This window comes from Schistocerca piceifrons, chromosome 2 (genome assembly GCF_021461385.2).
Source record: "Schistocerca piceifrons isolate TAMUIC-IGC-003096 chromosome 2, iqSchPice1.1, whole genome shotgun sequence".
NCBI classification, from domain to species: domain Eukaryota; kingdom Metazoa; phylum Arthropoda; class Insecta; order Orthoptera; family Acrididae; genus Schistocerca; species Schistocerca piceifrons.
In genome coordinates this window covers 604,123,466-604,267,644 of record NC_060139.1, presented here as the reverse complement: position 1 = coordinate 604,267,644, position 144,179 = coordinate 604,123,466, and positions in this window count along the sequence as shown.

Below are 144,179 nucleotides of genomic sequence, written 5' to 3'. Positions count from 1 at the left end.
AAATACTATGTTCGTACTACTCTTTGCTCGAGTTTACGTCTTTTCGTGGGGTTCAGCATTTCATTTCTTCTTACGAAGTTAACGTTAAGGCATCATAACTCGTAACCAGTAATAGTATTGCATAGCAATTGTCAATGAGCGACCCGAAGGCGGTCAAGGAAGACTGCAATAATAGTCATTTCATTGATTCTTCGAATTAGAGCATGCAGTACTCCTACATCAGACTTCTGAGCCTTGCCGTTGAATGCAAATGTCGCATGATGGTTAAATGGTAATCCATCACTTATATCAGAAGTCGAGACTTCATTAATGCGGAAAATCATTAATGCCAGAACGATCTTTGTTGAAACAAGAATATCTTTTTCTGGCGTATTTTTCCCAAAAGCAGTCGCTCCACACACTATTCAAATCTTTCTAGCTGCCTCCTCTGCATTCACCCCTCTATTATACCAAAAGTAAATATTGTGTTGCAGATGTAACACCTTTTTCCACTTGCGACCCAATTTCACAACACTTAACCGTAGTTACCGATTTTCGATTATGCAAAATCCAATGCTCAACTGGAAGACGATAACCATCACTTCAAATTCGTAAATGACTGTTGATACATACACTGACAGCATCGCGCCGCGTTCACCTAGTCGGCGACCGATTTCAGGCGGCGGGTGGCGTCTGGCCGGTGGCCGGTAGCCACTGCAGTGCGAGGAAATGCTCGAGCGCGAGCTGCTCTGATCGCGACACAGCCAGGAGCTGTCCTGCGGAATTATTTCTGGAAGTATTTTGTTATTACTGGTGGGTAGAATGTGTAGCGAATTATCTTCAATGTTCGATCAGAGTCATAACTTTACACGAGGGCGGAAATGTGGTAAAAAGAGAATACGGTTTCACGCGACTATAAAATTAGAATGCACGACGATTACTACTAGACGGGCTCACACATTATAACAACCTCCTCAAAGTAGACAACAGTTCCTCCTGACACTTCCGGATCTTACAGTGTTGCCAAATTGTGCAGATGGCCGAACTAAGTGTTGTCAGAGGCGGTTGGTTTTATTGGTCACCTTAAGTGAACGTATTGGACTTAGTCCCTGTGGCGGCCAGTTTTTATGCCTAAGACAGTACGTTTTGAGCATGGGGCACTGGAGAGGAATTCTCGGAGGGCCGTATCAAACCAGTCACAAGACTGATGACTCAAAATAATAAGGAAATGTAGGGCCCCCTGTCTGCATATTAGGATCAAACACACAACCAAATTTATGTGCTTTTCCGGCAGCTGAAGCACATTTTTGTATTTAAACAGGGTAACCGACATATGACCGAAAGAGCATCTATTAACAGTAAAGTCTGTTCCAGTCAGAAAAAAAACCGTGACTGTCTCTGTCACCTTGTTGAATACACATTTGGAGAAAATTGTAAACAAGCGTCTTGAAAGGAAGGAAGGCACTTTTTAGGTGAGGGTGCCTGCAGAAAATTCGTTGATGACATAGTATGGTCTACATATGGCTCGTGATGAACTGACAGCGAATAAAATGATGGGAAAGCTGAGTGCAGCACGGCAAGAGTGTGGGCTGACGAATCATAAATACGGAAACGAAGAGTATTGTTAGAAAGGAATGATAGACGAATTGAAGATTTGGACGGGACGTAATAGATAATGTAGAAAAGTTTGAATACATAGGCACGTAATGAATACGACATGCATTCAAGAAGCGTAAACTTTTATTGCATCGGACGGGAAGAATAAGCTACTGACAGGTTACCTTCCATTCAGAAGGTTGTTGAACGCAGCGACTGTTATATTGACTTGTGTATAATAAATTTCCGCTATCAGTCGTCCTTTTGAATTTTTTTTTGTTGGCAGATTTAGATTTCAGTTAGAAAATAGCCATTCTCAATACACTATCATTTTTTACTGCTACAGTCTGGAACCGCGAGACCGCTACGGTCGCAGATTCGAATCCTGCCTCGGGCATGGATGTGTGTGATGTCCTTGGGTTCGTTAGGTTTAAGTAGTTCTAGGTTCCAGGGGACTAATGACCTCAGAATTTGAGTCCCATAGTGCTCAGAGCCATTTGAACCATTTTTGACTAATGTATGTAATGCCTGTTGGTCGGGCTTCATTGAATACTCATTCAATGAACTGTTGATGAAGCCCGACCAACAGGCATTACATGCATTGATCAAAAATGATAGTGCATTGAGAATGGCTAGTTTCTAGCTGAAATCTAGATCTGCCAAAAAAAAATCAAGAGGGCGACTTATAGTTGAAATCTATTATTTACAAGAAGCTACTGTGTTGAAACGTCCTGGCAGACTAAAACTATTCGGTCTCTGACCAATTGATTTTGCCGGCAAGTGCTCTAAAGACTGAGGTATCCAAGAACATCTCAGGATTCTCTCTTGCAGCTTTACTTCCGTCAGTACCTCCGTCCTGCCTTCTGGGTACAATTACGCTGAAAACTCTACAGTCAGCTGAGAAACATAGTGGGTAAAATCGATGTGTAGAATGTAGTTGTGCATGGTCAGAATTGTGGACGATAAAGACGGAAAGTCTAGAGGCCACAGAGACGACAAAAACTGAAAAAGGAAGCTGGAAAGTAATAATTAAGAATGCTAAGGAGGACTACTGAAAAAGAACAAATACTACATTTCTTTTAAAGAGAGAAAGAAAATTTTCAAACACTAAGAAGACGATGATTATTGACAGTCGTTTGAAAATGGATGGTGAAAGGAAAGAATAGGTAAGAAAATACAAGAGTTGATTGATAATGTGAAAGAGTAAACCGGCTACGTAAGGACAAAATACTGGGCGTAGACAAATATGATAAGATAGTAATATTTAAAAATCGACATTCGCTGATGTAACGTAATGCTAGAGTACTGCAACTTTCATGTCCTACCCCGTAGAAGGTGTTGATATGAACTACGTTAGTTACGTCAGTACTCATTTAGGCAGTAAATATACGGATTCTTAAAATAATCATGTTGTAGATAAACCCGACTACCGTGACATAGTCAAATTCTTAGTTCTAGATGCTTTTGTCACCAAATGAAAATATTCAAGAGCCGGTGAAGAGTGCGCTACTGCATTTAAAACATTTGAAAGATGAGGACCTGAATCAAGGTACTTTATCTCCTCTACAACGTAATCAGCGTGATGAACGTACCAGAACTGCTACCATCATAGAAACAGCGCAAAATATTTAAGTATTGGCAATTAAGGATGTATGAAACATCGGACGTAATAGCTGCATGTTCAGAAAGACTGTAGTACATTTTACATGTGATTTTAATGTGAATTAAATGATGTAAGCGTCTCAGTAATGATCCAATCATTTTAAATGTAAACCAGTTGGACTTGTGAGCCGACGTTTTGCTGTGGATAAGAAGTCCCCCATGAACCATGGACCTTGCCGTTGGTGGGGAGGCTTGCGTGCCTCAGCGATACAGATGGCCGTACCGTAGGTGCAACCACAACGGAGGGGTATCTGTTGAGAGGCCAGACAAACATGTGGTTCCTGAAGAGGGGCAGCAGCCTTTTCAGTAGTTGCAGGGGCAACAGTCTGGATGATTGACTGATCTGGCCTTGTAACATTAACCAAAACGGCCTTGCTGTGCTGGTACTGCGAACGGCTGAAAGCAAGGGGAAACTACAGCCGTAACTTTTTCCGAGGACATGCAGCTTTACTGTATGATTAAATGATGATGGCGTCCTCTTGGGTAAAATATTCCGGAGGTAAAATAGTCCCCCATTCGGATCATCGGGCGGGGACTACTCAAGAGGACGTCGTTATCAGGAGAAAGTAAACTGGCGTTGTATGGATCGGAGCGTGGACTGTCAGATCCCTTAATCGGGCAGCTAGGTTAGAAAATTTGAAAAGGGAAATGGATAGGTTAAAGTTAGATATAGTGGGAATTAGTGAAGTTCGGTGGCAGGAGGAACAAGACTTTTGGTCAGGTGATTACAGGGTTATAAATACAAAATCAAATAAGGGTAATGCAGGAGTAGGTTTAATAATGAATAAAAAAAAAGGAGTGCGGGTTAGCTACTACAAACAGCATTGTGAACGCATTATTGTGGCCAAGATAGACACAAAGCCCATGCCTACTACAGTAGTACAAGTTTATATGCCAACTAGCTCTGCAGATGATGAAGAAATTGATGAAATGTATGACGAGATAAAAGAAATTATTCAGGTAGTGAAGGGAGACGAAAATTTAATAGTCATGGGTGACTGGAATTCGTCAGTAGGAAAAGGGAGAGAAGGAAACATAGTAGGTGAATATGGATTGGGGGGAAGAAATGAAAGAGGAAGCCGCCTTGTAGAATTTTGCACAGAGCATAACTTAATCATAGCTAACACTTGGTTCAAGAATCATGAAAGAAGGTTATATACCTAGAAGAATCCTGGAGATACTAAAAGGTATCAGATAGATTACATAATGGTAAGACAGAGATTTAGGAACCAGGTTTTAAATTGTAAGACATTTCCAGGGGCAGATGTGGATTCTGACTACAATCTATTGGTTATGAACTGCAGATTGAAACTGAAGAAACTGCAAAAAGGCGGGAATTTAAGGAGATGGGACATGGATAAACTGAAAGAACCAGAGATTGTAGAGAGTTTCAGGGAGAGCATAAGGGAACAATTGACAGGAATGGGGGAAAGAAATACAGTAGAAGAAGAATGGGTAGCTCTGAGGGATGAAGTAGTGAAGAAAGTAGAGGATCAAGTAGGTAAAAGGACGAGGGCTAATAGAAATCCTTGGGTAACAGAAGAAATATTGAATTTAATTGATGAAAGGAGAAAATATAAAAATGCAGTAAATGAAGCAGGCAAAAAGGAATACAAACGTCTCAAAAATGAGATTGACAGGAAGTGCAAAATGGCTAAGCAGGGATGGCTAGAGTACAAATGTAAGGATGTAGAGGCTTGTCTCACTAGGGGTAAGATAGATACTGCCTACAGGAAAATTAAAGAGACCTTTGGAGAGAAGAGAACCACTTGTATGAATATCAAGAGCTCAGATGGCAACCCAGTTCTAAGCAAAGAAAGGAAGGCAGAAAGGTGGAAGGAGTATATAGAGGGTTTATACAAGGGCGATGTACTTGAGGACAATATTATGGAAATGGAAGAGGATGTAGATGAAGATGAAATGGGAGATAAGATACTGCGTGAAGAGTTTGACAGAGCACTGAAAGACCTGAGTCGAAACAAGGCCCCGGGAGTAGACAACATTCCATTAGAACCACTGATGGCCTTGGGAGAGCCAGTCATGAGAAAACTCTACCATCTGGTGAGCAAGATGTATGAAACAGGCGAAATACCCACAGACTTCAAGAAGAATATAATAATTCCAATCCCAAAGAAAGCAGGTGTTGACAGATGTGAAAATTACAGAACTATCAGTTTAATAAGTCACAGCTGCAAAGTACTAATGCGAATTCTTTACAGACGAATGGAAAAACTGGTAGAAGCGGACCTCGGGGAGGATCAGTTTGGATTCCGTAGAAATGTTGGAACACGTGAGGCAGTACTAACCTTACGACTTATCTTAGAAGAAAGATTAAGAAAAGGCAAACCTACGTTTCTAGCATTTGTAGACTTAGAGAAAGCTTTTGACAACGTTAACTGGAGTACCCTCTTTCAAATTCTAAAGGTGGCAGGGGTAAAATACAGGGAGCGAAAGGCTATTTACAATTTGTACAGAAACCAGATGGCAGTTATAAGAGTCGAGGGGCATGAAAGGGAAGCAGTGGTTGAGTGAGACAGGGTTGTAGCCTCTCCCCGATGTTATTCAATCTGTATATTGAGCAAGCAGTAAAGGAAACAAAAGAAAAATTCGGAGTAGGTATTAAAACTCATGGAGGAGAAGTAAAAACTTTGAGGTTTGCCGATGACATTGTAATTCTGTCAGAGACAGCAAAGGACTTGGAAGAGCGGTTGAACGGAATGGACAGTGTCTTGAAAGGAGGATATAAGATGAACATCAACAAAAGCAAAACGAGGATAATGGAATGTAGTCAAACTAAATGGGGTGATGCTGAGGGGATTAGATTAGGAAATGAGACACTTAAAGTAGTACAGGAGTTTTGCTATTTAGGGAGTAAAATAACTGATGATGGTCGAAGTAGAGAGGATATAAAATGTAGACAGGCAATGGCAAGGAAGGCGTTTCTGAAGAAGAGAAATTTGTTAACATCGAGTATAGATTTAAGTGTCAGAAAGTCGTTTCTGAAAGTATTTGTATGGAGTGTAGCCATGTATGGAAGTGAAACATGGTCGATAACCAGTTTGGACAAGAAGAGAATAGAAGCTTTCGAAATGTGGTGCTACAGAAGAATGCTGAAGATAAGGTGGGTAGATCACGTAACTAATGAGGAGGTATTGAATAGGATTGGGGAGAAGAGAAGTTTGTGGCACAACTTGACTAGAAGAAGGGATCGGTTGGTAGGACATGTTTTGAGGCATCAAGGGATCACAAATTTAGCATTGGAGGGCAGCGTGGAGGGTAAAAATCGTAGAGGGAGACCAAGAGATGAATACACTAAGCAGATTCAGAAGGATGTAGGTTGCAGTAGGTACTGGGAGATGAAGAAGCTTGCACAGGATAGAGTAGCATGGAGAGCTGCATCAAACCAGTCTCAGGACTGAAGACCACAACAATAACAAAGAAGGGGTACATCAAGTCTTGTCAGAATAAAAAAAAATGTAAATAGTGGTGAGAAACCCAAGTTCATGCATAAGAAAGTTAATATCATTTTCTGTGCCTAGAAGGCTTATGCTAGAAATTCCTTTGTCACTGATACCCTGCTCTCACTATAAATTTTACGAAGAATGGAGCCGTAATTTCACCTAAGGAGCTTACTCTTGAAATGAACGCATTTTATTCTGCCTCAGCTACTTTCACCACTACTGCCATTATCAAGTAATACATGTACCAGAGAATCTGGCATTTGAAATAGATACTTGAATCACTTAATAGTGAACATATGGCTGGAGTTAAATATGCGTGGTATAACATTTATGTTAAAATGAGTTTAGAATATTAGTAATACGGTGGAATATGTCATAAGACGTACAGTTTGGTAGAAGATCATTTGGAGATTTCAGCTTGTATTTTGCTGGAGATACATTGTGCAACACATCGTGTGTAGTTCTGACTGTGCCGTAACCAAATACCATAGGAATTAATAAGAAAGAAAACATCCTTGAAGAGAAACAACGGTGTACTGTTCTCTGAAAAGTAGTTAAAGATTCCCTCGGATTATCAAAATTACAGCGCTCCTTCTGTAAGAGGTCGCGACCGAGCGCTTCATATGTAGCGAAAGGACATCTTTAGAAGAAACAATGTGAATGATTTATAGAGACCAGTCGCAAGATTTAACGGTTGTGCACGTTTCCAACGACGACACTCGCGTATGCGGATACACAGTTGCGGCTAAAGAGCAGTGGACGTCTTGTTAACACGAGAGGAGTATTATGGATGTGAGATAAATGTACAGTGTTTTCGATGAGAAAATAGAATAAGTGAAAATTTAATCATGGACCCTCTTTTCTGAGCGTCAGAAGCGAATTATCTTATAGGTTGTATTGCAAAGGCAAACGATTCTTGTGGCCCTACTGAATCAAAGCATACCTGCGAAGAGTCTTGGAATGAAGGCAGAAAAAAAGGAAAAAATGTTTTGAATCATGAAAACTGCGGGTTTGAAATAATAGTTGTTGGAAGACCCTCTCTATTCACTATATTTTCTATTCTCTAATTCTCACCTGTTCCCGCATTTAAAGAATCTACACGTGGTACTTTGAATACTTTCCCAGAATGAGACTCAAGGATATTGTTGAACATATTTCTTTCACTGTCTCGCAGGTAGATTAGGCTATTTGATATCTGGTCCGTTGCAGAGTTCGATTCCTCAGAAGCGAAGCCTAATGAGACAGACGTTGACATGAATGGGGTCCCAAGTATCGATATTTGGGACAGGATTAATGGTTCCTAAGTTAGTCTTAAAAACAAGGGAAACGACTCGTAGGACCGGTGTCGATGCCCCGAAAAGATTTTATATTTTCAATGTTAGGTTTAAAAAATGTGATGACCTACTCTCTCTCTCTCTGTCTCTCTCTCTCTCTCTCTGTGTGTGTGTGTGTGTGTGTGTGTGTGTGTGTGTGTATTATGTGACTGAGTATGTTTGTGTACCTATAGGCTTATTTAACGATATTAAATCGATTACTTGCTCAACATCAGTATAGCTCAACATGGAAGGAGGCCATCTAATGACATTTTAATCATTATTATACAACATTAAAAGAAAAGTGTAACTGGTTTGCCAATAAATTATCGCCATGCCTGCTCAGTACAGATTCCACAAAAAGCACACGTATGTCCTATGCGAAGGCTTGCTGAAAAATTGTGGCTTAGAACTTTTTATCTAGAGACTCCTAAAGAGTTTTAAATAGATTAAAGTTTTTTTACAATTTTTTGACTTTATTCTTAATGTTTTCATATTTGCAGCCCTCTGCCTCTAGAGGGCTCGAATTATAGTGTGTGAGATAGTAGTGTTTAACGTAACTATGTCGGTGCGTGAGAAATAGCATGCTGTAATCAAGTTTCGGATTCCAAGAGTTCGTCCACTCATGGACCACCCTCTCATTCAGCATGGCAATGTCAGACCACACACGAGCGCTGCGACATCAGACGCCCTGGGTTCAGTGTTACTACTCGTCCTCTGTACAGTTCCGACTTGGCCCCATCCGATTTTCATCTGTTTCCTAAACTTGAAGGACTCCTTCGAGGTATTCGCTTTCATAGTGATGAAGCAGTGAAAGTCCAGGTGAGGTTGTGGCACCATCAACGAAACCAAACACTCTACACTGACGCTGTCAAAAAACTGTCTCTTTGGGGAAAATGTCTTCGTAGCCAGATTGCGAAATCAATCTGTAGACATGAAGAATAAAGATGTAGAATGTTGGTCAGGTTTGTTTTATTTAAAAAGCTTTCAGAGCGTTGTCATAAAAAAAATCGGTTTTTCTTTTCAGCACACTTTCGTATTTTCCGCCATATATGGCATTACCTTTGCTACAGTTTTCGTTTTGTTAGTTCCATATTCTCACTGTCAGTCTTCGCTTAGAGTTTTTAGTACTGAAGAGTCTGAGTACTGCAAGTCACTGGAAGTAATTGTGATGAACAGTAACCCTTGCTGAACACAGGATATTGCGTGTTTATGCTTTCCAGCAGATTAAAGCAGTTCAAAGGAAAATTGCAGCAATGAAGTACCAGGCAACGCTTCAAAGGAACAGCAAAGCTGTAATACAGCGAATATCTGTTACCAGTAACCAGAATGGCGTACAGAGCGACAGGGCAGCTTTCTTGTCGCGTGGTTTGTTTATTAAACGCTCAGTAAACGTGAACCCCATCTCTCATAGCAATCACTTCCACCCGGCAGCGAAAGTCGGGAGCTCTGTTTCAGGGCAGCATTAATTTTCTTCTCTTTCGAGTGTTTCCTGCAGTTACATGCAGATACCATGCACACATTTATCCCCTTCTTACAGACAGATATTTCGAGAGATTACCTCAAAAGTCGTCAACGTAGAAGGTGTAGGCTCCTGAACAAAAGCCTAAATTCTAATAATATAGCTTTTAAACGAAGGTGAAGCTCCTTAACGCAGAAGCAAAGCGAGATTTTCACTTACATCACATATTTACAGCACATACGTAGGCCTACGTCATCGAAAGCAGACCAGTTACATATATGTCCATATTTTCAGAGATGGTTGCGGGACCTCGGCTGTTCAGTACAGAATGTCAAATCAAACACCTTTCAGCCGTCTAAGATTCCACATTGTTGTTTTATTGGGCTACCAGTTTCGGTGATTTATTACGCCACTTCGGCTAACCTGACCGACTTGTAAGAAGATTCTAGCCTCAGTTCCGGTCAACTGTTACACATTTCTTATGTGTAACTGTGTTAATACGTTTATAAACAGACACAGATTACAAAAGAGACTTTTTGGGTATCAAAATACCATAAATTGTTTCTTATAGTAATATATTGTAGTTCGTTCTTGGCTGATGCTATATTGCAGTACAGTCTCTTGAGCATACAGCAATAAACTGCGTTGTATTTAAGTCAGACACAGCTTGAGGAAAATAAGTTTTCTAGTCAACGTGTCAGTGATTTCTCGACACAGATTAAGTGGGAACTAGAGAACGCTGAATCCATTTTATGTGTGCGCTAAATCGAGGTTGCCTTCTGATATCGTGTCCAGCCTCCTTTTGTCCGTCGCCTTGCAGCAGTTCGACGTGGAATGGGCTCAACAAGGCGTTGGAAGTCCCATGCATAAATATCGAGCCTCTATAGCCTTTCATAACATCGAAACTGTTCCCGATGCAGGATTTTGTGCACGAACTGACCTCTCCATTATGTCCCATAAAGGGTTGATGGAGCTCATGTGGGGCGATCTGGATGGCCAAATCATTCACCCTAGTTGTCTAGAATATTCTTAAAACCAATCGCATTGTCATCTACAAATTTTCCATCGTGGTTAGGGAACATTAAGTCCGTGAATGGCTCCAAATGATCTCTAAGTGGCAAATCATAACCATTCCATTCGCGGGAAGGGGGAAATCTGGCTTTGAGTCCCGGTGCTGCACAAATTTTCATTGTTGTCATTCCATTATACAGCCGATGGTTGTCTGTATCTGCAGTTGCAAATGTATTTAACGTATAACCATTTCAAGTCAATGATCGGTTCAGTTGGCTCCGAGTACTCAGTCCATATCATGTAAACCCAATATTATGGAACAACCACCAGCTTAGTATCTTGTTGACAACTTGGGCCCATGGCATCATGGGATAAGCGACACACTCGAACCCTGCCATCAGCTCTTACCAACTGAAATCTGGACTCACCCGACCAGACCATGGTATTCCAGTCGTCTAGGGCCCAATCGATATGGTTAGGGGTGCAGGAGAGGCGCTGTAGCTGTTAGAAAAGTCAGTCGCTTCGGTCGTCTGTTGCCATAGCCCATTAACGCCAAATATCGCCACACTGTTCAACGTACGTCCCATAATGATTTCTGCTATGATTTGACGCAGAGTTGCTTGTATGTTAGCACCGACTTCTCTACGAAATCGCTGTTGCTCTCGGTCGTTAAGTGATTGCCCTCGGCCGAATTGTTGTCCATGGTGAGAGGTGGTGTCTGAAATTTGGTATTCTCGGCACTCTCTTGACAATATGTATTCACCGAATATTGAATTCCCGAACGATTTCCGAAGTGGAATATCCCATATGTCTAGTTCCAACTCCATTGCGTGTTCAAAGTCTGTTAGTTTCTGTCGTGCGGTCATAAACATTTCGGGAACCTTTTCACATGAATCACCAGAGTACAAATGACAGTTCCGACAGTGCATTGCCCTTTCATACCCTGTGTACGCGACACTTCCGCTACCTTCACCTGTGTGTATCGCTATGCCATGAGCTTGGTCACCTCAGTGTATTCTGTTGTTGTGACCCTAGTCTAATGACTGGTTTCGATGTAGCTGTTCATCGGCAAAAAGATTTTGTAGCAGCTAAATTTATAGTTGAAGTCAACATTTTCTCATTTTTAAAAATGTTTTTCTTGCTACTGATAGCCTGAATTTCATCTCTTCTGTGATCAGATATTTTGCTGCCGAAGTAGCAAAATCATATACTACTACTAGTGCGTCATTTCATAATCTAATTCTGACACCATCACCTGATTTATTTGACAACAGTCCATTAGTTTTGTTTTATTTTTGTTGATTTCCATCTTATACTCTTTTCAAGACGCTATCCATGCCGTTCAGCTGCTCTTTTAAGCACTTTGTCGTCTCTGACAGAAATACAATGTCGTCAGTAAATCTCAAAGTTTTTATTTCTTCTCCCTGAACGTCAATATTGTTTACGAATTTCCTTTAGGTTTCTTTCACATCCTGGTCAGTGTACACATTGAATAACATCGGTATAACCTACAAAGCTGTCTCACTTCCTTCCCACGTACTGCTTCCTTTACGTTCTCTTCGACCCTTACAACTGTATCCAGGTTTCTGAACAAGGTTTAGATAGGTTTGCTCCCTGCAGTTAATCCCCGCTACCTTCATAATTTCAGAGGGTGCATCCCAGGCAACATTGTCAGAAGTTTTCGCTAAACCTAGAAAATCTATAAACGTAGTTTTCACTATAGGTGAGGTATTTGCCTCGTGATAATCAGCAAATGTACTGATATTCGAAGTAGTTCTCATTTACTGTTGCGTCAGAACTACTTAGATCTGAAGATGATACTGAGTGATCGAAACATGACATCTAATTGAAAATGTACAGTTGACACTGCACAATAAATGATAATTACCTTAAACATAGATTTACCTTTCTTTATCTAACATTCTAAGATAAGTCGTAGACGCAGCAGTGCCTCGAGTGATTCCGAAAAAATGCAGGAACATGCGAGTGATGATATTCTTCAGTGTCATGCCGAAATCTGCGTAATATACCTGACCAACTAACTTGTGAGCACCAACAAAAGTACCTAGTGCTGTTCAGCACGTCGGAGAATGTTCATCTTTAGCATTTTCATGTATGAATTATCATTCAAATGTCACGGAGAATAGCAATGTCAACAGCGTATCTTTTCGTTGACACCGTTTCATCCTGAATTTCGTACCGCTGGTGAACTTTTATTGCATTTCCTTAATGCTTCTGTGGTGTACACGTTAAACATCAAGGGAGAAATACTGCATATCTTATGCCTTTTGGATTTTCTCTGCCTCGTAATGACTGGGTGTGATGTCCTTAGGTTAGTTAGGTTTAAGTAGTTCTAAGTTCTAGGGGACTGATGACCATGGATGTTAAGTCCCATAAGGCTCAGAACCATTTTATGCCTTTTGTAGTCTTATCACTTATCTCTTATGAAAACACTTGATTTTTTAAGTCCAATTCGTATTGTCAAGAGTAACCCGAAAACTTCCTCTTTGGTAGCTTTATTTTTGTTGAAACCCTAACTGGTCGTCATTTAAGATATCCTCAATTTCTTCACCATTCTTATGTTAACAATCTGGCTGCATGAGCTGTTAAGCTAATTGTACGATGATTCTCGCATTATCTTCAGTCAGAATGGGTGACATTCTTTTGGAAGTCCGACGGTCTATCTCCATCTAATACATTCTCAGAACCAAATTGTGGACTGAGGTTTTCCCAGCATTCGGAATGAATTTCTGTTTACATGTTATGATCTGAGGGTTACTGGTGACGGCCGAAACTGGTAATTTCGTACGGAATTGGTGTTTGGTTGTGCTGTAAAATACATGAAAACCAAATTAAATATTAATATGTAACTCAGCTGATATTCCACTTTGCTGTTCCTTGTAACTACTGATTTATTACCTTGTTTCGTCCTCCTAGAATGAATATTTTTCATCTGTGGTTTCTTCACGAATTCAATTCTGCAAAATACGATGGTAGAGAAAGAATGTTTCCGGAACTTCTTCGCTGTGGATATTTGAGCTCTTGTGTTGAAAGCTAAACTGGCCAACCCTCCATCAGCTTACATATGACATTTCGCTTCTTTCGTCACCCCAGGTATGCTTTTTTGCTTTTTTCGTCCATTTCCCTTCTGGAGCGTTGACTTCGTTTGCTTCTTGCACTTCCGTCATTTTTAATGTCACTCGAATTGCTTTCCTCAAGTGCAGTGAATCACTTTTAATTTATGTTTGTATGCTGTTAACCTATGTTACCCTATACAGATCCATTTATTTTCATTCAAAATGCCGTTTGGTCAGCCTCACTCTCAGCGTTATAGGTTACTCGCCATGTAACGTTGATAAATTTTATATCTGCGACTTTATTATTGATCTTAAATGCTATTCCAATTTCTACCTACGGTCTACCACAGTCTTTATAAAGTGCAACCCGGTCTCTCCTTGAAAGAAATGCTCTATCTTGGCCTGTGATTTCATACAGAAGAACATTAAACGTGTCGTACAAGTGACGAGCTTAGTGTGACAGTGTCAGCTGAAAAAAGTTCGTTTGAACGTAAGCTCTCTAATCCATTAGTAGGTGTAAAGGCCATTCGTCTCTCACGCACCATCCACAACGAGAAAAACAAATGCAAGCGAATTTAACACGCGCAATTGATTACGCCGAACGCGATCCGCCGTCAGTATGGCGCTGCCGCTGAATGCTGTGGTATTTCTCGGGGAACATAAAACAGAATCGGCCAGCCTTGCCACATTCCGCGAGCGCTGCGAGCGGCTATCTGCAGTAATAAAACGCGCGTGTCAGGAAATAAAATTTCTCACATCGCCGGTGGAAACGGTCCGCCAGGCGCGCGCTTTTCGTTTCACTGCAGTTATTTTACAGGCGCCGTGATTTTAATGAAATTTAGTTGGAGAATTAATAAAACAGTAAACGAGCTCGGACCGTCCGTAGCTGGGATTAGCGTTCCGGACGCCTTCTTCAGGCAGATAGCGGATGCTGGGCAGCTGCGGACGAGCTGTGTTCGAGCAGCAGCTGCCAGAGTTACGGCCTCTGGCAGCTTGCCACACGCTTCTGTTCTGAATCCTTAAGGCATTTAATTTATCTTTATTTACACATGGAAGTACGTGCTAAATATCACTTTAGACTTTTTAATGGTGCTGAATTCCCATTAATATTGTATAATTGCTTGCGTTTTGACATTCGATTACCGGACACCTGTCTCTCCCGTTTCTTCCAATCTAGTCACCGGTCAGGCTTCCATTCATGTCTGGCATCCATCTGTAGTCTGTAATTAACATACAGTGTAATGCACTAAGCCAAAAACTTATACGAGCTTAGACTAGTGGTCGGAATAGATTTCAAAATAATTCCACGTATATCAAGACGGTAGTAGTTCTTAGTAATGTACTATCGCTAACTGCATGTGCAGGATTATAAAGCTGCAGCCTTGTGCAATGTACATCTTAGTAATTAAAATTAGGGTTGAGGTAACAGAAAGGCACGCTACATACATAATTACAGATTGCCCGCTGTTACGAGCAGATAGTAACTGAATGTCACTGGCCATCTTTGTTTTAATTTTTCGCCATTTAGTGTGTACTTAAAGTAGCTTCTCTTCTCGATAATCCACCGCTGCTTATTTGTATAGCATCGGGGCAAAATTGAAAAAATTATTAATGAAGCTACGCAAAGTATGAGGGCGTACTGAAAAGTAATGCCTCATAATTTTATGTGAAAACTCTTGAAGCTTTTTAAATGAAACACACGTTATTAACATTTATACACCTTTCTTCACCATGTCTACATACTTATTTCTCAGCATAGTCATCCTGGTGATGAACACTTTTCTTCCAACGACAGACCAGTTCGTTATTACTGCCACTGTAGAAGGTTTAGCCTACAGCGTTGCCACAGTGGAAACACCGGTTCCCGTCAAATCACCAAAGTTAAGAGCCGTCGGGCTGGGCTAGCGCTTGGACGGGTGACCATCCGGTCTGCCGAGCGCTGTTGACCAGCGGGGTGCATTCAAGCCTTGTGAGGCAAACTGAGGAGCTACTTTGATTGAGAAGTAGCGTCTCCGGTGTCATAAACTGACATACGGCCGGCAGAGTGGTGCGCTGACCACATGCCTCTCCACATCCGCAATCAGTGACCCCTGTCGGCAGGGGGTGACACTGCGGTCGGTTTGTACCGTTGGGCTTTTCGAGACCAGTTGAGAAGGAAAGAGAGAGAGAGAATTACTTTTCATCATGCCCTCGTATATTACCAACACCTAATCCTCCGGATTTCGAGGCGTGACTTGCTATAGAAGAATGCTGACTCGGTTTTTCAAGCTTGGCAATGGGAAGCTGTGGTGCGCAAAATCGTCCCGCTGTCAGCTGATAGCGTTTGTAGCTTTACAAAAGAATGTGGACAGTGACTGAAAGTGAGAAATGAATGAAGAGTGTAGCATTAGGCTTTTGGATTATTAAGTAACTTATTTGTAAAACAGTGTTGTACACCGAATGAGGTAGCATTGCTTATTTATTCAGTGAGATCCATCAATAAGCGATCTTCTATTTTCTAGTTTACGTAGTTTTGAAACAGTTCATCATGTTCTTCTCTTCTTCTTCTCCAGAGACCTGGAACCAGTATTTGTAGGCCCTACTGGCACTTCGTATCCGCCATGTAGACGTCGGGCATGAAAAGGAGTAGAATGTTTGGCAGATACTTTAAGACAGCTGCATTTTCGCTTTCAGTTCACGATTGTCTGCGAAACGTTAGAAAAGGGTGTAATGATGTACACGTTACGTACTCGCCCGATAAATGATGGAAATACTTGTTCACTGGGGAAATATCAAGAACGCATCCTGTGATGTTAAACCTTCGCTGGGCACTGTTTCGCTCACAAATGGAACCCATTGCCCCTGGTGTCATGAAATTCATATTCAGTAAATAATTTTGGATAATATTTCATATAGTTGATGATCGCCAAATCATATGTAAGAACCAAATGAAGCCGATGGCATCTCGTGTGGCTTTGGGAGCACATCATTCGATCCTGCTTAGACGTGTGGATTAAGAAGTCATCTGAACTTTGATTAATCGAAGTTAATCATGCGAATTTAGGTGAACAAGAAGGACAGTAACACAATCATAACTGTCAGAAGAGCCAAAATTTTACTCACTAATCCTGTATTCAAGATTTACAAACCATCAGGAAACGTATGTCTAACACTGAAATCTGAAGAAAAGGGAGCACAGTGTTCGGTATCAAGTTCACATGTCATGAAGCTTCAATTAAGTCTCCTTGTATTCGGGAAGGAGAAGGCTCCAGCCTCCATGAAACCATCCTGATTTACGTTTTCGATTGTTTCCCAGAATTCACACAAAGCCGGGATGGTTCCTACTGTAAGGCCATGGCCGATGAAATGGCCCATCCTTGTCATATTGTACATATATGTATGAAAATATCTGTGTGTGTGTGAATTACTTGTTTTTGTTTTTCTTACATTTCAGTTCTAAGATATGTCCAGTATCCTTGTAAAAGAGATCTAGGGAGGAATGAAACTGCTGCTGCTACTACTATTACTACTACTAACACTACTACTACTGGAAACCAGTATATGTGACGCTTCGTCATATGTCATGTACGAGTATGTGGGCCACTTCCTTCTACATTCAGCTCCAGTAAGTTACATATATTTATATGTTATTTTGATATATGTACTGCATGTGACACGTTAAAGACAGTCACTTGATTAAAAACATGACGTCTTTTGCAACAATCTCATGAGGAGGTTTGTAATCATGCATAAATTCGTTTGCTCAGTCACACCTGATTAAGTATTACACGTCATTTTCAATTTTACATTTAATCTTCCTAGGCATACCCCATGTAAGGTGGTGCGGTAGATGGCATGAAAACTTATTTTGACGTATGACTTACGGCTGAAATTTTCATGAACGTATGTTTTCATGATGAACGTATACTTCACGTATTTATTCATTAATATGACTAAACGGGCTGTATTAACCAATATTATTAACATACTGCTTCGTGGATTGTGACGTCAAATTTATTTATTGCGAATTTATTTATTACGAAAATAACAAGAACGAGTTGGAGCAGTGCTAACTTCTGGAAACCACAGTCCAGCTTGCTAATTGTTGCTTGCGAATAGGCTGCTCGATCGACCCTTTATGCCCTGGGAAGGCCCATATCTCGCCTGTTCATGTGTAGCCACAAAAAAGCCGGTTCCTGACTACACTGTTACCATCAGTGCTACCGCTTTTGCTTTCTGAGTGGAGTATTAGCATTTGTTCTGCACTTTAAAAAATAGCCTGATGAATGCACTCTAAATACATGGTAAGGCGACCGCCCGCAATAAGCCAAAAATCCGGGTTTGAATCCCAATTCCTTACAAATATTTACTGTCGTCATTCCGTTATACAGTTGATAGTTGTCCATAGTCGCAACTCTAAATACATCTCATTTATTAAATACTTTCGATCAATATTGCCCATGTGGACCCTAACTGGATTTTTTTACGGTTGAGATGATCAATAATGATGATGCTGTTTGATTGTGGGGCGCTCAACTGCGCGGCCATCAGCGCCAGTAGTCCCAATTTTTTCACACTTCAATGTTTTTCACAGTCTAATCGAGCCACTGTCACGAATGATGAAAATTATGATGAAATGATAACAACACAAACACCCAGTACCCAGGCAGAAAAAAATTCCCTACAAGGCCAGGAATCGAACCCGGGACACCGTGATCCAGATGTAGCAATGCTAAGCCACTTTTTCTGTGACCGATGACTTTTTGATCATAAGTCAGACACCGCCAAGTGGAAAAAAAATTCTTGACTCAAGTGGGAATCGAACGTGGGTCCTTTTACTTTACAAATCTCCACATTTTTCCCCCCAAGTCACTTATTTAAGGCAATGAATAAAATAAACAAAAGAAGTCATTTCGAAAAAACAAAACGGTTAAATCAGAAGTAGTATGTGAAGGAATGTGGCGTTAATTTGAAAGTGCCCACACTTTCTTTCCTTCGTCACTTCTACATCGTGTAACATTTAAATCCAACCAAGAGTGTCCACAAAAAAGGAGGGATTTCAACTCATCCAACTCCTTGTCGATGATAAAACAAGGTGCAGTATATTAGAAAAAAGCTCACGATAACGTGGCATCCTGAGCCACGTCCAATGGGCTGTGGCCATATATTGGGAAAAGACACACGGATCTGCGTCATATCCACTCACCATCACGTAGTGGACATAATGTCCAACAAGCCACACGATGAGATTGTTCTTCGATCGGGAAAAGAAGGTTGAATCGGGACGCACGAGAATCTCCCCCGAGTAGGCCGCCTCCGACGTCCGACATCTCCAATGGCCATGACCGCAGGAGATCAACCGATGATATAATGTATCAGTTTCATGGCCACGATTTCAGCGATCCGTTACACCGAGGCCAATACGAAAAAGTCGCACGTTGGTAGGCACAATATCATGAACAACTTGGTACCACGAGGACGCCACTTCCGTCGGGAAAATCGGAAGGCTAACGTTGACCAAACAATCTTTCAATTCTTTTCTGTCGACAGGGCTATCGCAGAGGGAATACTTTGAGAAATTGTCCAACGACTTAACAGCAACTTTAGGGACAGATTCGCTTGCGAAAGGATGTTCACTCCTAAATAACTGACTTCAAGAAAAAATTCCTTAACGTGCCGTAGTTTATAACTAATCCTACCAATATCTACTGGAGGTGTTAAACTCGCCTGTTGGATACAGTCATGAAGACGAGCTGTAAGTGACTGGGGGCGCGCGTAGACACGTTAAAACGGTGCGACGTATGAATAAGGCAAAAGCCTTAAAGCCTTAACCCGAATATCAGGGAGGCCCAAATCCCAACAGACGGGGGCGAGCCATGACCCCATAAACGCAAGCGAAATATAGAGTTGCGCCAGATAAACCTGCCAGTTTAACTTTGCAACTTGCAGTAAATCATCTTTCAAATATTGCTCCCTGAAACTTATCCGTGACAGATTTCCAGTTTATCGTAGTTATCTTTAGCGGACAGCTGTCAATTATAACACCTAACGATCGATATTGGGTGACCTTCAAAGCCCATGGAATTTCAACAAAGTCAAATCGTAGGAAACTGAGAAAGCGACATTTCTGGCCATTAACCTGCGCTCCCGTAAGACGGCAAAAGGCATCCAAAAGTTCCTTCTGCAGTGGTAAATCATCATGGGTACGGAGAAGAGCCATAACGTCATCAGCATATGCACGAACGGTAAACCTTTCTCCAAACAGCGACCAGCCATCCAAACGAGCAGCTATAGATCGCAGTAAGGGTTCCACAAACAGCACGTAGAGCGACAAAGACAACGGAATCCCTTGAAGGTCGCCCCGACACACCGCGATGGGGGAAGTAAGACGGCCATTTACGTCAATGGACTCCCGAATACCGCTAATTAGAGAGCTAAACAGACGTCATGGAGCATCGTTAAAACCAACTGTCATCAATCCTCGCGTAAGGAAGCCATGATTAACGCGGTCGAACGCTTGGTGAAAATAAATGAAAAGCAAAGCGCTTGGCGCGGGAATGGTGGAAGCAATCGAAATTAAATCACGACATTCAGCAACGGGAGTCCGGAGAGTACGACCTGGAAGACAACTTTGATGGCTCGCGATGTTGGTAGTCAACAACACGTATAGTCGGCTATTTACCACTCGCGCCATCATTTTATCATCATAGTTGAAGAGGGTTATTGGGCGGACCTGATCCACACGCAAACGTTCCTCATTTTTTGGGATCAGTACAATATTAGCAACCTTAAAACTGGGCGGGAGAAGGCCTCCGTGGAATACTTAATTAACCATAGAAGTTATCGTATCTCCTGTCAGGAGCGAAAATCGAATATAAAATTCTTTGGGAAGGCCATCGAAGCCAGGCGATTTGTGGGAGGGAGAACGAGCCACAACATCAAGAATATCATTGCGATGGGACACAGAGAAAAACTCTTTCTGGAGAGCTCGCATAACAACACTATCAAGGACGGACGTAAAATCAACAGACGGTGGACCGTGCGAATCCACTTCCGTATAAAGTTCGGAAAAATGGTTCAAATGGCTCTGAGCACTATGAGACTTAACATCTGTGGTCATCAGTCTCCTATAACGCAGAACCACTTAAACCTAACTAACCTAAGGACATCACACACATCCATGCCCGAGACAGGATTCGAACCTGGGACCGTAGCGGTCGCGCGGTTCCAGACTGAAGTGCCTAGAACCGCTCGGCCACATCGGCCGGCTTAAGTTCGGAAAAGTACTGGTAAAGTTCATTCATGATATCAGATTGGGAGGACCACTCACTCCCGTCTAGAGGACGAATGTATTAAGTGACGTCCTTTGAGAATGCTTATGAAGCCGAAGAAGATGATAGAGGTCAACTCATCCTGTACGATTGAACGAGGCTGGGAACGCAATCGGACAGCATCCATTCGCCTACGTTTGAGTTGTAGAAGTTTTGCCTTCACACGGTGGACGTCGACGACTCTCAAGCGGGCATGACGACCATTATCGTATAGATCGCGGACAGCATAATAAAATTCCCTAGTTCGCCTTATTTCGGCCGCTTTTTCAGCGCTAAAATGCTTGAGTGTATTTCGAATCTGGGGTTTAGCAAAGGTAACCCATGTAAGTAGGCTGTTTAGTTTTTATATTGGTAACGCCACGTAGAGCGCTCTGTATGAAAATCACTGGCTGTACTGTGTGCAGTCTGTGGCTAGTTTTCATTGTTGTCTGCCATTGTAGTGTTGGGCTGTTGGCTGTTAACAGCGCGTAGCGTTGCGCAGTTGGAGGTGAGCAGCCAGCAGTGGTGGATGTGGGGAGAGAGTTGGCGGAGTTTTGAAATTTGTAATACTGGATATCATGAACTGCTATATACATTATGACTTTTGAACACTATTGAGGTAAATACATTGTTTGTTCTCTATCAAAATCTTTCATTTGCTAACTATGCCTATCAGTAGTTAGTGCCTTCAGTAGTTTGAATCTTTTATTTAGCTGGCAGTAGTGGCGCTCACTGTATTGCAGTAGTTCGAGTAACGAAGATTTTTGTGAGGTAAGTGATTTGTGAAAGGTATAGGTTAATGTTAGTCAGGGCCATTCTTTTGTAGGAATTATTGAAAGTCAGATTGCGTTGCGCTAAAAAAATATTTTTGTGTCAGTTTAAGCACAGTCATGTATAATTTTTCTAAGGGGACGTTTCATATGTCGACCCTTAGCCAAGGATACCTCACTGGAATCTTGTGATTTTGTTCATGTAGTTTGTGTAATTAGTGTAGCCTTTGTTTATTGCTAGCGCTTAATTGTAGAGAGAATTTCCTTTGTAGTTGTAGTTTTTCATTCTTGTACAGTAAAACAGTTGTGGCATGCATGTATATTTGCACCAAGTATTTCGCAGCTGCTCTTGCAATTAACGAGATATTATTTTCAATGCTATGTTAATGTGTTTTCTTATTTTGCTCTTCAAATTGTGCTTTTCTGTGTTGTCGTGTGAAATATTGTGACAATAATGGCGTGTGAAAAACATAATACTAGGCTCCAAAGTAAACTGAGAAATGACAGTGAAGACGAAAGCAGTGGTTAGCGCCACCGTGTAATGAATTAACCAATGCTCAAAGTAGTAATTTGGTAATTGTGCATGGGGAAATGGAGCGGGCTGCAAATAATGGTTTAGGCAGTGAAACAATTAGTGAAAAGGGAAGTAATATCGATCGATCCGTCGGCAGCAGCTTGCCTCAAGAATCCAAAATGACAGGACACAATCTTGCAAATACTGTAGATTCATGGTTTGCGTCCTCATCGTTTTCTCAAATAAGTGAGGACACATTTTCTGCTTGTCAAAATGTGAATGTTGCCGGTGCAAATGCACTGCCGAAAAGCATAGAGGAACAGATTCCAGACACAAATACATTATTATTGCAATTAATGCAACAAATGAAGCAAAATCAGAGACAAACACAGCATCAGTTAGACACAATGGAACAAAATCTTCAAAAGTTAGACGCAGTGGAACAAAATCTTCAAAAGTTAGACACAATGGAACAAAATCTTCAAACGTTAGGCACCACGCTTGAACAAACACGTGAAGATTTAACTGCTGAGTTACTTAAAATCGAATCGAAATGTCAAAAAGTCTGTAATGACGTAAAAACACAAATTTGTGAGCATTTACAACCTATTTTTTCTCGTCATGAAAATGCATTACAGAATCACGAAGCAGCCATAAAAGAACTGCAAACAATTGTTCATGAAAATCACGACACCTTGCAAGCTAAAATTGACTCAGTTGCATCTACCGATTCGGTTACGCAACTTGCAAAAACTCAGGAAAACTTAAAGGACTCAGTAGATACGATTTCAACACAAATGGACGCTCTGAAACTTGGTTCAGAAAAACACACAGAGGAAATAATTTCACTATCGGATAAAGTAGCCGAACTTTCAGATCATTTCACTAACTTATCTACAAAGGTAGATGATGATCTGAATGACACAAGACCTGTAGCCTTCACGGACACTGAAGAGTATGAACAAGTTAGAAAATTCAAACAAAATCAAAATCAAATCAATACACAGTACAAAAGAGAAATCCGGGAAGTACAAGATCAGTTCACAAGTAATACAAGAATTACATATTTCAGAGGACACTCGTGCTCAAGTACGGGAAGAGGGGCATAGAATCACCGAACAACCACAAAATAATAACACAGGACATTTCGGAAATAATGAAAGAAATTGGCAAGGTGCACCGAATTTTGAAGTGGAACCGCCGAAACGAGGTAACAATGACCGACATGCGACTCGCCGACATGATGAATTTGACTATAAGCTGTATATTACTACATGTAAATTCAAAACATTTAAGAATTCCGGCAACGACATTCATCCACAAGCATGGCTTCATCAATTCTCTCATTGTTTTCCTCCAAACTGGTCATTGGAGCACAGGTTAGAATTTATGTGTGGCTACTTGGAGAATGAACCAGCTGTAAGAATGCGATCGGTCATTCACGATTGTCACAGTGAAGGAGAATTTTATCTTGCCTTCCTCTCAGCATATTGGTCTCAAGCTACACAAGACCGAGTAAAACAAAGCATAATGATGATGAAACACTTTGAACAATCTGAATTTTCCAGTCTTGTCAAATATTTTGAAAACATGTTGCGTAAGAATCAGTATCTTTCAAACCCATACAGCCCCTCAGAACTCATCCGCATTTGCTTAATCAAATTGCCTGAACATTTACAACATATTATTTTGGCAGGACGTTGCAAAGACGACATTGAAGCTTTTCAGGGACTCTTACAAGAACTGGAAATTGACACTGACAATTTCGGAACGCGAAAACAGGAGCACAACAATTACAGGTCACATCTGTCACAATTCCGCGATGACAGAAATAATACACGACAAGGCTATTCTTACAACGTAAATCGTGACCAAAACAGACACCACCTGTATGACAACCGTTGCAGAGTAGTAATAATTACAGGGAAAGGTCACCTCTCCACAGTAATGACTATCACAGAGACAATCAGAGAAACAGACAATATGGGAACCAAAATAAGGGAGAAAGAATAACTTTAGATGCAACGGTCCAGTGCACAGTTACGATTCAGGGAGAAATTCTCCACCACGTGACCGACAAAAAAGAAACTATGGAATCTACCGACATGACGACAGACGATATGATCGTAACGACAGACCTGAATTGCAATCGGAACTGGCGGGATTCAAACAGAACAGGGCCCTCTCGACAAGGTGAATTTGTAGAAGTTAGGTCTCCTAATCCTAATAACGATGCGCGCCAACAAAAGAACAGACAATGACTCGCACCGCAGGCAGCCGCATGCGCCAGCTGGCTCAGAGAAAAATAACATAGAAGCTAACCTTGAGAAAAATTCCAGTATTCCTTACCGACGTATACCGCATGATAATTCTGTTCAAGTTGAACCTCTGCGTACTAGGAAGAGTAAAGGATTGCACCACATTTCACATGTAAAACCGTTTATTGAGAGACAATCTGCTTTTTAACTTTGTCTTTGCCATAAAACTTTTCACTTCACGCTACTAGTACAATTTGTCACACTGAGAAACTGTTAACATGCAACAATGTTTTGAAGTTAACTATCCAGCCTAGAATGCATTGTTATAGTGAACAGACGACAGTGTTGTTATTTGTACATTCTTGCTTATTAGTTGCACGATTAAGTAACGACTATCAGGCTTACATACTTAGAACATATACTGGCATTGCTAATGAGATTTTAATGCAACATTTTGGTTTACTTCAAAATACATTCTGGATTTAAAGTACTTTCTGTGAGATACCAGATGACACACTGGTTAGTTTATGTGACAGCTACACGATTTTATCACGACGCTACTAATGAGTGACCATTTACAATGTTGCTTTTGCGGTGTATCTGTTTTATATCTGCACAGTTTTTCTGTATTATTCTGGAAAGTAAAACATGTTTTAGTAGTAACTTTTGTGGTATAGCTACAATGAGACAGCCTTTTCTGTAGCACAACAATACGTTACAGCACAGTACTTTGTTCATCACGGAAATAAGCGTAATAAGTAAGATATCTATACGCAAAGCATTTCACTTTTGTTTATCATGAGGTAAGTACATTGACTTCCACAGAACTTTGCTTATGTACGATGATAATTACGACACTTGGCACATTTTTTCGATTGAGTAATGACAGAGATTATGTTACATCAAGACGCACAATTTAGCGCTACAGGACACGCATTTGAGTGATTAATTTTGTACTTAAAACATTTATTTTTAAAGATATTTGAAGTACAATGATACAAAGGTTTTCCGTGATACATTTCATTCCATTGCTGTAATCTGTAACACCTGAGGGTATAATTACATTAATCCTCAGGGGGGTACACGCTTACTTTGTGTACCATGTGTTTGGCAAGCACAAGGAGCCCTAGCTAATATGGTATTTGCTTATACAACTTTACACATCGGTACCATATTTCTCTAACACAGAATTACACAGCTATTTGATTATTTAACAGAGAAACAAACATTTTTTACTACATCAGTGACAGATGTTTATGTAATTACTTATGAAATTGTATTTTGTCTGTACTTTGTGAACTGTTCATATTTTTTCGGAACCATTGTCATACTGTGAGAGCTTTGAATGATGTATTTGGTATGAGATCATGATTTTTAAAGTACGTTTGAGGTAGATGACACTATTGAAATGAGCAGAGATTTTTCTTTAGGTTTTGAAATTATTGCAGAAGGCTATGAAGTTTTTGAGATTTGGCTGAGTTTTTATGATGTTATTATTATGATGACAATGTGTATTATGCTGTTGAGGTATGTTTATGATCAATAAGCTGATGCTGTATGAGGAATTTGATTATGCTACGTATTTATTATGGTGAAATATTGAAGAAGTGTCGACAAATATGTATATGTGTAATAAGGTAACGAATAATGAGTAGTGGTTAGGGACTCTGATTTGTGGAAAAGGATGTTGGAAACCAAGAATCGTACTTTAAGAGTTATGAAATGTGTGTGTATGCGAGAATGTATCACTATGCTGGCGAAAACTTTTTGGACACTGTTATATTTACAGGATTTTGTTTCTACAGATTTGAAACGCAAATTCTCGACCTGTGAAATTTTTATATGAGACTGTCACTGTAGTGCAAACTTGTGTCGTAAATATTTCCATAAGAAAGTTAAGTGACCACCTGCACGTAATGCGTCGTGGGCACCCAGCTGCACGACAGTCGCCTGGAAAAAAAGCATTAGTGTGTGCCTTTCAGAGGTACATGTGGAAAAAAAAGAGGCCATTATCTTCGCTATTGACATTCCTTTGTAGAAAGCATCGCAAATATGACACGCTCAAACTTGAAAACATATGATTATACTGTGGAGCTCTTAATTTATGACATTTACTAAAATGCCCAATGAAACGATGAGAAACATTTCACGACTATTGTCTTACTAGTTGAGAGAAATGCCATATGGCTTGCTTTATGTATTTATTTACTCATTTTGTTTAATATCTAGTTTCTAGCTGCACTGCAGCATTGGTTAAAATAAAATTTAATAGATGTACTAATATAAATATTTTATGTCTACAGATCTAGTAAATAATTTTATGATCTATTCAAAAAAACGAAGGAGCATAAAAAGACATTTCCCTTCAGAGGAATTGCATACGGAATTTTCTTTTCAGCTACTTGGTATTTTTTTGGTAGAATAACTTCTTGTGGTGCACCACTTTAATTATGTAGACATTAAGATATGAATATACATTTCCCTTGTCTGCATTGTTGTCTTTAGTGTAATATTTTTTTCTGCTTGAGCTATGTCATGTTTAGATATAAGTTATTGCATTTGCTGCTGCTGTTTGCCAGGCATAGTGCTACTTAATTTCACTTTACATTACTCTGTTAAGCCAGTTTTACTACTGATTTATTTTTCTTGTTGATGCACATTGGCTCATATTAGTTGTAATTTAGCATTTTATCTGTTAATTTAGATTTACTGCTGCTTGCTTTGCAATTTGCATTTGTTTGTCATTGCTGTTTGTGTTAATTGTTTTGTGCTGCTGCATTGCCTTGTCCCTTAGTTTAGCATCTGAGCTCAGTAGATTTAAGTTAGCTTAAGATGGGGTAGGCCATATAAGAGAACAAGTTGTGATGAATTGGAAGAAATGCATTGAGAAGCTATAAGAAAATGGTTTGGCCAAAAAAGAATTTTGAAAGAGGATATGAACCAAAACAGTAGGGTTTAGGGACAACAGGTTTAGGTAGGAGTCTCTTGGAAATAAATGATGATGTAAGATAATGGAAAATAAATAATGAGGTAAGAAATGTGTGAACATATAAATACAGAAAGCATGCTTGGATAGAATTTTTTTGGTGGAAACAAATGTTGAAATAAGAGGAAAGATATATGGAATGAAGTTTTGGGGTGGACTGCAGTACCAAATGTGACACTGAAAACAAACCCTGTCCTGTATTTTTGTGTTATTACACTATGTGAATCTGTGTTTTTCCTGTCTTTATGTGTTTAGCTAATAAGATTTACGTTGTAGAATTTTTCTGATGATATGTTATTTACTTTGTAAAGATGTTTAGACATTATTTATTCTGTTTTGTTTTAATGCTCAAGTGTGAAGTTGATGTTTCAAAAGTTATTCTGATCTTTTATGTAGGTACTTATAATTCCTGTAACACTGATGTATATGTTATTTCGATGCTTTTGTAAAGCCTGTATTACTACAAATGTTATCTGTATTATTATGTTTTTAAGGATGTTTTCTGTATCTTTGTAATTGTATTCTCGTGTTATAAAATTGTAATTGTCACCAGTTCATCATATTATTAACTTGTAAGTTACATTTCACTGCACACGTTTCTGTTGGTCATAGTATATGGACAATATGTGAGAATTAGGGACTGTTAGTATTTGCACGTGTGTTAATAATTCAGCAAGGGACTGGATAACAGCATTGCTGGTTCTAAGGACAATTCCAAAAACTTTGTGAGTGCACAAGTGGTGGTTATGGACTTGCTATATTATCCGCAAGACTCTTCAATGGTGATTGTGCACCTGCACAGTCACAACAGATGGCTGCTGTCCATCTCTACAAGGACTACAGTGGGTCTGCATCTTTGATGACACACCAATGCTATTATTTCTACAAGGACTACAGTGGGTCTACACCTTTGCTAACTCACCAGTACCATTATTTCTACAAGGACTGCAGTGGGTCTGCACCTCTGGTGGCCCACCAATACTGTAATCTCTACCAGGACTATAGTAGGTCTACTCTGTGATGACCTAGCTACCAATATTCTTCAAAACTTCGAATGACTCTGCTGTGGGTTTACTCTGTTGTGGCCTATTACCTGCCTGCATGTCGAGAGTCAGCACTGTCTTTCCGTTGGAAGGACAACACTACTTCTTCAAGACTGCATGGAAATCCACTACTTCCGAGTGTATTTTCTTTTACTGTTCAGACTTTGAGAAAAACACTGCAATTTCACTGTGATGAATGATCAGGACTGTGTTTATGGTCTGTGAGGAAATTTTAGCTTTTGACCAACATTGTATCAGTAAGTGTGTGCACTTGATATCTTTGTTATTGCAAATATGATAATTTTTTTCAAATCTGTATTGGACACTGCCCAAAACAATTTGTAAAATTTTTTGTGGGGAGCATGGGGGCCACGTAAGTAGGCTGTATAGATTTTTATATTGGTAACACCACGTAGCACTCTGTATGAAAATCACTGGCTGTGCTGTGTGCAGTCTGTGGCTAGTTTGCATTGTTGTCTGCCATTGTTGTATTGGGCTGTTGGCTGTTAACAGCGCGTAGCGTTGCGCAGTTGGAGGTAGCCGCCAGCAGTGGTGGATGTGGGGAGAGAGATGGCGGAGTTTTGAAATTTGTAATACTGGATATCTTGAACTGCTATATACATTATGACTTTTGAACACTATTGAGGTAAATACATTGTTTGTTCTCTATCAAAATCTTTCATTTGCTAACTATGCCTATCAGTAGTTAGTGCCTTCAGTAGTTTGAATCTTTTATTTAGCTGGCAGTAGTGGCGCTCACTGTATTGCAGTAGTTCGAGTAACGAAGATTTTTGTGAGGTAAGTGATTTGTGAAAGGTATAGGTTAATGTTAGTCAGGGCCATTCTTTTGTAGGCATTATTGAAAGTCAGATTGCGTTGCGCTAAAAAATATTGTGTGTCAGTTTAAGCACAGTCGTGTATAATTTTTCTAAGGGGACGTTTCACCCACCATTCTAGAAGTGAGGAATAACGCGCCTGGGATTGAGTTGTCCGCCGCCATATCGCCATACGTCGGCGACGATGCCTTCCAGAGAGGGGTCCGTGAGATGTAGGATGTTTAGCTTCCATAAAGGGCGCGAAAGATGGACCCGCTGCTGGAGTTGGTTAAAAGTCATTGAAAAAGTACAGTGCTCAGTGAAACTGGCAGGAATTACATCAATCGATAGAAGCTGACTACATATGGGGGCAGATAAATAAAAGCGGTCCAATCGGCTGTAAAAAACGTAAACCGGACCAATGTAGGGTATCTACAAACCCAAGCATCTTGGAGATGCAAAGACATCACCATACTATTAAGTGCACGACAAGATGTATAATTGGGAATCTGATCTACAGGACGTAAGACGCAGTTAAAATCGTCCCCCAACAAAACCTTGTACTGTTTCCGTCGGAGTAAATAAACAACTTCTTCCTTATAAATCCGCGGGCGATCGGGTTAACGACCGGATCCAGACGGAGCGTAAAGAAAAATTAAGGTGAGTTCATAAAAACTACAGCCTAGTGGGATTCCAGCTCCATAAAGCAAAGCCATACCGGTGTAATTTTCTGGCGCGACACTGAAAAACAGAGTATCCAGGAAGGCAAAACACATTAAATAAAACGTCTTGTAAACACACGATATCAGCTTGGGACTCGTAAATAAACTGGCGTAACGCAGCAAGCCGTAATTGGGAACATATCTTATTAACATTGGGGGTTAGAGATGTATATGTCTGCATCCGTTGCCCATGTAAGTTCAATGAAACAACATTAGGGAAAGTGCCCTCATCACGTCCTTCTCTCCTCAACGTCCGGAGCCACGTGCAAAGAAGGTATAATGCTAATTCTCCACACCGGAAGCCGGGGAATCCTCGTTTTCCTTTTACGACGCGCCGTAACCCTCCGTAAAGGAAGACGTTTTTGATAAGACGACGTCAGAACAGTAGTATGGAGCGGATAATCGGATCTGGTGACTGCTTTCGTGACAGAGAAAAGAAGTTCCTTCTTGTCCTACATACGCCACATGGTCCGGTAACCACAAATAGTAAAGTGAGAAGGAATGTTGTTTTTAACGCACATGTCCACAGTCCGGATAGCATTTAAAACAATGGAAGCAATGTTGTGCTGTCCAGCGTTCCCAGCGGATATGCCGTATTACTTCAAACGGAAGAAACGCTGTTTTAATAAATGAATCGTCCACTTCAGAAGGAAGGTTATGAATTCTAACCGGAGTATACTCGAGTGCCACATTTTCAAGGAGGACTTGACCAACGGAACCATCTATGAGTAAACAACACTTCAGAACCAACACGAGAGAGAAGCCGTTCTACATAAACGGGATTGTAAAACTTCACAAAGAAAGCATACAACTCAGAATCAAAGTAAGCAGTATCTACCTGATCGCCCGTCCGGTTAGCCGTGCGGTCTAACCCACTGCTTTCCGGGAGGGAAGGCGTGCCGGTCCCCAGCACGAATCCGCCGATCGGATTATTGTCGAGGTCCAGTGCGCCAGTCAGTCTTTGGATGGTTTTTAGGTGGTTTTCCATCTGCCTCGGCGAATGCGGACTGGTTCCTCTTATTCGGCCTCAGTTACACTATGTCGGCGATTGCTGAGCAAACACTTTCTCCACGTACGCGTACACCATAATTACTCCACCACGCAAACATTGGGGTTAGACTCGTCTGGTGTGATACGCACCCCGTGGGGGTGGGGGGCGTCCACTGGGGGCCGAACCGCACAATGACACTGTGTTCGGTGTGGGGAGGCGGTGGTGTGAGTGGACTGCTGTGGCCTGTTGTGGGGTTGTGAACCACAGAGGGCTACGGCGGGGACGAAGCCTCTCCGTCGTTTCTACGTCCCTAGTTCCATACAATACAATACAGCACAATCTACCCCATCTGGTGTAACACGGATTACATCAGCCAACCAATCGTGAATTTCTAAAGAGCCAGGCTGAACACGACGCATACACTTGTCAAAACTGAAACGAACAGTAGCTCGACGAGGAACAGACTTAGGAGACTCGACAGACACTATGGGGCGGGCAGAAAACACGGCCGCCAAGAGAAAAAAGGCAACAAACTCCGCTACGCAACAACGATATGACTCTGGCCAATACACCGACAAGACTGAGTAGCTTCGACACAAGCGGCGCTGCAGCACAGGCGGAAATTAACTACGCCCTGTTCACTTGACGCGCAAGGCGACACTGGCCACTAGAACACGAGCTGCGGACGAGTTGATCAAGGACTGACTTCCGTACCATTGCGCGATGAGGATAAGGGGTCAGATTCATGAATTTGGAACACATGCAAATTACACTTCACTGTACTCCCCACCTGAATTGTATTCCTGAAAACCTAGTTGTCTCCTCAACACAGCAACAACTGGAATTACCGCATTAAGCTCCCTCTCCAAAAAATGTTATTCTATGAAGATTTAGGTCAACAGATATGAAGGGGCAGCTTAACGTTAATGTTCCAGAGATAATATTATTTTTTCTACAATGGAGTTAATTAGCTAATGTCACATTGACGTATACTTAGAGAGAAGTTGGACGCGAACTGTTAAAGTACTATGTATCACAGTGGCTAATATCTTTGAAGCTTTTAAATTACGTAGTTATTTACATTAACTGCTGAAAAACTGTGATATTACGTTGACGAAAAATGAATTATCAGCAAATTAGTAAAGCACACACTTTGTCTAAGTCATGCAATAATACATCTTTATGGTGGAATGCAGTTGAGTGGAACTTACGACAAAAAAATCTTTGTTCATAAGATTTTGACTGTATTGTGAGGCTTTAAATGGTAGAAATTTGAACACAATTTTTTTTATGAAACGTATGATCACGGAAGAAGATTCAGTAAGTGACCATTGGAGAAAATTTATGAAGCTTTTTGAATATCTGCTATTATTCGGAGACGACACAATAGTGCCCGACTGTTATATACTTGCACAGTTGTAAGCAGAGTTAAATTTACGAAAAGGTTCATGCATTAATTATTGAATGTGTTGTAGAGCCGTCGCTGAGTTTTGGTGCTGGTATTTTGTGAAGCTCTTCACATCACAGAGCTGATGGAATAATATGTAGCGAAACATTTGCGAGTAAGGACTTTATTCCAGATGTACCCAAGGTTCAAAATTCCCCCTTAGAGTATGAACGTAAAATTTTGCATTCCATGACCCATAATTTTGAGAGAGAACTTTGCAGCATGTTTATCACAACCATATCAACACTCACATCCTTAAATAACGTATTTGCACAGTGAATTTCACCTTCCTGGGCATGACACAGCTCCACGTCCTGAACTGTCTATCACTTCCATCTTTCCTTTGCCTGCTCGCAGCATGGAGCGCTCCGAGGTCATTCAATCAGATGTAAAACTCTTACTGAATTCTCGCCTTGCGTACGTTTCGTTCCAAAGTGTTAATACATGACTATTGACCCTACGAATATCGCAGTCATATTTACTACACTGAACATTCATGATAAAAGTATAGCAGTTTGTAACAGGTATAATTTAAGCACTTTCATTCAGATGTTGCTATAGGTTTGAAAGTTGTCAGCGAAGTCGGTATTTTTTCATAGACTTTTGTGTCCAAAAGGTGTTCTATTCAGGTGTTCTATTCAGGTCAGGACTCTGTGCTGGCCAGTCCATTACAGGGATATTATTGTTGTGTAACCACTCCGCCATAGGCCGTGCATTACGAACAGGTGCTCGATCGTGCTGAAAGATGCAGTCACCATTCCCGAATTGCTCTTCAGCACTGGGAAGCAAGAACATGCTTAGAACTTCAATCTAGACCTGTGCTGTGATACTGCCACGCAAAACAACAGGGATGCAAGGCCCCTCCATGAAAAACGCGACCACACCATAACACCACTGCCTCCGAATTTTACTGTAGGCACTACACACATTGGCAGATGACGTTCACCGGGCATTCGCCGCACCCACACGCAGCCATCGGATCGCTACGTTGTGTACCGTGATTCGTCACTCCACACAACGTTTTTCCACTGTTAAGTCGTAAAATGTTTACGCTCCTTACACCAAGAGAGGCGTCATTTGGCATTTACCAGCGTAATGTGTGGCTTATGAGCAGCCGCTCGACCCCGAAATCTAGGTTTTCTCACCTCCTGTCTAACTATTAGTACTTGCAGTGGATCCTGATGTAGTTTGGAATTCCCGTGTGATGGTCTGCATAGATATCTGCCTATTACACGTTGCGACCCTATTCAACTGTCAGCGGTCTCTATCAGTCAACAGACGAGGTCAGCCTGGACGCATTTGTGCTGTACGTGTTCCTTCACGTTTCCAGTTCACTATCGCAGCGGAAACAGTGGATCTAGGGATATTTAGGAGTACAGACGTATGACACAGGTGACACCGAATCACCTGACCACGTTCGAAGTCCGTGAGTTCAGCGAAGCACCCGATTCTGCTCTCTCACGATGTCTAATGATTACTGAGGTCGCTGATATGGAGTACCTGGTAGTAGGTGGCAGCACAATGCACCTAAAATGAAAGACGTATGTTTTGGGGGTGTCCGGATACTTTTGCTCGCATAGTACATATATATGTGGTGTCTGTTCCTTCGGACATTTACTAACAGAAACAGAATTATTTCTGTAAGTGTAGAGATGCTTGATGTCTTGAAGCACAACAGCTTCGTGTTCTTACCTTCTTATGATGAGTGATGCTTTGACGTGCATGTTTGTACAGAATGCACTAGAATAGGAAAGACAGTATTTGTTGAATTAATTGTGTCAATCAACACTTTTTTGTCCCCTTCTTACCTTCTTTTAGCTCCTTTTTCTCCCTTTTATCGTCAGAATATTGCACAAAAAATGGTAACCCTGCACTTAACTACTGTTTTAAACCCCAACTTAGGCACCCGTGAACAACCCAGATCCTTTGGTGTCAGTATATACTGGTGACTTTGTATTACAGGATTTTTCCTATTGTCGAAGAATTTTCACACAGAATGATAGCTCTGGAAACAAAACAGAAAAAATCATATTTACATTATTATTATGTAATGACCCGTCGAAGACCACAAGTCCCTCAAGCCGAAATGTTCGGAAAATGTTGCTAAGTACCTCTTTAACTTATCCGATGGTGTTCTAGTTCATAATGCATACAATAAAGATGCAAAGCACAAAAACTATAACTGGAGCTCTTATTTTTTGTTACCTATGCAGATAGACAACTACAAGTGTAATTGTAAGACCCGTAAGTTACACGAAGGAAGGGATCATTTTGGTTGTGTGTGAACGTCCTAATCAAGTATGGTAAGTCTTTGCTGATCTGGTATCTACCTGCTCCATACACTGTTCGAATGACATAACGATTATAAACAGAAATGAGTACGTAGTCGTGCATTATGCACAGAGAGAGACCAACATTTTTGTCTAACAACATCGTAGCGTAGATGGCACGGATCTGTAGAAACGATCCAGTTGTGTTCTACAAGATCAGAATGCGCCATCTAAGTGGTTTCAGGATCAGTAACATCAGTCCACCTGTGGAAGAGATGAAATAGTAAGCACAATGGTCTCAGTCTCGGAGGATATTTACTTACTGACTGTGAAACGATGTAACCGACGAGAACATCGAAATTCGTAGCAGCTTGGTGGAAGTTTCAAGCCCAAGTTTGTCATGTGTCAGGTGGTACGTCGTTAATGCCACCGAGCGGTGGATTTCAAGCAGACTCCGAACAGAAATTCCTGGATGTTTCACAGAACACACTTACACGACACCTCCGACCTTTCTGGAATTTCTCTTCCCAGTCTTTCCTGTCTTCTGTTTCCTGGTTACTAGGTATGAAGTCCACACCATGAAACACGGATCTTGCTATGGTGAGGTGACTTGCATGTCCAACGATACACATAGCCATACAGTAGGTTCACTTACAATGGAGAGGTATCTGTTCAGAGGCCTTACAAGCTTGTTGTTCCTGAAAAGGATAAGGAATTTGTAGAAATATATACTACATATTCTTGCAATTAATTAAAAAGAAGCACTGTCATCTTTTAAAACTGAATGGAAGTAAATGAAATAACGATCCTGCTACATGTCTCAAAACTAAGGGTTCTGTAATATACAACATAGGCCTATAGAAAAAGTTAATTATTGTTTATTAAAATTACGTAATTCCTTGTTTAACATTAATTCTGAATTGGGTATAATGTAGATTGTTTTATAATAAATACACCATGTTAACGATAAATAAACGCAAAACTGGAAAACTGTTTTCAGGAACTGATCGATAACTGAATGAATAAAATCCAATAAGTAACTGCGAGAAATTCGATAAAAGAACATCTTGTTTACAAATTGACTGTATAGTGGGACCTCGGTTAGCGAGGATAATTCACTTCTGAGTCTTACCTGCACTGCGAAACACACGTAATGCGATACATATTTTTCTATTGGGATTAACGTAAAAAAAGGATAATGCATTCCATTCCAAAAAAATACTCCAAAATGTTCAAATGTGTGTGAAATCTTATGGGACTTAACTGCTAAGGTCATCAGTCCCTAAGCTTAGAATTTATTTAATTTGTGAAAGAATGAATGAGATGCTACACTTTAAACTTCACGTTTAGAAAAAACTTAAATTTTATCGTTAATTATCTCAATTTTACCACAGTTTTTAATAGAGCTGGGAAATTCATACAGCTGTAAGTATTTTTTGCATGCTGTGCAAAATTCATCGTAGAATCTCTCTTACTTACGAAGAAGAGTGTACCTACAGCAACAAATGCAGCCAGTAGTAAGTGAAAAAAATGCTGAAATTTCACGTGTAACAAAATTATTTCTTTATGTTTTTGAACTTCCACTGCTATGAGAGTGAATCCTGAATCCTTCCTGGTCATGCCGACAAAGTTTTATGAATTTATTTGTAAAAGTATAGACAGTGGAAATTAAAATGTCCTGTGTTGCCTCTCCTGCTCCAAGTCGGCCCGTTTGACGTCCTACCCCTCTTAACCTAAATTATCCTAAGGACAAACACACACACCCATACCCGAGGGAGGACTCGAACCTCCACCAGGACAAAAATATACTAAAACAGTTTATAAAATGTACATCTCTTTTTACAAGAAGTTGTCAAAATTTTTTTTTTTTTACCATCTCTTCAGATGGTTCAAATGGCTCTGAGCACTATGGGACTTAACATCTGAGGTCATCAGTCTCCTAGACTTAGAACTACTTAAACCTAACTAACCTAAGGAGATCACACAAATCCATGCCTGAGGAAGGATTCGAACCTGCGACCGCAGCAGCAGCGCGGTTCCAGCCTATAGCCCCTAGAACCGCTCGGCCACAGAAGGCCGGCGCTAGCTGAATGAATCATCTGCCTACGGACTGGTTAATGCGCAGCTTTATTGAATTCGGGTTGGTAAACGACGACATAACTAAAATGGAAGTCACATTGAGGTATTTCAAGGGCATTAAGTAACATGAGTCTTCCTTGCACTACCGTCACAGAGAATTTGGCAACATCGCCGAGGAGACCCGAGCGGAGGCATCGGTTACAATAATTGCAACCCAAGGATTGTGGCTAACAGTAATACTGCATTTTCGGCGGTATTGTCTTTGTCGGAGCATCAAATGTACTTTTTTCGTCGTAATAAATAATAATAATAATAACACTGATGCAAAATATTACGCTCTTTTTTCCTCCGAGTTTTCTGTTATTTCACTGTCATTTCTTTCCTGTGGAACATAAGCCATACCGTCAAGAGTAAAGTCAATAAAAATAATTGCACGATCCAGCAGTTGTATGCAAATGCTCAGTGCTTCATCGGCACAACTGCAATTTGCTGCCTGATGAATAATGTCTCTGCTCAAAAAGCATAGCAGACACTTATTAAGATTTCATTGTTTTGAACAGTTTTTATTCATAGGCGACAACAGCGATATCTGCCACGGGTGCCACTTAGCCTGATGAAAGTAAGCAAGTGGTATAGGTCGTAGACTACAGTAAAAATACAAGTTTTAATGAGAAGGCAGTGCTTGTTTATTTGTTAATAATTTGTGAAATTCTGGTTCTAATTTTGAGACACAAATCACGAAACCATTTTCTGATTGAAGTCTATTTCTCTTTTTAGTTTTTATGTTCACCACTGAAGAGAACGTTAATTCACAAAGGGAGGAAGTGGCGAATGGCACTAATAATTTCAAAGCTTCCGTTGCCAGCTGTGGATACTCTTCATCCAGAAGACGTCAATCTTTTGCGAATTAAGTTTAGTTTTAAGGACCTCGTCAGCTGCTAAATGTATAAATGTTTCTTGCGTCATCGCTGGTACTGACATATCTAAAAAGGGATTAAGTATCTATCTATGGCCGTTGTCAGCGTCAGAGTTCAGCTCTGGAAAGTAACTTAACAGTTTCTTTTCCACATTATGCAAACTTTGTATCACGTAAGGAATGTCAGAACTTAGTACCGCCGGCTGGTCCACTGCAATTTCTTCGACAATCGTGAGAATACAAGGGAAAGACTCAAACATCATCTTTTGTGAAAACGTTGACCACAAACTAAGTTTTTCGAGGAATACTTTGACATTATCCTTAGGTTTTGTAATGTTTTCTTCTTTCCCTTGGAGGCTCTTGTTTAAAATATTAAAGTGATTAAAAAGATCCGCAAGAAATGCTAACGTTAATAGCCAAACAATCACAAAAGTAATTCGCATATCCAGATTTAGAATGTTGTAAGAACATTAAAAATTCACCTTTTAGTTCCAGAACTAGTGTCAATACCTTTCCTTTGGAAAGCCACCTCTGTGTGATAAAGGAGATTTTGATGGAGCGAACTTGTGTCTTCACAAAAGATCCTGATCGGTCGAGTTTTCAACGCTTTACCTTTAACAGAGTTTACAACTTTAATCGCCTCTTTAAGCACATCATTTAAATCAGAAGTTCAAATGGTGGCTGCCAGACATTGTCGAACAAGAAACCAATGTGCCAATGAAAAATTTCTCATTAGTGATCTTAATTTCGCGATGAGCCCACTTTTACTGCCAGTCATAGCTTTAGCACCATCACTACTAATGGCGAAACATTTTCTCCAATCGATCTCGTAGTTACAAGTGCTTTCTAAAAACATGTCATACAAACACCGGCCAGTAGTGTTCGCAGGGAGTGCTTTGCAAAATAAAATATCTTGCATGACATTGTCATCTTCTTCAAAGCGCACAAATAATGTAAATTAAACACAATCTGAAAGATCAGTAGATTCATCAAACTGCAAAGGAGAATGTGCGTCTTCTTTAATTTTACGACTAAATGTTCTCGAATGTCATCGGCCATATCCTTTATTCTGCATTCAGTGGTATTATCAAAAAGTGGTATGCTTTTTGGCTTGTTTGCTCCTTACTTACCTAATATAATTTCAGCCATATCCAGGGTTGCTGGCAAAATAAGATTCTATGCATCTGTATGCGGCTTCCCTGCTTTATCATCTGGGAATGCGACTGGGTAGCTACCTAGTAACGCTTTCTCGTTGGCACTGGATACCTAAAATAAGATAAAAAATATTGTTCAATCAGAACAACTAATAAAAAGTCAAAAACATTAATACTATTTTAAATCAACAAATAACATTACAGTTTTATTACCTGAATCATAGTAGTTTGCTGCTGGTTAAGTGTTTTCTGTTTCCTTTCGAAGAAATCCAACGGTTTATCAGCTTCCTTGGAATGTTTAGCAAGAGCTTTGATTGTTTTACACTCTTATGTATCAATACTTCGCCGCAAATTACACACTGAAGTTTATTGTTCATGACAGTAAAACCGTTCTGCAGATAACTATCGTCATAAAGCCTATTTTTTCGATTTTGATTTGCTTCCACCACTGCCACTTGTACCAGACTTGCAGGACTGCACAGATCTTTTAAGAAACATGTCGAGCGAGCGAAGCCCGAAGACAGTCACGTCCGTACTTGCTGGCGTACTCGAACAACTGATTGTAGCGGCCGAAAAAGCGCGATTATACCCCTGCTGACCCCTTCTCACCCCCACGTCTCTACTGCGGCAAAGAATATAATTATATCTCTGCCCGCAGAGCACTGTGACGTCTTTTCTCATTACACGTCATTTCTCGATCAGTATAGTATCAACAGAAAGAAAATTATATACTCGTACGTTGCCTTTGAAATCGCTATCATGTTTTTATTATGGTTCTTGGGGCCGCCTGAATATTTGTACCTGGAAAGGGGTCGCGTATTCAGAAAGGTTGAAAAACACTACAGTATAGAATTTGGAAGAAAATGATAAGTTGTAAGACGTATGCATTGCCGGCGATGGGAGAGGCATGGCAGAATCTCTGACCAGAGAGCAGTATGTAGTTAGTTGTTGCTCGTCGCGAGTCTGCATGAGTCGGCAGTAGTAGTCAGTCGGTATTAGTCTTCAGTCCGTGCTAGTCGGCGGTCGGCGCGTGCCTGCGCGTGTCGGCAGTCTGCTCTGGTCAGGACTCTGCAGGATGAGTATTGTTGTAGAAGGTAAAGAAGCAGCCTTGCGCATATCTAATAATGTATGTTAATTGTCATTTAATTTGTTCCAAAAATGCCGCAATAATAATTTTCATAGTATAAAGTAATTTTTTAAAGAAAAGCATTCATTTCAATTTAAAGAAAATGTCCAAGGCATGATCATTCCTTCCAAGAATCAGAAAAAAATATACGCCAGCATTGCACGAAGCTGTCCCAAAAATTTCTACATAACAGCAGATATATTTGCAGTTTTTTTTATTGAGGTAAGAATTTTAGTTTTTTTATTCAGAATACAGGGCCGAAGGGCAGCGCTGCTGTCTTCATAAAATTTAACAGGTTACTAATTTTTTTTAATTATTATTTCCGCGTTTAGGAATTGAATTTTGTGGTTACATTAAATGTGAATGCTTTTCAGCATAGAGATCATAAATGGCAGCCAATTTTGTTCAGAGGTTACAATATAATTAAAATTCATTTAATAATTATTACTTTTGTGGGAGTTTACACATGGTTCATGGTTTCTTATTCATATAAATGAAATATTTTCTTGTGGGGAGTTTACACTTGGTTCATTTAAATTATTTTTGTGGGGAGTTTACACTTGGTTCATTTAAATTATTTTTGTGGGGAGGTTACACTTGGCGACATCCGGCCAGGATCGTATTTCTTTGTGAATCTTCTGAGAAGTAGTCATATATCTGCTCTTATTTACTTAATGTAGTTTGCATCTGGCGCAACGCATTTACTAATTTGTCACTCTTACTTTCATAGATCATCGTCAATTTGTTGCTCTTTCTTGTGATTGTGTTTGTTGCATTTTTGCATTGTCCTTGTTGTTGCTTGATTTTGTTTTGTGAAAAATGCCGCGAAAAACTGTTAACAGTACATCGCGATGTGCAATGAGCGAAATAGCCGACTCGAATAATTTGTCCGATAGTACTTGTGACACTCAGCGTAATAATGACAATCCTCCATTTACAGACAATCAGTGCCTACCGACCACTAGTAATGATTTTGATGCTAATGATGAGCAAATAAATTCAATTGTGGCGTCTGTTAATTTAACGACAATGGATGACGCGGCACGTTCCATTACAATGAACGCTGCACAGTTTAACACACCCGATTTGCAAAATTTGAATTATGAACAGATAAATTTTTCTAAAGAAAATGAACAGTGTACTCAAAGTACGACAGATTTATTTGATTCCGAGGTAGTGACTAACAGTGCACATCGGATTAGCAAACATTTTCAAGAATTACAGAATGACCAAATGGTTACAGAAAACGTGACAAATGCACATACAACATCACACAGCACAGAGAATACAGTAGCTAATATTGGCATGGATCAAGTTATGGCATTATTGGTAGAATTTAGTGAAAATTTTAAACAACATAGTGAACAGAACAAACAACTTAATGAAAAACTAGACGACAATTACAAACAGTCGAATGATAAGCAAGACAACAATCACAAACAACTTAGTGAAAATTTCAAACAACTTAATGAAAACTATGACAACCTTAATGAAAAACTAGACAACCTTAATGAAAATTTCAAACAACTTAGTGAACAGAACAAACGACTTAATGAAAAACAAGACAACCTAAATGAAAAACTAGACAACAATTCCAGATAGCTTAGTGAACAGATTACAGCCATTGCCGCGCAATGTCATGATACTAAAGAACAATTACGTGCGGAAATTGAGGCTTGTGCTAGGAAAAGTAGTGAAGAAATTAGATCTGTTGCTCGAGAATTAAGGAATACGCAAGCAGCTGCAACAGAATCACTTAGAGACGAAATTAGTGCAGTCGGTAAACAATGCTCTGAAAACACAACACAGTTACGCGAGGAGTTTAAATTAATGTCAGCAGAACTTTCACGCACACTGGATGCAAAAGTAGATGCGAAATTCGACCAACAGAACAGTCAAATTGACGAACGCTTTAATCACCACCTACAAAACAGTGAAACGCGTTACCGTAAATTCCTACAGGAACAAAATAAAGTGAAACGACAAGTCATGGAAACAATTACCGCACAGAGACAGGAAGATAAACGTAAATTGTTTACAAAAGCAAAAACATACGTAGACAATAATATTGCTACAGTATCAGATGAAATTAATACTATCAAACAGTTGAACACCGAATTGCGCCATGAAATTTCCGATCTTAAATCAAAAACAGATACACACACGGTAGACTTTCAGACAGTGACCGACAGACTTGAACAATTAGAACTAATACAGGATTCCGATGCCATCAAAGCAGACATTAAAAAATTGAACGAAACCACACGTAAGATACAAAAACAAATTAATGCTTGAGACACTAAAAACGATGATCAGGTAAAAATACTGACTAATAAAATATGATGAATTGGCCAGTCGTATTGATGTTATTGAAAGTAATAATGACAGCAAATCAGACGATACTTCACCGATTTCGTTTAATTAAACACCTGAATTCCAAAATTTACAGCAGACGATCAGTGAGATAGATTCGTCTAATAATACATTACGTAGAAAATTGTCAACTTTACAGCAAGAGGTAACAGAGATGAAAAATGTTTCAGCGTTTAACACATCACGCTTTAATGAATATGTACCGTAGCGTGCACAGGGCCCCGAGCCATAGTAGTGCTGTTTCATCTTTAGTTCTCTGCACTGCTGCCTTCTCTTCTACTATCCTTTATATCTATCAAAACAGCTCTTCAACTATCGCTCTATCTAGAATTAAGAAACGTGTAAAGAAAACCTGATATGACAAATTTTACCGAAAGTGACAGTTTTCATTATACGCTCCAGAAATGACAACCACGAGAACTTTAATAACAGATAAAAAATTTAATCATCAGTATGTGTAAAATTATCAGCAACAGCGAACATATTTTTGGTAACAATAGAGGTTTTTCTCCGCAACAGCAACAAAACCAGCCAGTTAGCATACCTAACCAACAATGCAGTCTGCATATTACTACGACATTTCAGTGTCTTGGCTATACTGATTAATACTTCAGGGAAAAGAACTTCAGATTGTCTCACTTGGTGTTGGCTTCTGCAGAAAGATATGGACTTTCAGTGCAGTTGCGTGCAACCTAATGTGCTACAACCATGATGCAATCCTTCCCATTCCTTTCCTAGTTCTTGTAAAATGATAAAGACATATACAGTGCGTGTGCACTTCATTTACATTTGTTAACGAGATCAGTTGTCCTAAATATGCGAAAAACTTTTACAGTGCCTGTGCACTTTATTTCACTCCATGATATGTTATGTAAAAATGCTAAAGACTAATACAGTGTGTGTGCACTTTATTTCAATCCATGATATGTTATGTAAAAATGCTAAAGACTGCTACAGTGCGTGTGCACTTTATGTGATCTGTTAATATGATTTGTACTCATTCCGTATTCTTTGTGATTTGCTGATATGTTCTGAACTATAGTGCGTGTGCACTTTATGCCATATGTTAATATGATTTGTACTCATTGCTTATACGTTTTGTGATTTCCTGATATGTTCTCTACTATAGTGTGTGTGCACTTTTGTCATTTGTTAATATGATTTGTACTCATTGTGTATACATTTTGTCTGCGCTTGACATGTTCTGTACTCAGTGCATGTGCACTATATTTTATTTCATGTTCTGCACTTATATACAGGGCTATTACAAATGATTGAAGCGATTTCATAAATTCACTGTAGCTCCATTCATTGACATATGGTCACGAGACACTACAGATATGTAGAAAAACTCATAAAGTTTTGTTCGGCTGAAGCCGCACTTCAGGTTTCTGTCGCCAGAGCGCTCGAGAGCGCAGTGAGACAAAATGGCGGCAGGAGCCGAGAAAGCGTATGTCGTGCTTGAAATGCACTCACATCAGTCAGTCATAACAGTGCAACGACACTTCAGGACGAAGTTCAACAAAGATCCACCAACTGCTAACTCCATTCGGCGATGGTATGCGCAGTTTAAAGCTTCTGGATGCCTCTGTAAGGGGAAATCAACGAGTTGGCCTGCAGTGAACGAAGAAACGGTTGAACGCGTGCGGGCAAGTTTCACGCGTAGCCCGCGGAAGTCGATGAATAAAGCAAGCAGGGAGCTAAACGTACCACAGCCGACGGTTTGGAAAATCTTACGGAAAAGGCTAAAGCAGAAGCCTTGCCGTTTACAATTGCTTCAAGCCCTGACACCCGATGACAAAGTCAAACGCTTTGAATTTTCGGCGCGGTTGCAACAGCTCATGGAAGAGGATGCGTTCAGTGCGAAACTTGTTTTCAGTGATGAAGCAACATTTTTTCTTAATGGTGAAGTGAACAGACACAACGTGCAAATCTGGGCGGGAGAGAATCCTCACGCATTCGTGCAGCAAATTCGCAATTCACCAAAAGTTAACGTGTATTGTGCAATCTCACGGTTTAAAGTTTACGGCCCCTTTTTCTTCTGCGAAGAAAACGTTACAGGACACGTGTATCTGGACATGCTGGAAAATTGGCTCATGCCACAACTGGAGACCGACAGCGCCGACTTCATCTTTCAACAGGATATTGCTCCACCGCACTTCCATCGTGATGTTCAGCATTTCTTAAACAGGAGATTAGAAAACCGATGGATCGGTCGTTGTGGAGATCATGATCAGCAATTCATGTCATGGCCTCCACGCTTTCCCGACATAACGCCATGCGATTTCTTTCCGTGGGGTTATGTGAAAGATTCAGTGTTTAAACCTCCTCTACCAAGAAACGTGCCAACTCTGCGAGCTCGCATCAACGATGCTTTCGAACTCATTGTTGGGGACATGCTGCGCCGAGTGTGGGAGGAACTTGATTATCGGCCTGATGTCTGCCGAATCACTAAAGGGGCACATATCGAACATTTGTGAATGCCTAAAAAAACTTTTTGAGTTTTTGTATTTGTGTGCAAAGCATTGTGAAAATATCTCAAATAATAAAGTTATTGTAGAGTTGTGAAATCGCTTCAATCATTTGTAATAACCCTGTATATGTATATATTCTGTGATTGTAAGCTTAGTTAATTAGGAAAAATTTGTTGCTCATGGCAAGTCCAATTGACTCACCATCGCTGCCAAATTTTAGACCCCCCCCCCAGTATAGGGTTATGTAAGACGTATGCATTGCCGGCGATGGGCGAGGCATGGCAGAATCTCTGACCAGAGAGCAGTATGTAGTTAGTTGTTGCTTGTCGCGAGTCCGCGCGAGTCGGCAGTAGTAGTCAGTCGGTATTGGTCTTCTGTCCGTGCTAGTCGGCGGTCGGCGCGTGCCTGCGCGTGTCGGCAGTCTGCTCTGGTCAGGACTCTGCAGGATGAGTATTGTTGTAGAAGGTATAGAAGCAGCCTTGCGCATATCTAATAATGTATGTTAATTGTCATTTAATTTGTTCCAAAAATGCCGCAATAATAATTTTCATAATATAAAGTAATTTTTTAAAGAAAAGCATTCATTTCAATTTAAAGAAAATTTCCAATGCATGATCATTCCTTCCAAGAATCAGAAGAAAATATACGCCAGCATTGCACGAAGCTGTCCCAAAAATTTCTACATAACAGCAGATATATTTGCAGTTTTTTTTATTGAGGTAAGAATTTTAGTTTTTTTATTCAGAATACAGGGCCGAAGGGCAGCGCTGCTGTCTTCATAAAATTTATCAGGTTACTAATTTTTTTTAATTATTATTTCCGCGTTTAGGAATTGAATTTTGTGGTTACATTAAATGTGAATGCATTTCAGCATAGAGATCATAAATGGCAGCCAATTTTGTTCGGAGGTTACATTAAAGTCAATTTTGTTCAGAGATTACAATATAATTAAAATTCATATAATAATTATTACTTTTGTGGGAGTTTACACATGTGTCATGGTTTCTTATTCATATAAACGAAATAATTTCTTGTGCGGAGTTTACACTTGGTTCATTTAAATTATTTTTGTGGGGAGTTTACACTTGGTTCGTTTAAATTATTTTTGTGGGGAGGTTACAAAGTGACATAACTTGAATAAGAGAAGGGGTCGGTTGGCAGGCCACATTCTTGAACATCAAGGAATCATCAATTTAGTATAGGAGGAAAGTGTTGGGTAGAAAAATTGTAGAGGGAAACAATAAGATGATTACAGAAATGAGATTCAGGATGATGTTGTTTGCAATAGTCATTCGGAGAGGAAAGGGCTTTGGCAGAATAGAGAATCATGAAAAGCTGCATCAAACCAGTCTTTGAACTCAGGATCACAACAACAACAACTTGGTATGAAATATAAGATGGCTGGGAATTTTCTCTAGTTCCAAATGTGACAGCGTCCTCAGTATACCTCGCACAGTACTGCCACCAAGCACGTGCTTTACGCTCTTGTATCAGCATTTACTCTCATTACAGCCAATGAGCAGGGACCGGAACATTGTCAGAAAGCATTTGAAATGTGTTAAATTTATTTTCAATTTGAATGTGAATTTGTACGATTTGCATCCTTATGGTGGAAATGTCGCAGTTTTATCTTGTCCTTTCCTATCTTTTTTATGCAATATGGGCAGAAGCAGTCTGAGAAGATTGTAAGATTTTTCCAGGGTGGAGTGTACTGAGAAATAATATTAAGGAAGAAATTCGCCGTCTGTGAGCTAGCTTGGATGTTAGCCGATCAGGCATACGCGCGCAAATTCGAGCGGCTCATGAGAGATGGTGTCGTGAAACGCATTCTTCATTTGGTTTCCTCGAAATGAATAAGACAGCGATAGAAATATTGGACGTAGTAAAGTGGAAAGGCTCGAACCCAAACCAAAGGCTGAGAAGTCTCGTGCAGTATCATCTACTCTATGAGGACAACTGACACGAATTGCATCTGGCGGCCGCTTGAATCTACATGCACAACGGCCTGATTGGCTGACTTCAAAGTTAATCAACTTGGTGCGACGTACAGGTTTCTTTTTCTGAACAATTATTTTTCAACTCAAGCGACCCCATGCGACATACTTCCAAACATTTCAAACTGTTTCCGATCACCCCTGTATAACTGGCTAAAAGCCAAAATAATTGGCTTTTTACTATTATTTACTCTTTTATTAATAAAAACAACAAGAGTGCCGCCGTGAAATAGAAGTAGCGGTAGGTAATAGGTTTAATTACCACATGCATTTCCTTATTTCCTATCGGATCGTACCACATTCAGAAGCAACAATGAGCGCAGGAGCAATAATCAAGTTCTGTTGTCGTTCTAAATTTTTCTTTCTTTCACTTATCATTGCGTCGTTTTTGTGAGACGTAGTTAGTAACCTGCCAGAGGCCAATGTTTATTTAAACAGTAAATTACAAAGTGACATTAATTTAATCGATCACGGTGTATTTTCTAGCTGACAGTAAAATACTTTTGTGCAAAATATGAGAGCGGTCAGTGTACTACGAAAAGAAACGAATTATAACATATCAGTACGAACAAACACAAAAATGTCGTTCCCAAGGACACTGGGAAGATTTACTTGCTGGAAACGCAACTGTAGCATCGAGTAGAAAATATCCCTTTGCATTCGATTTATAAAAAGCTTTTATTGATGTCGGAACCCTCATGTGGAAAGTACAGAATCCTACATTAAGACGGTTTTCGGATAAGTACGAGGGTTGACTGAAAAGTAATGCCTCCACCTTCGTAGCTCTTCAGCAATTGGCAGCATTGGTATTCGGCAGGTACTGGCTGCGTGAAGCCTTAGTATTGAATGGTTGTGTAGTTGCAGTGTAAAGCATGCAACACTGCGCAGACGGTCGGTCAATGCGATTTAAGCAACGTGCAGTCACTGAATCCGTGGCAGTAGAAGGGGCCACCCCAAAGTAGATTCATCAGAGAATGAAAGCAGTTAGAGTAGCAGTTAATGGTAATTCTGTTGATGTGAGAACTGTGCGTCGTTAAGCGAGTAAGTTTAAAGATGTTGAGGCGGGAACATCTGATCTGCGAGACAGACAAATAGTTGGACGTCCGGTGACAGCAGCCACCGAGTTTCATAAGCAAAATGTTGACAGATTGATTTAGGACGATCTACGTATCACTCAGAGAGCAACTGCAAACACAAGAGGCTTTTCACAAGAACATGTGGGTAACATCATTGCTTTCCTTGGCTATCGGAAGATCTGTGCGCGATGGGTACCCTGGATGCTGTCTCCTGAAATGGTAGTGCACAGACTTGTGTACTATCTGATCTGTGCGCGGTGGGTACCCTGGATGCTGTCTCCTGAAATGGTGCACAGACTTGAGAAATCCGCTAGGAACTGCTCTCGCGTTACGAGAAGGAAGACGCACAGTGCTGACATCAGCACAGACACCATAAACTGCTTTCATTCTCTGATGAGTCTCCTTTGGGGTGACACCTTCTGCTGTCAAGAAATCAATGACTGCACGTTGCTTAAATCGCATTGACCTACCGTCTGCGCAGGATTCCATACTTCACACTGCAACAACACAACCGTTCGATGCTAAGGCTTCCCGTCAATTGGAGCTGTAGAGAAGAGGCTACGGAACAAGCCAGTACCTGTCACTTACTAATGCTGCCAGCTGTTGAAGAGTTACGAAGGTGGAGACATTACTTTTCAGTCAACCCTCGTATACGGTCGAATCTGTGCCCAGTGAGCCAAGTTTGCAAAAATCTTACTGAAGTGAATGTTATGATGAAGTAATGAGAATTATTAAACATGAAGTAAAAAGACAGAAAGACCTGGATTTCAATCACAAAGTCGAGTGATCCTATTGGTTGTCTTTATTACCAAAGTCATTTTTGTACCATTAGATCCTGCAGATGGTGAATCACTAAACGCACTCCTGCTTACAACATAGTGTCTGGTAAATGTTAACAAATCAACTATTGCACAGGCATTTACCAATTCGTTACAGTTCCTGTGAGCTGCAGAAAGTTAATATCCCGACGTATTACATTTCATCTCACATGCTGCATCATAAAGGAAAAAGCCTGGAACAATTTTAAAATTCCTAGATCCAAATTTGCTTCAGGTGTCCTACAAATGGCATGGTTTTCACAGGGTGTCAGGAGATATACGAAGCTTGTTACTTGACGTCGCCAAATTTATTTCCACAATTGCGAAGGTCTTTGTAAAGTACCCGTCAACTGTTCAGACATTTAAAGAGGTAGCCACAGATATACCTTTGACCCTTCAAGCAGCATTATTACACTTCACATTCCACGAGTATAATTAAATAGCTCATCGCTCTGAAGAATGATGCTGCTGTATTCTCAGCAGACGTCTACGTCACAGTCAATGACTAGACAGCAAGGTGGTTCTACCGTCTTCTCCGTAAGGATAAGGCATGCATAGTGCTTTTAAAATTACTTGACAGTTGACGTCTGTCCCTTGCCGCTACACTGTTGCACATCGGCTGCCGGCTGCTACTCGGATATTCTGTAGGTGACGAACAATACGACGGGTGACTTCACAACTGCTGTTAATGTATAAAACGGAGCAATGTTGGAAGTGGCCGCGAGGTATGCGGAAATGTGGGATGCTATGTCGACAGCTGAGTTTAAGTGATAAGTAACTTGACTGCGGCGGGCGACGAGTTTTGTAGCCCTGAATTTAAACGACAACCTCAAGATATGCTATGTATCCGAGGAAACGGTGGTCTTAAATCTGTGGCAGAAATAAAATCACGATCGGTTTGTTCATGGCGATTACAGCTAACCTCTACGAGCAAACTCAAAACAGAAAAAAATCAGTTTCAGTGCTAAAACAAACTAATTTCTCGCTATCATTGGTTACCTGAAAGTATCCTCACACTGGCTACACGAACTTCCGCGTTACCAACCGGTTAGCAGTCAATGTTGACTCTTGGTTAACAGATTATAGGCGACACAGGCAGATCCAGACGAAAAAAGAATGATGGGAAGAAAAGTAAGAGCAAATGAAAAGCCAGCACGATGATCAAAATGATGTGGTAAAGAATTAGAATTAAAAAAATAACTAAGTAAAAATGATAAAATGTTTTGACTAAATTCATAAATAAAGTAAACTCGTTGTATTTAACGAGATCCGAATCAACCATCTTCAACACAGCAGGTCGACACGCTATCCATAGCGCTACTCTTAACACATTAAGATTTTATATTTATGACTGTAGTCACTCAATCGCTACGATGAACTGCAGTCTTTAAACATTCGGCTTCACGCAATTTCGTGCGAAGCTTATCTAATGTAAGCCGATCTTAGTAATGATGTTATCTGTATATGTAACGCTGAATTGCGTCTTGTGCGGATGCATCGAGTAATGTTCAGTTAGTGCTGCGTATGAAACGTGTGTATTTCATTATCATCCATATGTTTCTTTCTGTGTGTGTGTGTGTGTGTGTGTGTTGTTTTTGGTGTGGTTATCATTTGTGATTAAATACATCTACATCTACATCTACATCTACATGGATGCTCTTCGAATGACCTGTCAAGTGCCTGGCAAAGGGTTCATCGAACCACCTTCACAATTCTCTATTATTCCAATCTTGTAAAGCGCGTGGTTAGAATGAACACCTATATCTTTCCGCACGAGTTCTGATTTCCCTTATTTTACCTTTGTGATCGTTCCTCCTTATGTAAGTCAGCGTCAACAAAATATTTTCGCATTCGGAGGAGAAAGTAGGTGATTGGAACATCGTGAGAAGATTCCGTCGCAACGAAAAACGCCTTTTTTTTAATGATGTCCATCTCAAATCCTGTATCATTTCTGTGACACTCTCTCCCATATTTCGCGGTAATACAAAACGTACTGCCTTGCCTTGAACTTTTTTGATGTACTCCGTCAGTCCTATCTGGTAAGGATCCCAGACCGCGCAGCAATATTCTAAAAGACGACGGACAAGCGTAGTGTACGCAGTCTCCTTATTAGATCTGTTACATTTTCTAAGTGTCCTGCAAATAAAACGCTGTCTTTGGTTAGCCTTCCCCACAATATTTTCTATGTGTTCCTTCCAATTTAAGTTGTTCGTAATTGTAAAACCTAGGTATTTAGTTGAATTTACGGCTTTTAGAGTAGACTGATTTATCGTGTAAGTATCGTGTAAGTTTAACGAGTTCCTTTCAGCACTCATGTGGATGACCTCAATCTCTTCGTTATTTAAGGTCAACTGCCACTTTTCGCACCATTCTAATATTTCTTCTAAATCGTTTTGCAGTTTGTTTTGATCTTCTGATGACTTTATTAGTCGATAAACCACAGCGTCGTCTGCAAACAACCGAAGGCGGCTACGCACATTGTCTCCCAAATCGTTTATATAGATAAGGAACAGCAAATGACCTATAACACTACGTTGGGGAACGCCAGAAATCACTTCCGTTTTACTCGATGACTTTTCGTCAATTGCTACGAACTGTGATCTTTCTGACAGGAAATGACAGATCCAGTCACATAATTGACACGATATTCGATAAACACGCAATTTCATTACGAGCCGCTTGTGTGGTACAGTGTCAAAAGCCTTCCGGAAATCCAGAAATACGGAATCGATCTCAGATTTCTCGTCACTATCACTCAGCACTTCACGAAATAAACTGCCCGACCAGTAGTTTAGGATCCAAACATCTCAAGAAAGAATACTGGAGAAGGTATTGGAAGTGTACTGACCAACTGATGTAGCAGTTTGACAATGACGAACGTCTCGGGCGTGACTTTGAGCTATCTGATTGGAGAAACCCAGCTCCAACGTGTGCAGTGCCAACTATCAAGTAATTTTAGTCAGACGAATAGTAACTGTGGCTGAGGCGTTTCGATCCAGCCGCCTATCGCACAGCACAGTCTCGTGGGTCGTCGTCCTGCCGACACTTGCAACTCAACAGCAGCTCATCACGCTGTAGTAATCGCTGAAACATCTGTTGGTGTCATATCCAGTGTATACAGCGCTGCTGTCCCCGGCACTAGCTCGCCTCAGCTAGCCAAATGACATTTACACAATTTCCTGGTGTTCTTCTGCCGGGTGGGTCTATAGGTCGCCGCCCGCTTGCTTGCCACTCAGCCGACACCTAGAGTTCACAAATGCGGTTCTCTGGACTGGGAGCCGACTGTGTAAGTGTTCCAACAATCGGAGTCCCATCCGTCAGAACGCAGCGCACACAAATCGCAGCCTATAGCCTCGCATACCGCGTCCGAACCGCCGAGTATTTGCGAGTTCTTCGACCATACACTACGGCCACGTATAAACACTTACGGGCTACGTCAGTGCTACCCAAGTTAGATGGACAGTGTACTTAACACAGTGACTGCGTTAGCATAACGATGCAGTTCGTACATCCAAAGAGCCGTCGTTGTGTTTGGTGCACATCTGTTCATTGTAACAAGCACCACCCACAACGGTATTCAACAAAAGCATCTTCAATATTATACATTGAACAGCCAAAGAAACTTGTACATCTGCCGAGCACGAAAAAGTGCTTCCCAGATATGATCAATAATGTTCATGTCTAGAGAGTTTGGTGGCCAGCAGAAGTTTTTAAGTTTAGACGAGTGTTACTAGAGCCACTCTGTAGCAATTCGGAACGTGTGAGGTGTCGCATTGTCCTGTTGGAATTGCCCAACTCCATGGAAAAACACAATGGTCATAAGCGGACGCAGGTGATCAGACAGGGTACTTACGTACGTGTCACCTGTCAGAGTCGTATCTAGACGCATCACGAGTCCCATATCACTCCAACTGCACAGGCCGCACATCATTACAAAGCCTCCACCAGCTTGAACAGTCCTCTGCTGACATGGAGGGTCCAGGGACTCATGACGTTGTCTCCATACCCATACACGTTTGATCCGCTTGATACAATCTGAAACGAGAGTCGTCCGACCAGGCAATATGTTTCCAGTCATCAACACCTCAATGTCTTTGTTTATGGGCCCAAACGAGGCGTAAAGTTTTGTGACGGGCAGTCATCAAGACTACACGAATGGGCCTTCGACTCTGAAAGCCCATATCGATGAATTTTCGCTGAATGGTTTGCACGCTGACACATTTGATGGCCGAGCATTGATATCTGCAGAAATTTGCGGAAGGATTGCCGTTCTGTCACGTTGAACGATTCTCTTCAGTCGTCGTTGGTCCCGTTCTAGCAGGATCTTTTTGCGGGCGCAGAGATGTTGGAAATTTAATGTTTTACCGGATTCCTGATATTCACGCTACACTCGTGAAATGGTCGTACGGGAAAATCCCCATTTCATCGCTACCTCGGAGATGCTGTGTCACATCATCCCATCGCTCGTTCACACTCACATAAAGCTTGATAACCTGCTGTTGTAGCAGCAGTAACCAATCGAACAGCTGAGCCCGACACTTATGTCTTATATGGCGTTGCCGACCGCAGCGCCGTATCCTGTCTGTTTACATATCTCTGTATTTGATTACGCATGCCTATACGTTTCTTCGGCGCTTCAATGTAACTGTAAAGAAACTTCTCGAATCTTCGGAGTGAGAAATGACTTTCATTGTGACCAAGTTCAATTTACCGCCACAACTGATCAGCCAGCTTCACGAAACAAGGCAGCCTTTGACATAGTCAGGGAAAATTGTGCATGTGACAGTGCAAAGACTGGAGAGGGTACTATAGAAATGTGGTCTATTTGTTGGCAAACAGTGTAAAATTACGTTTTAGAAAAATCCTGATCTTGATGACCTTTGAAAAATTTTAGAAATTCTACAAGGTGTCAGTTATGTAAGAACAGTAATGGTTATATTGGAATACTAATGGACTCTACAAAAGTTCAGTATTTTAGATTTGCTCCAGTTACCTGTGAGGTGTTAAGACGTTATTTTCTCAGATGAAAAATGTATTGTGTGACAGAAGACTCAAAATCTTAAAATTTGTAAAATAGCTTTTGACTGTCCTGTGCAGTCAATGAACCAACAAGACATTGTAAGGAATACAATTTCAAAAAACATTTTCATATATCTCTCATTTAAAATTTTGTTTAAAACTTTTACCTCATTTTAAAATTATAACACAACACGATGTTAAGATAAATGTTCCGATTGTGTGAGTTCTGGATTGCGCAATCTAGTAAATAAATGTAAGGTAAGCACATTTGGGAGTACTGTTGATTACAATACCATCAGGAGAGATAGACAGACACGATGTATTAGATATAGAGCGTGAATATTAACTTTCAGCTCTCTTTTAGCTCCAGTAGTTTTATGCATAAGCGTTTTAATTGCACGTTATAAAATTTAGGTTGTGTGTTCATTTACTAGATCGCAGACTCGAGCGAATTGTGTACAGAAATAATCGAAATAGGAGTTTTGGCCAGTGATGAGCAGATGATAGGCTGTCAACTAGAAAAATAATAATATGTAAACAGCTTACCCAGAGTTCTGGTGCTACTCAATCTTCCCTTTGCCGCAAACTGCTAGTCCAATCTGCAGAACGCCAAGTCCTAACGAGCAGCTTCTTCGTATTGTCCAGAATTAGGGGATGGCCTAAAACACGGGCCTCTTCGCCTTGCCGCAGAAATACGGGCTATACGTCTTCACTATCTGCAGCCCGAGAGAAGTTGGGAAACTGCAATTAATCTGTGTGATGAATGGCTCCAAGAACAGGTGGAAGTAAGATATTTTCCGGAGACAGCGGCGGCGGGGGAGGGGCAGTGGCCATTATCTGCGGGAACTCCTCCCGTCCTGCGGTAGTCTGGGAACTGGGGGAGGAGGGGGGATGGGGGGGAGGGGGGGACGTGCTCGTGGACGGCCGACATCTGCGTACTCGCGGTCATGTCCTTCGGCAACGGAACTGTAGTCGGTCCATCACTTCCTCTTGTGAAAGTGCGAGCCAAATTAGCATTACGGTCTAATACACACTCAAATTTCACGTTCGTTTTATCATAGCCCGAAACACGTGTAGATTACCATTTTACTCTACTCCACCCGTCACCTGGAGGATGCTTCTAAAAAAAGATCAAAACTTGATAATTCCAATGGGCTTTATTGGGACAAGAGTCCATTCCAGTTTAATTTTCACAAAAGATTTAGTATTAGATTGTCATAATCAGTAGTCGTCTTCTATGGTCCTATTCTGACTTCTTTCTGAATAGCACTTACATTCACCGTCTTATCATTACTTTCGTTCTCCAGCCAAGACAATGAGGAAACTGCCACTAAAAAATAGAATTTTGTACTAATTTCAGATACTACAAGAAAAAACGCAAGTATAGCCTAATACATCTACCTTTTCTTCGTTAGTGCAAGACTAACCTTCAGTTCTTGTATATCTACCAAACAGAACCGTAGATCACACAATTATCGTTTGGTCATAAAATAAGGAACTGGAACCAACTTTCTTCATTGTAAATTGGCTATATTTAATCCTAATCGAGTTTATATAAATTGCTTTGTACTATAGAGCCAAGAAAAGGAAAGATAATATAGTTCAGAAAAGACTAAGACCAGTCAGGAAAACCTCTGACAAATTCAGCAACGCTGGAATATATCAACTCATTTGCAAGTCCTGTCAGGCCCAGTACATAGGACAAACAAGCGGAAACTTCCAAACGAGGTACACAGGGCACATGAGAGCTCCAAAGAGTGACAGCACACATTCAACTTTTGTATAACATCTAATGAACAAAGACCATAACCCCACCAATATCGAAAACCATCTACACATTCTGGAAAACAGTAACAGTCTATACCGACAACTGTCAATAGAAGAAAATTACTACAAAAAAAGGCTACAGTCGAAGGGAAAAATGTAATACACGAAAACACAACATCTTGTAACAACACACTCTTTGCCGCTCTGATAGAACTGACCAAGGACACAGAACAGAAAAAACACACACGCAAAAGAACCACTTCCCCATCACACACAGAGGCGTAAATAAGGAACAGAAGTCGTCGTAATTTCCGCTACAGTTTTCATAGCCTTTCTCGCCACATGCGATACACCTCTCGCGACACACGCGAACAGCAAGATGGAGTAGTATTCTTGATCATAAAAAAATTACGAAAGTTGGTTTTTTATGTGTATAGAATCAGCTACGTACCATCCAACTAACGTGAGTACACGAATAGCTAAGTAACACCTCAGAACACACTTCAAATTCCACAACACTACTGCAACCTCAAGTGTATATTGCTGACATACGAAGTTCACCTTTTAGTATTTTGTTTACTAACAGCCGCTCACATAGTTGCAGATGACATGATTTTCGTTGAGTAAAAAACGGTAACAAAAAAAAAAAAACGCACAGAAAATATGTCGCAAACAGCGACAATAATTCTCAAAACCATGCTGTAACATACGTGTTGTGGATGATGCTGTAGTATATCTAGAGGTTGTAACAATGGAAAATTGTACTGAAATGCAGGAAGATCAGCAACGTATTGACGCATGTTGCAGGGAATGGCAATTGAATCTCAATGTAGACATGTGTAATGTGCTGCGAATGCATAGAAAGAAAGATCCTTTATCATTTAGCTACAATATAGCAGGTCAGCAACTGGAAGCAGTTAATTCTATAAATTATCTGGGAGTAGGCATTAAGAGTGATTTAAACTGGAATTACCATATAAAATTAATCGTCGGTAAAGCAGATATCAGACTGCGATTCATTGGAAGAATCCTAAGGAAATACAATCCAAAAACAAAGGAAGTAGGTTACAGTACACTTGGTCGCCCACTGCTTGAATACTGGTTACCGGTGTGGGATCCGTACTAGATATGGTTGACAGAAGATAGAGAAGATCCAACGGAGAGCAGCGCGCTTCGTTACAGGATCATTTAGTAATCGCGAAAGCGTTACGGAGATGATAGATAAACTCCAGTGGAAGACTCTGAAAGAGAGACGCTCAGTAGCCCGGTATGCACCTTTGTTGAAGTTTCGAGAACATAGCTTCACCAAGGAGTGAAGCAGTATATTGCTCCCTCCTACGTATATCTCGCGAAGAGACCACGAGGGCAAAATCAGAGACATAGGAGCCCACACAGAGGCATACCGTCAACCTTTCTTTCCACAAACAATACGAGACTGGAATAGAAGGGAGAATCGATAGAGGTACTCAAAGTACCCTCCACCACACACCGTCAGGTGGCTTGCGGAGTATGGATGTAGATGTAGATAACTAAGGTAGTATGAAAGTATTCATAGAAAACTATATGTCAAAAAACGAATAGTGAAAATGTAACAATGTGCACTGTGTTTGTATAACCACGATATTTTCTGCATGTGTTAGATTAAAAAACCCACTGATGATGTTGATATTTGTCGCCGATATTAGTTTGGGAAAAAAAGAAATAAACGAATAACAAGGTGTTTTACATCTTCACTGTCATGGTGTCCCTGAAGAGTATGTAAACTGGGTGCAAGTTTTGTACCGTAATTCCACTAGTGTAGTTCGGAGTCCTGCTGGAATTTCTCCACCCTTCGATATCACTGTGGGTGTTTAATATTTTTTTGTGTGGGATCTAAAATTTAAAGAACCTCTCTCACACCGGCCTGATTTAGCTTCACTGATCAGGATAGTAAAAACATGCGTATGTTAAGGGAATTTTCATTCACAAAGCAGGCTTATCACATTCACACAGTTCAATACTGTTCTATCCTGATTAAATTGAGCTTAACTTAAATTCCATAAGGCAGTGAAGCAATTTCGAACTCTCGGTGCGACGAAAATTGTCAGTCGATCTCCTGAAAACATTTGTAATAATTATTAACTTTCGGTGATCACATGGGGTAGACCGGAGATCTGCTGGTAAGACCGTGTTAGCCTATTTATTTGAAGTAACTGGATATCTTGAGCATACAAAACGGCAGGTTCATCCAGTGTAAGTCAGACGTTCCCCACTGATCCCGTGCAACACAGCGTAGTAAGCAGACACTGTCAATAATAATCAGTTAAATAATAGGCGAACACACTTACTTTAGTTTAGTTCATGTATTAAATTCCTTCTCATACAGAATCTCATCAAGATGGCGACTAGCTCAACAATACATACATATACAGGGAGTTTCAAAAATGACCGGTATATTTGAAATGGCAATAAAAACTAAACGAGCAGCGATAGAAATACACCGTTTGTTGCAATATGCTTGGGACAACAGTACATTTTCAGGCAGACAAACTTTCGAAATTACAGTAGTTACAATTTTCAACAACAGATGGCGCTGCGGTCTGGGAAACTCTATAGTACGATATTTTCCACATATCCACCATGCGTAGCAATAATATGGCGTAGTCTCTGAATGAAATTACCCGAAACCTTTGACAACGTGTCTGGCGGAATGGCTTCACATGCAGATGGGATGTACTGCTTCAGCTGTTCAATTGTTTCTGGATTCTGGCGGTACACCTGGTTTTTCAAGTGTCCCCACAGAAAGAAGTCACAGGGGTTCAAGTCTGGCGAATAGGGAGGCCAATCCACGCCGCCTCCTGTATGTTTCGGATAGCCCAAAGCAATCACACGATCATCGAAATATTCATTCAGGAAATTAAAGACGTCGGCCGTGCGATGTGGCCGGGCACCATCTTGCATAAACCACGAGGTGTTCGCAGTGTCGTCTAAGGCAGTTTGTACCGCCACAAATTCACGATGAATGTCCAGACAGCGTGATGCAGTAATCGTTTCGGATCTGAAAAATGGGCCAATGATTCCTTTGGAAGAAATGGCGGCCCAGGCCAGTACTTTTTGAGGATGCAGGGACGATGGGACTGCAACATGGGGCTTTTCGGTTCCCCATATGTGCCAGTTCTGTTTATTGACGAAGCCGTCCAGGTAAAAATAAGCTTCGTCAGTAAAACAAATGCTGCCCACATGCATATCGCCGTCATCAATCCTGTGCACTATATCGTTAGCGAATGTCTCTCGTGCAGCAATGGTAGCGGCGCTGAGGGGTTGCCGCGTTTGAATTTTGTATGGATAGAGGTGTAAACTCTGGCGCATGAGACGATACGTGGACGTTGGCGTCATTTGGACCGCAGCTGCAACACGGCGAACGGAAACCCGAGGCCGCTGTCGGATCACCTGCTGCACTAGTTGCGCGTTGCCCTCTGTGGTTGCCGTACGCGGTCGCCCTACCTTTCCAGCACGTTCATCCGTCACGTTCCCAGTCCGTTGAAATTTTTCAAACAGATCCTTTATTGTATCGCTTTTCGGTCCTTTAGTTATATTAAACCTCCGTTGAAAACTTCGTCTTGTTGCAACAACACTGTGTTCTAGGCGGTGGAATTCCAACACCAGAAAAATCCTCTGTTCTAAGGAATAAACCATGTTGTCTACAGCACACTTGCACGTTGTGAACAGCACACGCTTACAGCAGAAAGACGACGTACAGAATGGTGCACCCACAGACTGCTTTGTCTTCTATGTGTTTCACATCACTTGCAGCGCCATCTGTTGTTGAAAATTGTAACTACTGTAATTTCGAAATTTTGTCCACCTGAAAATGTACTGTTGTCCCAAGTATATTGCAACAAACGGTGTATTTCTATCGCTGCTCGTTTAGTTTTTATTGCCGTTTCAAATATACCGGTCATTTTTGAAACACCCTGTACATCCTCCTTCTTTCACGATTAATCGGCAAGAATTCCTTCATTCTTTTCATAAGAGAAAACATAGATAGCAGAGAAGCTATTCCATGTAGTAAATGGACGCTCCAAGGAATAATTGGGCTTGAAACTACTTTGCATTGATAACCGGTAAGATAAGAAGAGATATTTCGAGATATGTACTGAGTTATATAATTTATAAAATTTCTGAAAATATCGCGGAGAGACCACTGCAAGAAACATTACATCGCCCCTTGCAGTGAGCAAAGTTGATATGTATCCACTTTGTGAGCTAACTATTGGCTTAGCTAACTCGTTAGAATTTGTGGAACATACGTTCCTATAAATTTTAAGAAGTTAGTAAAATTTTTTTCATTACAAGAATTGAAAGAGATTTGGTATCCTCGATACCTAGATACATAGTTGTTGCTTTCACGTGTACTGGGGCATACCCGCATCCCACGTACACAACCAGGTAAGATGGACTTATATAGTTGTTAATCAGGTCTACCTATTCAGGAACTGGCCTTCTCAGGGAAACCCCGGAAAACCCGGAGGCTTAGACCCCAACTAGGTATCACAGATTACAGGAAAGACAGAATAATTTAGAAATTTGAGAGATATTCTAGAATTCATAGGAAAGATAAAATCTGCCTCATAGCTAAAAAAAAAAATCTTTACACATGCAATTTTTTACAATCTTCTGAAAAATTTTCTTCATCGATGTCTTGCTGAACTGCGGTGAAACTGATCGAAGAGGAACATGGGACATGGCATGGAGGACAGGCGTCGCATTGACGTACCAGACAGGAGACGTAACGGATTTTAGAGACCAGAAGGAACCTCAGGAACAGGTACTCAGGATTGTGGCATGAAACAATCGAAATTCGTCTAAGGAATGGTCAACTATTAAAGATTCCTGGAAGAGAAGGGTTAGTCGAATTTCTCCAGATTCATTTTGAACTCAAATATGGACCTGTCCATCCAATCTTCCATCTGAGGAATGGGAAAATCCATTCGTCTTATACATTCCACACCTAGGTGTCTTAATCGATACTGTAGTTGCACAATATCACAACTCCAGATCAGAAAACAATTTTGAAAACATGGATAATTTCATCCATCATCTTGAGTAAGCCGAAAGGTTCTTATCGTAGTTTTAATTAACTTTTTTTTTTCGTTGGCTTTTCCAGGTGGAAGTAGATCTGAATCTTTCCTAATTTGGTTTCAAGTACGAATGTGGATAACATGTCAGAATGTTAAAAACTTTATTATTTGAGACAATTTCCAAAAAAAATTATATCTTACTCATAAATGATGAAAATGAAATTTTGCTGAAAGAGAACGTTTAATTAAGTCTTGCTGCATGACCTCTCCAACTGAAATTAATCTTTGTTAGCATTGATTGACGATCAAATTTTACTCCGATTGCCGCGTTTTCTCATGAACATATATGATTGCAATATAACAATAAACAAATCCAACTGGAAAATGACACATTATTATAAATTCAATGAAGAACTTTCTTATTAACTCTAATTTTATAAACACACTAAGCTAGTTAATTAAATTCTCTTGAATTGAATGAAGCTCGCGCCAAAGAAAAAAAAAAAAAAAAAGAACAACCAGCGAGTCTCGAGTCTTTATATCTGTGGACAGTAGCAATCGATTCTAATTTCGTAACGCGGTTTATTTGCTCTCCTGTGAACTGGCAGTTTACAAACACTAACTTCACACGCAAGCACCATATTCGATCATATAGTTTCTAAACTTATTCTCACTGGAGATTAACACTCCCTGAATGTATATTATTTCACACGCACAAGCTTCTTTGGTGATCATCGTGTAGACAGATAATCCGTAAGTCTTCACAGCAGCAATAGCTACAGTTCCACTTACTTTTCTAAATATTCCTGTACTATCACAGAAGCAATCGCTTACTGTTCATTAAACTATCACAGATGCTGTCACTTAACCTATCACAGCAGCTGAGGCACACTGTCCTTCGCACTCCAAATTTTTTTTTCAACACCCAAATACTTCATACAGACTTTTCATTTAATTTGAAACACTTTCCTTAAAAGTACCTCTTTAGGTCTACATGGGGAAATAATCCTTTTAATCTTCCAGAATCCGGATATGCTAATAAATACGCACCAGAATTCGGTATATCAACTATTATATATGGACCTGTATAAATTAGATTCCATTTTCTGATGGTCTTCTTCAACCTTGATGACTTGATGTGTCTTCTTAAAAGAATTTTCTGTCCGATATTGAAAGTCTGAATCCGTTTGATGTTTCAATCATGGATTTCCTTTCGCTGTCTTGCTTTCTCCGTAATATTAATGAGAGCATTGCGAATTTTTTCTTCCCATGACATTTTGGTGTCCTCGAGTTTAGGCACGTTATCTACCTAAAAGTTTCTTTCGTTATCTCTGAACATCAGTTCATTCGGGGTAAAGTTTGTATAACTATGAGGTAAATTATTATAAATCTTCTCAAACTCGGTCAAATAGTTTATCCAGGTAGTTTGTTTATCATGACAGTACGTTTTTAATCCTAGTTGTGATACTAATTTTTCTCCATAAATATGCAGTAAATATCTTCGCATTGTCAGAGATTATAGATTTTGGAATCCCTGCATGAGGAATGTTGTCATTTACAAACTTTACTGCGGCAGCTCTTGCAGTTGTTGAATTTATAGGATATAGTTTAACATATTTTTGAAACACATCACAGAATCCAATAATGTACTTAACACCACCTCTGGCTCTAGGAAGTGGTCCACAAATATCACATGATATAAGTGATCTTGGTGCTTCAGGTATTATTGAGTGAAGCGCAAATTTATTTCCCTTGTTGTCCGGCTTAGCCCTTTGACAGAAAACACATTTCTGTATGACTTTGTGCACTTTTCGCCTTATATTTGGAAAGTAACAATAATATCTAATCTTATTAGCACACTTTACAACATCAACATGACCCCAGGTCAAATGTGTAAACCAAATTAATCGTTCTTTATATTCTTCGGGTATGCAGACACACCACTTTGGATTCTCAGCCTTCCCAGATTTAAAAAATAAAATATTATTCACAAGCCGGTAGTATTCCAAATTGACCATAGGATTTTGTTGATTGAATTGTCGTATTATAGCACTCCATCGTCGATCCTTCTTCTGAAGCTGAGCCATTGTCTTACATAAGTGAATATAATATAACATGTAATTATTTTCTTGAAGAAGAAGCACTGGAAATTCTGCCTCATTATTTACATCCAGTTCAGGTGTTATTCCATCTGGAGATCTTGACAACGCGTCAGCTATAATATTTTCTTTTCCGGCTACATGAATAATTTGAAACTTATATTCTTGCTGCGCCAGCGTCCACCTTGACAAGCGAGCATGCAGCAACTTACAAGTTTGTAAAAAGGCTAGTGATTGATGGTCACAATAAACGGCTATCCTTGAGCCATATACATAATAATTAAACCTTTTCAAAGACCAAATAACTGCTAAAGCTTCCAATTTCGTAGTGGTCTATGCTCCTTCACAGATAGATAAAACTCTGCTAGCAAAATCAATTGGACAAAAGGTTTATACACCATCGATGTACCTGATTTGAAATAAACAAGATCCTAATCCCACATCTGATGAATCAGTGGCTAAGCAGAATCCGACATTCATACCAGGGTGGTATAATAACGGAGCATTTATGAGTTGATCCTTAATTTCACAAAAAGCCTTTTCACAATCATTAGGCCATTGCCATGGTACATCTTTCCTCAGGAGCCGGTTTAGTGCTTCAGAGTTCATTGCTTGAGTTTTAATAGATCGACGAAAAAATGAAGCCAAGCCTATAAAGCCTTTCAGTTGTCTTCTGTTTCTTGGAGTTGGAAAATTTTTTATCGCACTAATCTTCGCTTCTGTTGGAAGAATGCCATTTGAATTAATCATATGTCCTAAGAATTTAATTCTCTGTAGAGAAAATTGGGATTTTTTTTAGATTTGCAGTTATACCAGTTTATTTGAACACAGCAAAAATCCTCATAATAAGTTGTACATGTTCCTCCCAGGTTTTAGAGGCAATTAATAGATCGTCCACAAAAATTGTTATTCGACTACGTAGTTCTGGTCCTAGGGCATAGTCCAACGCAGAAATAAAAACTCTAGAGCTGATATTGAGACCAAACGGAACGACCTTGAACTGATAGCTTCTCCCTCCATATATAAAAGCAGTATATTTTCTTGAATCCTTGTCTAACTGGACTTGCCAGAACGAACTTCTCAAATCGATACTAGTTAAATAGGATACCTCTTGAAATTTCTGTATTAACTCATCGATGTTCTCCGGATGTGTGCGCACAGGTACTATGATGTTGTTGATTTCCCTTGCTTGTAATACCAATCGAACTTTTCCTCCTGGCTTTGGTACAACAAGCAACGGCGAACAATATGGGCTGTTCGACAGTTCAATAAGATTCCAGTTTAACATTTTTTGTATCTCTTCCTGAACTGGTTGTTTTAATCGCCAGGTAATGGGATAGTGTGTGCAGCAAAATGTCTTATGGGGCTTAATCTGTAATATACAAACATATCCTCTAATAATTCCGGGCTTTTCATCGAAAACTGACTCATATTCTGTTAATATATTGAATAATTGTTCCCTCTGACTATCCGTTAAGCAATCTGACTCAGCAATCTTCTGTTCGACTGTTTGTCTGAAATCCTCTACTTGAATTGACTTGATCGGTAGTCGGTACATATTATTATTTTCAGCACAAATCAACTGCACAGCAGCACCACGTAAATATCGCTCATACACTGCCTCCTTTCTCAGTAAGATCAGTGTAACAAATCGATCTACGATTTTAAAATGCAACTTTCCTTCTACCAAGTCCAACTTGCAATTGCAGGCTTGCAAAGTTCCAATGCCAAGAATACAATCTACTAACAACTTTTCCACTACAAGGAATGTGCATTGTTTAGCTACATTTCCCAATTTTATCTCTATAAGCGTTTGTATCTTGACGTTCCGGGATTTTGCTCCCACTGCACCTGTAACTCGGCAATTTTGTACTGGTAGGACAGGGATTTTCTTAATTTTACTAATTCTGCGAAACAAATTTCCGGATACTACGTCTGTAGATGAAGCTGTGTCCAATACAACATTGGTTAAAATTCCTCCCACTTCTGTGCATTGGTTAAAATTCCTCCCACTTCTGTGATGATCTCTGACACAGGAACCCTTTTATCTTCGACTACACGGTCCTCAAAGTCTCTCGTCAATTTATCTGTCGTTTAATCGCCTTCATTATATCTCAACATTCCCACGGAATTAATTTCGTTTAAATCAGGTTTGCCCCTTTTGTATTCCCCGGCCGACTTTACGGAGCATAAAGCGGCACTCTTCAGTTTAAATGTCGATTATTATTTCCTCTTGAATCATCTACTACTTCTGTTATGACTGGTTGTTGTTGATGACTGGTTGTGTTATTTCCTTCAAATCGAGAGTCATAATTTCTGTACGCATTATTATTATTTGAAAACTGCTGGTTCTGATAATCTCTGGCATTTCCAAACATTGGGTTGTATCTGCGACCTGTTCGATTGTCTCTGAATCTGCCCCTCGCAGCACTGTTATTGAAATTTCCATTTCCGTTGCAATTGTTTCCGTTGAATCTCTGACTATTCCTAGTATAATAATTATTAAATCCGTTTCCGTTCCGGTTTGCGTTTGGCGCCTCAATAGCTCGCCTCTGCATAACCGGTTGTCTTGGCCGATGTTCATCTTCCTCGATCATATCTATAGTGTCAAGCGTAGTCATGAAAGAGTCAAGGTCATGCTCATTAATATACAGCAATCTATTTCTGATGCCGGCTGGAAGTCGAGATTTTAATATGCCAATCACGTCTTGTTGAGACTTAGGCTTATCCTAATACCGCGATTTGTTTATATATTTCTAAAGGAATTTCTTTAAAGACCCACGTGAAAAGGAAAAAGGTACCGGGTATAATACCTCCTGCCTTAAACGTTCTTTTACTCCTTCGGACCAGTATTTGGATAAAAATCCTCGTTCAAAATCTTCATATGTGTCTCAAGTTGATATCATATCAGATGCCCATATAGCTCCTGACCCCTGAATATAACCGGTCAGGAAAGTAACCTTTTGCCACTCACTCCAATTTTTTGGCAATACTCCCCTAAAACTTCTTATAAACACTACGGGATGAGCATTTTGCTTGTCTGGGTTGTAGTTCTGGAATTGACGTTGTCTCAGCTTTTTCTCCTCAGTATTGCTTTTACAATTACAGTCATTATGACTACCCTCATAGTGTTATGATTGATGTTGATTGCAAAAACGAACGTGTGCATTAATGTCCCTGTCTGCACTTCATCGGTTAAATAATGTAGCTTCATTGATAGATCTTGTTATGGGTTCATTTTCTTGCGTGGAACACAAATCTTCTCGAGATAGGTTTAAAGATCTCTCAATGTTTTCTTTCCATTGTTTAAGTTCTTCGCCTAGTTGTTCTCTGGTTTCTCGAAAACCTTTATTAAATAAATTTTCTTCGGAACTCTCGGTCAACCGCATTAATGTCCCTGTCTGTACTTGATCGGTTAAATAATGTAGCTTCATTGATAGATATTGTTATGGGTTCACTTCCTTGCGTGGAACACAAATCTTCTCAAGATAGATTTAAGGATCTCTCAATGTTTTCTTTCGATTGATTAAGTTCTTCGCCTAGTTGTTCTCTGACTTCTCGAAAATCTTTATTAAATGAATTTTCTTCGGAACTCTCGGTCATGGATTGTGATTAAGTTCTTCGCCTAGTTGTTCTCTGACTTCTCGAAAATCTTTATTAAATGAATTTTCTTCGGAACTCTCGGTCATGGATTGTGGATCTCTTCTTACCGTTGTTTAAGATCTTCGCCTAGTTGTTCTCAGACTTCTCGAAAACCTTTATAACACAAATTTTCTTCGGAACCCTCCTGACCGTATGTTCAATATTGTCTGAACAAATGCTTTGCCTTTCCAAACTTAACTGCGAGAATTTTCCCGCGAGAATGTTTACCTTATGATCAACCTCGTCTTGTCTCTCCTTTACGTTATTTATGGATTTATCCAAATTTTGGACGTCGTTCGGCATCTTGTCTTGTGATTGTCTCAAATCCTGCATATCTGCTGACATTTCATTTACTTGTTGCTTTAATTCGTCTTGAACTTCAACTGACACCGGAATTACCGCCATAGAACATTGCATCTGTTATTGTGCTTGAACTATCTGTGGGATTGACTCGACCTGCTCTTTAATAGTATCAAGCTTAGTAGCAACATATTCGATTAGCTCTAGGCGTAACTTCCTCGCATTTTCATTACACTGCTGAGTGACTTGCTCAATTTGAGCAGCTAATGTTAATTCTGTCTTTTCATTCTGAATTTTCAATTCTTCCGCAGTTTTATTTAATTTATCATCAAGTTTCTGAAAACTCTCTACTAATTTATTATTTAATTCCGCTAGATTAGCTTCTAATTGCTCCTGGACTTTCACTTGATTGGCTGCTAATTGTTCATTCATTTCCCTTTTTGTCTCTATTTGCGCTTTAGTTAATTCCCTTTTAGTCTCTATTTGCGCTTTAGTTAAGTCTGTTACATTTTTGGTTAACAGTGTTAACTGCTGCATGCAATGGGTTTATTTCGTCCTGCTCAGATGACATCGAAACACTTAAGCTTTGTTGTGGGGCGTGACTAATGCTGCCGCGAGGCACTACTTCAGTTAAGCTAGCGTCTAATGTTTCACTAACCTCAGAAACAGCTGAGGGCTGTTGTGATTCGCTCTGCTGTTGCATTGCCATTTTATAAGCCACCCTAGTAAGAACCATTAATACACAGAACAACAAATATATAAAGTCACTCGCATCTGAGTTAATAATGTCACTGACCTAAACTTTGCGTAATACTCACTTATAATAAACACTTTCTATCAAACGTTCAACCCAACAGTCACTCAATCAATCAGGTTCAAACCGAAAGACATTTAAATAGTTATTCTAAATTTCTATCTACAAAAATTTAACTGTATATTGTCTGGCGTGAACGACGTTCTCGTAGGTTGTGGCGAAATTGTGACTTCTGGAACAGGCCTCGTCTTCTTTTCTCTCGTGCACATGCAACATAAAATTCACACGATGTATAAGTAATGCTCAAAAATGTGTCCTGTCACAGTGAAGCCAAATTTAATATTTTTTTATGTGGGATCTAAAATTTAAAAAACCTCTCTCACACCGGCCTGATTTAGCTTCACTGATCAGGATAGTAAAAACATGCGTATGTTAAGGGAATTTTCATTCACAAAGCAGGCTTATCACATTCACACAGTTCAATACTGTTCTATCCTGATTAAATTGAGCTTAACTTAAATTCCATAAGGCAGTGAAGCAATTTCGAACTCTCGGTGCGACGAAAATTGTCAGTCGATCTCCTGAAAACATTTGTAATAATTATTAACTTTCGGTGATCACATGGGGTAGACCGGAGATCTGCTGGTAAGACCGTGTTAGCCTATTTATTTGAAGTAACTGGATATCTTGAGCATACAAAACGGCAGGTTCGTCCAGTGTAAATCAGACGTTCTCCACTGATCCCGTGCAATACAGCGTAGTAAGCAGACACTGTCAATAATAATCAGTTAAATAATAGGCGAACACACTTACTTTAGTTTAGTTCATGTATTAAATTCCTTCTCATACAGAATCTCATCAAGATGGCGACTAGCTCAACAATAAATACACATACATCCTCCTTCTTTCACGATTAATCGGCAAGAATTCCTTCATTCTTTTCATAAGAGAAAACATAGATAGCAGAGAAGCTATTCCATGTAGTAAATGGATGCTCCAAGGAATAATTGGGCTTGAAACTACTTTGCATTGATAATCGGTAAGATAAGAAGAGATATTTCGAGATATGTACTGAGTTATATAATTTATAAAATTTCTGAAAATATCGCGGAGAGACCGCAGCAAGAGACATTACAGGTGTTCATCAGGGTTCTGCTTTTTCACCATTGCTATTCATCCTTCGCATGGATACGGCAACAGCAGACATACATACTTCACATCCCTGGACCCTTCTTAAGGCAGATGATGTGGTACTTGCCGACCAAGCCCGCCCTGAACTCCAGCACCAGGTTCAAACGTGGAAGGAGAGACTGGCTGAAAATGGACTGCACCTCAATGCCCAAAAGACAGAGTCCCCAGATTGCGGTTCCCAAACCAGAGGCGAAGGAGACCTGCAGAAGACCATGCATTTTAAGTACCTAGGGTCTGTCGTCACCTGCGACTGCGACGGAACTCTTGATACTCGAATGAGGGTGAATGCAGCTTGGTTCAAGTGGAGACAGGTCACTGGAGTCCTCTGCGATAAAAAGATGCCTCAGTATCTAAAGGCAAAAGTATATAAGACCATGGTACGCCCAGCAGCAATGTATGGGACTGAGTGTCGCTCTATAACGAAACAACAGGAGCAAATGTTACTTGGCTTCGATGGTCTATGGGTCTGGCACGATGTGACCACGTAAAAAATACAGTCGTCCGGCAAAGGTTTGGTGTCACGCCGATCACCGAGAAAGGGAGGGAAGCCCGTCTCCACTGGTTTGGACACGTCATGAGAAAGCAAGACAACTCAGTTGCAAAACCAGCGCTCCACATCAACCCAGCAGTAACAAGACCACCAGGAAGACCGGCAACGAGATGGACTGACAACGTCAGGGGAGACATGCACGTTGTTGACTTAAGACCAGAAGATGTCAACGACGGGGAGAAATGGAGGAGATGTGGCAAAACAGCAGAGCCCGCAAATCGGGATTAATGCTTGGAAAGAGAGAGAGAGAGAGTTCTGGAACTGCCTCAGCACTACACAATCTTATCTCCAAAGTGCTTTTTGATAGTATTCCCTCAAACACGGATTTAGCGCTGTAATAATAAGAGCTGTTTTCGACTGTTTTATTGCTTCGCAGAATGCATTCGCTAATTTTCGTGCAACAAAACTGAAAACAAGCCGTTCAGTTTAAAGTGAAAACAAATCAGAATCCGGCCGACCTCTCAGACATTAATAGGACACGTGATTAGCTTTGTTATTGGAGTCGTGCGAAAGTTCTGGTAAATGTTGTTAATTGACAAGAGTATAGACATAAAATATGTCGTAGACAACCATGAGGGCACAATATTGACTTCAGCAAAACATTTCATTCAAGTGTTTCCACAAATCACTCACAGAAGTACGGCGACTCACATTTAGACACAGTGAACTAGACTGGTTTCCATGCTACTACAGAAACAGACAGTAGCGTGTCCTCTTTGAGAATAAAAAGTACTCGAAGCAACTTGTCTCAGGAGTGCCACACGGGTTAGTCTTGAGCGTACTGTCGCTCTCCATAATTCTGTTGGTACTATCCTCTTGGAAGCAACTTTCCTCTCTTGTGTCCTCCAGCCGTACTTAGAAGAGTGTCATTCACAAGAACAATCATCTGTTTACAGCTATTTCTGTACTCTGGGCGGAAAGCATGACCCTAAAAAAGTGAATAAATCCCAACTAATTTTAAAATCTAATCAGAAATTAGTCCTGAATTTCGCAAACACTTGTCTACTCTTCCTGAAAGTGCTACTAAAATGATGGAACAGTAATGAATCATGGCGTAACTTTCGGCGAGCAACTCTTACCGGGCAGAAAACCGTTGCCACGAATGGGTAAAATTTCATCTCATTTTGCCACTACGCATTTCAGTATTTCGGAATGTCTTTCTATTAAATACGAAACAAAAAGGTTCTGCAGTCCCTTACCAGGCCGTACCTCGGCTACTGCTCCGTAGTCCACCACTGTATGAGTAGTGGCTAACGATGAATTATGATACTTGTTACGAAAGCAACATCAACTCGTTCAACCTTGTCTGTGCTTCATACGGCGTGTTAGCGTGTTTGCAAGCATACGCCACAGCTATTTTTCTGCAGCGCAAGATCTGTTTAACATAATTCCGTAATTGCACCTATTCATGAGGAAACACTAGCACTCTCAAAGTTTATCTTTGTTGCTGCTGTTCGGCTCTGCAATAATCTACACTGCACCACCCTGTAACATAATGATATAGCTGAAACACTTCCATTTGTTATCTTTATGTATTTTTCTGCAAAAGTATTATGATGTCCTTTTATCTGCGTAAAAAAGTAAAGCAAATTATTGCTTTGCCTTCCAGTTACAACTCAGTCTCCTTTCATTATTAATCAAGCTTTGCATTTTACTATTTCTCTTTGTATTTCCTCATTTGCTTCTCTCTTTCGTTCCCTCTTCTGCATTCCCACTTCAATGATAGCCACTGACAAGCTAAATTTAGCTGCTTGTAAATCATCATCTTTCTACTCGTCAGAAACAAATAGAAACTAAAATTTTTCTTTAACTACTTCTGAAATTTCTGTTTCTATGAGTTGTATTGTATACTGTAAACAACAAATACTGTAGCTCGTTATGTCATAACACGTGTACTGGAAAATGATGACGATATCTGGCTAGATATGTCAGAATAAATAACTAACGTACTGCTATAGTCTACTGCGCTATGTGTTTCATCTGTTAGTTCGCAATCTATATCTTAGACGGTTGTGCTGTATTGCGACCCGGTGAAAGGGTCCTGTAGACACCTTTCATTAGTCCGGTAGCCCACTGTCACTAACATTCTCTTTCTTTTCCTTGTTTCTCTTTTTTCATTACTGATTGAATGAATGTAGTTGTGTGTCACGTTGCTAGACAGTGGTGTAGTCTGCTGCAGAAAGTCTGTGATAGTCATACAGATTCAGTAGCAGTTGTACAGAACAGCCAACTCTCATAGTGGTCAAGTAGACAAAGAGGTTTACGCTACTTGTGAGAATCCTACCTGCGTTAGGTTGGTGGCGGAATTGGCATCTTTGGGTTTTACGCGCCACGCGGAGCGTGAAAGAGGCTGGAGGAGAAAAAGCGAGGCAGTCTGCCGCCGGTATGGGAAGCATCCACAGCTGTGCTCCAGTCGAAGAAGGGTGTGACGCGTTGTTAGTTGGCGAGAGGGGAGCTGTTAGCTTTTGGTCTCGCTTTTCAACTCTGAAAGACTGCTTTACCTTGTCGCTGCAAGGAAGGCAAAACTTTGGCAGATTTTTCTTTTAGTAAATTGCTATAGCAGACTTGTATCCGCCGGAAGAGCGCCACACAAAGGTGTCGCATCAATAAGAAGTGAGCACTCTCTTCTGTATGAATGTCTGTTTGCTTTCATCTCTGCCTGTATACGCTTTTATTTTTCTAAATATTAATAGCTTTACCTTTTCGTAAATTTTCCTTGCTTTATGTATCTTTTGTCCGTGGGGAGCCAACCACATGGTTGAACATTAGAGTTTGTTGGGCTACCGTCATCACTAACTGTCCGATCTCATGTGTGTTTTAAAGAATGTTAACTGTTGATGATTGCGTGATGTGATATTGTTGCAACTTGGCCACGATACCTAAAATTGCGCCTCCACAAACCACGTGGGCACACGGGTGTACTGCGAAACGTGTACCGTTCCACGAGCCATTGTAATCGGTTATCAGGCAACCGCAGTTGTATGAATGATTCACACCAACGATTTTAGGTGTAGATTATAACGGTGAATATATCGATGCATTTCTTTAATGTTGTAGGAATTAATGTTATCAGGAATTGTGTACATCTACATCTACATTTATACTCCGCAAGCCACCCAACGGTGTGTGGCGGAGGGCACTTTACGTGCCACTGTCATTACCTCCCTTTCCTATTCCAGTCGCGTATGGTTCGCGGGAAGAACGACTGTCTGAAAGCCTCCGCGCGCGCTCTAATCTCTCTAATTTTACATTCGTGATCTCCTCGGGAGGTATAAGTAGGGGGAAGCAATATATTCGATACCTCATCCAGAAACGCACCCTCTCGAAACCTGGCGAGCAATCTACACCGCGATGCAGAGCGCCTCTCTTGCAGAGTCTGCCACTTGAGTTTATTAAACATCTCCGTAACGCTATCACGGTTGCCAAATAACCCTCTGACGAAACGCGCCACTCTTCTTTGGATCTTCTCTATCTCCTCCGTCAAACCGATCTGGTACGGATCCCACACTGATGAACAATACTCAAGTAGAGGTCGAACGAGTGTTTTGTAAGCCACCTCCTTTGTTGATGGACTACATTTTCTAAGCACTCTCCCAATGAATCTCAACCTGGTACCCGCCTTACCAACAATTAATTTTATATGATCATTCCACTTCTAATCGTTCCGCACGCATACTCCCAGATATTTTACAGAAGTAACTGCTACCAGTGTTTGTTCCGCTATCATATAATCATACAATAAAGGATCCTTCTTTCTATGTATTCGCAGTACATTACATTTGTCTATGTTAAGGGACAGTTGCCACTCCCTGCACCAAGTGCGTATCCGCTGCAGATCTTCCTGCATTTCGCAACAATTTTCTAATGCTGCAACTTCTCTGTATACTACAGCATCATCCGCGAAAAGGCGCATGGAACTTCCGACACTATCTACTAGGTCATTTATATATATTGTGAAAAGCAATGGTCCCATAACACTCCCCTGTGGCACGCCAGAGGTTACTTAAACGTCTGTAGACGTCTCTCTATTGATAACAACATGCTGTGTTCTGTTTGCTAAAAACTCTTCAATCCACCCACACAGCTGGTCTGATATTCCGTAGGCTCTTACTTTGTTTATCAGGCGACAGTGCGGAACTGTATCGAACGCCTTCCGGAAGTCAAGAAAAATAGCATCTACCTGGGAGCCTGTATCTAATATTTTCTGGGTCTCATGAACAAATAAAGCGAGTTGGGTCTCACACGATAGCTGTTTCCGGGATCCATGCTGATTCCTACATAGTAGATTCAGGGTTTCCAAAAACAACATGATACTCGAGCAAAAAACATGTTCTAAAATTCTACAACAGATCGACGTCAGAGATATAGGTCTACAGTTTTGCGCATCTGCTCGACGACCCTTCTTGAAGACTGGGACCACCTGTGCTCTTTTCCAATCATTTGGAACCCTCCGTTCCTCTAGAGATTTGCGGTACACGGCTGTTAGAAGGGGGGCAAGTTCTTTCGCGTACTCTGTGTAGAATCGAACTGGTATCCCGTCAGGTCCAGTGGACTTTCCTCTATTGAGTGATTCCAGTTGCTTTTCTATTCCTTGGACACTTATTTCGATGTCAGCCATTTTCTCGTTTGTGCGAGGATTTAGAGAAGGAACTGCAGTGCGGTCTTCCTCTGTGAAACAGCTTTGGAAAAAGGTGTTTAGTATTTCAGCTTTACGCGTGTCATCCTCTGTTTCAATGCCATCATCATCCATGAGTGTCTGGATATGCTGTTTCGAGCCACTTACTGATTTAACGTAAGACCAGAACTTCCTAGGATTTTCTGTCAAGTAGGTACATAGAATTTTACTTTCGAATTCACTGAACGCTTCACGCATAGCCCTCCTTACGCTAACTTTGACATCGTTTAGCTTCTGTTTGTCTGAGAGGTTTTGGCTGCGTTTAAACTCGGAGTGAAGCTCTCTTTGCTTTCGCAGTAGTTTCCTAACTTTGTTGTTGTACCACGGTGGGTTTTTCCCGTCCCTCACAGTTTTACTCGGCACGTACCTATCTAAAACGCATTTTACGATTGCCTTGAACTTTTTCCATAAACACTCAACATTGTCAATGTCGGAACAGAAATTTTCGTTTTGATCTGTTAGGTAGTCTGAAATCTGAAATCGAGGTTACGTATTTGCATCCAAGCCACTAACCTCGTAGCTTTCCCGTTAGCACATCCAACGCGTTCCCTTACGCACGGGTTCAGTGATTAGTTTCCTCTTTTATTTTAAAACAAATGCTTTATTAAATCTTATTTTCAGGTGTGTTGCTGGGAGCTGATCTTCTGCAGAGTGTTCATGCACTTTCTGTTTTATTTTAAATGTTTGATTCTCGTGAACAGTGCACGGGCAATACAGATAATTACATCTCCTCCACTATGAGCGATATCACAACGTATGCACTTTTATGAGTTTTTGCTCTGTGATCAAATAAATTTATTTTCCGACTCGGCCAAACTTTTGATTAGTTATATGGTTGGAGTCGGTGGCGACCCCTATCTTCTCACGTTAATTTCACAATCAATAAGCATTTCCATTTGCATCGGACACAGTTTCTAGCGCAACGTTTTGTTGACTCAAAGGCGCTTCATGCCACTTACACAGAACGCAACAAGTACCCGGCTGTCTTACACGATTTATTCACAGGTGCCGCACGACGACTGCCAGCAGCGACCATTTGCCTATGCTTTAGTTTAATAGTAAGAGTGAGTTACACGGAGTCGGCGCCGACCCAATAATAACGTAATAACCCGTAGAACCAGGTTAGGTACACCGGTAACCTCTTGAATGTACCGAGAGGAGGCCCGCGTTTCACACATCTCTGGTCTTAAGGATTAGAAAGAAGTGGAGTTGGCTTGAAATATCAGACTCGTGTTTAGATGTAATTCATTTCTGAAAAAGTATATATTTGCGTCTACAATTGTAATTTATTTATTTTGCCAACTGGCTATGGGTTTCGGTACACAGTATCATCCTCAAGCCATTTCCGGCAATCTTGCCAGGAGATGGCCTGAAGATAGTAACGTGTACCGAAACCCGTTGCCAGTAGGCAAAATAAACAAATTGCGACTGTAGATACAAACATATACGTTTTCAGAACGGAACTGGTCGCTGTTCTGCTTACAATATGTCGGGAATATGTAACCTATTTCAACACGTTGAGGAGATAGCAATCCTTTTCTATGTATTGAGAAATTAGTACTTATCGACTGATAAATGAGTCCAATATCGATTAATTCACCAGTTTATGGTCAAAGTAATATAACTAGTACGTTGTATCGTTACAGCGAGGAAGCGCTGTGACAAGGATGGAGTCTTGGTGCTCGATTCCTACTAGAGTTAGGAACATGGTGCAGAAAGTTTTTGGTGTAGCCAGGGCCAGCCATTCGAACAACTGTTGTTACTGCGTATTCAGCACGGTATGAACGACGGACCGTATCTGGTGTCCACGCAAATTGTGCGAATCGATTAATTCCACTTTCAATAGATTTTAATTACGCTGAAATTAATGTTCAGGAAATGCCACCTGGGATTTTCTCTGCCTCGTGATGACTGGGTGTTGTGTGATGTCCTTAGGTTAGTTAGGTTTAAGTAGTTCTAAGTTCTAGGGGACTGATGACCATAGATGTTAAGTCCCATAGTGCTCAGAGCCATTTGAACCATTTTTGAAATGCCACCATATATCTGTGCACCGTTCAGATTTTACGGGCACAAGCATTCACCCTTAAATAACGCCGGATTGGAGCCAGACTGATGGTTCAAATTTGATCTACCGCTGCATCGAACCTTGGTTTAAGCTAAATTTCAATCTTTTGGAAAAATCTTGCTTAGTTTAGAATTTATATCCAAATACACGTTTTGTGGGATGTTTTTCATGCACGCCTTTTCTATACTTTAAGCTTCTACTAACTGGTTCAAACTTTGCACGAAGATAGCCAAATGGATAAAGTCAAAGCGAAATCTTTTGTCGAATAAACTTTATCCGTTTTCGAGATACGATGGTTTAATGTCTTTCTGAGAGATTTTTGAAGCGCGCCACTTCTGTGCTTTAAATTTGTAAGAATCGGTTCGAACTTTGTACGAAGCGTATAAATAAATAAAGGTTTAAAAAAATCTTTTTTATCCAGTAATCTTTATCAGTTGTCGGGATACGCCGGTTTAGAGTCGAGCTAAATACGACACTTAAAATTCGTTCTTACATGAACTGAATGCGCGGAAACGGTTTAAATGAATCAAATAAATAAAAAATACAATCAACCGATAAAACTGAATGTTATTTTTCAGCAGTCTAGCTTACTTAGGATTTTAAGTGCAAAATACGCATTTTTGTCTGAGCTCTTTTACAAAATCCACTTCGGTGTCTCTAACTTATGCGAATCGAATCAAATTTCGTAAGAAGGTAGACAAATAAATATAATTAATAGCCGTCCTGTTGTTTTGTGCCAGTTTCATCCGCTACCACGATAAAAGTAACATGGTTAGAAAGACTGCTATATTGGATCAGTCGTCACCCTAGTGAACAAATTTATACATCGGTTACCAAGCTATGACGTTCTAACGCCCAAATAATGGTAGAGTAGAACTTGGGAACGAGAACGAAGAATGCTCCTATCGTGGCACAAAAAGTGAAATATGACCTGGGCACAGTTATGGACGTAAAAGACGGAAACTAGTTTCTCGACTTTCCTAGCAGCTTCAAAGACATTTAAATCATAGCATCTTGACATATTCGCGCTTCTTTGCGAGTTATCTTTACTTAACTCTCTCAGATACACCTCTGCTACAAGTATGGTGAGGGGTGTAAGTACAGATAGACAGAAATTCAAGTGCTTCCAGAGAGTGGGCTGTATCTACAATAGAAAGTACCCGAGATTAGCGGTGCCTCTGTAGTAGGAAGTATACCAGAATGGTGATGCATGCATTCTAAACTTTAATGACATGTTGTGTCACATCGCACGAGATGACCAATGGCATTTTTGATAACATGATCGCATGTTTCATGTTGTACGACATGACATCATGTAACATCTTACTTTAGTTGACACACCGTATTTTGTTACAGTGCGAATGTGTCAAGATGTTTCCATTTAAATGTCTTTGACGCTGTCAGATAAGCTTCAAAGCTACGTTCTTTCACATCCCTAACTCTGCCCAGAGCATATTCGCCCTTCTTTCGTGCTATGATAGGACGATTTTTCATTCTGTTTGAAATAGTTATTTACTATTGAGAAATTGACTTCAAAGGAGACCGCTTATAAAACACTAATAAGACCTATTCTTGAGTACTGCTCGAGTGTTTGGGATCCTAATCAGGTCGGATTGAGGGACGACATAGAAACAATTCAGAGGTGGGCTGCTAGATTTATTACTGGTAGGTCTGATCATCACGCGAGTGTTACGGAAATGCTTCAGGAACCCGAGTGGGAGTCTCTAGAGGAAAGGAGGCGTTCTTTTCGTGAATCGCTACTGAGGAAATTTAGAGAACCAGCATTTGAGGCTGACTGCAGTACAATTTTACTGCCGTCAACTTATATTTCGCGGAAAGACCACAAAGATAAGATAGGAGAGATTAGGGCTCGTACAGACGCATACAGGCAGTCATTTTTCCCTCGTTCTGTTTGGGAGTGGAACAGGGAGAGAAGATGCTAGTTGTGGTAAGAGGTACCCTCCACCACGCACCGTATGGTGGATTCCGGAGTATGTATGTAGATTTAGATGTAGATGAATTCAAAAGATATCGATTTTCTTGTATTTTTTCCAACGTACAGAGTGTTGTCATTGTTCAAAATGGCTGTGAGTACTATGGGACTTAACATCTGAGGTCATCAGTCCCCTAGAACTTAGAACTACTTAAACCTAACTAACCTAAGGACATCACACACATCCATGCCCGAGGCAGGATTCGAGGTTCCAGACTCTAGCAACTAGAACCGCTCGGCCACTCCTACCGGCTTGTTGTCATTGTAATGAAGACCATAAAAACTGGATAGTATTAAAATTCGGTATCTGCAAAGGTCAAGAAAGGCGTGTTATTGCATGCGAATGCTAACTGTAAGGCTTGATGTTCTGTAAGTGGGCCGTAATAGTCTCGGAAGATAGTAACCTCTGCTTTTACCGGCACTAGTGAATCTGAGGCGCAGTGGCAACGTTATTTTATTGCCCCGGCCAGCTACCGTTCCATTCACTATTGGTATAGGGCCTACAGATTAGCATCATAAGATAGCGGAAAAAACTACTTTTCAGAAGAAACCAGAATTGAACATGTCCTCTGACGTTCGCCATGGCTGGCCCTCAAAGCCCCGACGCCGCAACTCCTACTTAAGTTTTCAGTCGCTTCGCAGTACCACTTCATGAGAATACCTGCATCGTTTGTACTCCATTCTCGTCTAATTTCAGCTGGCTCTTCATTCTCAAAGACATTTTCTTAGACAGCTCGCACCAACTCTGCACTGTAATGTATGGAAATTTAGTAGTGGACACAAATAATTCTCATCAGATCTGTAATACTCGCCAGAGGAGTACGGTGAATTACTGCACACCAAGAGGGTCAGTACGAAAGGTTTCATACGGAACGAGAAAGTCAAGTCTGCTTGCAAGGCCATACCAGATCACACCGCCCTTGTAGCTCACGAGAAGCTCGGGTCAGTATTGTCAGTTCCACGTTCATGTTCTGAATACTAAGCGAAAAATTTTCCCGCGTAGCTTTGATAAATTACGGACGCGGTCGCTCCAGCTCGTAACATCTGTCAGGAGGTCAGGCCGCGAGAGCATTAGCCCTCTGTTTAATCAGCCAGCAGCCCGGCCGCCGCGCCGCGCCTCGCCGCCCCACAAGTTTAATTAATTCCTCCCCAACAAGGGCGCGGCTTCTTACGCGTGCTGTGCCCTGTGCGGCTCCTGCACTGCCAGTTGTACCGGCAGCCCTGAAAGGAACTGTTGCTATATTTAGTGGCTCCTCTTATTTCTGCTCACATGTTTGGATTCAAGACCTGTGGAGAGCGATTAATTTCCTCTATTTGTACTCGTCTTTCGCTGTACTGAATGGGAAATATGAGTGCCGAATCAAGTAAATGAAAATCTTTGCATGGAATGAGGCTTTAATTTGTGCAGGGCGAAAAGAAAAAACAGTGTCAAAAAAGTCAGAACAGGGTGGCGGACGTCGAATGAAGCAAAAGGTTCCACAAAATTGTTTCTCGGTATGCATCGCTGTGGAGCTACATGTATAAAACGACAGCCGATCCGCGGCCAGCGCTTGGAGATTTGTTCAGTAACAGAATGTGCTTCATCAGATGTATTTATGTGTATCATGGCATGTGTGCGTCTTGTTACAACTTTGGAGTGACCTGTGAAACTATCTAGTGAAAAGAAAAGATGTAGCTCTGTAGAGGTCTTTGACTAAGGAGTGGATGTAAATGTAAATACGTAAATATATTAACTGAAATAGAATACTTTCAGTGGTATCAGATTCCTATCTCTGTCATTATGCATCGCATATGAAACACTACAATTTGTAAACTAAGATGGTGTGTAGAAACTAAAAGATCCAAACAACATATAGTAAAACAGAAACACTATTTCAAAGCACAAAGGATATATAACAAAAACACTACTTTTGACCAGATGTTAAAGAATTGTGGACATTTTTGGTTGTATACATGAATAGACAGGTTACTCTATTTCCGGTGATACACAAATCCCTTTGTGTGAAGTTTATGTAACTTACATTTTACACCCTTTTGTGTAATCAGGTGACATGTTCAAAAGATTTAGTGCAGTGATTATGTTGCCAATAGCGCAGAATTTATTCGTAAATGACAATTTATGTTGTGATTCAGAGATTGACGAAGTAAAGAGCAACATAAGAAGAGCGAAGCTTTGGTAATACCAGACATATAGGTTTGTTAGGCTTACATCTGTTACATGACATAACTAACTAAATGTCGCAGTAGCACGTTAAAAAGGGAATTGAAAATATGTAGATAGAGGTACTTTGATAATATAAAAACAGATATATTTACGCTCAGGCTGACATGTGGTACGAATTGTTGGCTATTGGGTGAGTGGACCTATTGACTTTTGTGGGTCAGGCAGGTCAATTGTTCATTTGAAAAATATCAAAGAAACGTGGAAAGAACGAAAGTAATTCATAGTAAATATAAATGGGAGAATGAAGACAATGTGTGTGTGTGTGTGTGTGTGTGTGTGTGTGTGTGTTTGTGTGTGTGTGCATGCATGGTGCCTCAACGCACACATGCCAAAATATGCATAAATCCACGTGATGAAGGTTTAAACCTTTAAAATGCATTGTGGCAATAAACAAATAATGACTGGTAACAACAAACTTGTTGTCTCATTCGATATCATTAACAATCACGGTAAAGCCCAATCTAAAATATTCGAATTTAAAGAGAATTTAATGACTAATTGGTATTTTCTGGGCCAAATTAATTTAAAAGCACTCACTCTCCGAATGCTCATTGCTGACTGGATGTCGTTTTATCCCAGTAGCTCCACAACAGTCCATCTGCTACTTTCATCATTTGGAAAAACCCCGTACCCCGCTCTGACCAGATAATCAGGTCTCACTGACATCTAAATTGTTTGAGACCGTACGCCAGGTTGAAGATAGCTAAGACAAGCAATATTGTACACTTATGTGTGATATTTCCGATGCTGTTGTTAAGGCTAGGAGTTGCCCTCATAGGTTGTATGGCGTTCTGGGCACGTGTTGAGTCACTGTGCTTAAAGAGCATTCGGAGAAAGTGGACCGACAGCTTGTTGCACTTTATACGACTTTGCGGATAGTTCCCGAACGACAATGGATGGAGGATTTCAAAGGAGCTACACAGTGAAACTGGAAGATTCTCATGCATTCTTTGTATAAGTGCTCCAGAATCAGCTTAAGACCACACAGAATACATTTAATCATGGTGTCTGCATGAAAAGAAGCAGGCTTAAAGAACATAGCAAATGATGTGAGATTTAAAATGGCAATTAAATAACAATCAGTAAGGGAGAGTGTTATATCATAGAACATTTTTCACATTTTCGCAACAGAACAACAGAAAAAACTGGAGTATCAACAGCTAATTTCTTCAAACATCGAGGAATAATTTCCAAGCACCTACAAGGTGAAAAAATTGTTGAGGGAGTCAGACATTGAAGCATATCCAATAAATAACTGACTGCATTGAATTTATGTGCTACTCTGGATGAGGAAGTTTGCACAAGAGATTAAGGGGCTCCGGAATGCCCTATACTTGCAATGTTAAAATAACGCTTATAAATTACATCTTTCCTCACAAAGTATTTGAGGTAGGAAGTTGAACTTTTTACAGATTATTTATTGGAATATGGGCTGCAACTTAACACAGGGATTTTACAAAATTTTAGTTCAGTTATTAAAGATGATTTTTTTTCAATTGTAATGAAAATTCACAACATATTTTTGCAATTTTTTATTTATATATTCAAAAATATACAGTTTTTTGGAAAAAGGCTGTGTTAAATTATGCAGAAGGTACTGTGTAACATTTACTGAAAGTTTGAAACAAATATGTTTGGAAGATCCTTAGAAAACATGTAATTAGTATGAGAAAATAAAAGTTTTGGGAATCGAGCGACAAAGATTGGATTAACTTTTTAGTGCATTCCAGGTCCATAGGATGGATTATCTCCATCCTCTGCAAACTCCTCCTCCAGCTTCCTCTTGTTCCTCCTCCTGTTTACTCTTGCTTGTATTTCTAGGCTCTTTACAGCCCTGTCTGCAGCCCGAAGGCGTTCCTTGTCTAAAGCAAGCATCGCTCGTTGTTGTGTTCGTAGATTTTGCTACCATTTTCTTCAGTTGCAGTTACTGCAACACTGTTCCAAAAGGTGGTCATGTACGAACACTTATCACATTTCAGTTGTATTTCACTAGCAAGTCCTACGTGCTTTATTATGGAGAGTTCCAGACCAACTTCACTACAATGAATACATCTTACACAGTTTGAAAAAATTCCTTTGAGAACCGACATATCAAATATTTCATTCACATCCGATTCGCCCATAAAACATTCATAGTTTTCACTCATTGAACCAAGCTTCTTCTGTGAAGTATTTTCTTTCCCACTTTGACTGCTATGGGCAGGTGTACTTGAGAGGTTAGGTTCACTCACTTGGTTATCGTCTTTATTGTTTACAGTAATAACACATACCTTTGGCTTTCCAACATTTCTCCTTTTCTTAAAAGCCTTCAGAGGATTTCTAATAACTTTACGTTTACTCATTATTATACTTCAACAAAACAGAGACTCAAGAAACAGAATTAATTACGAATATTTTCGAGATAACGACAGAGTAAATAAACATGAAACAATCGACAATCACACCAGCGATATATATTGAACCATCACAGGTTAGCCACAACACATACTTTATCTCACATCACTAAAATGTACCTGATGAACACGGACGTTAATAATAACACCATTTGACAGCAGTTTAACAGCGCCACAGTGGGTCACGCCCATGTAGAACACATTTCAAAAAAAATTTAAAAATAGTTGTAGTCTTCGGAATTGAATAAATTATATATCTATTAAAAGGTAATAGTCTGCAGATTCAGAAAACGCAAAAAAGTAAAAATTGAACTTTTCATGATTTTGAGCCTTTCCGGAGTTCCTTAAGTCGTGGCACCAGAGTAGTTAGAAGAAAAAAATAACAAGTCAGTTTTCATTAATTTTCTTGGTCTCGCCACCTTCACGCAGAGCAAAGAACACACTTTTAACTTTTATTGTCAACCAACAACAACATAAAAATACCGCCGTACAAAAAAACGAATAGTATATTGATCTCTATCTCTCAGAATCTCACTGACCAACTAACAACAAATTGAATATGATACAAATAATATAGCCGTACCGTAGGTGCAACCACAGTGGAGGGGTATCTGTTGAGAGGCCAGACAAATGTGTGGTTCCTGAAGAGGGGCAGCAGCCTTTTCAGTAGTTGCAGGGGCAACAGTCTGGATGATTAACTGATGTGGCCTTGTAACACTAACCAAAACGGCCTTGCTGTGCTGGTACTGCGAACGGCTGAAAGCAAGGGGAAACTACAGCTGTAATTTTTCCCGACGACATGCAGCCTTACTGTATGGTTAAATGACGATGGCGTCCTCTTGGGTAAAATATTCCGGAGGTAGAATTGTCCCCCATTCGGATCTCCGGGCGGGGACTACTCAAGAGGACGTCGTTATCAGCAGAAAGAAAACCTACGGATCGGAGCGTGGAATGTCAGATCCCAGAATCGAGCAGGTAGGTTAGAAAATTTAAAAAAGGAAATCGATAAGTTAAAGTTAGATATAGTAGGAATTAGTGAAGTTCGCTGGCAGGAGGAACAAGTCTTTTGGTCAGGCGAATACAGGATTATAAATACAAAATCAAATAGGGGTAATGCAGGAGTCGTTTTATAATGAATAAAAAAATAAAAGTGCGGGTAAACTACTACAAACAACATAGTGCACGCAATATTGTGGCCAAGATAGACACGAAGTCCACGAGTACTACAATAGTGCAAGTGAATATGACAACTAGCTCTGCAAATGATGAAGAAATTGAAGAAATGTGTGATGAAATAAAAGAAATTATTCAGGTAGTGAAGGGAGACGAATATTTAATAATCATGGGTGACTGGAATTCGGTAGTAGGGAAAGGGAGAGGAGGAAACGTAGTAGGTGAATATGGATTGGGACTAAGAAATGAAAGAGGAAGCCGCCTAATAGAATTTTGCACAGAGCACAACTTAATCATGGCTAACACTTGGTTCAAGAATCATAAGAGAAGGTTGTATACATGGAAGAAGCCTGGAGATATTGACAGGTTTCAGATAGATTATATAATAGTAAGACAGAGATTTAGGAACCAGGTTTTAAATTCTAAGACATTTCAGGGGCAGATGTGGATCTGATCACAATCTATTGGTTATGAACTGTAGATTAAAACTGAAGAAACTGCAAAAAGGTGGGAATTTAAGGATATGGGACCTGGATAAACTGACTAAACCAGAGGTTGTACAGAGTTTCAGGGAGAGCATAAGGGAACAATTGATAGGAATGGGGGAAAGAAATACAGTAGATGAAGAATGGGTAGCTTTGAAAGATGAAGTAGTGAAGGCAGCAGAGGATCTAGTAGGTAAAAAGTCGAGGGCTAGTAGAAATCCTTGGGTAACAGAAGAAATATTGAATTTAATTGATGAAAGGAGAAGATATAAAAGTGCAGTAAATGAAGCAGGCAAAAAGGAATACAGTCTCAAAAATGAGATCGACAGGAAGTGCAAAATGGCTAAGCAGGGACGGCTAGAGGACAAATGTAAGGATGTAGAGGCCTATCTCACTAGGGGTAAGATAGATACTGCCTACAGGAAAATTTAAGAGACCTTTGGAGAGAAGAGAACCACTTGTACGAATATCAAGAGCTCAGATGGAAACCCAGTTCTAAGCAAAGAAGGGAAAGCAGAAAGCTGGAAGAAGTATATAGAGGGTCTATACAAGGGCAATGTTCCTGAGGACAATATTATAGAAATGGAAGAGCACGCAAATGAAGATGAAATGGGAGATACGATACTGCGTGAAGAGTTTGACAGAGCACTGAAACACCTGAGTCGAAACAAGGCCTTGGGAGTAGACAACATTCCATTAGAACTACTGACGGCCTTGGGAGAGCCAGTCCTGTCAAAACTCTACCATCTGGTGAGCAAGATGTATGAGACAGGCGAAATACCCTCAGACTTCAAGAAGAATATAATAATTCCAATCCCAAAGAAAGCAGGTTCTGACAGATGTGAAAATTACCGAACAATCAGTTTAATAAGTCACGGATGCCAAATACTAACGCGAATTCTTTATAGACGAATGGAAAAACTGGTAGAAGCCGACCTCGGGGAAGATTAGTTTGGATTCCGTAGAAATACTGGAACACGTGAGGCAATACTGATCCTACGACTTATCTTGGAAGCTAGATTAAGGTAAGGCAAACCTACGTTTCTAGCATTTGTAGACTTAGAGAAAGCTTTTGACAATGTTGACTGGAGTACTCTCTTTCAAATTCTGAAGGTGGCAGGGGTAAAATACAGCTGATGCTGTCAGATTTGACCGCGAGCTCAAGACGTAATGGGAGACCGTGGGCGGCATTCGCGATCAGACCTTCGGAGACCTAATTAGTCGGGACAGGGAGCAGTCAATAAATGTGATCACAAAGGGCTTTCTGTTCCTACAGATGTGCTGAAACGCTGTTGGCCTTATTGCTGTTGGAGGCTGCAGTGTAACCCACTCCGACGCCACACAATCAACGTAGAACCAGTGCCTGCTTAACGGCGTGCAGTCTACAATGCCAACGAGAACATTCTGGTAACCCACTGTACCCAGTGGTTAGCACCAGAGGCAACGCAGACAACAGTGGCCGTGCTGCGACCAATGCGTCGTGACGTTGCAGTGTGCTGAGTACGCACCACCATAACAGCAACGGCTGAGACGGCGCGGCGCGCCCGTGTGTCAGGGTTTGCAATGCTGTTGATGCGGATTTCTTTTATAAAGCTGAGTGCTCTTGTTTCCATTGGTCAGACAGTTACTTCTTACTTTAAGTGTCTGGAAGTCATTCAATTAAATTAGTATGAGAGGGAGCAATCATCTATTGACTTAATTCACTGATGGCTAAACTAGAAGGTTAAAATTAAATACTTGTGGTGTTTAATGCCAAGGGATGGTTCTAATACTTGTAACTGCTTCTCAATCCGAATTTTCAAGTAACTGCTTCTCAATGCGAATTTTCTGTGTATATTTTCTGTGTTGGTTACGTATGCATCTGCTATACCCATTTCTACTTTCGCAAGTCATTTATTGGATATTTACCTATATTTTTGGTGTAGCATTTGTCTGACGCAATCTTGTGCACACATGTAACTCTTCTTCTTATGAGTCGTAATGATCGCTAATATCGGGGATGATAAAGTAATTCAGATTCCACACCATTCCCCGCAAGCAGATTTTCAAGTTCGAAGATACAATTTGTCGTCAATTACTGAACGCAGGTTTGCTGTGACAGATTTTCTACGGTGTGGGCTCGTGTTCCACGAAATAACTTGCACAGCGCTCTGCATTGACGTATTGAGTATTCCGTAAGAGTTATTGTAGATTCAGTTCTTCAGATCCACGTCATTATTCGAATAACGTCCAGAAGTGTTACCAGTAATTACTTATTCCTATATTTAATAATAGTGATAACAAACAGGGGCCGAGATCTCCAGTGCACAGTGCTCAGCTATAAGTTGGTCACTATTACGTCATTCATTTTTTATACAATCTTTCGAGTAATTTTTCACCGTGATTGCTGTTCAGGTATACAAGCTATGGTTGCCTTTTGTTAGTTGCATGGTGTCTTGTAAGTGTGAGCTACTGAGTTTTCCTTTTATTCGTTTTGAACGTCAAACTGAGGTACGATATTGCTTATTGGGTCTTGAACTTGTTTCTAACAAGATTAGGGTTTAGAGATACAACATGCATTTACAGTCCTATCTCCGAAAACAGTAGCCCGCTTGCAAGGTTCCAAGAAACTATTGTTAGCACAGTACCTACGGAGAAACTAGTGAGTACATTTGATACGATCAGCTGATGTCTTACGCTTGTTAGTAGGATATGTGCTATTTACTAAAAGTTGTAAGGGGAAATTCTAAATTTTTAGGAAATAGTAAGGGTAGAATAATTCAAAGACATCTTCAGACTCGTTAGACACTCTCTGTAGATACGGATAGACTTAGTTAGGAAGTACCTGATATGAAAACTAATTGCAAGGTCGAAACAGTGTGACAAAGAAAGATTGCTTTTTCTTCCGGTATTTTGTTACGCAAGAGTTATCACTTTCATACTGCTATGTAGTCAACCGTAGCATTCAGTTCCGACAATCAGAGCTCACGTACGTTTAACTGTGAATGTCTCCCTGGCCGGTTCAGTTGCTGAATTAGTATATAAACTATTCTTACGTGTACTGTTATGTAAAGAAATTAGTTGAAGTTGTACTTAAGTGCCCAAGTTTGTATTTGTATGGTCCAATACAAACGTCTCAAAAATGAGATTGACAGGAAGTGAAAAATGGCTAAGCAGGGGTGGCTAGAGGACAAATGTAAGGTTGCAGAGCCTTATCTCACTAGGGGTAACATAGATAGTGCCTACAGGAAAATTAAAGAGACCTTTGGAGAAAAGGGAACCACTTGCATGAATATCAAAAGCTCAGGTGGAAACCCAGTTCTAAGCAAAGAAGGGAAAGCAGAAAGGTGGAGGGAGTATACAGAGGGTCTATACAAGGGCGATGTACTTAAGGACAATATTATGGAAATGAAAGAGGATGTAGATGAAGATGAAATGGGAGATATGATACTACGTGAAGAGTTTGACAGAGCACTGAAAGATCTGAGTCGAAACAAGGCCCTGGGAGTAGACAACATTCCATTAGAACTACTGACGGCCTTGGGAGAGCCAATCCTGACAAAACTCTACCATCTGGTGAGCAAGATGTATGAGACAGGCGAAATACCCTCAGACTTCAAGAAGAATATAATACTTCCAATCCCAAACAAAGCAGGTTCTGACAGATGTGAAAATTAGCGAACAATCAGTTTAATAAGCCACAGCTGCAAAACACTAACGCGAATTCTTTACACACGAATGGAACTAGTAGAAGCCGACCTCGGGGAAGATCAGTTTGGATTCCGTAGAAATATTGGAACACGTGAGGCAATACTGACCCTACGAGTTATAAACTAGATTACGGAAAGGCAAACCTACGTTTCTAGCATTTGTAGACTTAGAGAAAGCGTTTGACAATGTTGATTGGAATACGCTCTTTTAAATTCTGAAGGTGGCAGGGGTAAAATACAGGAGCGACACGCTATTTACAATTTGTACAGAAACCAGATGGCAGTTATACGTGTCGAGGGACATGAAAGGAAGGCAGTGGTTGGGAAGGGAGTGAGACAGGGTTGTAGCCTATCTCCGATGTTAATCAATTTTCATATTGAGCAAGCAGTGAAGGAAACAAAAGAAAAATTCGGAGTAGGTGTTAAAATCCATGGAGAAGTAATAAAAACTTTGAGGTTTGCCGATGACATTGTAATTCTGTCAGAGACAGCAAAGGACTTGGAAGAGTAATTGAACGGAATGGACAGTGTCTTGAAAGGAGGGTATGAGATGAACATCAACAAAAGCAAAACGAGGATAATGGAATGTAGTCGAATTAAGTCGAGTGATGCTGAGGGAATTAGATTAGGAAATGAGACACTTAAAGTAGTAAAGGAGTTTTGCTATTTGGGGAGCAAGATAACTGATGATGGTCAATGTAGAAAGGATATAAAATGTAGACTGGCAATGGCAAGGAAAGCGTTTGTGAAGAAGAGAAATTTGTTAACATCGAATATAGATTTAAGTGTCAGGAAGTCATTTCTGAAAGTATTTGTATGGAGTGTGGCCATGTATGGAAGTGAAACATGGACGATAAATAGTTTGGACGAGAAGAGAATAGACGCTTTCGAAATGTGGTGCTACAGAAGAATGCTGAAGATTAGATGGGTAGATCACATAACTAATGAGGAGGTATTGAATAGGGAGGAGAGAAGTTTGTGGCACAACTTGACTAGAAGAAGGGATCGGTTGGTAGGGCATGTTCTGAGGCATCAAGGGATCACCAATTTAGTATTGGAGGGCAGCGTGGAAGGTAAAAATCGTAGAGGGACACCAAGAGATGAATACACTAAGCAGATTCAAAAGGATGTAGGTTGCAGTAGGTACTGAGAGATGAAGAAGCTCGCACAGGATAGAGGAACATAGAGAGCTCCATCAAACCAGTCTCGGGACTGAAGACCAACAACAACATATCCTGTTAAGCAAAATCCGCCAGGTTAGCCGAGAGCGCTGATGAGGTGTTTCCTGGACTCGGGTAGGCACACTGGCCCCGGATCGAGTCCGCCTGGCGGATTAACGACGTGGGCCAGTGTGCTGGCCAGCCTGTATGTGGTTTTTAAGCGGTTTTCCACATCCCACTAGGTGAATACTGGACTGGTCCCCACGTCTCGCCTCAGTTACACGACTCGCAGACATCTGACACAAGTTCGCACTTTTTCACGGTTTACACTAGACTCAGGCGGCTGGGGTACCCTGATTCCATCCCGAGGGATATGGGGTGGCGGCGGGAAGGGCATCTGGCCATCCCTTTTCGTTAACCACGCCAAATCCGTTGTAACCATGGCGACCCTGCGAAAACTGGGGGACAAAGGCATAAGCCAAAGAAGAAGAAGAAGAAGATATCCTGTTAAGCAAATCTGCTGATGATGACTGCTAAGACTATGAAGCCGGTCATGATACTATTTGTATGAGCTGTTGCTGAAATATAGGGTGTATCAAAAAGAATCATCCAATTTCAAACCAAAAACACAGCTATTATGTTATTTGAGATATGTGCATGAACAATGTACTGTTGGAAAGAGCAAACTCTCGAGTTTTACATGGTTCCTGCTAGGTAGCAGCAGTGTGTGCCCACTTCAGTTGTAAGACGTCGTGGTCTCCTGACCTTAATTGCTTACATATTCTGACCTCAGAATCATGTTCCGCACATCAAGACGCTTCATTCGAACCCAAACTCGATAAGATAAAGTCAATGTTGTATAAATTCATGTAAACGATGCGCAATTGACAAGTGAGCGCACCGTGGTTGAAATACCCGAGGCATACATTTCAGACACGACGGTCACAGAGGCCACACAACGGGACGCCAGGCCCTTCACAGAACGACCCAGCCCATGTCGGCTGGTGACCGTCCGTAGCGGACAGCGTGGGCCCGAGTGCAAAGGGGGCAACAACCCCGTGTTTGGCTTAAAAGCAAATTCCACTACACTGTATGGGAGCGGCCAGCCTATGCATTCTTTATACATAGCTCGCAGTTTCAGAGATTTTTACAGGGAGACAGCAAACGCCAAACGCCAAAGCTACAAGTTTCCGGATTGGTCCCCTTAAAAGAAACGTCATCCTCCCGTTTTAGAAGAGCAATGATGATTGGCAGACGATATTTCTGACGCCATGAGCTGAAGGAATAATGGAAGAGGCCGAAAGATATGCCCCTTCACGTCTGGCGTGGAGAGGCGGTTCCGTTCTCGCTCTTGGAGCGAAAACACGTTACGAGAGCGTGCGCGCTCGTACGTGGACTCGAAAGAGCGACGAACAAGTCTCTCCTCAGTATTTCACTGGGAGAGCACCTCTGTAGAGAGCGAATCAAAGGGCGACTCTGTATTGAGTCCTTGCGATTAAGCGTTGTTCACTGTGTTGGCCGACACACTTATTGTGCGGTGTGAACGGACAGAGTTATAGTTAAAGGCCTGCGAGCGAATTTTGAGTGGCATCGCGGGGACTGGTTATCTGACCGGTGTACCACGCTAATAGGGGCGAATAGGAATCCTTGCCTTCATCAAGGCATAGGGAGAGTTTGATTGGTGAAGGTCAATCCAGACAGAACGAGAGTTATCATATTTGTCAGCAGCGAGCGGCGCAGACAGCAGTCATCGCAGCTTACGGTATTACGCGCTACAGCTATTACGAGCCCCATATTTCCTCCACAACAGTACACTTCACTGCATTTCACACGCGACAGCCTCGACCGTACCTAGCAACATTCTAAAGGATAATTATTCAAGTTGAATAGGCGCGCCTCTCAGCCATTCTGCCAAAGCAACAAGCATCTTGAAAGGTAACTTCACATTCCGAAAAGAACCAGGATATAACTTGTTCAATTCATAACTAAAAGTGTCATTGCGATTTCTCAGAATTTTTGTAAAACAAATAATAACTTTCGTTAGTTTCATGTATTTCTTACACTAGCTAGCACTACTCTACTACCCAAGTATTCCATTAGTTGCGTAAGAAATTTTACGAATTTTTGTGCCATTTCCTTACAGCGGACGACTCCAGAAGATATATATTATTGAGAGTTTTCCAGGCATTTCTCTTTAGAACGTTAGGAGCGTCTGTCTGACTTCTGTAGTAGTGTGGGGGTGGAAATTGCAGGAGCCACAGGGTAAAGGTTACATCTCAGATTAATCCATTGCGCAGGATAACAGAATAACAGATCAACCACACACACCTCAGAAAATGGCGATCCTGCCAGGATAGGTAAAATAGGTAAGCTACCAGGATAGGAAAGTGTCAGGATACTTAGGTACGGCAGGTCGCAGCGGTAGCACTTTGAAGAACTTTCTTTCATGTATTAAATAGCTATTTGCAAAGATTGTGATCAGAAATGATACAGGTAGTGAAGAAAGCAGAATTGTAGGGAAAAGGGCGTGTGTTATTGTGTTGGAAAATTTTGCATTTTTTACTATTTTTGTGTAGCTGTTAGGGCATAGAATTTTCAGATGATAGGCACAGACGCAGAGTGACGCAGAGACGCAGTGTGACGCAGCATTACATAAATTAGAATTAAGAAAGAACATTTTTCTTCCTTTGCAAGCGCACAGGTAGAGATTGGAGACTGTAGCAGAGCAGACAGAATATTAGCCGAGAAGTCACGACGTTGCTGTTGTTGTTGGTTCAACCAACTGGTAAGTGGTCGTACAGTTTTGTAGATAGGGTTGTGGTGTGTTGAAGGAATTTCCATGTTAACGAGAGCACAGGCCAAAAGGTTACGTGAGAGACAGCAAGTAGACAAGATGGGGAAGAATCAACCAGATGGACAGTAGGTAAACGAGCTTATTCAGAATAGGACAGAAGGTGAACCTGAAAATAGGGCAGACGGTGAATCAGAGAATAGGGCAGTCGGGGAGCGGCAGAATCAGAAGGTTCAGTTAGACTAGGATAAAATTGGGAGAGATCAGACAGATGGGATGAGAACATCGAATTTCCAGAAGGTAGGACACATTCTGAGCCAGAAATAGACAGCCCACGTAGAAATGGCAAAGATTAGAAGCGAAATGAGCACAGGAAACGCGTTTGTTTGCCGCATATTCAGGGACAGAATACGCGTCAATACAGTCAATGAACCGGCAGTTAGCTAACGTTCAAAGAGACGTAGACAGTGAGGAAGAGGGGGAACATTTAGAATACGTCGAACCTATCGTACACATTCTAAATATGCCCCAACAGCAGACACAGAACTTTGCGGAGCTACGAGCGCCACGAAAAGGTTCCGTAACAGACGCAACTGTACCTGCAAACACAAGACATACACAACAGAGAGGGCAGAATGCGGAGGTGTTTGCGCCACGTTATGGTTCAGTGACAAAAACAACTAGTCCTCAATACAGACTGCATGGATTATTGCAGTTATCAAACTTAGAAATGCCACAGCATAGCCCAGTAAACGACGTAATTGGCCGAGTGGAAAACAATAGATCGAGAATGCATAGTTCAGCAGAAGGTAGTGTTACAGGACAGGACGCGATCATGAAGATGTTACAAAAAATGAACGCTAGTGTGACGAAACAGAATCAGGATATGAATACACAGATGACAAAACAGTATCAGAAATTGAAACACGAATTGAAACAGGATAATCAGGCTATTAAGATACAGATCCAACAGGATAATTAGGCTATTAAGACGCAGATCCAACAGGTTAAATTTCAGATGGAAGAGGTGATCGCCAGAATTGATAGTCAGATCACTCAGATAAACAAAGACGCGAAAGAATCTAGAGAAAGAATTCAGTTACTAACACAAGGTCAGCAGCAATTACGCACTGACGTGGAAAAGGTCCAATTGGACATCGTAAACGTTGACAAAAAGGTGGAACGTTTTACGAATAAAGCCACTCGAACAGCAATACAATTTTCGGAAGAACAAGTAATTCAAAGCAAGGTCGTAAAGGTTGCACTGAAAAAGTATGATCAGTGAATTATTAAAATACAACTTAAAAACAAAGATCAGTTTGAAAAGTTTCGAACTGAGTTGATACAAACTATCGAAGAAAAGATCGAGACCGATTACACCTGTAGCGAAACAACTGACGCGTCAAGCATTAAATCAATACACGAACACGCGTCGTCTAAGAAAATTCGAGTAGAACCAAGGCTAGACGTAACACTAGCGCAGCAATCGAAACAGAAAACCCCGATTAAAGTAATATATGACATGCCTCAGGACCAGGCACACTACCTAGAAAAACGGAACACATACATTCAGCCGATACCAATCGAAAGACAGGCAACTGAACCAGTAAATCCAGTGACACAACATAATAGCAGCAGAGCTACAATACCACGAACGACGAGAGTATAAACACACGAACAACACTTTTGTTCACCAATGATACGATATGACGGGGATATGAGTCAGGAAATTGAGAATAGGCAGACAGGCAGTAGATTACCAGAGAATAAACACGACGACACGCGCAATGTCAGATTATTTGAGTCCATGAATCAGCCACAAACCGGATTTATGAGTAGATATGATACAGATTACTTCCTTACAGTTAGAAAATTTCAATATTTCAAGGAAGAAGGCGGTAGCTTGCATGCACGCACATTCATCGACCAGTTTCAAGTAGGCTTACCAAATCACTGGAGCGTAGCTCACTAACTTGACTTCATTTGTGCCCACATGTCAGGGACAGTAGCAGAGGTGATGCAAAAGATCGCGGTTACCTGTACGTCTTACCTACAGTTCAGAACAGCATTTCTCGAAAGATATTGGTCCAAGGAGACGCAAAACAAAATTAAATACGAGTTACTTCAAATGACACCGTATGAAAACTCAGGAGAGAAATGCGTGGTAAAATTCTTTTATACGATGGACAAAAAGAATCAATGCCTAGACAAACCATAGAGTAACGGAGAGCTGATACGTCTGTGTAGAATGAAATTACCGGTAAAGTATCAACAGCCAACAGTAGGAAAAAATGAAAATACCGAAGAATTCAAAGAGATTTTAAGGGAAACCTGAATTTATGTTTAAAGAAGACGAAGTGAAAGAAAAAAGAAATGGAACAGCAAAAGGAGAGGACTAGGAACGAATATTCCAATAATAATAATAATCATAATCCTAACACCAATAATTTCAGGCAATTTAACAGCCAAGGACAGAGGCACAATGGAGACAATTGGCATAGAAACGATAACCAGAATAATTGGTTCCGAAATAGGAACGGTAATGAACACTCATACAATGGCGGATATGGATTTAGGAATCAAAATGCCAACGGTCAACGGTACTTTGAAAAGGTCACGATGTTAGAAACAGCAACTGGCGAGACCAGGGCACGAACAATTACCGAGGAAATTATGGTCCACAGAGACCAGAACAACACATCAAAGAGAAACCAGATGTAGAAGTTGGGCCACCGAACACTGCAAAACGTAAAGATTGAATTGAAAAATGCGGAAGAGGTTAGACAAACTAACGTCCACCCTATTGTATACTAACCACTAAATAAAAGTTAAATTAATAGATCAACCCCACTCCTCAGACAGTTCTAGTAAAACGGTATCGGGACAACAAAAGTGTTTTGTGTTCTACGTTTTGCGCAGTGCGGGTCAGTAACAACTGTTTAGCTTGAATTTCGTACTAGGTATGCCGTGGATCCTCCTACAGCACAGAGCAGTAGACGATGGCATGCACAATTCCGAGATACAGGTTCTTTGCGTAAACGCAAATGGCCGTACCGTCCCCGAGTGTCAGACGTCGAATGCATCCACCATAGTTTCACGAAGAGTTCGCAGAAATCCGTTCGCCATGCAGCGAGACAGCTCAACGTGCACCCGATGTCTGTTGGGCGTGTGTTCAGTCGACGTTTACACATGAAACCATACAAAATCAGCTACTGCAAGGTCTTCATAAAGGTGACGAACAACAGCGTGTGGACTGCTGTAATTTTGTTGTTGGCAAGATAGAAGATGACAGTTTTCTTCCACTCTTAGTGTTTCGTGACGAGGCAACATTTCACTTAAATTGAAAAGTGAACCGTCATAATGTGAGAATTTGGGGCACGTAACAAACGGAACAACCACACGTAGTTGTACAACGTGAGTGGAACTCTCCAAAATGTAAAATGTTTTGTGCAGTTTCACGGGAAAAACTGCATGGTCCTTTTTTCTTTGCCGCGAACATTGTTGCAAGAAGCACATATCCCGATATGCTTGAGAACTTTCTCTTCCCACAGTTGTAGACTGATTCGAACGACATCTGAAAGTGCGGGAGTTTTTAAGTCAATCGATGGATCGATAGCACTGAACAAAATGATTCAGTCTTATTACTGGCCTCCAAGGTCATCGGAACTATCTGTACGCGATTATTTCTAGTGGGATTTTATAAAAGACTCTGTTTATGTGCCTGCGTTGCCAACAACAATGAATGAACTGAGACGTCGCATAATAGAAGCTGTGGCTCTATGGCTCTAAGCACTATGGGACTTAACATCTGAGGTCATCAATCTCCTAGAATTAGAACTACTTAAACCGAACTAACCTAAGGACATCACACACAGCCATGACCGAGGCAGGATTCGAGCCTGCTACGGTAGCAGCAGCGCGGTTCCGGCCTGAAGCGCCTAGAAGACGCTCCCTGCAGTGCGGGAACAATTTGAATACCGGATTGACATATGCCGTATATCCCAAGAGGGGCATATTGAACACTTATGAAAAGGTATGAAGAAAACTTTTTGAGTTTCATGTTAATCAAAAAACAAAATTCATTGTATATGTTTATTAGTTTCAGAAATATGGGCGTGCCGAATCGGATGATTCTTTTTGATACACCGTGTATATAAATAAAACCGGATAAATGCGAGAACTCGCGCTCTGAGGATTCTCTACAAACTTAAGTAAGTGTGAGTGAATTCCTAAGGGACCAAACTGCTTAGGTCATCGGTCCCTAGACTTACACAGTAACTTATGGTAAGAACAACACACACACACACACACACACACACACACACACACACAGGCCCGAGGGAGGACTCGAACCTCCGGCGGGAGGTGCTGCGCAATCCGTGACATGGCGCCTCAAACCGCGAGACCACGCTTCATTATGTATATAGATGATAAAAATAATGACTTCGGGTGGCTTAATGGCCTGGTGGTGGTGCAGGTCCTTCTATCGGAAACCACTTCGGCGTTTTGCGTGTCCCTAACCTACCCCACGTATTGAACATGGGAAAGGGAACATGCAGTTCAAGGTGGAATCCGAATCACGTGTTGCCTCTGGCGACTCCTTACATCATTGACGGTTGAAGGCTAGAAATCTGGGCTCTGATCGACACCCAATCCCGTGACATGTCTGCTTACAGGTATGCACTTTACCATTAAACCACCATGCTTGACATGTACGCAGTGTGTCCCAGTTCCGTTACGACTGCTTGTGTGGAATTCCAAACTGCAATGCTATCGCTAAGCTAGTTACGGCATTATGGTCCTTGAAATTTCAACAACAGTCACGTAGAAGATCAAAGCACTAGCACCGCTGCAGCAGGCGTCCTAGCGTGAATATAACACTACGTGTCTGACACTCGTCGGAAAATGGCTGTGGAGCGGCAAAGCAAAATCAATTTTCTATAGTCATCTATCATTTGTGAGCAAGGATTTGTGTAATTCGACACGAATACCGAGAGACAGGTCCTGGTCCTCTTCCGAGATGTCACCCCATCCCACAAAACGAAGAGCGTGAGCTAGTATTTGGTCAGAAAACGGATCACAGTCCCGGATCACTTGCCATATTTGCTGGATTTGCCCCCATTTGATTTCTGGTCGTGCTCGAAATTGAAGTTGGCAATGGGATGACACCTCTACGATGCAATTAGGGACATTTAATAACATTATACTGTAGTACTAAATGCAATTCCCAAAAAGGTCAATATTGATTGTTTAAAATAACTATTGAAATGATTTCATCTGTACGTTGATTCAGGAACAAACTATTTCGAATAAATACAGTAACGTTTTCAACTTAATGTATGTCTTTTATTCATCATAGCCACGGTCCTAATGGAGCTGGGATGCACTGTGTATGTTCATCCATAGGTTGTGAGTGATTTTCGAGTATCAAAATGTGTACCATATATACCTCCGCCCGCTCATGAGAAAAAAGGGGTCTTAACAGTCGGACAGACAAACGGACAACAAAGCAATACTGTAAGGGTTCCGTTTGTCAGACGGTATAAACGGAACCCTAAAATTAATTAATGACCTACATTTGTCAGTTGTAACGCAGTGTGGGAGCAAGCAACTCACTATCAACTGCAAGACAAAACGAGAGCGCCATAAGAAGAGACAGACGGTACCAAAACGGTGGTGCATACGATAACTGCGAGTGTAGCGCCACCAAAGGGAAAAAACCTGACTCAATTTCTCGGGAAGCGAGACGCGCGGACAGTTTGCCCCGCGGAGCCCCCCGGTGACGCACAGGTCGGCGGGACTGCATAACCCATGAGTGACGCGGCGCTGGCCAGGCGCCGTGGAAACCTCCTGGTATGCATAATTCGCGGCCGCCGCTATGGCCGGCGCAACACGCCCGCCACTGGCCCCTACGCCACGGGAGAGCGCCAGCCTCACTTATGCACGCGCTTACACCGCATCACTCATCCGCCACCGCCTGCAGACATTTTTCCTTGCATCGACTCTGCTGATACACACTGGCATTATGCAGTTCGAATGAGACACGTTACTGAAATTGATACGTCATAGAGATCGATGGAAGCTCTTCAATACATAGCTCTAGCAGGCGTATAAGAAAGCCAAACAGCGTCAAAATTATTTTCTTTATAAATTAGACGAAGGGACACGTAATCACGATGAATATGAATAGAATGTCAGACAGAGTGTGGGAAACAACGGGGTAAACAAGAACAGTTATAGGAATCACTTGAGCTGCTGAACGCAGGAAGGATTGTTCTAGACTAGGAAACAAGCCAGACTGGAAGGGACACTGGAAAGGAAGCAAACAAAAAAATGGTTCAAATGGCTCTGAGCACTATGGGACTTAACGTCTGAGGTCATCAGTCCCCTAGAATTTAGAACTACGTAAAACTAACTAACCTAAGGACATCACACACATCCATGCCCGATGCAGGATTCGAATCTGCGACCGTAGTTGTCGCGCGGTTCCAGACTGTAGCGCCTAGAACCGCTCGGCCACCTCGGCCGGCTGAAGTAAACACCGACGAATATGCCAGAGGTCAACCACAGAGAAAGGACACAGGAAAATAATAGAATGTCAATATTGGAGCAGACAAGTGAAGAGGGTATTGAAAATTCCGAGAAAGGGTGGAAGAACAAATGAGAAAGTATGAAGAGGTTCTAGAAGGGGGATAAGATAATGCATGAAGGAGCTACCCGCGCCCTACAGAGGACGTAGCGATAGAAGAAAAAGAAGACGGCAAAGAACAAGGAAGATTTAGTTTCAATACCCTGTCGAAGATGAGGTCGTCCGAGACGAAGGCCCAGTTAGGCTTGAGGACGGATCTGGTAGCATATCGGCAGAACCCTTTCAAATACGTCTGCGAGTTAGGGAAATTATATAAAATATAAATAATGATGCTTTAACAGGGATTCCAGTCCCTGCCTTCGGGAATTCGAATCTGTGCTCGTATTCCTGAAGACAGGGATGGAAGTCCTCTTATCTCAGCGCAAACACCAAATGCTGATTTAAAAAAATTCGTTTGCTTCACAACTACTGAATGACTACAAAATCTCTTGAGCAAAGACGAAAAGAAATAATATAAAGATTACATTAACAATGTATTTCTCGATGAGTTCGTCAAAATGAGTTCTCAAGGAAAACATTTCCAAAAGACCGTTTTTCACAGCCAACTTTGGACGGTACTTATAAATCCACATTTGCAGCCAATTCATTATCAGTGTCAGTTTCACGACCTTCACGAAATACTTCTTCAAGCACAGGGTAACAGTCTACCCCACTTGCTGGATCTGTACTAGACATTTCACCCACTAGTCCACTTAACACTGTCTTACAGAGACTGCCATCAATTACTGTGTTACTGCTTGAAACTGCAGAAGTAGTTGCTACGTTATCTGAGTCAGCGTCTTCTCGATACCCTGAATCTTCTGGATGCTCTTCTGTAACGTCTTCCCTTCATTTCATTACACGATCAACTAGAACTGCATCTGCCATGGAACTGTGTCACCTCCATGTAGTCATTCTCATAGATCTAAAGGAAATACGAATGTCGGTATCATATCTCTAACTATAGAAACCAACCAAAAGTGAATAAATAATATCCCTATTACATTCATGTGTGCGTAAACTATTTTCGTCATTTTTTCATATTTTTGGTAGTCGACCTACATCTGCCATATTAGGGGAAATAATTTGCATTATCTCACTGGCTGACGTATTCGAGATAAGATGTACAATAGTATTATCGGCAATGTTCATTCTTCATCAGATGATGCATTTCGTGGTTCGTAATGAGTAAAACTGGATGTAAGCAGGAACTGAATTCTCGACAAACTATTTCCATGGACGGTGAAAAAGAAAACTAACTTCAAATAAGCTTACAAATGATTCGTGGGTTGGTTTTATACTTGATAATGTAGGGAAAGTTACTGTGAATTAAATTTATTGTCGTTTGTATCAGAAGAGTAAATCCACAGGTGATGTGATCCGGCAGCATTCCCGCAAGTTATCTGAACAGTATACACGCCGGAAGAAATGCAGGTCTCACAGTGGTAAATATGTTTACCGCTGTGGTACGTAATTATGGTTCAGATCGAGTAAAATCAACATCAAGAAGGCTGGGTATGTGGAGAGATACGTCAGTGATCATTACGTTCTTTCAGTTATCAATAAATGAAAACATTGTAACAAACGTGTAACACTGTTTTTACGATTTGCTGTGACATGACATATAAACATTCAAAGAGTTTTGTGCCGACAGCAGCTTCGTTCAGCGGCTCTGAAATACACGTAACAAGGTAACACAACATATTAATACATATTAGACTTACCGCGAAAAGTAAACATATCTTTTGGCTACGATAGAAGGAACCTTTTCACTGGTGCTGCCAGTTCCGGAGAAAATTGCACTAGTTGGAAACATTAACTTGTTTCCGGACGTTACCTACATTCGCCTGAGTATCAAAACTGCTTTCCTGAAAGTACGAAACACAAGTAATAGCACTGCGGGAAGGAGTTTACACTACCCGCCCGTCCCTTCTTCCACCTGCCACAGGCCAAATTTGGGGACAATTTACACTTCTTTCGGTTCCCGAAAGACACAGAGCGAAAGATTTTCTTGTCAAACTGTCCATTGATCTTAATAATACGTTTTGGGAATATTTCACTCAACCGTTATTATTTAAAATGGTCATATGTACACTATAACGAAAAAAGCGACGCACAAAGAAGGAATTATTCAAATGGGATGGAAATCCGTAGATGTGTCGTATATGTACAGTCAAACAAATGATTAGAGTTTCAGGCTCAAATGGCTCTGAGCACTATGCGACTTAACTTCTGAGGTCATCAGTTGCCTAGAACTCAGAACTAATTAAACCTAACTAACCTAAGGACATCACACACATCCATGCCCGAGGCAGGATTCGAACCTGCGACCGTAGCGGTCACGCGGTTCCAGACTGACGCGCCGGCAGAGTTTCATGAAAACTGGATAATTTATTGAGCAGAAATAGCTTCACAAATTCAGCAAGTCAATAATAAGTTGGTCCACCTCCAGCTCTTATGCAAGCAGCCATTCGTCTTGGCATTAACAGACAAAGTTGTTGGATGTCCTCCAGAGGCGTATCGTGTCAAATTATGTTCGACTGACGAGTCAGACCGTCAAAATTCTGAGCATCTTGGAGGACCTTGCTGATAAAACTCCAGAAGTTCTTAATTGGGGAGAGATCCGGTGACTTTGCTGGCCGAGATACTGTGTGGGAAGCATGGAGACAAGCAGTAAAAACTCACCGTGTGCTGAAGCGCATTGTATTGTTGAAACGCAAATCCAGGATGGCTTGCACGAAGGGCAATAAGACGAGGTGTAAATATAGTCGTATACCGCGGATGACAGCCAAAGGGGTCCTGCTATGAAAAGAAACCTCACACCAGACCATCATTATTGGTTATCGGACTGTATGGCAGGTGACAGTCAGGTTGGTGTTCCATTGCTGTCCGGAGCATCTCCAGATACGTCTTCGTCTGAAATCTCATTGGAGGGGAGCTGTCTTCAGTGATTAATTCCGTTTCTGAGAGTCAATGATCAGCGAAGCCGAGTCTAGAGACGCCCCGGACAGGGGCAGAGTTTCAACCTGATTGTCGCCTGTGCGAGTTTCTACTGTTTGTCTTCGTTCTTTGCGAACCCTAATCTGGTCGCCGGATCTCTCCCCAACTGAGAACGTTTGGGGCATTATGGGCAGGGCACTCCGTCCAGCTCCATATTATGACGATCTAAGGCGCCAATTGGACACAAAGTGGCACGATACCACTCAGGAGGACGTCCAATAACTCTAACAATCAATGCCAAACCGAATACCTACTTTCCGGAGGTGGATAAACTCGTTATTGTCTTCCTCAATTTGTGAAGCTCTGTCTCTTGAATAAATCAGCCAGTTTTTCTGAAATTATAATCATTTGTTTCATTGTACATGTACATCACATCTACCGATTTCCATCTCATTCGGGTAATTCCTTCATGATGCGGCTTTTATTGCCTTCATGCCGATTTCAGAGGTATGTAACTCTATCCTCATACGGTAGTAGCAGTTACACTGTCGTTGAGACAGATATGCCTGACCAACAGAGACAGTAGAAATAAATGCAATGATTGATCAATTCCGATTGCATGGATGTTAATAACGTCGGAAATAAAGCCTCAAAACATGGCAACACCAGCATGCACCATTCCAGTGTCTGGGTGGGGGAGGGGGGGGGGGGTGGAAAACAAGCCGTGCTAAGCCAAGGAAAAGCTATAAAGCTATGTCGAATAAATCCAAGGTACTATATTTCGGATAACTCCTCGCATTTACGATGAATGTACTGTATTATTGTTTTGTCATAAATTCTTTGTCTGTATAGATACCATGATAGATAGCGAAACGGAACGAAATTAATTTCATGTTACGAACGACCATATTACCCCTTTGTCTTATCTCCTTTGACTATACACATGCTATGATAGATAACGTCAATAAATATCAGCGTGAAATGAATTTGTTTCCGCACACCGGCACCTTCGTCACCTCTGTTAATTCTCTATTAAGGGAGGGCCCTCGGCACTACTCGGTCCTACGGCCCAGACGCTATGCCTTATTATTGTCTCCTCAGAGGTGGCGGTGACGCTTCCAGCCCTTGCGACGGGCTGACGCCACGCTTCTAGCCCTTAAATATTCATCAAATTACGAGATCTTCATTTTAGCAGCGCCGGCGGGGCAAATTTAATTATTTATGACAAGTAAAGGACGAAAAGGGAGACGCGTATTAAAGATGTAGGCTGGCGTCACTTCCACAGGCTGGCATTGTTCAGGCCGGAGCTACCAGCAGCGCGGCGGGCGGCGATGGAGTTCACAGCAGGCACGTAAGTCCACGGCATACGTGTTCGAATCCAGCGTTGTTTCCAAAGCAGTACACATGCGCAGTGTTTAATCTCTCACTGTAGAGCAAGGATCACGTGTAATATTTATGGCCTTTCCTATTTCAATGATTCCGTTACACCGTCTAAATTTACATCTCAAGTGTGTTAGAGGGTATAAACGAATTAAAAAAGAGCGAAATTCCTGCAACAACAATGGAAAAAAATTGGGGTGAGGTCTAAATACAGGGTGAACATAAAATTGTTAAAATAATATGAGAAATTCAGAAATTTTAATTTGTTTCTCATTATTACCATAGTACCTATGATACAAATGTTATTATTGCTCCCCGAATTAATACAGTTATGCAATATAGTTAAGGAGTACCTATTGTACAAACAGCCAAGGACTGTCTTTGTGATACTAATGTCAATCTATCCCCCCACCGAAATGCTGGCTAGTAATTCGTCCTTTTATGATGCTCCTTCTACCGGTGTTGTTGAATTGTGTTTTGTAATACATGATTAAAAATACTGACTTAAGACGTTACGAAATTGAGCGACTGCCATGGAACTGTTCACCAAAAGAATCGGATCCATGCCTGTTGTAAGAGACGAATATAAAGGATACAAACCACAGCGCAATTTTATTTGTATGTTCAAATGGTTCAAATGGATCTGAGCACTATGGGACTTAAAAGCTGAGGTCATCAGTCCCCTAGAACTTAGAACTACTTAAACCTAACTAACCTAAGGACATCACACACATCCATGCCCGAGGCAGGATTCGAACCTGCGACCGTATCGGTCGCGCGGTTCCAGACTGTAGCGCGTAGAACCGCTCGGCCACTCGGGCCGGTGAAAAGTAATGACTCTGAATTTTTTGTTCTGTTCTTAACATCATTTGAGGTATTACATGTCATGCATATTGATCAGTCGCTTTTTCCTGCTTCGCTAACGCAAGTTGCAAATCTCTACCACTAGAGGGCTTCGAATTGTGCCGTGTAACACGGCGGTGTGTAAAGTAACTATATCGGTGAGTAAGAAGCAGCATGTTGTAATCAGGTTTTTAACAACAGAAAACATTCTTCCACATGGAACACCCTCTCTTTCAGCACGACACACCACACACGAGCGCTGCGGCATAAGCAACGACCCAACGCGCTTAGGTTCCCTGTCATCGATCATCCTCCACACCGTCCTGACTTCGTCCCAGACGATTTTCGCTTGCATCAGAAACTTAAATAACACCTACGAGGACTTCACTTGATAGTGATGAAGCGGTACGGACAGAGTTGAGGTTGTGTCTCCGTCAAGAAAGTGGAACTTTCTACAGTGTGGGTATGAGAAAATTGTTCTCCCGCTGGGAGAATTTTGTTCGTCGCCAGGGTGACTATGTTGAAAAATAAATATTTAAACATGAAGAATAAAGGGGTACAATGTTAATGGAGCTTGATTCACTTAAAAAACCGTAAGTATTTTTATGTAAAAACGTTGGGAGGTTTTACTTTTCTGCACACACTCATAATAAATAAAGCAGAATTTGTAGTCTGATCTTTTCACTGCGAATGTACACGATACATGTTTCGTACTGTACGGGTGGAGAGTTATCCCTTCAAACACAATGCCTGTATTTATAAAAATTTGTGAAGATGTTCAGTCACAAACGATTAATCTTTCACTCCATATGGAACTTAGGTCATCAGTAACAGTATGATATACAACCCCAAGTGCACAAATACATTATCGTACTGGTAGCGGGAAACTGCTTCCGAATGCCATCATGAAGAATTTCTCGCCATTCCTGAGACATTCTGACTTTGTTTACAGCAAGTGGAAGAGAGAGAGATAGAGAGAGGGATATAGATAGTGTAGGGGATTTAGGGTGTGTATAATAAATCCCTTCCCTCGAAAATTTTCCTCTTTCACACCTCCTCTGTGTTACCGCAGATGACATGTCACTGTCTCATTTGTGCTAAGATTCCAGTACACTTGAGGTGCCTAGCTGCATCCACCGCCCTGACTGAAATGCATATGTTTTGAATAACGTTCATCTACGTGCAGCTTCTATACCTGTTGTCCTCTGCGCAAAAAAACAGCACGCAGGTCGTGAATCCATTATCTTGAGGCTGTAATAAATTCTTAGCGAGGAACTGTTATCCTAAAAATAATCGAATTTTAAGTAAGTTTTTTATACGAGATGCCACCCGCTTTTTATTAGCAGAAGACGAGAAATTGCACAATTGTATTCCACTTTATGAACCACAAATAATTTCCATTCTTCACACTTTAATGGAAAATAAACAAATTTATTCATTGCGTAGTTGCTATCAAACTGTTACATGTCAAAATAATCAGAGATTGATAATTAAGTTCGTAACGAATACCGACGATGGGCGACAACATGTGTGTCCTCCGAGACAGCCGAACCAGCTCTGATCTTACAGCAGAACCACTTCTCTCGCCATCCAAGTTAGGCGCGATACGGATATATCTGAAGTGCATCGTCTGCCTTTCCGTTTGGCTACTGTTTATTATTCTGCTGTTAATCAATGATAGCTTGCTACTGAGAGATGGTTTTATATGAAATGCAAGTAAATTCACTAGTTTTTCTAATACTAATAACAGGAGTTTATCATTTTGGCGCTCTCTTTCGGAACACAGCAGCCAATCGTGGAGAAGGACCACAATTTAGGCGGTCTTTGTCACGACACAACCATCGAATAAAGCACCTGTCACCGGTACCTAACACCACATTACATCATCTTGCCACTGCTGCCTTCTCAACTGATCTAAGAAGAGTATTACACACACCCTCCTTCTGAGATTTCCAGATATTGGGATGTTCTTGTAGACAATCAGATTTGGAAATAAGTTAATTTTTACAAAATTTTTTATAAATTTTTCAGTCAACGTCTCTCAAGGGCCATACCATTTCTCAAAACTTGAATCTGATTTATACTTTTCTGCCTCAAATTATAAATTATTTTACGTAGTCACACACGTAATAATTTTGTGAGTATGAAAAAATAATTGTTACCGTCAATAATTTTTTGTATAACCGTAAATCCTAAAATCATTAATGTTTAGTTACAAATTCTATACTTATTACATTATTCTTTTAATGGTAAAGTTTATCAAAGCATCAGTACTCCGCATCTTTATGTTGTTGGTGTCTTTCGTTAACTTACAACCTATCATTTCTGCTAGAATACTCTAGCAGTGCACTGTCTCCTAACAAAGTTTCAATCACAAAATTTTATGCTACTGTTAAGCTGTTATCAAGGCATTGCCTCCATTAAATTCAACAAAATATTTCTCTAAGGAGTTAATTTGCTACACCACCACTATCGGCGCATTGCCGTCCTTTACTCTGACCGACTATTGTGTTTGTCATAAGAAGCTACACTGCTATACAATCACTGTCGGCGTATTGCCGTTCTTTCAGTTCGGTGAACTATTTGCACCATAAGATGCATTCCTCTTCACACTTTTTCTCACTATTATGTAGGAGCAATGGCGTTCTGCACTTGTTTATATTTGAAAGCGACACGAACAGGTCCACTTCACTTGGTTACAAATAAGATAATCACAGCATCTATATATTTCACAAACACGTGGAGATGGAAGACTATTACACTCTTATCAGAACATACGCAAGCAGCCCACAACAGCAATCCATATCGATTATTCTGTTGTCCACGATTGTTGTCTTGCATGGTGAAAGTCCAGACTTTCCTAACTGTTGTTGAGTTCAGCAACTGTCAGTTCTGTCTTTCATCTTCATCCACAGCATACCTAGTATAGTTCCATGTAACAATACCAAAGGCATTAAATTAGTTTCGTCATAAGTTTAAACGAATTTTAAAAAAAACATTTTTTATACACTATTACAATAGAAGTACATACTAAGTAACGTTATGCTTTGGTTTGGGCATTTTATAAATAATGCCACTGTTTACATCCTACCACCAGAGTGGTTTATCAGTGTTTTTGTTTCGATCACTGCTGTATCCACTATTTACATATGGCTGGGGATTGCACTTAGCATTCTTAATGTCTCGGTGCTTGGTAATACCATCTGTTACTAGCGCCCGGCCACAGTAATGACTCACGCCGTTCCCGGGCGTCACCTACCATGCTCTTTACATGTTACATACGGAGGCTTACAACTGCGATTCACAGAGACATTGAGAGAACCTTTTAAAATCTTGCTTTGAGCATAATGCACAAACACTTATTTACCAAATCGTTGCTTCATTCCACATTATGAGGTATTATTTCACCTATATTTGAGTGTCATTGTTTCTACAAACGCTACTAGTGTAACTGTATTCATGTAATGACCGTGTATTTTCTTCTGACTTTCGTATAAGTCACTTTATAATATGTGGCGCCTAATTAACTTCTTCTTAGCTAAACATTTATTCTACACTCCTTTCAAATTTAAAACCAGTGTGTGTCATTACTCTCTATACATCATATTATGTGGCCTTCTATTTAAAACTTATTTACTACGTTTATGTCTTCCATGAAATTTCTATGTCAGTGTCGTGTCTTATGTCGACAATATGTTTACTCCATTGTACTTCCTAAAATAGTTGGCGGAAACCACTTCGCCAATAAATATTGCTTGATGACCGATTTATACGACGCCTTATGCTACTTAATTACCGACTTACATGGCGCCTTATGTCTTTCCGCCCCCACACTTCACAAACGATAGGCCGCTTCTCCTTTCTCTCTCAGTGTAAATAATTGATCGATTTTCCTGTCGCCTAATCTGTAACTCTACAGCAACCTTCTTTCTGTCTTCGTAAATAATTGACCGACTTTTCTGTCGCCTAATAACCATGTTAGCCATAAACCTCTTTGGCAGGACTATTCCTGGCCTATCGGTGTATCATGCCTGGCTTAGCATCATTCTCTTCTTCTGCAGCCTTCAGCTTATTTATATGCGCTGTTTTGTCTGTGTTATATTCACTAGCCTTCGTCTTGCTTTTCTATTTTTGTTGTATAAACCTCTTCGGCAGGACTATTCCTGGCCTATCGGTGTATCATGCCTGGCTTAGCATCATTCTCTTCTTCTGCAGACTTCAGCTTATTTTCATGCGCTATTTTGTCTGTGTTATATTCACTAGCCTTCGCCTTGCTTTCCTATTTTTGTTGTATATACTTAAAAATCGTTTCACTACATACTTTATAGAATGATTTTTGTTCTGTGCATTAATATGATACTGGTGTCTTGTTGGAGTTGTATACTACGCTCTCTTTCTCGCGTACCTGTAATCCTAGACTTGGTATATTCTGACCTGCCCAGATATATTCTGTCGAAATTCTGTTTTCCACCCATACAATGCAGATGTTTATTCTGCTGGGATACTTTGTTTTTGTCATACCTCGTTTCCTAGTCGTCGCATTCAGTGTACAGAAATTTTCTCATCTTAACCTTGATAGTGAAGAATGTTAAAGAAAACAGATAATAGTTCTGAATGAAAGAGGGGGAAGAATTAACAGCAGGAAAGGAAAATGAAGTAAGCTGTCAGTTAACTCAGGCACCTGATAATCGTCAGTTACCTAGCAATACAAAGAACATCTTTCCCCCGTGAGGTTAGTAGCCATAATATTTTTTCATGTGATTGATTGACATTTCATCTAATATTTCTTTTGCCCTCTGATAGAAGCTGCCTGATGGGTCTACGTTTATTAATATTTTGACGCCACTTCGGTGTGGACCTTCTAGTACCTTACTCCCTTTTCATGTGATTGATTGACATTTCATCTAATATTTCTTTTGCCCTCTGATAGAAGCTGCCTGATGGGTCTACGTTTATTGATATTTTGACGCCACTTCGGTGTGGACCTTCTAGTACCTTACTCCCATACATTGTGATGTAATGACTTTTTTCCTGTCAGACCATTTGTCCACAAATACTTCATCTATCCCCCTGTTTTGTGTCCTACAAGACCAGTATTGATTCAAAATGAGCCGCGCGGTGTGAGGCGACATGTCACGGATTGCGCGGCCCTTCCAGCCGGAGGTTCGACTCCTCCCTCGGGCATGAGTGTGTGCGTTGTTCTTAGCATAAGTCCGTTTAAGTAGTGTGTAAGTCTAGGGAATTCACACACATTTTAACATTTTTGATTAAAAATGCTTCAACATATTCCTTGCATGTTTCAGATGTGTAAGTGACCCTTGTTCCCCATGATACTCTTCTCCTTCTAACTTAATGGACACGAATTTTATTTTTTGTTGTTCTGCCATGTTTTCAGGAATGATGTCCTCGGAGTGTCTAATGAAGGCTACTGGGCGTGTAGTTCCCTTACTAGAGAACTAATGGAATTTGTTCTCATGACTTTGATTTGCTACGTCATTTACATGACTAATACCTTTCTTCCTTTCATAGGCACACCAAATTTCGACTTCTTGTTTAACTTCATTTTCAGTTTTGTCTTGAAGCTATGAAACTACATTTTGCTCTATTTCTCTAAATTTACCCTGAACCGCAGTTGTGTTGCCTATACAAAAGGATTCTACATGTGAAATTTTACGACTAAGTATTTCATGATCCTTTTTGATGTCATGTAAATTAATCCGCTGTATTCTATGTTTATCATTACATGCTTTGGACAGCTTTGCTTTCCACTTGTCTTACATTACTAATGTCGTTAATTTTGTTTGTATTACCTACTTTTGATCTTGCAAATACTTATGTACTTTTTGATTTCATAGTCAACCTTTTGATTTATTTCTAATTTACAAACTTCTAATTCCTTACTCCATTCTTTTGTTCCGTAGTCTACTTGCTTGCAACACCCCTCAGTTTTAGCTTTAACATTTGTAACTGCTTCTAAAACATTGAACATAGCGTCAAGTTGAGCTGATCCTGCGTTAACTTGTTCTAACCACTTACCTACTTTCACTATTTTGTTAGACGCAGCATCTATTTTCGTTCTTGTTTTTCTTAATTCATCCATATTTTCTTTTTGCTCTAGCAAAAGTAACCCTTATATCCTGACGACCATGCTGAGCTGGCAACGAGTCTACTGCAACTGTACCACGACTTAATGTACATAACTCCGCTTTCGATTAATTATCAATGTCGACGTAAGAGTCATTCTCCGTGTATCGTCATCCCAATCGTCATTTAATTTTGACTAGGTACTACACAGCCTGGGTTCCAATTATCATTGTTTGCCACGAAATTTACATTATCACTGTCTTCAGAATTGGTTAACTCTACACCCCAGCGGAATCATTTGTGTTTTCTTCAGAATTTTCAATGAGATATTGGTTATTTCGGATTTGCAACCATAGTCTGAATCTACGTTTTTACTTGGATTATTTGTGACTAAATATGACATATCATTAAAGCCATATCGGACTTAACTATGGCCGGCCGCGGTGGCAGAACGGTTCTAGGCGCTTCAGTGTGGAACCTCAATGCTGCTACGGTCGCAGGTTCGAATCCTGCCTCGGGCATGGATGTGTGTGATGTCCTTAGGTTAGTTAAAGTACTTCTTAGTTCTAGGTGACTGATGACCTTAGATGTTAAGTATCATAGTGCTCAGAGTCATTTTAACCAATTTTTACTTATTTTTCCTCGGAGATTTTGCTAGTACTAATGTTGTAATTACGAATCTTAGACTGCTATTTGCAAATGCAACACCTATAATTTACAGCCGTTGATTCTCACAGCTGTGGGCCACGCCTCTGGCTTCACCTCAGTTGTCGTGGCTTGCTGCAGCTGACACTTAAAGCGCGCCGTTCAGGGTTAACCGCGAAGGCCGGTGGCTGCTTTCGCCACAACTGTTGTCCGTGGTTGTCTCACGTACGTAGCTCTGCGAGCTACGCAGTCTCGTAGTATGAAGAAACTTTAAGTGAAGATTTGTAATGTAATCCCATACTATGTTGACTTTTATTCGTAGCACTTCAGCACTTTCTATTTCTGGTTTACACCGATACTACTTTCATGTATATAAAAATTAGATTTTGTGGCATCAATTATTGAACTTCAACTAAAGTTTTAAAATAGTGCAAACACAGTGCAAAGCCTATTTTATCACATTTCCAATTCCGTTCTCTGGTCATTTACTGTTCACACATGTCACAGTCCTTACACAGTTCACTGGTCGGTTACAGTTCACTGTTGTAGCTAATAAAATCTAGACTCATAACTCCAAAGAACTTTCCCACTAGAGATACCATGTACGGCACGTAGAGAGAGAGAGAGAGAGCGATTTCCCTCTTGATACCTGTTCTGTGTTACCGTAGATGACGTCTTGCTGATCTCATTTGAACTAAGCTCAGTACACGTGAGGTGCCTAGTTGCATCTACCGCCCTGACAGAAATTCTTGGCGAGGTACTGGTATTCTAAAAATAATCAAATTTTGAATAAGTTTGTTTATACCAGATGCCATCCGCTTTTTATTAGCAGAAGACGAGAGATTGCACAATTATATCCAACTTTATGAATCACAAATAATTTCCATTCTTCACACTTTAATAGAAAATAAACAAATTAATGAACTGCATAGTTGCTATCAAACTGTCTCTCAGTGTGGTCAATTATTCTCAGACAGTGTCAAGGTGCGTCGAGCTACACGTTCAGCGCCAGGCTCAAACATCGGGACGAAGGCCGTTGGCAGTACACGATGATGCAGGTAGACACCTACTCTGGCTGTCCTGCTGACACAGCGGGGTACGCAGCGTATGCACGCCGCTGCTCAGGAGCACCAGCTGAGGGCGACTCGCTGAGCTCTGCGGCTCAGTAGGTCACCTCTAGGTCAACGGCCGCCCTCGCTCCCCCCCCCCCCCTCCACCCTCTTTCCAGTAGCAATCACACCTCTTCATGTAACCTGAATGAAAAGCCTAATTCAATCAGGGACGTCTTACTAACACCCTGCCTCACACTTCGAAACAACACCATCATCCTCAACCCACTTCCAGGAAAGGAGGCGCTGCTTCATCCTGACCTTCCGCACAGCCTTTTCCTCCGTTATCGTTGCGGTAACCAAGTGACCCCCCCCCCCCCCTCCAATTTACTGTGTGTGTGAATTCCTAAGGGACCAAACTGCTGATGTCATCGGTCCCTACACCTGCACACTACTTTAACTAACTTGTGCTAAGAACAACACACACACCCATGCCCCAGGGAGGACTCGAACCTCCGGCGGGAGGGGACCAACCTAGTTTCAGAAGGATCTGTCTCCTCTACAATTTCTTCACAGAAGAACCTCACCGGTCGCAGTTTCTGGAAGAAGATGAGTCGATTACTACAGGGTCGCAGTGACGTCAACATGCACTGTACAGAGCGAGGTGGCGCAGTGGTTAGCACACTGGACTCGCATTCGGGAGGTCGACGGTTCAATCCCTCGTCTGGCCATCCTGGTTTAGGTTTTCCGTGATTTCCCTAAATAGCTCCAGGCAACAGCCGGGGTAGTTCCTTTGAAACGGCACGGCCGACTTCCTTCCCCGACCTTCCCTAATCTGATGAGACCGATGACCTCGCTGTTTGGTCTCTTCCCCCTAACAACCCAACCCAACATGCACTGTGGTGCGTACACTGCCTTTTTGCATTTCTTTGATTGAAAGAGTCATAACGAACCAATAAGTTTTTCCCTGTTGCTTAAGCGTATTTGTATGTACAGTGTGAGGAAATCGTGCATTATGTTGTGCCGTTTTGAACAGGCGATGCATTTTGATTGAGCAAGTGACCGTGTGGTATGGCTCATTGTCTCTACATACAGTATGTGGAGTTAAATCACGAGCAGCCATTCAGGTCTTTGCTTGTGTTACAATGTTTTGCTAATAAATGTTTAACAATCCTCGTCATTCTTTGCCGCGCGGGGTAGCCGTGCGGTCTATGACGCCTTGTCACTGTTCACGCGACTCCCCAGTTGGAGGTTTCAGTCCTTCCTCGGGCACGGGTGTGTGCGTTGTCCTTAGCGTAAGTAAGTTTAAGTTAGATTAAATAGTGTGTAAGCTTAGGGACCGATGACCTCATCAGTTTGGTCCCATAAGACCTTACCACAAATTTCCAATTTCATCATTCTTTTATTTTGGTCTTTTGCTTTGTGTAATTGAGGCGTTCGGTCGTAAAACATGGTAACCAACAAAATGAAAACTTACGGGAAATCGGCTGTTAAGTTTCGAGGAAAATATCAAATAGTTTGCTCTTACAAAACTCACATATTTATGTTGCGCAGATATTCTATGTGAACTGAAAAGTAAAATTCGTCTTAGCTGCTCCTCATAACATTTTGTTTGCGAATATAAGAACTAAAATCAGAGGAAAGATGCCCGTAGATACCATGTTTTTCACTCACGTATGAGACATTGCTACCTTGTTATCTGCCAGATACCATGTTTCACAACAACTGACGTTAAATGTTGCTTCTGGTACGTGGCAGTTACCACATAGATGGAACCTTACCAGGATGTTTACAGTGCAGTGGTGTAACATGATAATCACATTGAAAATAAAATAAAGTAGCCAAAAGTTGCATTACCAATTGTTTTATTAGTAGTTTTTAGGTACAATAATTTTACATTTAATGCTCAGGAACTACGCTCGTGTAATATCCGTGATATGCCTTTGGAATATACTTGAACAGGCTGAGGACATCGCGCAATTTTTCCTTACTGACTGGTATTGGTGTATTATACAGCAGTGGAAGAGGTGCGTTAAATTTCCCCAGAAAATCTTCTGTAAGAAGACGACCTTTCAGCTTCAATGGTTTCTTCACCAGATCCGAAATATGATTTATAAACAGTCAGAAAATCTGGTTCTTCGCGGACCATCAAAAGTTTGAGAGACGCAGCAATTACATTCGTGGGTGCTCTGAACAGTGCCTTCAGTGAAGAAATTTGAAAGAAATCTCCCTGCTGCATTCTGTACACATTAAAGGGAGGTGAACATTGGGCGTTTTTCAAGACCTGTCCCTATTACTCCGGGCAGTACACATACTGAATGTGATCCCTCACATACTGCTCAACTCGGCTGAAATCTCTATCTGACGGCAACGTAGTATGTCCAACTACTGGAAAAACATGTTTGAAGTTTGGAAGGTAGGAGACGAGGTACTGGCGGAATTAAAGCTGTGAGGAGGGGGCGTGAGTCGAGCTTGGGTAGCTCAGTCGGTAGAGCACTTGTCCGCGAAACTCAAAGTCCCGAGTTCGAGTCTCGGTCCGGCACACAGTTTTAATCTGCCAGGAAGTTTCATGTTCGACACGTTTTACACGGCTACTTGCCAATAATTTAAGCCAGAGATCGGCTATTTTCCAGTTTTTATTTTGACCACAGCAGTTATCTGATATTACTATCAGTTTCTTGCACTGTATGTCAATCACAGTGAAGTGTTTCAATATGTTGTTGTTGTGGTCTTCAGTCCTGAGACTGGTTTGATGCAGCTCTCCATGCTACCCTATCCTGTGCGAGCTTCTTCATCTCCCAGTACCTATTGCAATCTACATCCTTCTAAATCTGTTTAGTGTATTCATCTCTTGGTCTCCCTGTACGGTTTTTACCCTCCACACGGCCCTCCAATGCTAAATTTGTGATCCCTCGATGCCTCAGAACATGTCCTACCAACCGGTCCCTTCGTCTTGTCGAGTTGTGCCACAAACTCCTCTTCTGTCCAATTCTATTCAATACCTCCTCATTAGTTATGTGATCTACCCATCTAATCTTCAGCATTCTTCTGTAGCACCACATTTCGAAAGCTTCTATTCTCTTCTTGTCCAAACTATTTATCGTCCATGTTTCACTTCCATACATGGCTACACTCCATATAAATACTTTCAGAAACGACTTCCTGACACTTAAATCTATACTCGACGTTAACAAATTTCTCTTCTTCAGAAACTCTTTCCTTGCCATTGCCAGTCTACATTTTATATCCTCTCTACTTCGGCCATCATCAGTTATTTTGCTCCCCAAATAGCAAAGTACTACTTTAAGTATCTCATTTCCTAATCTAATTCCCTCAGCATCACCCGACTTAATTAGACTACATTCGATTATCCTTGTTTTGCTTTTGTTGATGTTCATCTTATATCCTCCTTTCAAGACACTGTCCATTCCATTCAACTGCTCTTCCAAGTCCTTTGCTGTCTCTGACAGAATTACAATGTCATCGGCGAACCGCAAAGTTTTTATTTCTTCTCCATGGATTTTAATACCTACTCCTAACTTTTCTTTTGTTTCCTTTACTGCTTGCTCAATATACAGATTGAATAGCATCGGGGAGAGGCTACAACCCTGTCTCACTCCCTTCCCAACCACTGCTTCCCTTTCATGTCCCTCGACTCTTATAACTGCCATCCGCTTTCTGTACAAATTGTAAATAGCCCTTCGCTCCCTGTGTTTTACCCCTGCCACCTTCAGAATTTGAAAGAGAGTATTCCAGGCAACATTGTCAGCTTTCTCTAAGTCTACAAATGCTAGAAACGTAGGATTACCTTTCCTTAATCTTTCTTCTAAGATAAGTCGTAGGGTCAGTATTGCCTCACGTGTTCCAACATTTCTACGGAATCCAAACGGATCTTCCCCGATGTCGGCTTCTACCAGTTTTTCCATTCGTCTGTAAATAATTCGCGTTAGTATTTTGCAGCTGTGACTTATTAAACTGATAGTTCGGTAATTTTCACATCTGTCAACACCTGCTTTCTTTGGGATTGGAATTATTATATTCTTCTTGAAGTCTGATGGAATTTCGCCTGTCTCATACATCTTGCTTACCAGATGGTAGAGTTCTGTCAGAACTGGTTTTCCCAAGGCTGTCAGTAGCTCCAAATGAATGTTGTCTACACCTGGGGCTTTGTTTCGACTTAGGTCTTTCAGTGCTCTGTCAAACTCTTCACGCATTATCATATCTCCCATTTCATCTTCATCTACCTCCTCTTCCATTTCCATAATATTGTCCTAAAGAACATCGCCCCTGTATAGACCCTCTATATACTTCTTCCACCTTTCTGCTTTCCCATCTTTGCTTAGAACTGTGTTTCCATCTGAGCTCTTGATATTCATGCAAGTGGTTCTCTTTTCTCCAAAGGTCTCTTTAATTTTCCTGTAGGCAGTATCTATCTTACCCCTCGTGAGATTTGCCTCTACATCCTTACATCTCTGCTTAGCCATTTTGCACTTACTGTCGATCTCATATTTGAGACGTTTGTATTCCTTTTTGCCTGCTTCACTTATTGCATTTTTGTACTTTCTCCTTTCATCAATTAAATTCAGTATCTCTTCCGTTACCCAAGGACTTCTACTAGCCCTCGTCTTTTTACCTACTTGATCCTCTGCAACCTTCACTACTTCATCCCTCAGAGCTACCCATTCTTCTTCTACTGTATTTCTTTCCCTAATTCCTATCAATTGTTCCCTTATGCTCTCCCTAAAACTCTGTACAACCTCTGGTTCTTTCAGTTTATCCAGGTCCCATCTCCTTAAATTTCCACTTTTTTGCAGTTTCTTCAGTTTTAATCTACAGTTCATAACCAATAGATTGTGGTCAGAGTCCACATCTGCCCTTGGATATGTCTTACAATTCAAAATCTGGTTCCTAAATCTCTGTCTCACCATTATATAATCTATCTGAAACATTTTAGTATCTCCAGGGTTCTTCCATGTATACAACCTTCTTTCATGATTCTTGAACCAAGTGTTAGCTATGGTTAAGTCGTGCTCTGTGCAAAATTCTATTAGACCGCTTCCTCTTTCATTTCTTAGTCCCAATCCATATTCACCTACTACGTTTCCTCCTCTCCCTTTCCCTACTACCGAATTCCAGTCACCCATGATTATTAAATATTCGTCTCCCTTCACTAGCTGAATAATTTCTTTTATTTCATCATACATTTCTTCAATTTCTTTGTCATTTGCAGAGCTAGTTGGCATATAAGCTTGTACTACTGTAGTAGGCGTGGGCTTCGTGTCTATCTTGGCCACAATAATACGTTCACTATGCTGTTTGTAGTAACTTAGCCACACTCCTATTTTTTTTTATTCATTATTAAACCTACTCCTGCATTACCCCTATTTGATTTTGTATTTGTAACTCTTTATTCACCGGACCAAAAGTCTTGTTCCTCCTGCCACCGAACTTCACTAATTCCCACTATATCTAACTTTAACCTAATATGCAACTTGCTATTTCATCACTTACTCTCGTAGCAGTAGCCTCATCCCAGGAAAAAAGTACCCTACGTTATTGGAGCAATCATGAATGCTGAGGCTGTAGCAAAACAATTTTCTTTTGTAAAATGCAGGTCCAGTGGATAATTTTGGAATGGGCAACGACTGTTGGAGATCAAATGTTAGAACAAGGGCTTCTTTGTCTTCTGGGGCAACTTGCAAAACTTTTTGGCTGTCAGCAGCATGTAGGCGGTGTCTCTCGATTTTGTGTCCAATTTCTTGGACTTTAGCGTCATTTGAATCGTTTTCGGCTTGTTGCATTTCAATTCTCATTGAGTCGCAGTCCTTACATGTGTCTGTCTTAGGAGACTTGAATCCTACATTAAATTCTTCCGTAAATATTCTTCTGAACTTGTATGAAGATACAGGACTGGTACCACTTTCTGAGCAGAACTGAGTACATTCTTCAAAGCAACGTCTAACTGTGTATTCCATAGACATAAACATCTTATAAGGATTTTTGCGCATGGTGTAGTGACTTCCGTATTTGGGACGTTTTGATATAAAAGTATGCACATTTTTTATATTGTCTTCCGAATACTTTTTCTTGTGGTGCCCATGTGCACCTCTTTTATCTGATGTTGGAGTATGAGCGCCATTGGTTTTTTTTAAACCAAAATTTCGACTCTCCCCCTGCTTTTTTGCAGTCCGTGGATGTTGAGGCAAACAGTTTTACATACTTCTACTCTTTGCCCTTGAACCAAGATATTGTAAGTAATGGTAAATTTTCTTCGAGAGGGACTTCCACTCTTTTTCGTACTTCTGGCAGTTTTTTTAACATCTATTAGACCAAATAGATAAGCTTTTTGGATGTTGTAGTTTCCCATTCTATTGCACTCTTCAAATACCGAGTGTCGTTGTCAGCATCAATCATTGAAAAATATTTTTTCTTACAAAGGCAATCTGGGCCTGCTTTTCGAGGTGCTTATGGATTTCCTTTTCTTCGATAAGACAAATAGCTTTTACCTAAATTTCTCAATTTTTTTTATTTTTTTCCTGTTGGTTTACCCCACGTTTCCTTTTTGTGCCTGTTTGTTTGATTTTTCCTGATCATCTACAGTATCCTTTTGTTCAAGAGGTACCGACGATCCTGCATAACGGACTCTACTAGGCGGATTAGATTTTGCAGAAGCAGTAGGTGACCTTACATCCGCATTGTTTTCATCATGACTGTTGGTTGTAAACCTAATGGTACAAAGTCCCGATTCACAATCCTGGTTGATATTGAGCGCGGTCGATTTCTGAAACAAAACAAGGAATACTTGTATCGAGAAACTCATTACCCTTCTTTCTAAAAAAAAAATAGTGTAAGGGATAATAATAAAAATCTCGTGTGCCTCCCGATTCTGTTGCTAGCCTATCAACTTGAAGCCACTTGGGAGGTTCCCGTATTCCCAACCTGCAAGAGAACGGATCTACAGTTCATCGCGGAAGCCGAACCGCGGCTGCATCTGGCGTAATTCGTATCTTATTGAAAAAGATCGGTCCGAAGATTAACTGAAAACGCTTCGTGATCCGACCAGGATTCAATCTCGTGGCCTTTTGCTTGGTAGGCAAGCGCTTAAGTCGCTACAATACAGGACGTAAGGTAAAAGTATTGTGTTTACGTTTCAGGTAGACATTTCTTCTGAAGAACTGAGTTTCACCATGATAATAGAAAAAATCCTGAGTGATTTAACCCAGTGAGTGTAAAACATGGTAACTCTAGTAGATTCCGTGGTCACCTTCGCACATATTTATAATTTGCGAGTCAAAATGAAACCTATTTCGGTTGTTTCTATAAAATGCACTGTGTTTATTTTTTACGAAGTTTGGTTACCACGTACTCAGTTCATATTTGATGAAAGAAACGTTCAGAATTTCCGTTTTGGAAAAGTTTCAATACGGAACAGACAGTAAAGCTTGGTAAGTGCAGTACATACCATCTTTTACTTCAAACAGATTAAGGAATAAAGGCCTCTGTTATTACTTTTTTAAGGAGTAATTTGCATCCGATTTGTCTGCACTTATAAACAGGATAATACTCTGGGCTTTCATCTTCGTCATTGTAGGAAGAACGGTAGTCAGAATTATTGTTAGCGCTCGAAACTTTCGATTCAATTTCCTCATTACTACGGAACAGACTGTGTCGGGCCGCCATGTTTGTTACTTACAATGTTTTACCTGCAGTCAGCTGTCACTCACCATAACATAATATCAAAATAATTTCTTACAACGTACACATCTCCCACAGATTCCTTCACCAACCTGTGAAATCAGCTGTAAGGAGTCCGACGTTGCCAAAAAAGCCTCAGTTATTAGTGGGGCAGCCATGCCGTTTTTAGTACCACAGGGGACTACCACTGAGGAAACGTTGGGACTGATATCAGTTGAAGTAGATCGGTTGCAGGCAAACACCGTGAATATGTCAAAACAAAGAACGGCTATGGAAAGAGACCAAGAAGTCATAGCAAAGAAAGCAAAAGTTGAGAACGGAAGGCTAAACTGGCGTAGAGCAATTCCAGAGGAAACGGAGAAAATTCAACTGGAATCTGATTCTTGGAATGTTGAAAACATGGAGAATCTTTCTAGCAGTAAAGATTGCTATGTTTTAGAGGGAGCGTGAAAAATTAAGATACCTGATTGCTTGGGCAGAAGCAGAAAATAAGTAGAAAGAAGTTAATACAGTGAGTTTAATTGACGCGCTAAGCACTAGCATTTTATAACGTAATGAGAATAATGCAGAACTATCAGCTCCGATATCTGGCGATAATGTGGAGTCTGAAGTAGATGTAGTAGGTGAGTGCTATACTGAAGTAAATGAGCGTGTGAGCAGCAACATGGGTGATACTGATTTATGTGCAGTACTGTCTACCCCATCGCGTGATAATGGTTGTTGTTTAGAGTCTGTGGAGCCTGGGTCAGATGAACAGGGAAGTGCATGTGCTACTGTGTTTTGTGTCCCCCGCAATGAGACTGCAAACGGTAATTTTGTTGTTGATAAGTGTGGCGGATGCACAGGAAAAATGTTCGTTTCTTATATTGCTAACGTTATGTATAATGAATTACTACAGGCGCGTTTCCCAGTACGCAGATTCGTTGCCATGTGTGACGGAGTCAGCTCCTCAGACGGGGGGAGGGGGAGAAGAGAAGAAAGAGAAAAAAATGCTTGTAACCCTGACGATCGGGCGAACAAGACGGAATCTTTTCAGAAAAGTGTACCTGAATATCAGGAGCATCATGAAGTTGGTGATACATGTAATGCTACAGGAAACGAGGGACAGAAAATAATGTCGTATAGGTGTTTCTCAGCAGCACATCGTCGAGCTCGGGGAGACGCTGTGTCAGCTGAAGAGACTGCTGAAAGTAATACATCGTCGCAAGCGTCTATTATCTTGAAGGTAGGTGCAGGTAAACTACGTACGACTTCAGTATGGTACATTTCACACGATACAGGTAATTTAAATTGATGGGAAAGGGTGCAAGAAAGCACGGCATTGCAGAAAGTAGTTCAGCTGCACATGCCGTTCAAGACATCCTTGCACCCAGTTATCTAATTTACGAGTATTTGCGCTCAGTATGTATCTGTCAGACTACTGGAAAACCGGAGTGCGGCGAGGCGGGGTTCGGTGCGCTTCGTATTGTTATCACATTCACACAGTGCAGTCAAAAATGGTTCAAATGGCTCTGAGCACTATGGGACTTAACTACTGTGGTCATCAGTCCCCTAGAACTTAGAACTACTTAAAACTAACTAACCTAAGGACATCACACACATCCATGCCCGAGGCAGGATTCGAACCTGCGACCGTAGCGGTCACGCGGTTCCAGACTGTAGCGCCTATAACCGCACGGCCACTCCGGCCGGCGTACAGTGCAGTCCACTACCTCGATAGGCTTCAGTCTGATCGTTGGTCCCTCACTCTGTCTTAGCAGTTACTATCTCGATCCGCAACTGGCGAACCGCGGTCCAGGTCCGAAAAGCGGGAGGTCAAAAACTGACAGACCAAAAATATTTTTAAAGGACAAAAGTTCTCAAATTAATTAAAAAATGTTTTTCTGTAGATAACAATTCGTTTGAGCTACACCCATATACATTTTTCTAGTGGTGTACAATTAGCTGCTGAATTGTTATAATTCTTAAAGGTTAGATGTAGGTACATTAAATACACAGTTGCTACGCAGTGGAGCGCAGGGGGGTACGGTGAAGAGCGAGGGCGGAAGAGGTCAAGGTGGCCGGCCGGAGCATCGTGCATGTCGATCAGCATAGAACCTCTGCACATACAAATGCGACACGAGAATTATATTTAATGAACAAGGAAATTTTTAAAATCGATTTCAGACTCTTGCAACCTCTGAAACCTCTCTTAAGCCGGAAAAGGCATATTCAATTAAACACCACTTTTTGTGCTCGCAATTCGAACGACAGCTTAGAGCCACTTATAAAACTAGGTGCGAGCACAGGCGGTGGCGGCGACCTTTAACAACGAAGCGCTTCCTTTGAGATGCACTTCCGTTGTTGTGCAGCAGCATACATTTTGATACCAAAATAGCTCCTTTGCGGTGCGCCGGGACGTGTTAAGTGCCGGGCGCTGGTATTTTTATGAAGAACAAATATAAATAAAGTACACAGATTTTATCGCCACTTAGTCAACGGTTGTTGCGATCTCGCACAGAGTGTTTCGTCATTATCTTGCATTGATATGCATCCTGAATACGGTAAAGCTGATAGTGGAAATAGGAAGCTTTTGACTGAGTGGATTGAACAATATAGTTTTACGCTGCCTCCTAGGCCTGCCGCTGTTCCAATTTGTCTCATCTGCAATAGAACTGTCGCTCTTGTTACAAGTGCTAGATTTAAGCGACACTACGGAACAACTCATCAGCAGTTCCGTAAAAATTTTTCTCTGTGTAGTGCAGAAAACCATCAGGCAACCTTAGCTTCTTACAAACAAAAAACGGCGTTCGTAGTTCGCTCTATGAGAGAGCAAGAGAAACATACAGAAGCATCGATGCGTGTGCGTTGGAAGCCTTTTTCAGACTCTGAGATAGTAAGAAATGTACTCTGGAAGCGAAAGTGGTACTTTTTGAAGAGAAAAAGAATGTTTTTGCCGTAATTCAAGGTACTCCATTGTAGGTAAGAACCAATACAAGGAGAACCGAAATTTTGGCTGCTGAAAATAAAAGTACAGGTTGAAGCAAAAGTTGCCTCGAGCACATAGTTCCAGGGTACAAAGAAGTACAGCAGACGAAAGAAAATACGGTGAAATTGGCGATAATTAATCTCTTGGAACTTTTGGGCCATGATCAGCAAGTTTCGAAGGCTGGTCGACACTATACTTCTGCAACTCCTGCAATCTCAAATATTCTGCTTCAGTTCTTGAAGACTACGTGGGTTGCTGCGATACACGCTGAGGGATCTCTACACTGACAGATCAAGTGACCTGGGTGGCCGCGACCAGACTGACCTCTGCTAACAACTGTCAGGAGTGAAGATTGTGTAAATGTGTTCGTAGGTTCGGCTGGTTGTATGAAGAGTTGATCCATCCTGTTGGAAGTAGCCACAGCAGACGACTCACGCGACGTTGTTTATGAAGACCAAATGTCAATTTTCGTGCGATATTTGGATACTGAAAGTAAAGAATTTATCGAAGAATTGCTAACAGAATGGCCATTGAAAGGTAAGATTCGCGAAGAAAATGACTTCATAATAAAATCAAACATTAATTATGATAAAACGATGTCTTTACACTGACGGGGCCCCACCGATGATGGCCAGAGGAAAAGGACTAGTAAAGAGAATCAAAGATAAGAATGCTGGGCTACTATCATATCGGTGCATAATTCACCAGGCAGCCCTTTGTGGAAAACTTAGTGTGACTTTGGGAGGTAATTAAATTTATGGGGTTACTTCTGCTCTTCATCACAAACAGTTTAAACAGTTTCTTTAAGAGTGTGATTCGGCGCATTCTGACTTACTGGAGCACAACAATGTTTGTTGGCTAAGAAAAGCTCAAATGATTGAACGTTTTTGGCAAATAAAAGGATAAGTAACATCCTTCTTAGAAAACTTGGATACACAAGAAGCAAGAAATCATTTGGAGTTCCTACCGAACGAACGCAGTACGCTAGAGGTAGCTTTGTTCAAATGGTTCAAATGGCTCTAAGCACTATGGCACTTAACATCTGTGGTCATCAGTCCCCTAGACTTAGAACTATTTAAACCTAAGGACATCACACACATCCATGCCCAAAGCAGGATTCGAATCAGCGACCGTAGCAGCAGCGCGGTTCCGGACTGAAGCGCCTAGATCCGCTCGGCCACAAAGGTCGGTGTTGGCTTTGTTGAAGGATATACCAAAACATTTAAATGCGTCCATGCCGAGCTACAAGGAAATTGGACATTAATCTGTGATATGATATAAAGTGTGTCTTCTTTCCGTCACAAGCTGGATATCTCTGAAAAAGATATTGCAAATCAAGAATTTTTCCACTTTCCAACAATTTTTGAGTATAAAAATTATTCTGAAATAGACATTACAGTATTCTCAAATCTTGTCAGATCTTGAGAAGGAATATGCAACAAGATTCGGAAACTTTTTAGATATAGAGAAGACTCCGTGGTTCTTAAAATCGCGTTCTGAAGTTTCTCCAGAGGCAAAATGAACGAATGTGGCTGCGAAGTTGCTCTGCCTTTCAAAGCTTTTACTCCAAATCAAGATAATAAACTTGCAGGAAGATATTCCCTTACAGACGTATAAATCTGCCTCTGCTCAAGAATTTTAAAGTAAACATGTCTCAAAGAAGAAAGGAAATTGCAAAAAATTAGATATATACGTGACTACTATGTTGGATCCACATAATTTGTGAAATTTCATTTCCAAAATTGAATTTTTTGAAGAGCAAATATCGCTCAAGATTAACAGTGTGCCACCTTGAAGACACTGTTTGCATAAGGTGCTCCCCACGTGAACCTAACTTTAAGGAACTGACCCAAGACCGAAAACGCAATGCTTTCCATAGACTTTTCAAAATGAGTGCTGCTACGTATTGTATTTCGTAACATTGTGCGAGTGAAATTTAAAATAGAAATTTGTAAGGAAAATGAGATTTTTCTTTCGGACCTCGATAAAATTTTTCAAAAGTATCCGAACCCTATCTAAAACTACTTGCCGACACCTGATCTAGCCGATGCAAAGCAGTGTTGAAGAAATCACCACCTAATACCTACCAGACTGAAGCCGCAAAACGATAGTTAAAAATCTGTTCCTGAAAAATCATGATAAATATGGAACGTTCGAGTTTTACCTTCTTGCAGCAAGATGCTTAAAGTTTTACTGACTATTTATTGCCACACTAAATGGCAATCACTTCCGTATTAACGTCAGCACTAATATTCTCTCTGCAAGTTTACTGTTATAAAGATGTGCTATGCTTAGTCACACAAAATCAGCCATAAACTTCGCAAATTAGATTCGGATATTATTTACGATCTAAACAGTCACTGGACCACAACTTGACGCGAGTTAAATATTCGGTCGATTCAATGATCACACGGAAGCATATAAAATTAACAAACGTTCACCAAAAAGCTACCCCCTCAAGTCGCTTTCTGTCAGCGATAACCGAACCGAGTTTACGTCCCAAATTCTTCATTTTACATACAATTTGCGAAGAGTGATGTAACATGATTTGTTCGATACAACGGTTCTGAAGTGGTTTGCTTAGGCAGTGTAAACTGTAAACTTCCACGGCCGGATTTCACATTAAAACCCAACAACGCAGGACATTTCCAAGGGGGATGGCAACTTCTCTGAATGTCCGACTCAAACCCTGGCTCGCTATTAACTACAGCAAAACTCTGCTTCCGCCTGTTTCTGCACAGTGGCGTGACGTCACATGTTTTGAATACCCAAGCGCAGTTGGCCGTTCTCGACTGCCGTCGTCCGCTGTTGCTATCACCCCATGGTGGCAGACTAGTGCACATCTTCTTCAGCATCGATATCCAGATGTCATTCAATTTTACGTCCTTCTCATGCCTACTGAAATTCCTAGGGTGCTTTACAATCTCTGTGGTCTCTCTGAATAAACTTTCATGATATCGATACTGGCTGCCAGTACTTGAGAGTCCTTTCCTACCCTGTGCCAACCTCTTCATCTCAGAGTAGAACTTGCAACCACCGTCCTCAATTATTTGCTGGATGTATTTAAATCTCTGTCTTCCTTTTAAAGCTTTTTCGCTCCACAACTCCCTCTAGCACCTTGGAAGTCATTTCATGATGTCTTAAAACAGGCTCGTCCAAACTGTGTCCCTGGGGCGCTAGCGCCCGCGATCGCCCACGGCCAGTGCCCCGGGGGAATTCGTATGTTGCTGCAGTGGCCGAGCCGTGCCGCTTAGCTGGCCGTGCGGACCGCCCGAACGCCAGCCGATAGATATATTTGTTCGCCCGTTTTCCCTTCGGGCAGAGGATGTCTCACAAGTGCTTCAACTAGAGCTGATTGACGTACAGTGCCATATCCGCCTGAAGGACCGCTTTCTTATGTGTAAAACTTTGGATGACTTTTACAGCTGTCTTCCACGAGAGAAATATCCTCTTTTGCACAAGCACGCGGCCAAAGTTCTCTCAGTGTTTGGTTCCACGTATAATTGTGAGCGCTTTTTCTCTCTTATAAAGCTTGCTAAAACTGAGAACCGTTCATTCCTTGGGGATAAAAATTTGACCAATTCTTTGAGGTTAGCGGTCTCACGGAATATTGTACCAAGCCTAGACAAAATCGTTTCCTCGAAAAAGAGAAACGTGTAAAATGTTAATTGTCTTCTTTAACAACGTTGACTGTGAGAATTAAAGCGCTTTATAACCTTAATTCTATTTTAATAAGTTTTCAAACTTGGTCTGTTAAAATTATTACGTACAAAACAGCAAACTAAGGATCCGATTTCTTAACTCTGAAAAGGGATACACAAAATTGTAGCAGGAAGTATAACAAAAAATACTTACTTATAACTACTAACAGTAAGAATAAAACCCTATATCCCTTACGTAAAATTAATTCTAAAATAGAATATTTTGTTTACGTTAGGTCTGACCGCGGGACAGTCCAGCGCAGAGCAGTGCTGTGCGGTCTCACTCGCTCTGCAGCTCTCTCTCTCTCTCTCTCTCTCTCTCTCTCTCTCGCTCCTATGGCGACACTAGCGACACACGGTCGCGGACGGGGTGCTGAACTACGAGTACATTGTCTTGTTCCCGCGGGGCGCGGGCGCGCCCGCCGGGCACATTCTTGGATGAGCCTGCCTTAAAATATGTCCTATCACCCTGTCCCTTCTTCTTTTCAGTGTTTTCGATCTCCACACAATCTCCTCATTCCTTACCTTGTCTGTCCACCTATTTTTCGACATTCGTCTTTAGCACCATATCTCAAATGCTTTGATCCTCTTCTGTTCCAGTTTTCCCGCAGTCCATGTCTCACTGCCATACAATGCTGTGCTCCAAACATATATTCTCAGAAATTTCTTCTTAAAATTAAGGTTTATATTTGATCCTGGTAGACTTCTCTTGGCCACGAGTGTCCTTTTTGCCAGTGCAAGTCTGCATTTGATATCCTTCTTGCTCCGTCCATCATTGGTTATTTTTCTGCCTAGATAGTAAATGTCAAATGTGTGTGAAATCTTATGGGACTTAACTGCTAAGGTCATCAGTCCCTAAGCTTATACACTACTTAACCTAAATTACCCTAAGGACAAACACACACACCCATGCCCGAGGGAGGACTCGAACCTCCTCCGGGACCAGCCGCAGAATCCATGACTGCAGTGCCTAAGACCGGTCGGCTAATCCCGCGCGGCCCTAGATAGTAGAATTCCTCAACTTCATCTACTTCGTGGCTATCAATCCTGATGTTAAGTTTCTCGCTGTTCCCATTTCTGCTGCTTCTCATTACTTTCCTCTTTCTTCGATTTACTCTGAATCGGTATTCTGTACTCATTAGACTGTTCATTCCATTGATCAGATCATGTAATTCTTCTTCACTTTCACTTGAGTCCTATCAAAATGATTGTGGTGCTCTCCAGGCTGCAAAGTATGTTCCGCAACAGCTGATTCACCGTCTCTTTTTTGTAGTACCCACGTACACCTATCCACAAGTACAAGGAATCCTATAAATTCTGCTTTTTCCAGCGCTTGGCGAGCATCCTTGGCCGATTTAAGGTCATCTTGCATGTTCCGCGTGTATTTGTAGATTACCACGATATTCCGCTTTTTCAAGACTTTTCTTGTGCGGACAGGAAAACTTTTGATTTCATCGCTATGATTTCTGCGCGGTGACCTTGGATTCTCTCTTCACCTCAGTGAACGAATAACCATTCTTGAGCCGTGCATTGGCGAGATGTTTTAATTCTGCCACAAACAGCTCTGGCTCGGGATTTCCCTTCCTCTATCCGCCAGCGTGTTTATGATGCCTCGCTTTTGCTGTTGGTGGTGGTTCGAATCCCGATGTAGGTAACGATCCGTGCGCATGGGTTTTCGTTACATCGTGCGACCCAAGCTACAATCTTCTTTCTTGAAAACTGGCACATCAAGAAAATTCAATCTTCCACTTGCTTCCTCCTCCTCATACCTTATCCAATCACTATGAGAAAGTAATTTTACGTAAGCGAAACTTCAACTTATTACATAAGATTTAATCATAAACCAAATAAAGAATGAAGTAATCCCAAAATTAAATAACAGACTTATTTCTTTCTTCTTTTCTGACTACTTTATCCAAAAGCACGCTCATTCAAACATATGTCACTTAATTCGTGGTACCTCCCAAGTATTTCCACTGCCCCTCCCCCCCCACCGCCGTTTGAATTACACATAGATATTCACAAAATAAAACATTTCGAATTTCATATGTCCCTCATTTACTCTCTCAGACATTCCAACGCACTCACATAACAAAAATAACTGATTGTTGATTTCAAAAGTTTCAAATATTACGTCAAAAAATTAACAATTTTATAAAATGGAAGATAATTGATTTTAAGGGGGTAGGCTATTCATAATATTTCCTTATGGTTTTGGAGATTAATTTATTGCCGTTACCAGTTTAGTTTGAAATACCAGAATGGGTTTGGTGATTTTTAGGTAAACTTTTCTGTGTTCGAAACTGTGATAAATAACGAAATAGAATTTGAGCACTACCATTTCAGCAACAAGAAAAAGCAATCTGTAAAGTTTGAACAAACTAATGTAGTTATAAATATTGTAAGTATATATTCGTATAGATATTCGTACAAACAAATATTATAAAATATATATAAATATTACATATAAAGTATAAATATTCGTAGCGTTCTATTGGCAGGCTGAGCCACTGCCACAGGCAACAGCTGAAATAGGTCCGTCAGCTGCGTTCTAACTAAAGAAATGAAACCAACGAATCTCCAGCAGCTACTAGGCAAGAGGCGATGACACTCCATACTTTACTGCACCCATGATAACACGGAACAATGTGCTACGTAACAGGAGTACACTGGCCCTCGAGAGGACGCGCCAGCAGCGGCAGCCAGGCGTAAAGGGACGTGCACGGCAGGTAGGAGAAGAGACTTGCTGACAGCAATGTGGGGAGTTGGAGGTGTAGTTTTAACGTGGGACGTGTGAACCACACGTTTTGCCGAACACTGTTAGAAAGCAACGGCCTCGCCTGTGTAGCGTTAGTGACCCCATCACGCTGGTTGTAGTTTGTCAACTACTTCACCACGTGAGGAAGCGAACCTGCTCGGGGAACCGTTGCGCGCGTGTATTGTTCCTTTTATAGGGACCGCTCTCTGTAAGAGACAGTGGATTTGTTCTTAGGTGTCACTCACTGCATTCTGCTTACTTTCGGATCTAGTTGGTATTTGGGTCGTTCCTCCGATATTATACTGTGAACGAAGGCTCTCTTTTGTATTTGTTTTCCTTGATGTTTTTAGCTGATTTTCTTGGCATGTATTCGCAATTGTGCAAAGTTGGAATGTACTTTGAATTTTGATTCCTACTTACTAAGTTACAGGGTGGCTTGATAGCTCTGACTATGTACATAAGCTTGCGGTTACAATTAGAATATTTCTGTGAGCTAATTGTCTGGCTTATTAAGTATTCAATGCTTGTCAGCTTTATTTTGTTTACCAGTGTTTCTATTTAGTAGAACGGTGTTTAATTCGGCTTCAGTATGTGTGTTACAGGAATATTACCCATTGTTTAATACCTTTTTACTGAATGAAAGATCGAACATGAAAATGGCCCCTGTTACACTTCGTTGGTGTGGCTTTCATCATGTCATTTCTGGTGGCGTAAATTCCTCGTACATCTATGGAAAAGGTGAGGCATATGGTCAGGTGATTCTAGTAAATCGGCAGTGGAATGGCAACCAGGGCGTACACCCCCCTAGAGGGCAAAAACATATAGGTCAAGCGGGCCGGGGTGGCCGAGCGGTTCTAGGCGCTACAGTCTGGAACCGCGCGACCGCTACGGTCGTAGGTTCGAATCCTGCCTCGGGCATGGATGTGTGTGATGTCCTTAAGTTAGTTAGGTTTAAGTAGTTCTAAGTTATAGGGGACTGATGACCTCCGCTGTTAAGTCCCATAGTGCTCAGAGCCATTTGAACCATTTTTTTTTTTTTGCCCGCCTCGATGCCCCCCCTCCCTCTCTCTCTCTCTCTCTCTCTCTCTCTCTCTCTCTCTTTAAACTCCTATCTTCATACTACCGAGAGAGACCAATCATACTTGAACCAGCTAAGAGAGTGCTGAACTCGCTTGGCTCGACCTGTCGACTCACAGCACGGCTCAAGCATTAGTTGTTATTTATTAGCTGTTTGCCCAATTAGCCAACTAAATAATAATTATATTGGGATTTGTTTATTTGCTTTTTGCGGCCGTCAGGCTTAGGTAATCGGCTCCCGTTGTTGTTCGCTTGCTTGTAACCTCCTGAAATTAACTATTATTCTTACTATGGCGTTTTACTTTTCAGTCCAAATAATCCCGCCCAGGAGGCTTCCATATATACTTGTTTCCTTACTATTTACCACACCTGATTTCTTCCAAACTTTCCGTAAGTAAATCTAAGGAAAACGGCATGGAGGCGGATTTTAAAATATGTTTGCTTCGGCAGTTTGTGGCATCCTATTTGCGCAGTAGAACAAAGCCCTTTCTGGGTCAAATAATTTACTAAAAAAACAATAGTCCCAAAGCGCTTCCATGAGTCACTCTACCCCTCCACCCCTTGGAAATGGTGGGAATTATTTTGGGCGAGAAGTAGGTCAAGTGGGCTACCTCCAATAACCTAATTTCCTCCACCCCCTCCCCACATTCCTATTATGTCGCACCTCTCCTCCACTACCACATTCCCCACTTGAGAATTGGCGCGAAAAGACTCAGTATGTATTGTGGAGTCTGTTGTCTCTACTCGACACGGTGTCGAGAAGAGACACCTGAGGAAAGCTAGCTCACATGTACTAGTAACAAGAACTCCATAAGAAATGCCCCAAGGAAATCTAATACCCTTTAAGCAATGGTGGGGCCTGAGGATCGCGGTGATGTGCCGCCGAAATTAGTCGTGTGAGACAATAACGGCAATCTCCAGATACAGCTGAGGTGGTACTTTTTCTCATATAAACTCGTCTTCGTACAGCAATTCTCGTGATAAAAAACTTCGAAAAACACCGCCCACGGATTCTACCAAACCCCTGACAGCACTGGGTCTCTAAACGATGCTCTATGACGACTTCGTCCTATTCCACTGTTCAAGAGCGCTTGAGGGGTGTTAGTTCACAGTACAACCTTCTAAAACCTCATCCACTAGGAAAAGTTCCAAAATTACAGATCTTATAACTGAACTGGCAAACAATCTTGGTGCTTGAAACGCTCAGAATACGGTAAGATAACTGGCACAAAATGCATCAGGCATATCTTCTAAACCAACCACAACCACTCCAAATTGTCGTGAGAAACTATTACCTACTGACCAAATTGTCATCAGAAACACCCTCAACAACACTTTCAGACCATTATATATAGTGCTAATACGCGAAATCGACCAAAACATTGAAAAAATCACGAAAAATCACTATAATAAAAACCTACAGCCAGAAAAATGGAATCAGCTGCAAGTTTTCACCTGTGTGTCACAGAACCAAGTAAGTAAGTTCACAATGCGTCTGGCAGAGGGCGCTGTGAGGAGCAACATACCATGCTTCTCCTTCTCCTATAATCCAGGCGCTGGTTTCTCTGCCTGTGTTAACTTGTTGCTGCTGGTAAGAAAGAGGAGGTGGTTTTGCTTGTATGTGGAGAGTGGTTTGAAAGTGACATAGCGTTTCCGGTCTACAGAAACCGCTCATGGGGGAAAAAAGATAACAGAAGAAATGTACCCTTCCAGACCCTTCAGACCACAATTTCTTTCGAGCCGGCGGCAACAGCTTTGTTCCACGGCATCTGGGTTGTGGAGTTCCTGCACGTCTGAGAGTGGGCCAAAACCAACTCCATAATTCATCTTATATAACATGCTCTCATATTACGAAACTACAGCACACATATGAACCCTCCATACTGACTCGACAGTTCCCATCTCCTCAATTCTAATTAATACATATTGCACAAAAAGATGAAAAGTGCGAGTGCTCTGGCAGTGTGCATGACGCCCCTCCGGCATTGCCTGAACGGGCTGCGCACGCAGACATCGGTGGGCGGCAAAATGCGATAGGTTGCGGCGAGCGGAAGTGTCACATAGCAGTGTGTCGAGAGATCACAACTATGTGTACACGGCGCTAGACGTTTAATATTACTGGAAGTTAGCTACCAAGTGCCATGAACACGCTTCCATAATTCTTTCAAACCTGAAAGCCATACACACACACACACACACACACACACACACACACATCAGCTGTCTACTGAATTCCGCCATGAACTTTGATGTATTTGTAAACTATACCACAGACACCTGGTCATAAAGGGTGAAACAATGTCACATTCACCACGAATATCACGTACAGAGGTCGCTTCTCGTAACTGCAAAGAACACTAACCAATACTGAATGTATGTGGCATAAAACAAAGGTTATACAGCATCAGAAGACAACGATTGAGTGAAACATCTCACAGATGTTAACGAGCAGAGAGATTTACACATATCTAAAAGCCTTAGGTGCAGTACTAAACTAGGAACAAATAAAAGGAGATCGAATGTTGAGGCTAAACGAAAGTAACTTGTATATGTATCTAGCAATCATAACACATTGGCTAAGGTTATTGGTACCCACAAAAGATATATAAAATAGATTCAGTACCGATCTAAAAATTTTTTTTCGTAGACGCTCTTGTTTCAGTTGTGAAGTACTGCCTCCAGACACAAATGAACCAACGTAACAGCTACATTGCTTGAGGAATCAAACATTGTCGACATAACTGGAAATGGCATTGATGTATAACTAAATTGAAATTTCTTGACAGTAAAGTGCGTAACGAATCGATACAGGTCCTTCTATTTACGAAATAAATTTCACTATCCAAGCGTATTTAACAGATCGATTCAAGGCTTGGTAAACCATTTGATGAGTCTCGCCCTATTACTCGTAATATGTGAAAACTCGGTGTTCCGTCTCCCCGGAAATACTTCTTTGGGCCTCTCATCACTGTCAGCTGTAAATCAGATCAATGAATAGAGAGCTGACAGAAACGGAGGCAGCTAGAAACATTTTACAATACGTACGGTGAAAATGCCATTGGACAGAGCAAGGTAAGAAAATGTTTTTTCGTTTTTACATTACTGACTCGTCAGGTTTGGATGAAGATCGTTTCAGCACTAACCTACATCCATTGATGTCAGGGTACTCGAGAACTAACACATGTAATGAACTGTGATCATTCTTTGTGGGCTGATAACATCACGAACATCTGAGGTGTTCTTTGAATCGAGGACCACAGCAAAGCTTTGCTGCTTCAAGTCTCAGAGAAAATGTTAGAGCCGTCGATCTACAGGAAGAGTTTCCACTGTAGCCTCTACCTGTCAGAGTGGATGGGACCTCGGTGCAGTCGGAATAGGTCGCCGTCAAAGCAGCTCACTGATGGCGCTAGACCATGGGCCCGGTACACCCCCTAACCGCGGAGGCTGCTTCCAAATGTATGACACAGGAGGTGTGAACCTGGTTTTTCCGGGCCGCTGCTCCCCTGAGGTTCTCGGCAGCGTTGACGTTGATGTCAAATATGGCCCATCGACCGTGCACCGTAGGAAACACCCACCACCCACCCGCACACACACACACACACACACACACACACACACACACACACACACACACACACAGACATACATACACACACAGTTTCAGAATACTCGATCAAAGCTGAATGCCATTACTATTTCGCGACATCCAAACGATATAAAAATGAACTCACCCAGAGCTGTGAAAGTGAGCCAGACATTCAATAGTTTATGGTTACTACTCGGTTGTGAAACACATTATCTCTCCACGATACGGATCAAAATAAGGTTCATGGAGCAAGGTGTATCTGCTTCTACCTTGTGAGAAATGCTATTATTTTAACATCGCTGAACTCTATCACTCTTCATTACGTTGAACCAAACACCTCGATAGTTTTCCTTCATATAATGGGGTCACAACATGATACTGGCGACTTGTATTGAAGCTGTACGTGTTGTGTCTGCAAATTTGGCGCTGCGATGGTGGGTGTTTTTACATGATTAACCGGCAGCTCCACTTACAGTAATGTTTCTCTGTATTATTCATACACAAAACGCCTGTGATATCGTTTACATATCTGGGTCACTATGAGCAGGTATCCATGGTATGGTCTGTTGGCGGAAATTATCGTGGAGTCGCACCGCTTCACGCTCTCTCTCTAGTCGTTGGCTAGATCTGTGGGATGCCTCAGCAGTTGACGATAAAGATCGGCAGTGATGGTTACACTTCACTGAAACAATTCGTAGTACTCCACACCGTCGCTGTTCCACCAGATGCGTAACATTATCTTTTGCAGATGTGCGCAAGTCTTTGTACTCGGAGTTGCTGCGTTATTTGCGCCCAATCATTACTTCCTTTTTCCATTATGTTAGCGTAAATACACTGTTTCTCGAATGTTGCATGGTCGTAGAATGATCAATGATCCTTACACATTTTACTTCTCTAGTGCCCTGCTGGGGAAAAATGTAGGTTATTGCGTTAAATGATCTTAATCAAAACCCGGCCAGTCAGTAATGTAAAAATGAGAAAACGATTTTCTTACCGTGCTCTATCAACTAGAATCATCACCATACTCACCTCCATATGTTTCTCCTTGCCTTCGCTCCTGCCAGTTCTCTATTGAATGATCTGATTTACAGCTGATTGTGATGAAAGGTCCAAAGAAGAATTTTCGGAGAGATGGAACACCGAGTTTTCATATGTTATGGGTAGCAAGGAGAGTGTCGTCTAATGTTTTACTAAGCTTCAAATTGATTTGTTAAATATGCTTGGGCAGTGAAATTCACACGATCCTTCTTTCTCCTAAGTAAAAGCACCTATATGGATTCCCTACATAGCTTATTGTCAAGAAGTTTCAATTCAGTTACACATGAATGCAATTTCCATTAATGCCTACAGTGCTTGATTCCTAAAGCAATCTTGTGGTTAGGTTAGTTCTCTTGTGTCTGGAGGCAATTCTTCGCAGCTGAAACAACATCGGTGCTGGATCTATTGTATAGATCCTTTTGGCTACCAATCCTTAGCCACTGTCTTACGCCTACTAAAGAAATATTCAAGTTAGTTTCAATTTGGTGGAACCATCGATGTCCTGTATCACGTTCCTGGTTTAGTACTGTGCCTAATTCCTTTCAGATATGTATAAATCTCTCTGCTCGTTACCATCGGTGCCCTGTTTCACTCAAGCGATGTCTGCTGATTCTGAGTATCCGCTGTTTTATACCACGTACATGCAACACTGGTTAGTGATCTTTCCAGTTACGAGAATCGATCATTGCACATGAGATTCTCAGTAAACGTGATATTGTCTGACATGTTTAAAACAGGCATCTGTGGTCAAGTTCGCTAATACTTAGAGAAAATTTCATGGGTGAATTCAGTACACAGCTAATGTTTTGTGTACGCGCGCGCGCGCGTGTGTGTGTGTGTGTGTGTGTGTGTGTGTGTGTGTGTGTGTGTGTGTGTGTGTGTGTGTGTGTATGTGTATACAAGGTGAGTCACCTAACATTACCGCTGGATATGTTTCGTAAACCACATGCAATACTGACGAACCGATTCCACAGACCGAACGTGAGGAGAGGGGCTAGTGTAATTGGTTAATACAAACCATACAAAAATGCACGGAAGTAAGTTTTTTAACACAAACCTAAGTTTTTTTAAATGGAACCCCGTTAGTTTTGTTATCACATCTGAACATATAAACAAATACGTAATCAGTGCCGTTTGTTGCATTGTAAAATGTTAATTACATCCGGAGATATTGTAACCTAAAGTTGGCGCTTCAGTACCACTCCTCCGCTGTTCGATCATGTGTATCGGAGAGCACCGAATTACGTAGGGATCCAAAGGGAACGGTAATGGACCTTAGGTACAGAAGAGACTGGAACAGCACATTACGTCCACATGCTAACTCCTTATTATTGGTCTTTTTCACTGACGCACATGTACATTACCATGAGGGGTGAGGTACACGTACACACGTGGTTTCCGTTTTCAATCTGACCTTCATTTATTCTGCCACCTTACACAGTGACCGTGGAGAGAGAGGGCAACATGCCACATCACGTTCAAGGTGTTATATGCATGTGCCGATGAATACCTTTGAGCGATAAGATTATTCTATCAAGAATAGTTGTGTGTTTAGGTTATAGCGTTCTATTTACAGATCGCTAACGTATTGCTCGCACCCTGGAAAGCAAAGATATTTTTTAGCACAATGGACAGTCTGCATGTTCACAGGATAGCGGAAGGCAGCGTTTATTATTGGCAACAGGACCCCCTCGCTTGAGCTGAGTGCAGAAAGGTCGACTTCGCATGGCGTAAGATCAACTGTGACCGGTAGTAAACACGATATTTGCTGATAACAAAAAGTGCTGAAACTTTAGTAGTGTACAGCAGTGTGAAGCACTTCGTCTCACGGGGCATGGTACAGTTCCCCTGCTTATTATAACGGTGAATTCAAACCTGCAGCCTACAATGAAGATGAGGGAATATAGAATAGTAAAGGTGATTGTTATGGAGCGTAAAATTTGATGGCATTCTGACGTTTGACACTGCCGTATGTTATTTCATAACATGTGCAGTGTTTCTAGACACACAAATTCGTTTACTACAGCGAGCCTTTATACATGCTATAATGCCCATAAGACCATGTTTTTTAGTGTGTGTGTGTGTGTGTGTGTGTGTGTGTGTGTGTGTATACGTACGCTAAATCTCATGACACTTGGTAGCTAACTTGGCACGTGTACATGTAGTTGTCAAATCTCCACTCACTCCTCATGTGGCGCAGCTGCCAGCCACAGCAGTCTGGCACGTATTATCACCCACAAATGTCCGCGTGGGGTACCCACTCTGACAACGACGGAGACGCGCCATGCACCCAATCAGAGCAGCCAAGTCTGCTTATTTTTTATGCGATATGTATTAATTAGATATAAGGAGAGGGGAATTGTCGAGTCAGTATGGAAGCTTCATATGTGTGTTGCGAATTGACAGCACGTTATGTAAGAGAAATTCTGGAGCTGGTTTTCGAGAACCCATGGATATACCGGAATTCTCAAAAGAATGCTGTTGTCGTGTTATGAAGGGTCTGCAGGTGCAGAGTTCTTCTGGTATTTTTGTTCCATCTATGTGCGGTTCCTGTGGAATGGGAGCGCTGTATCACTGTAAAACCACCCTCCACATAAAAAAAAAACACCTCCTCCTTCTTATCGTCAGCAACAAGATACAACAGGAAAGCAGACGGAAGAAACCACGCAAGGATTAAGGTATGGGAGGATGGGAGGTGGCTTCTCCCAGAGCCCTCTACCGGCCGAATTGTGAACTTACTTACTTGGTAATGTGACACTGGTGAAAACTTACAGCTGACTCCACTGTTCTGGCTGAAGGTTTTATTATTATATTCATTTATCGTGACTTTATTCGATGCTTTGATCGATTTCCGGCGTTAGCACTGTGTATAATGATCTGAAAGTAGAGACTGGTGGTGTGTTTCATAACAATATGGAGGGTACCTGATGGTTTCTCACTACAATTTATAATGGTGATCGGTTTGGAAGAACTCCTTGAAGCATTTTTCGTCATTTGCAGCCCGTTATCTGTCTTTTCGAGCACCAGTGTCGTTTCCAGGTCAGTTATAAGATCTGTAACTTTTGAGCTTTACTTGTTGGATGAGGTTTTTGAAGGGGGTAACTAATTCTCCGTGAGCCATCTGGGACAGTGGAATAGGACGAGGTTGCCTGAGATCATCGTGCAGACAACAAGAGATGTGAAGTGTTCTGTGGAATACGTGGGCGGTGTTTTCGGAGCTTTCTGTCACGAGTGTCATACGAAGACGAGGTTACTGACAACGTGTATCCCAGACAGTTTAGTTGCGAGCCCGCGCACCGTAAATGCCTCCTGTGCGGTTAGCCAGCTGCGTCTCATCTGGTCGTTAAGTCCTCGCTCGCCGGTAGCTGCCGCCGACTCAGGCCCGGCTGGTCTGCACGCGTTCGCTGTGTAATCTCTGCACGTGATCTGTAAACGCGTTTGGGAACGACTTCTGAGTGAACTTTGCCGTCAAATACAGGCGGGCTAGGTTATACACCAAAGCAGCGCTCCTGTCCATTTTTTGGAGAGCAGTATTTGAACACCTCTCACGTGATACTAAATCCAACGAACGAGAGTCCATATCAGTTTCCGGCGGGCATATATATGAAGGTATCATTACTGAGAAGCGCCAAAGAGTAGCTTTGACCAGTGTAACACAGTAGCTGGAGGACTGAGAAGAATGGGATAGTCTTTGAGAAGCACCAAAGAGTAGCCTCCGAAAGACGGACACACCAACTGCAGGGATCCAAAAAAATTGTTCTTAAAAACGATAACTCGAAATAATACTCGTTTAATGTGTAATACTAAATCTTACGAACGGATTTTTAGGAACCAATGAGATTTAAACTTTGAATTGAAGTTCCATAAATCCTGTTTCAACTGTGAGAGAGTGTGATCCATGACGTCGTACTTCTTTTCGGAGCTGTAGACAGGACATGTGGCCTGTATTTGAAGAAGTGTCATGATGATCTCTCCATTGGCAAAAGATTCCGGAATAGTCCCCCATTCGGATCTCCGGGAGGGGACTGCCAAGGGGGCGGTTACCATGAGAAAAAGATTGAGTAATCAACGAAAGGATAACGTTCTATGAGTCATGGCGTGGAATGTCAGAAGCTTGAGCGTGGTAGGGAAACTAGAAAATCTGAAAAGGGAAATGCAAAGCCTCAATCTAGATATGGTAGGGGTCAGTGAAGTGAAGTGGAAGGAAGACAAGGATTTCTGGTCAGATGAGTATCGGGTAATATCAACAGCAGCGGAATATGGTATAACAGGTGTAGGATTCGTTATGAACAGGAAGGTAGGGCAGAGGGTGTGTTACTGTGAACAGTTCACTGACCGGTTGTTCTAATCAGAATCGACAGCAGACTAACACCGACAACGATAGTCCAGGTATACATGCCGACGTCGCAAGCTGAAGATGAACAGATAGAGAAAGTGATGAGAATGTTGAAAGGGTAATGCAGTATGTAAAGGGGAACGAAAATCTAATAGTCATGGGCGACTGGAATGCAGTTGTAAGGGAAGGAGTAGAAGAAAGGGTTACAGGAGCATATGGGCTTGGGACAAGGAATGAAAGAGGAGAAAGACTAAATGAGTTCTGTAACAAGTTTCAGCTAGTAATAGCGAATACCCTGTTCAAGAATCACAAAAGGAGGAGGTGTACTTGGAAAAGGCCGGGAGATACAGGAAGATTTAATTAGATTACATCATGGTTAGACAGAGATTCCGAAATCAGATACTGGATTGTAAGGCGTATCCAGGAGCAGATATAGACTCAGATCAAAATATAGTAGTGATGAAGAGTAGGCTGAAGTTTAAGACATTAGTCAAGAAGAATCAATACGCAAAGAAGTGGGATACGGAAGTACTAAGGAGTGACGAGATACGCTTGAAGTTCTCTAACGCTATAGATACAGCAATAAGGAATAGCGCAGTAGGCAGTACAGTTGAAGAGGAATGGACATCTCTAAAAAGGGCCATCACAGAAGTTGGGAAGGAAAACATTGGTACAAAGAAGGTAGCTGCGAAGAAACCATGGGTAACAGAATAAATACTTCAGTTGATTGATGAAAGGAGGAAGTACAAACATGTTCCGGGAAAATCTGGAATACATAAATACAAGTCGCTGAGGAATGAAATAAATAGGAAGGGCAGGGAAGCTAAGACGAAATCGCTGCAGGAAAAATGTGAAGACATCGAAAAAGATATGATTGTTGGAAGGACGGACTCAGAATACAGGAAAGTCAAAACAACCTTTGGTGACATTAAAAGCAACGGTGGTAACATTAAGAGTGCAACGGGAATTCCACTGTTAAATGCAGAGGAGAGAGCAGATAGGTGGAAAGAATAAATTGAAAACCTCTATGAGGGTGAAGATTTGTCTGATGTGATAGAAGACGAAACTGGAGTCGATTTAGAAGAGATAGGGGATCCAGTATTAGAATCGGAATTTAAAAGACCTTTGGAGGACTTACGGTCAAATAAGGCAGAAGGGATAGACAACATTCCATCAGAATTTCTAAATTCATTGGGGGAAGTGGCAACAAAACGACTATTCACATTGGTGTGTAGAATATATGAGTTTGGCGATATACCATCTGACTTTCGGAAAAATATCATCCACACAATTCCGAAGACGGCAATAGCTTACAAGTGCGAGAATTATCGCACAATCAGCTTAACAGCTCATGCATCGAAGCTGCTCACAAGAATAATATACAGAAGAATGGAAAAGGAAATTGACAATGGGCTAGGTGACGGTAAGTTTGGCTTTAGGAAAAGTAAAGGGACGAGAGAGGCAATTCTGACGTTACGGCTAATAATGGAAGCAAGGCTAAAGAAAAATCAAGACACTTTCATAGGATTTGTCGACCCGGAAAAAGCGTTCGAAAATATAAAATGATGCAAGCTGTTCGAGATTCTGAAAAAAGTAGGGGTAGACTAGAGAGAGAGACGGGTCATATACAATATGTACAACAACCAAGAGGGAATAATAAGAGTGGACGATCAAGAACGAAGTGCTCGTATTAAGAAGGGTGTAAGACAAGGCAGTAGCCTTTCGCCCCTACTCTTCAATCTGTACGTCGAGGAAGCAATGATGGAAATAAAAGAAAGGTTCAGGAGTGGAATTAAAATACAAGGTGAAAGGATATCAATGATACGATTCGCTGATGACATTGCTATCCTGAGTGAAAGTGAAGTAGAATTAAATGATGTGCTGAACGGAATGAACAGTCTAATGAGTACACAGTATGGTTTGAGAGTAAATCGGAGAAAGATGGAGGTAAGCCGGCCGAAGTGGCCGTGCGGTTAAAGGCGCTGCAGTCTGGAACCGCAAGACCGCTACGGTCGCAGGTTCGAATCCTGCCTCGGGCATGGATGTTTGTGATGTCCTTAGGTTAGTTAGGTTTAACTAGTTCTAAGTTCTAGGGGACTAATGACCTCAGCAGTTGAGTCCCATAGTGCTCAGAGCCATTTTTGAAAGATGGCGGTAATGAGAAGTAGCAGAAATGAGAACAGCGAGAAACTTAACATCAGGATTGATGGTCACGAAGTCAATGAAGTTAAGGAATTCTGCTACCTAGGCAGTAAAATAACCAATGACGGACGGAGCAAGGAGCACATCAAAAGCAGACTCGCTATGGCAAAAAAGGCATTTCTGGCCAAGAGAAGCCTACTAATATCAAATGCCGGCCTTAATTTGAGGAAGAAATTTCTGAGGATGTACGTCTGGAGTACAGCATTGTATGGAAGTGAAACATGGACTGTGGGAAAACCGGAACAAAAGAGAATCGAAGCATTTGAGATGTGGTGCTATAGACGAATGTTGAAAATTAGGTGGACTGATAAGGTAAGGAATGAGGAGGTTCTACGCAGAATCGGAGAGGAAAAGAATATGTGGAAAACACTGATAAGGAGAAGGGACAGGATGATAGGACATCTGCTAAGACATGAGGGAATGACCTCCATGGTACTAGAGGGGGCAGTAGAGGGCAAAAACTGTAGAGGGAGACAGAGATTGGAATACGTCAAGCAAATAATTGAGGATGTAGGATGCAAGTGCTACTCTGAGATGAAGAGGTTAGCACAGGAAAGGAATTCGTGGCGGGCCGCATCAAACCAGTCAGTAGACTGATGCCCAAAAAAAAAAAAGACTGTAATGAGATAACGTGTTACAAGTCTCTCTCTCTCTTTGTAAGTTGCCGGTCCAGCAGGTTCGAGAATTCCAGAAGCCTTGTGTTCGATTGTGAGGTATACTCCCATTCTACACATTTCCCATGTTTCTATAGTTAAGAGAACATCGATTGCGATGTGTTGTTTGCATCGAATTGGTGAAACACACACAATTATGAGTATTGAAACTTTAGTTGACTTTACCGAGTGATCAAAAAGTCAGTATAAATTTGAAAACTGAATAAATCACGGAAAAATGTAGATACAGAGGTACAAATTGACACACATGCTTGGAAGGACATGGGGTTTTATTAGAACCAAAAAAATACAAACGTTCAAAAAATGGCCGACAGATGGCGCTTCATCTGATCAGAATAGCAACAATTAGCATAACAAAGTAAGACAAAGCAAAGATGATGCTCTTTACAGCAAATGCTCAATATGTCAACCATCATTCCTCAACAATAGCTGTAGTCGAGGTATAATGTTGTGAACAGCACTGGAAAGCATGTGCGGAGTTAAGGCGAGGCATTGGCGCCGCATGTTGTCTTTCAGCATCCCTAGATATGTCGGTCGATCACGATACACTTGCGACTTCATGTAACCCCAAAGCCAATAATCACACGGACTGAGGTCTGGGGACCTGGGAGGCCAAGCATGACGAAAGTGGCGGCTGAGCACACGATAATCACAAAACGACGTGCGCAAGATATCTTTCACGCGTCTAGCAATACATTTTTTTTTGTTCTAATAAAACCCCATGTCATTCCAAGCATGTGTGTCAATTTTTTCCTCTCTGTCTACATTATTCAGTGGTTTATTAAGTTTTCAAATTTATACTGACTTTTTGATCACCCGGTACATGGAAGACTGCTACCTGTTATAACACTGACATTGTTATTCGTTAAAATATTTGAGTATAACTACCAGTCTCCTCCATTTTCTAGTTTTCACACAAAAATCGTCGCAGATAAGATATGTTCCTGTGTATTCATAGTTACTTAATGGTTTGCAGCACGTCCCACGTAACGACCTCGCTAAAGGCTCGGCTCCGAAGCGATACGATTTCCACTCTGTTATTTTCGTAATCATACTGGGTAAGCTGTCGGTAGCAAACTGCTATGTAGCTGATATAGAGAGCAGTCGCGTAAATGGTATGATACTCCGGAAAACCATGAAAACGCATAAAATTCTAAAGATTTTCGTAGACTATTAAGATGATTTCAGCGTAAAAGCATTACGAATATCGTCGTTTTGGCGTGTAATATCGAATATAGTAGCTGGTATCGCTAAATTAACTTGCGATTGACGAATCATTTCTCATCGACAGAGTTCAGAAGGTGAATATTCTTGCAATCCCAGAGTCTGGAGGTGATCAAGTATCATAAACCATGGCAACAAGCAAGGGGGACCGGTAACAGTACCGTTAGTGAACACCTTTATGCCAGAGGAACCAGTCCACCTTTTTACACCAGTTTGGAGAGTGGACACTGTCTATGGAGGGCGCCCCAATCTCGCATCATCCTATCCCGTAGGGGGACAGTTGCCATGTGATCTTGGCCTCGGTGTAAGACCGATCTCCCTAGAGTGGGATATCAGACACTGCGACTAAATACAGTGCATGTGCTTTGTTTTTTGGAAATGATGTGTCTTCGTAAAGGTCGACAGCTGTATGCAGGATGCAGAAGTTTGGCATGCTTGTACAGTCGGTTTCACGCCGAGAAATTCAAGCTTTCTTCGACTTTAAGAGAGAAGTGTAATCGACTAATTGTCTTTGGTGATAGCATTCTCTATAGACCACTTTTGGTGTGTTTTAAGCTCAATATGACTTCTGTATGTTTTAAATCGCTACAATAAAGTTTTCCACTTAAATTCTCAAAATTTGTCCGTCTGTAGAAAGTGTCAGCCATTGTTCCCACACCAAAAGTAGTATTTTGGCGGGTAAATTAACTAAGAATTTATCATTACATTCCATTCTCAGAAAGTTTCGTGAAATCAGAAAGTCCGAAGTCATCATAATTTGAGGGGGTGGGGGGTGGGGGAGGGCATAAAAGTCTCAACAGGCGGGTTCGAAGAAGACAGGGGCAGAATAAGTTATCCACAGTTAAGTTCTATGACGTCAGAGACAAGGTGGCATGGTGGCCCCCTCTTCCTCGCTCACCATTGCGGTTTTAGAACATCTCCAGACCAGCAGTTGCAGGACATCGAAAATTCTAACAATTTTTCTTGTCTGTATGGCAGTGCTTCGAATCCTAGGAGAATCTTTCAAAAATCGAGTCTGTTTTGTGTCTGTGTTTTTTTAACGATCGGTTGTGGGTGTCAAAATACGTCTTGAACTTTCAGATATGTAACTTCCGAGTTTCCTGTCTGTGCTTAGACATGAGTATTGGTTTCCCATTATACAACTCTGATTCGACTTGTGAAGAAAATAAAGAAATAGATGCATTGACCACCTGGCTCCAGCAGCAAAAATAAACTAAGTCCTTTCAGCATTTCAGAAAAATGATGAACACCACAGTAGCGGTAGCACTCTGAATTTTTTTCTCTCTCTGGGAATTCCTCCAAACAAGCAGCTGAAACTCGACAATTTAGGCCGGTGTGCGGCGGGAAGTGGGAGTTGGCTGTAGAATAGTTTCGGGCACCATCTGGGGATGGGATTGTGGGCTAGGGCAGTCCATCTTCAAACTTCGAGGAGAACATACATACGCGCAATCGGAAAAAGTGGGGGTGGATGGTGATGGAAAGTGGAAAGTGGAGGTAGGGGGCGGCGGAATGTGGAGGACCTGCCATCAGTAGGATAACACCGCCAAGAACACATTTCCCCCTGAAATAAATAAATAAATACCTTATTTCCTTCCTCTCCTACGTCCCAGAACAGACTGAGTCTTTTCTGTTAGTTCACAAGTGT